Raw genomic sequence first — 134,836 nt, forward strand, 5'->3', positions numbered from 1 at the left:
TATGATGATTTGTTAAAGGAGACTGTGATGTATGTAAAGTCCCCGCCCTCCCCAAAAAGTGTACTTAGGCAGTGCTCAGCCCCTGCTCAGGGCTCTGGGCTGCTCTCCCTTCTTGAGTGAGCACGGAGCCCCAGCACGCTGGAATGGATCCCCAATAAATCCCCTTCTGCAATTGCGTGAGTCAGTCTCTTGGTGGTCTCTTCCTCCGACGCTTTGCCGGACCCTTACATTACCACGTTCAAAACACTTTAGGAAGACTGCTGCATGCCATGATCAAGTTAGATTTGCCCCAGGGATGCAAGGTTGGTTCAATATACACAAATCAGAAAATGAAATTCATAACAAATAAAACCAAGGGGAAAAAATCACACAATTCTCTCAACAGATGCAGAAAAAGCCCTGGACAAAATTCAGCCACATGTTCATGTTCAAAACACTGAAGAGGCCTGGGCATGGGACTCAGTGAGAGAGGCACAGCTAGCATGTGCACAGCCCTAGATTCAATCACCAGCAATGCAAATAACAAACAAACAAAAAAGACCCTGAAGAAACTAGGAACTGAAGAGTCTTCCCTTAATATAATAAAAGTTATATATTCCAAACCCCCAAACAAGATCATACTGAGCAGAGAGTATCTGAAAGCATTTCCTCTAAGATCAGAAAGAAAAAAAGGATCTCGGTTCTCACCACACCTGTGCAATATAGTTCTTGAAACTGTAGCCAGAGCAATCAGGCAAGAGAAGGAAATTAACGGGATACAAATAGAAGGAGAATGAGTCCAAGTATCTTTCATTACTGATAACAATGCTGTACTTAAAGAACAAAACACTGCACCAGAAGACTTCTAGATCTGGTGAACAGAATGTGACAAAATCTTTGCCATCTTCTTTTACAATAGGGAATTAAGAATATATAAAGAACTGAAAAAACATAACACCTAAAAAACTAATAACATGCTCAATAAATGGCCAAATTTCAAAAAGTGACATTTCTCAAAAGAAAAAATTGCAAGTGACCAACAATCATATGGAAAACGTTTCCACATCTCTAACAATCAGAGAGATACAAATCAAAATCGTGCTAAGACCCCATCCCACAAAGGTTAGAAGGGCAATCTTCAAGAATACAAATACCAATGACTACTGGCAAGAATGTTGGGAGAAAGGACACACATACCTTCTTGGTGGGACTGCTAAGTAGCACAACCACTTTGGAGAGCACTATGGAGATTCCTCAAAAGACTAGGAACAGAACCACCATATGACCCAGTGATCCCACTTCTTGGTATTTATAAAAAAAAAACAAGCCTAAAATCAGCATACAATAGAGGTAGAGCCACATCAATGTGTATAGCAGCAGAATTCACAATAGCTAAATTATGGAACCAGCCCAGGTACCTGTCAACAGATAAATGACTAAAGACAATATGATTTATACACACAGTGGAGTTCTACCCAGCCAAAAAGAAGAAGGAAATTATGGCATTTGCTGCAAAAGCTAAAGAGAAAAAAGGAATGAAAAAGAGATCACATAAAAATAGAGGGAGAGCAGTAGAGCAGAGTTGGGGACCAAGGATCAGAAAGGAGGGAGGGCAACAGGGAGGACCTGGGGAGGGAAGTGGACCAGGTCATGCTGTGTGCAGTGTGAATAGACCTGGATGCATATCAATATATATGTAAGAGAAATGCACCAACTAAAACTAACTTAGTAGAAAGAAGACCGACCAGTAGAGTGAAGGAAGAGTCAGGGGAGGTGGGTGGGGGAAGAGGGAGCCCTGGGGATTGACATGGGCAGACTGCTGTGTGCACTATGAACATGTCAAATGAACCCCACTGTTGTGCCTTCCTGCACGGCACTGGTGGATATTACACACATGGACTCCACAGCCCATGCAGGTTTGCAGGAGCTTGAATTCACAGTTACCAGGCAGCAGGGGCTTCTGGAACCGGGTAAGCAAAGGGGGGGTCTTCCCTGATCCTCAACCAGGCTGAGCTCTGGGCTTCCTTCCTGTCCTGGGATCCCCGAGGCCCTGAAACAGCTCAGGTCTGCGCCGCCATCAAGGTGAGACCAGGGCTGGGCTCAGTGCACTCGGGGACCATCCCTTCCACTCTCGCCTGCTCCACCTTGATTTAGTCTTTATCTGCCGCAGTCTGTCTGGGCACAAAATCGAGCCACTCACAGCCTTGTAGATTCAAACCTCACCTCTGTTGGCCTCCAAATTTTAGACCATCACTAGCAGAAGGGAGGAGGATACAGAAATGCCACAGTCTGGCTGGGCACAAAATCACGAACCACTCACAGCCTTGTAGATTCAAACAGCAACTCTTTATTCCAGAACTCTCACCGGCACTCTACACGCACGTTCTGGGGAAAATACACCAGCACTCTACATGCATGTTCTGGAAAAATCCACACCCTCCACAGGGCTCTGCATACCAAATACTCTCTGAATCCCATGAGAACTGAACGGGAACTCAAGGAGCGGGCACCTAAGGCAGCAGGATCAGGATCCACCTTAAACCCAGATCCGCCCTAAACCCGGATCCGCCCTAATCCCTGAGCAAGGTCACCTTTCATGCAATGTCACTGCAAATGACCTGGGTCCAAGGCAAGCCCATTTCCACAATGGAGAGTCCTCCTTCTAAGCAACATTGGGTAGGCTGACAAAGAAATTGCCATGCGTCATTCCTACTTGGCTATGGCTCTCAGCATTTATCTACACTGGGACACCCTCAAGGTGTTAATGTCCTGTTTGGACTTTGGCCAGTGCTCCCTTAGAGGCTCAGCAGGAGTGCGGTTCCCACACTGAACATGAGGACGTCCAGCTTTCGGGGTCTAACGTCTTTCCCAGGACAGACAGTGGCTCTTTGTGGAGCTGGTGGGACCCACTCAGTCTGTAGCAGGGCCTGTGTTCTGCCTTGTCCCCTTGATTTACAGTGAGGCCACAGGTCAGGGGACACTCAGCACATCTGAGCACAGGTCAGAAATGTCCCAGCAGCCGAGGCCTCCCTCTGTCACTGTGGGAAGAGGAAAGGAGGCAGCGACCTCTTCCTCTTTCTGTGGGGCATGATGTAGACACCCCAGAGGGGCCCAGCCAACACATCCTGTCCCCTGTGTCCTCTGTGGGTCCCCAGCTCCAGACAGGGAGGCTGCAGGAGCCTGACCATGGCCCCCTGCTCCATTGTCCTCCTGGCCCTTGGTGAGTCCTGGACGGTGGGGACTGGGTGGAGGTGACAGGACAGGAACAGGTCCCTTCCCTGCACAGGCCTGAGCCAGCAAACCCAGCAGACTCTGTGCCCTCCCCCGGGGCTGCCCCTCACCTCTGCCCAGGCTCAGTGTGACCAGGGAGCACTGGGTCCTAGAGACAGACACATGGGTTGGGGACAGGCCCAGCCTTGGGAAGGTCTGGGCAGCAGAGAGACTCTTGGAAGGGGACCTGGAGGTCTCGCAGCCACCCCAGAGCAGGAAGAAGGCCACCCTGACCCTGGGGAGCAGGTGGCCTGGGAAGCAGGGAGACTGAGTGCCCAGGCTCCACCAGGCCCTGCTGGCCCAGCTCTGGGGGAACTGGGGCGCTCATCTCACTGGGCTTCTCTTCCAGGGCTCTGCCTGGGCCAGGAGATCCATGCACAGGAGGGTGAGTGCAGGTCCCAGTCCTCCTCACAGGGGCAGCTGTGGACAGGGGCATGTGGATCCAGGAGCCTGGGGACCTTAACAGTGTCCCACGCGTTGGCAACCCCAGTGTGGCCCTCAGCCAGGTCCCTGTGTCTCTGCCTGTCTCCTGTGGTTTCCTGGGCTGAGCACAGGGCTCGCCCCTGACATGGTGGCTGCGTGTCTGGGGTCGTGGCAGGATGCTCTGATGGCCCACCTGGGAGTGGGTAGGTGGGGTCAGCAGGCCTGGCCTCTCCCACTTACCCGTGTTGGTGGAGAGCGTCCATTCCTGCCCCTCAGCAGTTGTGCACCCCACACCGTTACCAGCCACAGTCCCCACACAGGCCAGTGGCTGTCCTCCAAGAGGCCCCTGGACTTGCTCCACCTCTAGCTGCAGTGTCCTGAGTGACAGGCACCTGGGCTTCTCCCACTCTGGGCCCCGGGAGTGGGGGAGGGGCCCGACACCTGTCCTAGGTCTCAGCCAGGTGCCCCATGTCCCAGGGAGAGACAGCCACCTCCTCTGTGCCCTGATGTGCCCAGGGACACTTGTGCAGGGTCACAACTGGACAGGGTCTCCACCTGCCCGTCCTCCCTCCTCAGGAGGCTGTGTCTGTGCCTCTCCTGCTCCTGTCAGCACACAGAGGGGCTCTGAGTGGACAGACAGGGACCAGGACTGAGGGAGATGAGGGGAGGAGATGGACTGGGTTGGCCCAAGGGTGGGACATTCCAGTGGGCAGAGGGGTCTGAGCAGGAGGCCAGCTGTGCAGCAGGTGACCAGCCAGCAAGTGCTAACAGGCTGAGAAGGAGGGGACAGTGTAGAGGACACCCCGAGGCAGAGGCTCAGCAGAGGCCCCTGGACCTGGCCCAGGGCAGGGAGGGGTGGGCACAGACACAGCAGGGCCAGGATGCCCAGGCTCCCAGGGGACCCCGAGCCAGGCAGGATGCAGCTGGGGTCAGGTCCTCCTCACCAGGTGGGACAGCAGCTGCAACAGCAGGGAGGATGTGCACAGGAGGGGACACGGGGAGGGGACACGGGGAGGGGACACGGGGAGGGGACACAGGGAGGGGACACGGGAGGGGACACGGGGAGGGGACACAGGGAGGGGACACAGGGAGGGGACACGGGGAGGGGACACAGGGAGGGGACACGGGAGGGGACACGGGGAGGGGACACGGGGAGGGGACACAGGGAGGGGACACGGGGAGGGGACACGGGGAGGGGACACAGGGAGGGGACACGGGAGGGGACACAGGGAGGGGACACGGGAGGGGACACGGGGAGGACACAGGGAGGGGACACGGGAGGGGACACAGGGAGGGGACACGGGAGGGGACACGGGGAGGGGACACGGGGAGGGGACACGGGGAGGGGACACGGGAGGGGACACGGGGAGGACACAGGGAGGGGACACAGGGAGGACAGAGGGAGGGGACACGGGGAGGGGACACAGGGAGGGGACACAGGGAGGACACAGGGAGGGGACATAGGGAAGGGACACGGGGAGGACACAGGGAGGGGACACAGGGAGGACAGAGGGAGGGGACACGGGGAGGGGACACAGGGAGGGGACACGGGAGGGGACACGGGGAGGACACAGGGAGGGGACACAGGGAGGACAGAGGGAGGGGACACGGGGAGGGGACACAGGGAGGGGACACAGGGAGGACACAGGGAGGGGACATAGGGAAGGGACACGGGGAGGACACAGGGAGGGGACACAGGGAGGACAGAGGGAGGGGACACGGGGAGGGGACACAGGGAGGGGACACGGGGAGGACACAGGGAGGGGACACAGGGAGGGGACACGGGGAGGACACAGGGAGGGGACACAGGGAGGACAGAGGGAGGGGACACAGGGAGGACACAGGGAGGGGACACAGGGAGGGGACACAGGGAGGACACAGGGAGGGGACATAGGGAAGGGACACGGGGAGGACACAGGGAGGGGACACAGGGAGGGGACACGGGGAGGGGACACAGGGAGGACACAGGGAGGGGACACAGGGAGGGGACACAGGGAGGACACAGGGAGGGGACATAGGGAAGGGACACGGGGAGGACACAGGGAGGGGACACGGGGAGGGGACACGGGGAGGGGACACAGGGAGGACACAGGGAGGGGACACAGGGAGGGGACACAGGGAGGACACAGGGAGGGGACATAGGGAAGGGACACAGGGAGGACACGGGGAGGGGACACGGGGAGGGAACACGGGGAGGACACAGGGAGGGGACACGGGGAGGGGACACGGGGAGGGGACACGGGGAGGGGACACAGGGAGGACACAGGGAGGGGACACGGGGAGGGGACACGGGGAGGGGACACGGGGAGGACACAGGGAGGGGACACAGGGAGGGGACACAGGGAGGACACAGGGAGGGGACACAGGGAGGGGACATAGGGAGGGGACACGGGGAGGGGACACAGGGAGGGGACAGGGAGGGGACACAGGGAGGGGACAGAGGGAGGGGACATGGGGAGGGACACAGGGAGGGGACACGGGGAGGGACACGGGGAGGGGACACGGGGAGGACACACAGGGAGGGGACATAGGGAGGGGACACGGGGAAGGGACAGAGGGAGGGGACACGGGGAGGGGACAGAGGGAGGGGACAGAGGGAGGACACAGGGAGGGGACACAGGGAGGGGACACAGGGAGGACAGAGGGAGGGGACACAGGGAGGACACAGGAGGGGACACAGGGAGGACACGGGGAGGGGACACGGGGAGGGGACACAGGGAGGGGACACGGGGAGGGGACACGGGGAGGGGACACGGGGAGGGGACAGAGGGAGGACACAGGGAGGGGACACAGGGAGGGGACACAGGGAGGACAGAGGGAGGGGACACAGGGAGGACACAGGAGGGGACACAGGGAGGGGGACACGGGGAGGACACAGGGAGGGGACACAGGGAGGGGACACGGGGAGGGGACACAGGGAGGGGACACAGGGAGGGGACAGAGGGAGGGGACAGAGGGAGGACACAGGGAGGGGACACAGGGAGGGGACACAGGGAGGGGACACAGGGAGGACACAGGGAGGGGACACAGGGAGGGGACACAGGGAGGACAGAGGGAGGGGACACAGGGAGGACACAGGAGGGGACACAGGGAGGGGGACACGGGGAGGACACAGGAGGGGACACAGGGAGGACACAGGAGGGGACACAGGGAGGGGGACACGGGGAGGACACAGGGAGGGGACACAGGGAGGGGACACGGGGAGGACACAGGGAGGGGACATAGGGAAGGGACACGGGGAGGACACAGGGAGGGGACACAGGGAGGACACAGGGAGGGGACATAGGGAAGGGACACGGGGAGGACACAGGGAGGGGACACAGGGAGGGGACACGGGGAGGGGACACAGGGAGGACACAGGGAGGGGACAGAGGGAGGGGACACAGGGAGGACACAGGGAGGGGACATAGGGAAGGGACACGGGGAGGACACAGGGAGGGGACACGGGGAGGGGACACGGGGAGGGGACACAGGGAGGACACAGGGAGGGGACAGAGGGAGGGGACACAGGGAGGGGACACAGGGAGGGGACATAGGGAAGGGACACGGGGAGGGGACACAGGGAGGACACAGGGAGGGGACAGAGGGAGGGGACACAGGGAGGGGACACAGGGAGGGGACATAGGGAAGGGACACAGGGAGGGGACACAGGGAGGGGACACGGGGAGGGGACACGGGGAGGGGACACGGGGAGGGGACACGGGGAGGGGACACAGGGAGGACACAGGGAGGGGACAGAGGGAGGGGACAGAGGGAGGGGACACGGGGAGGGGACACGGGGAGGGGACACGGGGAGGACACAGGGAGGACACAGGGAGGGGACACGGGGAGGGGACATAGGGAAGGGACACAGGGAGGGAGACACAGGAGGTGAGCCCAGGGAGAGGGACGCAGGGAGGTGGGTAACTGTGGAGTCACAGAGTGACGCAGCTGCACAGCTCTGTAAACTGCCCAAGAACCTTGGGCTGTGCAACTGAATTCAATCTGTGGCACAGCCACTCCTCCCAGTGGACGCTGAGCCGCTGTCTGCTTCCTCCCAGGGGCCCTGCCCAGACCCTCCATCTCTGCTGAGCCAGGCTCTGTGATCCCCCGGGGGAGGCCCGTGACCATCGTGTGCTGGGGCCCTGCTTGGGCTCAGGAATTTCGCCTGGAGAAGGAGGGAAGAATCCAGTTCTGGGATAAGAGGAATCCTTCACCTTCTGAGCGAGAGGCCAGGTTCCTGTTCCCCTCATGAGTGAGGACACTGCTGGGCGTTATCACTGCCTCTACCTAAAGTCCACGTGGTCTGAGCTCAGTGAAGACTTGAGGCTGGTGCTGAGCAGGGAGGACGTCACCCAGGTCACCACCCCAGTCCCAGCTCAGCCATCAGGTTGGTCCCCAGGTCCTGTCCACAGCCTCCTGCCCCCACCTGACCCCAGGCCCCTCCCTCTGCACAATGTCTCTTCAGCCCTTTTTGCCCTGAGGTCCCTGGAGCCCTGGTCTCATGGCCACTTTGTGTGACCTGGGCACAAATCTAGAATGGGTTGGGCTTGAGGTGGCCCTGCGGCTGGGTGGAGAGGGGTCCCCAGAGATGGCTGGGGGCAGACCCCTTCCAGAACAGTGTCTCTTCACTCAGATGGTGTGTTCACTGTCCTTCCCACGGGGCCAGAGCCTGGGTGGCTGAGGGTGAGATCTGGTGTAGTCCCCTCCCACTGGGCAGGTCTCCTAGCCCAGGGATAAACCTGACCAGGACTGGAAGGGGCACTGGGGAAGCTTTGGGAGGTGATGGTCCATGTCCTGTGTGTGCTCAGTCTGTTGTTAGGGTCCAGGAGGGTCACCCCATCCCAGAGAGGGACAGGGGACATTCTCCATTTAAAGCCAAGTCTTTTCTCCCTTCTCTGTGAATTCTGCTGTAACCCAGACATCCTGGGGGCCAGATGCACAGTGTCCAGGGGTGGACCAGATGCAGTGTCCAGGGGTGGGCCAGATGCACAGTGTCCAGGGGTAGGGCTCCAGTCAGTTCTGGGGGCACTCACTAGTTTATCCTGAGGCTCTGACAGGTCCCCAGTATCCTGGGTAATTACTGGTGGCACAGTGGCCACCTAGGTGAGGTCAGTGCCCAGACCTCCTGACCCTGTGTCCTGGGTGAAGCTCCCCTTGTCTGTCTGCCCATGACCAGGACGAGCTGCTTAGTGCTGGTGGGTGCACAGCAGGAACAGCTCAGGTGCCACCTGGGTCCCCAGGTCTCCTTGCCCACCCTGGGGGTCTGCAAAGGTCACTCATAATCCAGGGTACAGGAGAGGGCCCAGGCAGGAGTTAGAGGACACTGTGGGAGGTGAGGGACGGTCCACAGGAGCCCCAGAGACCTCAGGTGTGTGACTCTACCTGTGCTCCAGGCAGGCACACAGGTACTGGTGTAAAGCAGGTCAGCTCTGTAGAGACCACCATGATCTCCACAGGTGCGGCAGGCACCTGGCGGGAAGGAGCCATGACATACCCTGCACCTCTCAGGATGTGGCCCCAGGGCAGGGACGTGGCTCCTGGCAGGTGACAAGGTGTGAAGTGGTCATGCTGATGCCCACCCCATCCTGACCCCAGACCATCATGGTCACCTCTGCCTCCCTGTCCATGTGACGGGGTGGAGTGTCCCCCACTGTCTGTCCTGTTGGTCCAGCTGTCTGGGTGGATAAGTCCCACCTGCCCCCTCTGCTGTTTGCCTGGAACCTTCCAGGAGGAGGAGACCCTGTGTGGACCCTCGGTCATCCCCTCCCTGTCCCCATGCTGTGGGGACCCTGGTCCTGTCAGGGCTTCCCCAGTGTCTGTGAGGTGACGTGTCGTGGTCCTGTGCACTGAGACTCCATTAGGACCTGCAGACCCAGAGCTCTGTCAATCACCAGCTCAGGAGGTCAGCTCCAGGGTGCACTGGGCTGGGGATCCACCTGGGACCCCAGCCCCATGCACTCTGGGTCCTGCTCACTGTAGCTCAGCACAGTGTCCCCAGGAGACCCTGGGTGTTGGGGGAGGAGGGTCACCCAGTGAAGGGCAAGCAGAGTCCATCCATCCTGCCCTAGGGACGCACACACAGGGGTCACCTACCCTGACCCCTTTCCCAAGGCCTCAGATGCTGGGGTTTGGACTGAGAGGAGGGATGGGGACACTCAAAGGTCCAGCAGACGTCGGGCTGGATGAACTGGCAGAGCAGAGACAGCCCTGGTGCAGCCCAGGGTCACACCTCTGCCCTCCCCTGGCTGGTTCTCACAGTGGGCTGTGGGCACCACCAGGCCCTGAGCCCTCCTCTCATCCTCTCCCCTTCACTCCTGAAGGAAATTCTTGTTTGGCTTTGTTTTTCTCCAGCACTTTGAATAAAGCATCCCCGTCTTCCCTCCCTGCAAGATGCTTGCACAAAGACCTGCTGATTGTCTTTCCAGGGTGCCCTGGAGGGTGGCACAGGGCACTGTTATAGGCACAGAGTGCAGAGGGGCCTGCTGCAGTGGGGAGGACCAGGCACCTCTAGGTAAATGCAGCTCTAGTTTGGATCGAACTGCTTCCCAGGCTCTTGTCCGAGTTCTAGAACAAACCTTCAGAGCACTGACAGGAATACAAACACATCCTGCACCTACAGAGTAAGGGAACACTGTCTGGCCTCCCATCCACCATTACCAGACAGGCAGGGGGAGGAACCACAGCACCCGTCCACAGAACACCTGGGGTTCATCTCACACTCCTGGGCCCACCACAGGGACCTGGCGTCTGCTGAGGTCCTGGGGCTCCTTGGCTTGGTGTGTGGTGCCCAGGCCATGTACAGGGATGTTAGAATTGGTAGAGAAAGACATTAAAACAGTCCTTGTAGGGGCTGAGGGGGTGGCTCAGTGGTGGAGCGCATGCCTTGCACACGTGAGGCCCTGGGGTCAATCCCAGCCCCAAAACCATTCACCATAACTGCATTCTGTATTTTCAAAAAGTTTAGCAAATAAGTAGAGATAAGTGTGTGTGTGTGTGTGTGGTGTGGGGGGGGACTAAATGGAACTTCTAGATACAAAAACTGCCAAAAAGTAAAGACACAAACCAGATGTTGAACACTGAAGTAGTAGAGAGTGGTGGACTTGCATTGAAGATACAGCAATGGAGACATCCTAAATGAAAACCAGATGCAGGTTTGTTTTTTTGAATAGAAAGCATTCCTGACTGGGTGAAATGGAACCATAGTAGAGTTGTGTTGAATCCCGAAGCAAAGAAAAGACCTCTGACTGCAATTTTAAATCAAATTAAGGCAAGCTTGTATTGTGTACACAAAGAAGAGCTGATCAGCGGCTGTCTCTCCCAATCCAGGCCAGAGAGCAGCCCCCAGCCCTCCAGGAACAAGGTTTTACAGCACAGAAAGTTGCAAAGCGGGGTGTCTGGAGAACTTACAGCTAACAGGATTTGACAAGCACAATACACAGGCATAGAGCAGGTTAATGATGTACATGGCATGATATTTCAAGGTAGGGAGCAAATTCAGATCCCAACATCAGGATTTATGAGGCGCCCATGAGGTTTTAGAGAGGGTTGTTTTGCGCTCAGGGAAAGCCAGGCAGGGGTGAGTTCAAGGCACAGGCAGGAATTCCAAATAGTTTAGGTATTTCAGTAATTTATAGTAAAGCAGAGATTCACTTTTATGACTGGGATGAGATGGCTCCTGATCTTATGGTGGAATTAAGCTGGGTTCCTCGGTGGCTTTTCCCCGGCTGGCTAGAGAAGTTCACCTTGGGTATTGTTTGTTGGTTTTTGTTTTTGTTTCATATTATTTTTGGTCCTTTGTACGTCTTTTGAGAAGTTTTGGTTTAGTACCTTGTCCAGCAGAGGAAAACCTGTGGTTGACCAACTGTAGAGGCCACGTGTGGACAATAGTGAGACTCCCTAAAGGGGAGATCAGGATAGTGCATCCCTAGATCATGACACTGACCTCCAGGAGCCCAGCCAGGGGCCTGCAGGACACACAGCAAAGGCCCTGCTGTCCTAGGGGAGGGGAGGAAGGCTGGTGCCCCCTCCTGGCTCCCACCTGGCCACAGCCGGGTCAGGAGACAGGCGTTAAAGCAGCCCTTGGCCAGTTCTCCCTCCCTGGGCTGTTGATACCTGGGTTCTGTGAGGAGTCCTGCTCCCTCACATGTTGAAGTGGGAACAGTAGAGAAGCAGCCGAGGCAGCATGTAAAGTGGGGTTTATTTAAAAAGGGGGAGGAAGACTTCTCCCAGGAGGGGCCATAGCTGGTGTCCTGGTGTCCCCAAAAGGGAGGGGTTCTGCCTTTTTATATGTCCTGGGCTTCCTGTTTCTCCTGCCCTCTTCCCCTGGTCTCTCTCCTTCCTGTCTACCTGGCTAGGCCCAGGGGTGCTCGGAGGGAGGCCAAAAGGGGGACCCAGGTGGGCTGGAGGGGAGGGCAGGATGGTGCCGCCCAGGACACATTGATTAACAACCTTGTGGCTCCCCCAGGCAGGGGCCACTCCTGGGACAGGTGACCTCAGCAGCAGGTTGGAGCAGGGGCAGGTCTTGATAAGGGTGGAGGAAGGGCTGAGGAATTAACATTTCAGTCCCTCAGGGGACAGTCTCCACCTTCCTGGACTCACTCAAACTTGGCCTCCTTGATCCGACCTGACTCCATTTACCACCTTTACTGCCTGCCTGTCTGATTCTGGCTTCACGTCCCACCAGAAGCCCCACAGGAAGGGGACAGCCCGCCTCCCTGCGTGGTCTTGTTTTCCTAGGAATGTGGCTATGGGGGAATGCAGTGTCTCTGCAGCCCTTCAGACAGAGTGGGGTCTCCTCTGTCCACCCCCACGGTCTGTCTGATCTGTCCTCATCCCTCCTGGGGACACAGCAGCAAATACACCTGCTGCCCTCCTGAGCCAGACCCTTCCAGGTGAGAGTGACCCAGGGCTGGGCCTCCCCTCTCAGGGCCTCCCTGGGGCTCCATCTCCCTGCAGCCTGTCCAGGGCACAGGGTGGTGAGCCCCTTGCCAGGGGCAGCCATCCCCCAGCCCTGGAGATGCTTCTGGGGAGACACAGGCTCCCTCTTCAGGGGAGGGCAGAGCAGCAGACCCTGAGCACCTGGCTGTGAGCTCACCTGGTGCTTCCTGCTGGGGATGAGCACAGAGACGCAGGGAAAGTGAAGGAAATAACAAGAGCCGGGCATGGTGGCCCAGGCTGTAATTCTTGTAGCTCAGGAGGCTGAGGCAGGGGGATGGCAAGATCAAGGCCAGCCTCAGCAACTTAGTGGCCTAAGCAACGGAGTGAGACCCTGTCTCAAAATAAAACATAAAAGGCTGGTCTGTGGCTCAGTGGTAAAGAACCCCTGGGTTCAATCCCTGGTACCAAAAATTAAATAAATAAGAAATGTCTGTTCAAGACTCTGGAGTGTGGTTTGTTTCTACTAAACTTTGCCTTAATCCACTTCCCTGTTTTTCATCCAGCGCTCCCCTCCCCCGTTCTAAGAAACAACCCAATTGTGCTGCCTTGGGCCCCATTGCTACCTCCACCCATGGCTGGGTCACGTGTGGGACACAACACTGAGGGTTGAGCTCTGGGTGTGCAGGGCAGAAGCTCATCTTTAAAAGTTCCTGGTTACCCTGCAATCCCAGAAACTCTGGAGACTGAGGCAGGAGGATGACAAGTTTGAGGCTAGTCTCAGCAATTTAGGGAGGACTTAAGCAACTTAGCAAACCCTGTCTCAAACTAAAAAAACTAAAAGGATTGGGGATAGTGGGAGGGGGCTCCTGGGTTCAATTCTTGGTACCAGAAAAAAGAATTCCTGCTTGTCCTTGCCTATGTACCCGTGAACATTGATACCACTTTTCTGACCCTCAGTTTCCTCGTCCTGAGGAGGTTCTCATAGACCCTCTCCACAGAGGATTTGGATCGGGGTACAGGGAGCATGGGAGGGGCTCTGTCCTGGTTAATCTGCAAACCTCCTTAGGAGGAGGGGAGGGGAGTCTGGGACCTGAGAGAGTTCTGGCTTTGGCTCCAGGGTCCAGGTGGATGAATGCTGTGTCCACTGAAGACCCAACGCTGGGCGCTCTGCCCTTGTCCCAGGTCTGCAGGAGAGGCAGCTGCACAGCCTGCCTGCTGGGGCTTTACCAGAGCCTGGCTGACCTGGACGGGACGGGCCAGCTCCTGCCCCCTGCAGCCCTCGGGTCTCCCCTATGTGGGACAGAAACCCTGAGAAGCACTGTGAAGCTCCCTGTCCAGGACCACCTGGTCATGGAGAGACAGATCTGACCGTGCACTGCTGGACACGTGCCCAGCCGCACACCTTAGCTTTCCTGAAAAGCCCATGTACGGGAACTGCCACCCCAGGGGATGATGCCGAGGGACTGGGCCGGAGGAGATGGCTCCAGGTGCACCCTGGGGACTGCAGGAGGAACCCAGGGCCACCAGCTTGTCTTCTGCAACAGCAAGACAGGAGGAGCCCAAGGCCTGCAGGAGGCGGGCAGGGCCAGGGCCACAGCAGGGACCTGGGCTTCCTCAGAAGTATGCACATGTCCAGTGTTAGTGACAGCCCCTGCTTCAGAGCCTGCAGGCCACGCTCCCCTGGCATCTTAACTCTCTGCAACAAATCGGGGTGAAACCCTGGCCAGGGGCACCTGGGGGCGGAAGGGTGGTCAGGACCCTGAGGGCTGCAGCACCTCTCCCACCTCTCCAGGGTCTGTTAGGGCTGACCCTATTCAGCACAGATCTAGCGGTCAGGAAGTGGACCCCAGGTGTCCCCAGGGGGAGAACACAGCTAGAAATACAGGGCCACCCTGGGAGCCCACAGGCAGGGAGGTGGGAGTGGAGAGAACAGGAATCTAAACCAGTCACAGAGATGCCCGGGGCTCTGGCTGACAGTGAGCAGCTCTGAGAACAGACGGGGGTCCCAGGAAGAGACTCAGAGGGCCACCAGAGGCCGGAAGGGCTGGCAGGACTCGGCGAGGGCCTCAGGGGCGCTCAGGGTGGCACCACGAGGACAGCTCTCGGCTGGAGGTTGCAGCAGCGGAAACCTCAAGACTGGAAAAGAACCAAGACTGCAAGGTGAGAGCCTCCAGGACCAAGGGACACAGGGGTCACCTCTGCCCCCTGGAGCACCAGGAGGAGAAAGGAAGACACAGAGACCCAGTGGGAGGACAATGACAGGGAGTCCCCAGTTACCATCAGACACAGACCCCAGATCCAGGAACTCAGAGACACCGCCCAGGACCCAGGCAGCAGAGCCACTGAGCACTTGAGCCCACGTGCAGGAACCCAGGGTGACGATGGCCACCAGCCCACCTGCAGAGGGACGGACACAGGTCTGCAGGGCCACGCAGAGACCAGGTGGGCAGGACCAGGCCCGGGACAGAGAAGGGAGGAGAGCAAAGAGCACCCGCCCCACGCTCTGCCCTGGGAGTTCCCCTCAAGGTGGAGGGAGAGAGCGGCTGCTCATGCCCACGCTGAGGGGCTCTGCCTGCAGCCCACCTGCCTTGAAATGCTAAGCCAAGGTCCTGGGGCAGGAAAGTGCACGCCATCAACCACATGGACTACCAGTGAAGGGAAGGCCTGGAGGGTGCCTTACCTTCATTGACAGTCTCTGAACTACCAGTGGACTCTCAAGTCCCTTCATTGAAATGACTCTGTCCACAATGTCATGATTGGCAACACAGATCCCCTAGCGATTTCATGAAGACAGAAACCCTGCAGGACCCAGGGAGCCATGTCAGGAGGTGACTCTAGGTGACGTTGGGGGTCGATGCTTCTCCACACTCCAGCAGTGAGCAGAGATGTTTGGATTTACACCACGACCTGGTGACGTGGTGCTACCTCGGCACGTGGAGGGTGGGAGGAAGGGACGTGGACAGTAAGAGCAAACACACAGCAGGACTCTCAGGGTTTTAATGTGGCTTTTTCACAGTCATGTCCACAGGACCAGCACCTGTTACACTGTGGGCACAGCTGCACGGACATCTCCCCGTGGGGACTGGCGCGTGGAGGGCTGCAGAGAGCGCTGGGCCAGCCCTGGGTGCACACAGCATGGTGGGGAAGGCTCTCAGCCAGCACCCAGCTGGTCCTGCACCCAGTCACCTCTGCTGCCAGGACAGTCTCAGGTGCAGCCCCACCTGTCCAGGTGGCCTTCAGACTCCCGAGGGTCCTTCGGCTCCCAGCTCTGCCCTCTGAGTGTGCCCTGTTCTCTCCTGTTCACCTCCTGGCTGCACCTCGGGTCCCTCTCTGGCTGTCCTGAGCCTGAGACAGCAGGACCCCGAGGACCAGCAGGACCAGGCCAGCCAGGCCCATCCGGATGAGGTTCTGCACTGTGTAGTCCTGGGGAGCTGAGGCTGGGAATTGGACACAGAGGTCAGAGGTCAGCAGGACCAAATCACCCCAGGATCCCCACATGTCCACCCAGGGCAGCCGCCTCCCCTGGCCAGGACGTGACCCTCAGAGTCCAGTCCCATAGCTGAGAATCCTCCCGACTCCCCTGAGCTGGGGTCTGAGCTGCTCTGCGCTGGGCTGATGGTCTCAGTGGCTCCTAGAACCAAGTAGAAGAGGGGACCTGTGACCTGAGGAGCCCCGTCCTGCCTGGGACCCACCTCCTCGCCTCATTCTCACCACAGGACTCTCTGGAGCCCCTCTGAGCCCTTCCTGGTCCTCAGGGTCCCCTCTGCTCCTCTCCCTGGTCCTTCACCCTCTCTGTGCTCTGGGAGGTCAGGAGTGTGTCTGAGTCACCTTGGAGCAAAGTTCAGCTGAGCCTCAGATCTCAGGGTTGGTGGGGAGACTGGTCCCTGGTTCAGGGTTCCCCTGCCCTGTGTGCTCTGTGTGGTCTGGACCTTGGACCATGGAGCTATGACCCCTGGAGAGGAGGTTCAGTGGTTTCCCTACTGAGTGCCCAGGGCCGGGGTGAGGGGTGGTGTGGGGTGCCTGATGGTCAAGAGCAGAAAGGTGACAGTTCTGGCCACCCCCTGCACCTCTCTAGCCAGTTCCCCTTGGGTGTCCTCGTCAGTTCAGTCTCATTAGCTAATCATTGTGTAGCCAGAGACCCCCACACCAGTGCCTCACACACCAGGTAAGAGGTGCAGTGCTCCAGTGGGGTCCTACCAGTGGCTCCCGTAATCATCTACTTGTAGAAATATAAATCTATGCAGCCTAGTAACCATAACAACACGTAAAACCCCACCAGCCTAATGACATTAAGAATGTGGATATAATATGTATATTCTAATACAGTAATAATCAGATAATTGAATTATATAATTAGGGATAAATATTTAGATATTGATATAATTGTAGATATGTGTAACCACACACACACACACATATACACATATATCGAAGCAAGAGAAATTGGTGTGCAATTAGGAAGTCAAGAAGTGAAATTTAGATCTGATTTTGTTTGACATAAATTTCATCAGTTAATCACAAGAGATTTAAAAACCATCAAACGGGAGAGAATCCTAAGTTAATATGAAATAAAATTAATATACCAAGCTAACAGCCTCCTATACTTAATTACTATTTAGAAAATAAGGACTGACCTTATAAATTCCTAAGATAGTCAAACAATTCTGAAAATCACCCATGAATGGACCCCTTTTCAACTTCACAATATTTCTCATGTTCCTTCATAAACGTCTATGCCAAGTGTCTTGGGAAAGAGGACTTGGTCGTGGGAAGAAGGTATTCCCCACAATTAATGCAGGAATATAATCTAGACCCAGGGAAATTGGAGTAGAATTTCTTTATTTTTAAGCTATAAATCCAAATATCTCAAGCTAAATTTTCAGCTTCAAAAGTTTTAGAAAGGGAGAGAAAACAGACTGGAGAGAGTTCTGCTGCAGAGGGTGACGTTGGAGTGGCTCCAGGGAGCAGGGCCCTCCTTAGTCTCAGGTGTGCCCTGAGGCCACCAGGTGATCCCTGAGGAGCCCAGTGGCCTCCCTGCCTGGGACACCGTGTCCTGTGGGGGCTCCAGCCTCACCCCCACCACACCCCACTGTGGCCTGAGCAGCCTCCGCGGTGACCTGAGAGGGCCCAGGGACCCTGCAGGTGGGGTGAGGGCTGCATCTTGCGGGCTCAGAAATGAGAAATAAGAGCTGCTCAGGGGACCCCCCGCTGGCTGCTGGCCCCACCACTGGCCCTGTTTCCCGGAGGTCCCTGCCCACCTGCTGGAGGCGAGGGGTCATGCAGAGCTGTGTGTAGCGGTGGCTCAGAGTAAAATCTGAGTGATTTTGTGTGACCCACGGAGGGGAGGTTCTCAACCAGGAGAGTTTGATAAATCTTTGTTGTTTCCAAAATGCTGTGTCTCTGCTTTCCAAGCCGAGCCCTGGGCAGCTGAGGATGGCCCTGCTCCCCACCTTGGTGCTTCCATCCTCACAGACACAGTCACTGAGAGCAGCGGTGCAGGCCCAGGGAGGGCTGCACAGGACCGGCTCCAGGACCCGCTGCCCAGGAGCCCAGAGGCCAGGAACCAGGATTGGTGCTCAGGTCAGGCAGCTCCCCTGTTCAGATGGGGAGCCCAGGGCTGGAGGGAAAGGCCTTCCCAGAGAGCCAGCCTCCCAGGAGAAGTGGGAAGGACAGAATCCGTCCCTGTAGGTGCCCCCGCCCAGCAGGGGCTGAGCTCACAGCCCTCACGGAGGATTGTGCCTGGGAGTGGAGCTTGAAGCTCTGATCTTAAACATGGCGGCTGGGCTGTCAACTACCCCCTCCTTGCACAGGAGGAAAGTGTCCATCTTGATCAGTGACTGACACAGCAGGGTCACGTTCTCCCCTGAGGACACTGTGGGACCAGGCTGCACTGAGAGGGAGGGTGTGACAGGGAGCTGTCCTAGAGAGAGGAAGGAGGGTGAGGGTGGCCCCAGCTTGTTCTGAGCTGAGACCTCCCCGGGGCCTCTCTCTGAGGACCCTGTGCTCTCTGTCTGTCTCATTGTCTCTGATTCTTCCTGTCCCTGTGTCCCCCTGTCTCTGTCCTCTCTGCCCCTCCCTGTCTCTCTCCCTCCTGAGACCCCACATCACCCTGGCCATCACCTCCTGGGGCTCCCCAACAGGGCTGTGCAGAGGCTGGGTCCCTGGCTGCACCCTCTGTGCTCCTCACCTGAGACCAGGATGTCCAGGGGGCCACTGGGGGTTGACCACTCAGAGGAAAGACTATGTCCACTGTAGCACCTGTACCGACCCCCGTGGGAGCTGCTCACAGGGCCCAGCAGGAAGTCGGCCTGAGAGAGCCCAGCCTGGGGCTGCTGGGCAGGGCGCTGGGGGAGGTCCTGTGTCCCCTCCTTGGACAGAGTGAATCTGTCATAGTCCACATCAGGGTGATGCTAGAGGCCAGGTTCTCTCCAGGGCCCTGCTGGGTCAGGAGGGAGGGCTTCCTGGACACCCCTGGAGGAAGATGAGCCTGGGCTGAGGGCTGGATCCTGCAAACCCCCTGCCTCCCCTGTCCTGCCTGCAGGTCACTCTGGTCTCTGGCTCAGTGTGTCCAAGCTCCTGTGAGCCAGCCTCCCCACTGGGGCTCCCTTGAGAGCAGGGATCATAGAAAATCGTTTGGGTACTCAAAAGACAGTTGAGAGAAGAATAAGGCTCTCTCACCTGACAGCTGGAGCTCCAGGGGGTCGCTAGGAACTGACCACAGCTGGGGGGTGCTCCTGTAATATCCATAACATCTGAATTTCCACCTCTGACCAGAGGTCACCAGGCCTATAGGAAGCAAGGCCTGGACCTGCCCACTGGGGTGTAGCTGTGAGTCCAGGGTCCAGGTGAGGTTGTGTCCTCCTTCCTTGGTGAGAACAAACCTGTCATATCTCTGCCCTGAGCCACACTGGAGGGTCACGTTCCCTCCTGAGGTCACCACAGGGCTGGGCAGGGCTGAGAGCCTGGGTTTGCTGTAGAATCCTAGCAGAGAAGGAGACAGGTGTTCATGGCTCCCTCCTCCCACACCACCCCCAGCTGGGCTGTGAGAGGGACACCTGGGAGCAGACCCCCTCCCTGAGGGCAGAGCCTGGGGCTGGGACCCCTGAGTGTCTTCTCACCTGTCACCACCATCTCCAGGGGGTCACTGCGCTCTGACCACCCAGCAGGGCTGTGATAGTAGCATTGATATCTCCCTGCATGATACTCGGTCATGGATGGGATGGGGAACCTGGCCTTGTTCTCTGGCTCCAGCGGAGACTCTCTGGAAGGCTGTGCATGTCCTTCTTTATGCAGATAGTACTCCTGGGTCCCCAGGGGCCCCTCACACCAGATGGTCACTGGCCTTCCGCGGGCGATCACAGAGCCTGGCTCAGCCCACAGGGTGGGCTTGGGGAGGGTCCCTGCAAGGGAATCAGAGGCTGGGTCCCAGCACAGCCCCTCAGATCCCAGCCCTCAGCCCAGCCCCCTCCAGGCTCCCAGCCTCAGCCCCCAACTCTGTTCACCCCACTGCCCAGGGTGGCTCCTGGTCCCCAGGAGGAGGACCTGGACAGCTGGGGACACTCACCTGCCTGCCCTCGGGTCCCGGGGCCCAGACTCAGCCCTGGAAGAGAGTTCCTGTGAGAGGGGAGCCCCTGAGGCCTGAGCAGGCCCTGTCCCCCCACAGCCTCCTGGGCCCTGGGTCTCCTGATGGCCAGGGCCTGGCTGTGGGCTGACCTCCCAGAACAGGGTGTCCCCTCCCTCCGTCACATCTCACCCAGGCAGAGCAGGGCCGTGAGGGTGGGGGTCATGGCGTCTCTCCCCAGTGGTCCCAGTGGAGGTCACAGAGCCTGGAGGACAGACACACACAGGGTGTGGCCACTTGGAGGCGGTGTCCTGCCCGTCAAAGTGCTGTCACATCAGCTGCCCACAGGAAGGGGAACTGCCCTCCCCAGGAGCCTGGTTCTCATTTCCAGCTGGGTCAGGCCTGGGTTCTTGCGGGCAGCTCAGACAGCAATGGTGCCCTCCTCACCCCTTCCACTGTCTGCCTGACCTGTCCTGCTCTCACTGAGGGCCAGTGTGCTGAGGCAGGTACACCTAGTGCCACAGTGACCCTGGGGCTGCTCCTCCTCCCTGGCTCTCCTTCAGCCTGCCATGGCCCAGGGTTGTGGGCTCCTTGTCAGGACCAGCCGTCTGCCCAGCCTGGAGACGCTGCAGAGATGCAGGTCCGTCTGCTGGTGGGCCAGCTCGGCAGGCCTGAGTCCCTGGCTGCACAGCTCCCTGGACCCCGTTCCAAGTCCCTCTGTCATGGATTCTTCACATGCTAGGTCAAGGCCATTCCTTCCAAACCTTCTGTAAATTCAAGTATTGTCTCTCCTACACCATCCCCCAGTGGCCACTGAGTCCTCACCATGTCCAGCCTTGGGGCCAGGCATGGGGATGCTTGACGAGCTGAGGGGTTCCTTCCTTGGGCCCACGGATCTCAGACGGGTGGAGACAGGACCAGCACACAGGGCAGTGGGCAATTCTGCTCGACTCTCTGCTTCTCAGGAGGGAGAAAAGGGGACGAGACTCAACAACAGGTAGAGCTGCAACCACCTGATCTGGAGCATGGGCCGCTCTGGAGAAGGGTGGGAGCACAGGCCTAGGGGGCTCTCATCTTGCAGGGCCTCTTGCACCACACAAGCATTTTTAAGACCATTACCAGGAAGGAAGTGGACGGTAGCAGGGCGGTCTTGAGAGCAAACGGACACTTCTCCAACAGTTATCTGAACCCAGATGATGTGCCCACTGGTATTCTGAGTGGTGCACGTGGACCTCCTGCCTCTCCTACGGACCCAAGGCCGTGAACCCATTTACAGCTGAGGAGTGACGCTGGGAGATCCTTCGCCTTGGCCTGGTGAGGAGTGTGGGCAGGTGTCGTCGGGGCTCCGCGTGTCTCTGGAGCTGACTGAGAGGCGCAGTGTGTCCGAGGCCCTGGGAGTTGAGTCTGTAGGGCAGGTCTGTGGGGAGCTCGCTGGGGGGGCTGCCCTCTAGGGAGGAGCTGGGTTTGCTGGTGCGGAGTCAGCTTCGCTGGTCACCACGGCCTGAACCTCAGGCAGAGATCCCGAGTACAGCCCGGGGTCTGGTGTGATGGCGTGGACAGGACTTCCGAAGCCCTCTCCAGGCCTGGGCTGTGCACATGGCCAGCGGACGTGGGTCGGAGGGGCTCTGGGCAGTGCTGTCTGGAGTTAAGCTCTGCAGAGGGGACAAGAGCCCCAGGGCTGAGGGTAGCTCCCCTCTGTGCCTGGGCTGGTGGGAGCAGCCAGTGGGCGTCACGGGATGACGACGTCAGGGAGAAGGAGGCTCAGGAAAAGGTTTGCAAGACTTCACTGGCTCACAGAGGGAAGTCGAGTCCCGCCAGCCAGTTGCGTCATTCTGTTGCTTCCAAACTTCCTCCTTGGACTTCCTCATTTCTGTACGAGGCAGCGTCTCCCGGGCTCCTCCATCCACTGCTCGGGGTCATTCCTGCTTCCTCTCCCTCTTCTCTGACCCACAGCTCCTCCTCTGACCCTGTGGACTCTGCTCCGTGCTCGTCACTAGTGCTCCTGGGAGGAGATCCGCCGGCGTCTGCTCAAGAATGGGGGTGGCCTTGATCACTTGTCAACCTGGAGCAGGAAACAGCCCCCCACCATCCTCCTCACAGGGCGAGGGTGATGGCAGCTTCTAGGAGGGCAGTTCCCGAGACGAGGAAGAGTCTCCCTCTGAAGGGCTTTCCATCGAGGAGTCCGGTGCGGGGAAGGGCTCCTCTCCTCCCCAGACCTGCCCTCCGAGCCCAGAACATGACGGAGAAGCAGTCCTGCTCCCCGGGTCATCACGACTAGGATCTGAACGCTCACGTGTTGAAGGCCTGTCCCCGTGCAGGGTGTTCGCCTTTGAGGGGTGATTGGTTGGATCATGGGGGCTCTGACTTCATCAACGGATTAATCCACTCAGGGATTCATATTCTGAGGTTTTGAGGAAAGGATTTTGTTATAAAAGTGAGTGCACTGTTCTCTCTGTCTCTCTCCCCGCCATGTTGTTCTGCCCCATCACAGCCCATAACAATGGGTCCAGGGTCCAGGGGCTGAAATCTCTGACACTATGAGCCAAAATGAACCTTTCCTGCTCGAAGATGGTGTTTTTCAGGCATTTTGTCACTGCAACAGAAAGCTGGCTAAAAGGTGGGTGGAATGGAGAGAACCACAGACCCGTACAGGATGCTGGGGTGCAGCCGATCCTATACCCAGCTAAACTATCACCCAACCTGCTGGTGGAAATTTCACCAGTGTGATGGCACCTGAGCCCGGTGGAACTTAGGGCTTGTCTAATTTGGAGCGACTTCCATTTCACTTAATCCTCTGGGGACAGCTGCCTGCACCACTACCACCATTGCTGCCTCTGCTTCTGCTGCTGCCAGCCTGAGGTCGCCTGGGGGTCTTCTTTCTAGGCTAGGGCAGAAGCCACTGCTGCGCCCAGAGGTCTCTTCCTGGGCACGGCCTTGGTTACCCCGGACATGAGTTCCCTCACTACCTCAAAACTACTCTACGATTTCATCTCACCCCTGTCAGAATGGCAATCATCAAGAATTCAGGCAGCAATAAATGTTGGTGAGGATGTGGGGTAAAGGCACACTCATATACTGCTGGTGGGACTGCAAATTAGAAAGCAGTATGGAGATCTGAAAAGAAAACTGGGAATGGAACATACAACATACCATGTGCACGCCGCCCGGAACTCCTAAGGGAAGGAAAATGAGAAGAAGAACCCGAGGACGGCGGGAATCGCCCACATTTGGAGGAACCTGAGGACCACGTGGGCCCTGGACTGTATTCTGAGCATCCGGGTCTCAGCACTGGCTTGAGGCTGAAACGGGGCGAGGACCGGGATTTTGCATAGAACATGGCCCAGCTGAGGAGGAACACAGCCTCGAATCCTGCGATTCCTCAGACTTTGAAATGTGCTCAGTGAAAGGCAGACACCAAGTGCCCGGTGGCAAGGGGGTCCACCCACAGGCCACAGGCCAAAGAGGTCATCCAGATGCAGAAAGCAGGAGCTGGGGCGTGGGAACGTGGGGACCGCTTACCGGGCACAGGGTTCTCTTTGGGGGCTAAAATGTCTGGGAACTAAACACAGGTGGAGAGAGCATGATGTGCTGTGTGCTCAGTGTCGCTGGACCGTGCACTTCCAAGTGCTCAGTGGCTACTTGGGTTATATAAATTATGGTTCAATAACAAAAAGGGGAAAATGATATGATACCCTATAAATTCCTTACACCTTAAGGAGGCACCTCATGTCCTATTGGGGAGTTCGGGCAATAAAGGAGTTTCTGTTTGAACCTACAAGTGCCTCATGGCGGCTCGGTTATTTTGTGCCCAGCCAGACTGTGGCAACCTTTGCTCCCACTCTCACAGGGTGTCTGGTCTGATTCCCAGGTTTTTGATCCACTCTGAGTTGAGTCTTGTGCCTGGTGAGAGAGCGGGGTTTAGCGTCCGTCTGCTGCTTGTGGCTCTGTAGTTCTCCCAGTGAAGAGACTATCTGTTCTCCAATGTGTGTTTCTGGTGCCTTTTTCTCATACGAGACAACTGCATTTTTGATCAGTGCATATCGATCATACAGAGCAGCGGGATTCACGGAGGCACCTCACCCCGTCGCAGGGCAGTCCTGTCCGTTCTGCTCCCAGCCCCCTCCCTGCCCTCTCCGCCCCTCTCCCTGGTCACTCCTCTCCTCTGATGGGCTCCCTTCCTTCCCCCCTTTTCCTCTCCAGCTTCCGCGCTCTTCCTAAGTCTGGCTTGTTTTCTTTGATAGGATGCTCTTCAGTTCCAGCTGTTTTCCTGAAAATGAAACAATGTTTTTCTTCTTTATGCCAAAAATAATAATAATTCCATGGTGTGTGAGACCACATGTCCTTTACCCCCGCATCCGAGGACAGAACCCAGCTGCTACTGAAGGAGGCCACTGTGAGTTTGCTTTATCAACCCGGGAATGCCCTGACCTCTGCACTGAGCTGTCGTGACCTCCTGGGGACAGACGCCACGCACTGGGACAGCCGGTCAGATGGCGGAGCTGTTCTCAGTCTTTTGAGGACTTTCCACAGGGGCATTAAGTCCCAGCAACAGTGTATGAAGTTCACTGTTCTGCACTTATTGTTATTTGTATCCTCGATGACTGTCTTTCTGAGTGTGGGGCTGGGGACCAGCCCCAGGCCAGAGCAGGGGCTTCTGTGCGTCGCCCGGCGCTGGGAGCTGTGGGGAACTATCGAGGCTCTGCTGAGGGTGAGCTACTCTTTCACGTGTTTGCCTAGAAGTGATTCCCTTATCCAAAGTGCATGTACGAAGGCATGAATTGGTGTGAGTATACTTGATATACAACCAGAGAGATGACAAATTATGCTATGTGTAATATGAATGGTAATGCATTCAGCTGTCATACATAAAAATCAATAATAATAGGAAAAAAAGAAGTGATTCCTTGGGAATAATCGCAGCCGTATTAAGAATTCATGCAGTTATGGGTTAAGGTTTCTCTTCTTTGCCTCTGTTTGAAACTCCCTGATCCCTTTTGCACCAAGTTGGATTGATCTGCTACATGTGACACCACTGCTCCTTTGGTTGATACCTTGAGTCCCTAATTTTGCATCTACCCTTTCTACACTGGGTCCCCTCCTGCTGCTCACAGAGGGAGATTCTGCCCCCGTGACCTCGGCTGGCCCCAGCATGGCTGACCACATCACTCCTTGCTGAGGGTTCTTTCCCACTCGGGAACTTTCATTTCTCTCTTCCCACCCTAAGTGCAATGGTGCACATTTCAGAAATATCAGGTGGAGCATTTCTGAGTGTTAGGAGCAGGTGAGGATTTTCAGCAATCATCCACCTTGACCCTGGGGCCCAAAGGCAAGATTTTCTCAGGTCACAGCCTCCCCAGCCCACATCCTAAGGAGGTTTGCAGATTAACCAGACACAGCCCTTCCCATGCACCTGCACCACTGACCCAAATCCCTCTGTGGAGAGAGTTTGTGACGACCTCCTCAAGATGAGGAAACTGAGGGCCAGAGAGGGCAGCTTAATGCTCGTGGGTACTCGGGCAAACCCAGAGCTCAGCCCTCAGTGTTGTGGCCCAGACGTGACACAGCAATGGGCAGAGGTACCAAAGGGGCCAAGGGGAAATGCAGTGCAGGGGGGGGGGCAGTGACTACTCAGGTTGTTTCTCAGAACAGGGGAGTGGGTGTGCTGGAAGCCGGGAAGGGAAGTCAATGGGGCAGACTTCAGTAGAGAACAAACCACACTCCAGAGTCCCGAAAAGACACTTGTTACTTTCTTGGACTTCCCTGGGTCTCTGTGCTCATCCCCAGCAGGAAGCGCCAGGTGAGCTCACAGCCAGGTGCTCAGGGTCTGCTGCTCTGCCCTCCCCTGAAGAGGGAGCCTGCGTCTCCCCAGAAGCATCTCCAGGGCTGGGGGATGGCTGGCCCTGGCAAGGGGCTCACCACCCTGTGCCCTGGACAGGCTGCAGGGAGATGGAGCCCCAGGGAGGCCCTGAGAGGGGAGGCCCAGCCCTGGGTCACTCTCACCTGGAAAGGGCCAGCTCAGGAGGGCAGCAGGTGTATTTGCTGCTGTGTCCCCAGGAGGGATGAGGACAGATCAGACAGACCGTGGGGGTGGACAGAGGAGACCCCACTCTGTCTGAAGGGCCTGCAGAGACACTGCATCCTGAGACAGCCACATTCCTAGGAAAACAAGACCACGCAGGGAGGCGGGCTGTCCCCTTCCTGTGGGGCTGCTGTGTCACAGTCCCAGGGAGGGAAGAACCAGTCTCCAGTGTCCACGTAGTTACACCCTGTGTATCTGTCTGTCCTCCAGCTCTGTGACCTCCTCCATCTGGACCCTGGGACCTCGGGGAGGACACACCATGACCCCCACCCTCACGGCCCTGCTCTGCCTGGGTGAGATGTGACGGAGGGAGGGGACACCCTGTTCTGGGGGGACCCAGCCCACAGCCAGGCCCTGGCCATCAGGAGACCCAGGGCCCAGGAGGCTGTGGGGGGACAGGGCCTGCTCAGGCCTCAGGGGCTCCCCTCTCACAGGAACTCTCTTCCAGGGCTGAGTCTGGGCCCCGGGACCCGAGGGCAGGCAGGTGAGTGTCCCCAGCTGTCCAGGTCCTCCTCCTGGGGACCAGGAGCCACCCTGGGCAGTGGGGTGAACAGAGTTGGGGGCTGAGGCTGGGAGCCTGGAGGGGGCTGGGCTGAGGGCTGGGATCTGAGGGGTGTGCTGGGACCCAGCCTCTGATTCCCTTGCAGGGACCCTCCCCAAGCCCACCCTGTGGGCTGAGCCAGGCTCTGTGATCGCCCGGGGAAGGCCAGTGACCATCTGGTGTGAGGGGCCCCTGGGGACCCAGGAGTTCCGTCTGGGTAAAGAGGGAAGCTCAGGGCCCTGGGACAGACAGATCCCACTGGGGCCCAGGAACAAGGCCAAGTTCTCCATCCCGCACATGACTGAGCACCGTGCAGGGATATATCAATGCCGCTATCTCAGCCCTGCTGGGTGGTCAGAGCATAGTGACCCCCTGGAGCTGGTGGTAATGATAGGTGAGAGGACACTCAGGGGTCCCAGCCCCAGGCTCTGCCCTCAGGGAGGGGGTCTGCTCCCAGGTGTCCCTCTCACAGCCCAGCTGGGGGTGGTGTGGGAGGAGGGAGCCATGAACACCTGCCTCCTTCTCTCCTAGGAACCTACAGCAAACCCAGGCTCTCAGCCCTGCCCAGCCCTGTGGTGACCTCAGCAGGGAACGTGACCCTCCAGTGTGGCTCATGGCAGGGATATGGCAGGTTTGTTCTCACCAAGGAAGGAGGACACCACCTCACCTGGACCCTGGACTCACAGCAACACCCCAGTGGGCAGGTCCAGGCCCTGTTCCCTGTGGGCCCCGTGATCCCCAGCCACAGGTGGACATTCACATGCTACGGCTATTACAGGAGCGAACCCCAGGTGTGGTCAGGACCCAGTGACCCCCTGGAACTCCTGGTCTCAGGTGAGGAAACCTTAGCCTTTCCCGTGAATGACTCAGGTGGGACCCATGTCCCTAGGTGTAGTCCTGGTGGCTGGATGGGGTGAGAGGAACCAGGGTTCCTGAGCCCATTTGAAAGAGGTTGGGAGACAGTGACAGCAGAGATTCAGAAACTGGGCAGATGGTGACAGAACCAGCCAGAGGCTCCAGCAGACAGAAGGGTTTTCACAGCTGCTTGGCTGCGGCTGCTATTTGGGGATCAGCTTGAATGTCACCTCCAAGTGTGGCCTTCTCAGTGCCCGACTGAGAACACAGATGGCCCTCCTCCCCTACCTGCCTGGTCTGTGTGCACACACCTCTGTGCTTACAGCGCACAGACCTGTGATCTTATTAATCGATGCTGAACACGCATACACGTGTGTTACACGTACCTGTTTGTATGCTTCCTCGTACACGCGTCACTCACCTGGGAGGTCTGTGGCACAGTGTGTTCTTCCAACTGTGGAGGGGCCTGACCCCCTGAAGTCATGGGGGGCGCACCTGTGTGGAGGGGGCACCTGTGTGGAGGGAGTACCTGTGTGGAGGGGGCACCTGTGTGGAGGGCATACCTGTGTGGAGGGGGCACTGTGTGGAGGACGCACCTGTGTGGAGGGGGCACTGTGTGGAGGGCATACCTGTGTGGAGGGGGCACCTGTGTGGAGGGGGCACTGTGTGGAGGGGGCACCTGTGTGGAGGGGGCACTGTGTGGAGAGCGCACCTGTGTGGAGGGGGCACCTGTGTGGAGGGGGCACTGTGTGGAGGGCATACCTGTGTGGAGGACGCACCTGTGTGGAGGGCGCACCTGTGTGGAGGGGGCACCTGTGTGGAGGGGGCACTGTGTGGAGGGTGCACCTGTGTGGAGGGGGCACTGTGTGGAGGACATACCTGTGTGGAGGGGGCACTGTGTGGAGAGCCCACCTGTGTGGAGGGGGCACCTGCGTGGAGGGGGCACCTGTGTGGAGGGCGTACCTGTGTGGAGGGGGCACTGTATGGAGGACGCACTTGTGTGGAGGGCGCACCTGTGTGGAGGGCGTACCTGTGTGGAGGGCGCACCTGTGTGGATGGGGCACCTGTGTGGAGGGGGCACTGTGTGGAGGGCACACCTGTGTGGAGGGCACACCTGTGTGGAGGGCATACCTGTGTGGAGGGCGTACCTGTGTGGAGGGCATACCTGTGTGGAGGGCACACCTGTGTGGAGGGCATACCTGTGTGGAGGGCACACCTGTGTGGAGGGCACACCTGTGTGGAGGGCATACCTGTGTGGAGGGCATACCTGTGTGGAGGGCGTACCTGTGTGGAGGGTGCAGTGTGTGGAGGGCGTACCTGTGTGGAGGGGGCACCTGTGTGGAGGGCATACCTGTGTGGAGGGCATACCTGTGTGCAGGGGGCACTGTGTGCAGGGGGCATTGTGTGGAGGACCTGTGTAGGGAGCAGGCCAACCGGGCAGGGAGGGTAGCCAGCTGCCTCCCCTCCTTGGTGTTGAAGTCTCGGGCTCTGGAGGGTCATTCCAGAGCTCCTGCTACCAGGGCCCCACCTTGAAAAGTAGGGTACAGGGGCCTCTCAATTTGTAGACAGGGTTTGGGGACCACTGAGGGTGATTGCTGCAAGTTGAGTGGTCTCAGATCTCTTGGGGTGACACCTTTGGCTAAATCTCTCCAAATCTGGGGCTGTCTCCTGTCCATCAAAGGCAACATCCTGTCCCTATTGTCCAAAGGTCGCCATCTCTGAACTTCTCGGGTCCTTTAGGAGGGGAGGTGTCTGGCTGACCTTCCTGGGGACTGCAGTCTACTCTGGATACTAACCAATCCCTGTGGTCATGGTGAAGAGGGCTTCTGACCCAGTTTCTGTGAACCCCAGCCTGTGACCTGGGGAGGGCAGCCCAGCTGGGAAGACGTGAACCTGAATCCACTCTGGACTGGACAGAGCTCTGCTGCTGTCCTGGACAGCCCCACACATTCCCCTCAATTAATTCTCCTCCTCCTCCCCAGATTCAGCCATAGACTTGGTTTTCAGGATGTGAAATAGGGAAAGGAAAGAGAAAGTGCACGTGGGGTTCAAGCCACCCTGGGAATGTGTGGCCAATTCACAAGGGAGAGGCCAGGCTGAGTGTGGGGAGGAGGAGGCAGGCGGCCCAGGCACCGTGAATCCAGGGCCCGGAGGACACTCAGCACTGAAGCCTGGACCTGGCGCCTGGGTGCTGCTTAGATCTGGGCCAAGGTTCCGTGAAGGGAGCGCAGACCCAGAATTCTCCTGTGGGGACATCGTTGCAGGTGTGGGTGGGCCCCACACTTGACCTGCCCACTTGACCACCTCACCTGCAGCTCAAGGAGCCGGGCACTGGGGCAAGAAGCACGTGCCCTTCACACAATCCACCAACACAGGATTATAGGTCCAGCTGCGAACATTCTATTTAAAATCCGAAACCCACCCCTCCCCTGGCCTGGGATTCAAAGCCCCTGTCCTTGCCGAGCCCTGTGGTCTCCACTCCTACCTGCACCCCCTATCCAGCCCGTCTTCTCTCCCCAGCCTCCTTCTCCTGCCTCCGCAGTCCTCCCCGGGCCCTTCTCCCACACAAAGCCAATCAGAGCAGTTTAAAAGTTTTGTTGGTTCCTTTGTTGTACATGACGGTAGAATTCATCTGGCGCGATTATAAAAGCATGGGATATAATTTGCTCCAAGTCAGCCCCCAGTACTTCCCCTTCCCCTCTTCTCCTCCCTCCTGTTCCCTCCCCTCTACTGGTCTTTCTGTGATTTACTTATAGTGGTTTACTTTTTGTTAGTTAGTGTCTTGTGACGTACACGTGGTGGATTCGCTGTGGGTGTTTTAATTCCTATTCCTGCTCTAGATCAAATTCTGGTGTCTCTAGCAGAGGGTCCCCAGGGGCAAGAAGAACTGCCCTAGTGTTGAGGACACCTGTTCCCCTCTTCCCAGGGCCACCCTGCAGGGGCAGCGGGCCCCTCCTCTGCTTCCTCCTGTCCTGTCCCACCACGCGCCAGGTCCCAGCCATGTTCTGTGATGCAGGGCTGCACTGTGGGCAGGCGCTTCTTGCGACCCCTGCTTGGTGCATGGATACTCTCTGGGCTTTTATTAGGGCAATACAGTCACACATAGCAGCCCGTGGACAGGTCCAGGTGGCTCACATGACGCACCTCTGTGGATAGACAGCTTCTCTCGCGCTGTGCCTGCACTTCCTCGTCCCCAGAACATCGGGACACAGATCTGCCACCTGTGTGCGTTAATTCCAGACTCTGCTCCTGTGTTGAGGATTTTCTTTGGGTATTTTCTAACGTGAGTAAGTTCTTCCCTTGTTCATCAGCGAACAAATCAATCAATCAATACTTCTTCCTGAGAAAAGCGGTTCCGTGGTCTTGGCCCCTGGTATTCCCTCCTGTTTTTAAACATGCTGCTGGTATTTCAGATCTCCAAGCAGATCCTTTCCATTGTCCACCTGAATCTGTAAAAAAAAAAAAAAAAAAAAAATCTATCTCTTTGCGAATTCCTCTGCTTTTCACATTTGCGCCCCTACTTGAAGGGACTTTTGGAGTCTTGCTCACTGTAGATTCCCAGCTCCCGGAAAAGGTGCTCTGAGGCTGAGGCCGCCCTCTCCTTTATCATAGAACAGACAACGGGAGGGGGGGCAGAATACAAAGTGAGGGGGTCACAGTCATCAGTACCACTGCAACGGCTATGGGTAATGAGCTCCCTAGTGTTCCTGCTGGCCACGGCCTGGTGTCCCCAGGGGGATGCACAGACTTGGCACTGACAGGTGGTGATGGCTGAGATCTCCACCTAGAGGGTGCAGCTGGGGCTGAGCTAACCAGAGAGCATCTGGAGAGCAGGGTCTGCAGACCCCATCCTCCCTCCCCTGAGCTGCAGTGCAAAACTAGAGGCCCAACCTCTCCAACACTGAGGGCTCCGTCCTGCTCAGGATGAGCAGAGGCCATGGCTGCCCAGCCTCAGGGGGGCATGAGGGCAGCCAGGCCACACAGGCTCTCCTGAGAAGGAGGCGAGGTCACCTGCACGAGCAGGGCAGAGGGGGTCCCCACCCCACAGTGCTCCTTCCTCGGCCCTCCTTGTTCTTAGCAGCTCCTGATTCTGGGCCATCGGCCACCAGCCAGAGCTTCAGAGAGATGATCTGCTGTGGAATTCCCTCTCAGGGTGCAGAAGGACCAACACCCAGCTGGGCTTAAAGGCCCATGTGACCTGTCCAGCCCTCAGGGACCCTCTGTCCTGCCCACAGGCCACACCATCCAGGCGACACTGTGGGACCTCATTCAGGTGGGCGTGGCTGGCGGGTCCTGGTGCCCCCATCAGCTGCCAAGGTGGAAACTCAGGAAGGGGTGGGCCTGCTGCCCACGTGAGCAGGACCTTGGAGAGTCTGAGCACAGGAGGTGAGACGCCCTGAGGAAGGGGACAGCCAGCTGCAGGCACGTCCTGGGTGAGGTCGGCCTGGGGACTCCACAGGAGCCCCCTCTGCAGTGCTGCTCAGAGATGGTGCAGGACAGAGATGGCCTCACACCTGAGGAGGACACCACCTTGAAAATCCTGTTCTCCTCATTGGGATTCTCAGAGAAAACCTCTGAGCCAGGCTGGTCCCCTGCAGCACACAGCTCTGCCCACAGGGCCTGGGCTCCTGCTGGGGACCTTCTCCCTGCAGCCCCCACCTGGCCCTCAGCCTCTGTGATGGTCCCAGGCCCACTTCAGCCTCCTGTCCACCCAGTGCCCTGCTGGCTGCCCTGAAGGTGGCCCAGGATTTCCTCCCAAGGAAGGAGACACATTTTCTCTATAATTTTGTACCAAAGAATGAAAATGACATTTTTCCACATTGCTTCCTTTCTAATGTGAAGGGCTGTGAACACTTCTCTTCAGGATGACGGCTGTGAAGTGGTCATTTTCAAACCCTCATATATTTGAAGTGATGAACATTGAACAGAAGATTAGAAAATAGACTCAGCCCCTCATCTTCAAGGACACAGGACCAGAGACCAAACCCCTGGTCCAGACGAGATCTTAGGACCCAGGAGGGAGAAAGGGTCTGGGCACCGTTTCCTTCTGAGTCCTCTCCCCAGTGTGGACAGCTGAAGGCTCTGCCCACCACCTGCCAGGTCCTCCCACAGCACAGGGCCATGAGGAGGAAGGGGGACACGGGCCAACACTGGGGACCAGGAAACCTCGACAGGAGACAGGAGGCTTTGCCAGACCCAGCAGCTGCCCCCGTCCTATCTCTGCCCCCTCTAGGGGATGATGCTGATCTCAGCCCAGGACGAGAAAGGGGGTGAGCAATGGCCACGGTGTGAGACCTCACGCAGCTTCTCTCAAACCCCCAGAGATGCCTGACCTGGCTCATGCTTCTCTCCTGGTGCTGGGTGGGGTCCAGGCCTCCCCACTGCCCCTCCCCAGCCGCTCCTTAATGTAACCGTCCATGGAGAAAGTGAAGGAGCAACCCACGCTGAGGCCTGTCCACTCTGGGAGACACCAAGGTCATGGTGAAGACTCCTGGGGACTTATTTATAGTTAATGACACATAAATATTTCTCATATTTGGGGCACACAATTTGTCGTGTTGGGATATGACTACACTGTGACATGAGCTCCACACTGACCTCATGGACACACCCAGCTGCCCCACAGCTACCGTTCTCCCTTGTTCCTTCTCATGGTGAGAGCACTACAGATCCACCCTCTGCAAATCTCAACTGCACGACACGGCTGTGTGCACTACAGTCCCCAGGGCTGAGGTGGGGACACAGGAGATGACACACAGGGTTCCCAGTGTGGTTCTGCAGGACACAGGACTTCTGGAGGTCAGCACGTGCCTTGGTGACCACAGCTCACAGGGCCTTCAGGTTCCCCTTGGTTCTCGAGGCGTGTCTTTGTCAGGGCGGGGGTGGACACCAGGACCTCGACACGGGGAGCCGTCACCCAGCCCCACCCAGTGGGACAGCAGCTGGTCTCTGCTCTTCACACTGTATCTGCTGAGGGTTTGCTTGTTGTTGAGGCAGGACTCTTGTGCTGCCCACACTGGCCTCCTGGACTCAAGACATCCCTGGGCTCCTGAACCTCGGAGTAGCTGGGACCTCAGGAGCCCAAAGCCTCACTAGGCCCCACAGGGCTTTGAAGGGGGAGCTTCTCCCTCTCTGTGCTGTCCACGTCCTCCTCTGAGATAATGGACTGTGGGAGGAGTCGGCCACTGGGCACCAGGAGCAGCAGGTTTGGTGGGAGGTGTAGTGCCCTCCACCCCTGTCACAAGGGCCCCACCCAGGACCATGCCTGCGCCCATGGCCTTCTGCAGAGGGCTCATCCCTCCAGGCTTAGGGAGCCCTCAGCACTGAGCAGAGTTCGACTTCCGCAGCATCTCCAGAAAGAAACAGGGGACACACCACCATGAAGCACCTGTGATACAGAGAGAAATGGTTCAGAGCTGATGCAGACAAATAGGTACCATGGTCTCTGAGCTCTAGATGCACCTGAGTCTCTCTCAAAGATGACCCAGCAATTCAGCATCAAAACCTGAAAAGTGCTGTGAGTTAGAAGAGGATGTTTTACTCGTTTCGATTATAGTAGGAGACAGAGGAGATAGAAGGAAACAGTGAATCCTTAAAAGGTATTACAGAGACAGCCCAGCACAGGGGCCCAGGGCTGTAACTCCAGTGACTCTGGAGGCCAAGGCAGGAGGATGGCAAGTTCAAGGCCACCTGGGGAACTTAGGAACCTCATGACTCAACATAAAAAGTAAACAGGACTGGACAGAACGTAGCTCATGGGACAGGCCTGCAGAGCACCCCTAGGGCCTGGGTCCACTTTCAGGGCCACAAAGGAATCAGAATAAACAAACAAAAGATATCAAAGGAATGAGAGGACATGAAGGTAAAGAAGGCAGAGTCACTTGAACAGGGACGTGCTCCCAGATTATGGGAAAGGGAAGGACCTGTGACAGTGAACGCCCAGGATGCAAAGCAGGTCAAGGACCCCCACCTCTGCTGACCTGGACACCTTGTGGGACACGACAGGAGCAGGAGCACAGAGCACCCAGGGACCTGTTCATGCTCCATAGGAGCACCCTCGTCACCTTGGGCTGTGGCAGGGAATCCATTGATCCCACAGACCAAGAGAGGTGCTGAGACATATTGAAATGTCTCCTTGGACGTAAGTGGCCACGTGGAGCCTGCAGTGTGCACACAGGGGCAGGCAGCAGGAGGTGGAGCGGGGCCTTGCAGGGCTGTGGTTGCACCCAGGCCTCATCTGCAGCTGCCCACCCCCGGCCCTTGCTGGGGAGAGGAGCTGGTCACCTTGCTGTGGGGAGGAGGCAGCAACCCTGCAGGGTGTGAAGGTCCTGTGACCACATCCTGCTCATGGCTCATCTCCTGCATCCTGGCCCCAGTGTGGCCCCAATTCACCCACCTCCTGTCCCTGCTGTGCCCTGGGGGGGGAGGCAGCAGAGGACATGGTGGAAAGTCCCCCCTGAAGACATTGGGCCTCCAGAGCCCAGGCCAGAGGAGGGAGCCCTGGGAAGCTGAGGTCATGCCCTGAGGAGCCCAGGGTGACCTGCCACGGCCAACACTAGGGACAGGCAGAGCCCTGGGAGGGCAGAGTCCACATGGTCACCTCTGTGTGGTTGTCCCACAAGTGCTCCATCTAAGCCACCTGATGTAGGGACACATGAGGATCCTCCCAGTCGCAGATTGTGGTTTTGGCAAAACAAGAGGGTTTCTCCCAGGTAGGAGGTGTGGGGTGCTCTGGGTCCTCTGGTAGCAAAGGAAAAGGACACTGGACACTGATGCTCCCACTCTCCTCTTAGACCTGCCTGGACACCTCCTTGGCCTCAGCCAGATCTGCAAAAGTCTGAGGTGTTCACGTTCTGGGGTCTCCAGGGTGGGCTGGTCACCTGGTGAGCAGGGAGGCTCCAGTGCTGGACACAGGGACCCCTGGGGACCAGGCATTGCCCGAGGGTCTCCACCTGACAGGGGGCTGAGCTAAGAGTGCCCCTGGTGCAGTCAGAGGGACTGGCCAGCAGCAAGTGACCTCCAGACCTTGCAGAACTTTCTAATGAAGAAGAATTTTAAATGGGCTTCAATTTTGTCTTGTTTTGCTTGATCTGGGGATGTCACTCTAGGGCTTTTGCTGGTTCCTGGTCTTCTATCAGAATTCACAGGCTCTGACCCTGCACCGTCCACGCCAGCCTCAGGGTGTCCTGGGGGAGCTACTCCAAGGAGGTGGGGCCTCCTCCTGAGCTCCGGAGGGGACCTTTCCCAACAGCTCCCATGAGCCTGTCACCTGGCCCTTGGGCACCTGCAGTGAGTGGTTCCTCACCAGGACTCACCCTCGCAGAGCTCCTCACACAGAGAACCCTGGAGCTCTTCCCAGGGCAGCAGCAAAGAGCACTTGGAGTGTGGGTGGACCTGGGCTAGACGTCCACGTCCCTTCCTGGCTCCCTGATTGCACAGAGGTGCCCACTGCTCCTGGACCTGGGGGTGCATCTTGGAATAGAGAGAATGGCCGGGGGGGTGAGGGCTGGGGACTCAGGAGCCAGCACACGCTGCAGGCCACTGTGGTCCCCTCACACAGCCACCAGCACAGGTGCTCAGGGGTGTGCTGTGACAGAAGCACCAGGTCCTCCAGGATGGCCCCCAAGCTGACTCCCTCAGTGGACGTGGGGTAGCTGGTCTCCCTGGCACTGTCCTCTGTGCTAACTGTCACTGGTGTTCCATCAAACCCAGGTCCAAAGGGGCCAGGACGGGGTCATGAGAGCTAATGGGTGAATGGTGCAGAGGTGAGGTCCACTTCCCCAGGCTGACCTGTGGGGTGTTGAGGACCATGGTGGACACCAGGACCCCTGGACTTCTCTTAACTGGCTGCCCACCCTAATGCTCCTCAGGCCCAGGGTTGCTGACCTGCAAAAGGAGATGGTCTATGGGCAATGTGGCAGGATGGGGCATGGATTAGAGGGGACAATGGGGAGGTGGAGGTTGGCCTGAGGGATGTGGGGTAAGTTGTCAGGATCTGGGGGGGGGAGGGCTGAGCAACCTCAGGCACACCCCTGCCCCATTCTGGTCCTGATGGAGGACCAGGAGAACATGCTAAGGGCCTGGCTCCCCCTTCACCCCACACATCTGCCTTGAAGACCCAGAGGCCAGGGAGGACCCCGTGAAGGACAGGAGGTGACATCTGCAGCCCTCACCTCAGCTGCCACCCTAGTCCTGTGGCCTCCTTCCCCTGTGCAGTCTCACCTCAGCCGTCCCCTCCCTGCTGTGCGGACCCTGCAGCCAGGACACACAGGAAGTGATGAGCCAGGTAGAGCTCCCGAGGCCCCACAGGAGGGTCCCCCCCACCTGGCACAGTGTGGAGCATCCAGTTTAGGCTGAAGAGCATTTTCCTACAAGGAAGCCAGGCTCAGGGGTGGTGACGCCCACCTCAGCTCTCAGCCAGGCCGCTCTGTTGATGGTGGGACAGGCTGGAGCATGGACCCCAGAGCAGATGGGACGCCTCTTCCCCCACACCCCAGAACAGACCATTTCACATGCAGCACTGAGACCTGGTGCAGGGAGGAGGGCTCGCTCCTTTCAGCTGCTGTGTCAGTCAGCTCTGCGCTACTGCAACAAAACACCAGAGACCATCAACTTAAATAGACCAGAGCTGCTGAGGGAGGGGTGTGCTCCTGCACAGGCTGCGCCATGGTGGGCTGCACTGGGAAAGAGCCCTGAGCTCCTTCAGCTGGTCCAGCTCCCAGATGACAGGGTGCAGGCCTCCACCATGCTGGACCTCTGGAGCCTGGCACCCACCTGCCCAGTAGCTGGTCATGTTTCACCTGGTCTAGCAGTGACCCCCACATTCCCTTCCTGGATCCTCTGAGGACTTAATAATGGGTTGGAGTCAGCCTATGTGGGGCCGACTCTGGTGGGGCCTGGGCCCTGACCTGGCCGGGCAGCATTCATGTCAGTACAGAAGGGCCTCAGGTTCAGGGGGGACCTCAGATCTGTGCTGAGATGTTCCCAAGGGGCGGAAAGCCCTCAACCCTGCCTTTAGGAAACCAGAGATGGGCCAAGAGGGGCCGTCCCCATCTGGTGGGAGCACACCTATGGGGACCAGAGGTCAGCAGCAGCCCCTGCTTACCACTTCCGTGCTGTCTGACCTGCAGGGCCTGCACTCTCCTCTCTGGACGCTGGAGTCTTCAGAGCAGGCGGCATGAGGTCCACCCTGCCTGTCCTCCTGTGCCTCGGTCAGTGTTGGTGGAGGGAGGGACACAGGCTGGGTGGGGAGGGTCCCAGGTGCCTGTTCACAGAGAGCCCTCAGGTCTTAGTCTCATATGGTACCAAATGGCTGCTGTGAGCACAAGGAACAATAATCCTCCCCAACACTGAGATGCCAGCTCCTCACGGGGACCTCTCTTCCAGGGCTGAGTCTGCAACAGAGCCCCCGGGGGTCTTCAGGTGAGTGCCCTGCTAGCCGCCCACGTCCTGCCCAGGCTCAAACCCTGGGGTCTCAGGAGAGAAGAGAGCAGCCTGGGCGGAGGGTGGTGACAAGGTAGGGCAGTGGGACCTGGGGTAGGGACAGGCCAGGACCCAGCCTCTGGTTTTCTTGCAGGGACCCTCCCTAAGCCCATTCTGTGGGCAGAACCAGGCCCTGTCATTCCCCGTGGAAGGTCAGTGACCCTCTGGTGTCAGGGATCACTGGACGCCCAAGAGTACTGTCTCATTATGGAAAGGACGTGGAGCCCCACATGCAGAAGACCCTTACAGGGTCCAGGGAACAGGGCCATGTTCCCCATCCCCACCATGACTGCGCAGGATGCAGGAGGGTATCAATGCTACTATCAGAGCCCTGCTGGCTCACTACAACGCAGTGAACGCCTAGAGCTGGTGGTGACAGGTGAGTGGACACTCAGGGGTCCGGCCCCTGCTCTGCCTAAGGAAAGGGGTCTGCTCCCAGGGTGTCCGTCTCACAGCCCATTAATGGGGGAGGAGGGAGCCATGAACACCTGCCTCGTTCTCTCCTAGGATTCTACAGCAAACCCAGCCTCTCAGCCCTGCCCAGCCCTGTGGTGACCTCAGGAGGGAAGGTGACCCTCCAGTGTGGCTCATGGAAGGAGTTTGACGGCTTCATTTTGACGAAGGAAGGAGAACACCACCTCACCTGGACCCTGGACGCACAGCAAAAACCCAGTGGGCAGTTCCAGGCCCAGTTTCCATTGGGGCCTGTTAACCTCACCGACAGGTGGACATTCGCATGTTATGGCTATGATAGGAGCAAACCCCAGGTGTGGTCAATTCCCAGTGACCCCCTGGACCTCCTGGTCTCAGGTAAGGAATTCCCATCTTTCATTCCAATATTTGGTGAGGCTGCGACCTTGTGGGCAGAGACATTGTGTGAGAGGGTGACCTGCAGGCAGGACGGGGTAGGCAGGGGGTTGGCAGGGTCCAGCCCTCAGCCCAGGCTCCTCTTCCTCCAGGGGTGTCCAGGAAGCCCTCCCTTCTGTCCAGCATTGCCCTGTCCTGCCCCTGGAGAGAACCTGGCCCTCAGTGTCACACTGACATTGGCTATGACCGATATGCTCTGTCCAACAAGGGGCACAGGACCTCCCCCAGCGCCCTGCCCAGCAGCCCCAGGCTGGGCTCTCTCAGGCCGACTTCCTGCTGGGCCCTGTGAGCAGCCCACACAGGGGTTGTTTCAGATGCTATGGTGGACACAGCCTCTCCTCTGAGTGGTCAGCCCCCAATGACCCCCTTAACATTGTGGTCACATGTGAGGATCCCAGAAGGTGCTGTTAGGGACCCAGCCTCTGCACAGCCCTGTTGGGGAGCCCCAGGAGGTGATGGCCAGGGTGAGGTGGGGTCTCAGGAGGGAGAGAGACAGGGAGGGGCAGAGAGGACAGAGACAGGGGGACACAGGGACAGGAAGAATCAGAGACAATGAGACAGACAGAGAGCACAGGGTCCTCAGAGAGAGGCCCTGGGGAGGTCTCAGCTCAGAACAAGCTGGGGCCACCCTCACCCTCCTTCCTTTCTCTGGGACAGCACCCTGTCACACCCTCCCTCTCAGTGCAGCCTGGTCCCACAGTGTCCTCAGGGGAGAACGTGACCCTGCTCTGTCAGTCACGTGTCAAGATGGACACTTTCCTCCTGTGCAAGGAGGGGGCAGCTGATCCCCCCCTGCGTCTGAGAGCAGAGTACCGAGCCCCACGGTACCAGGCAGAGTTCTCCATGAGAGCTGTGACCCCAGCCCTCGGGGGGACCTACAGGTGCTATGGCTCTCGCAGCTCATCCCCCTACCTGCTGTCACGGCCCAGTGCCCCCCTGGACCTGGTGATCTCATGGGAGTGACCTGAACCCATCCTCTGTGACCTCAAGGATTCCCTCAGGGCCCTGCCCAGGACAGCTCTGGGTGGGATGGGAGTGAGGGGCCCTAGGAAGGGTCGGCCAGTGGGACTCACCCCTCAGAGAGGAGGGGCCAACGGGGTCCTCCAGCCTGTGCACCCACCCACCACTGGAATCAGGAAGGTGCAGGTGGGCACAGGAGGGTCCTGGGGAGGCCAGGCAGGTGTAGGAGGATGGGCAGAGACAGTCCCCAGGGGCAGCCTGCACCCCTCACCCTCCTGTTCTCCTCATTCCCAGGACCCTCTGGGGGACCCAGCCCCCCACCCTCAGGACCCAGGTCACCAGCTGGTGAGTCTCAGGGGCCTCTGTGCAGACAGTGTCCTGCATTCTTGGGCAACCAAGAATCACTCTGAGCTGCAAAGTCCAGTTACAAACTTAGCCAAGCTGTGTCCAGGGCACTGCAGAGAATGGTCAGGGACCCCAGGCCCTGGGGCTCAGGGCTGGGAGGTGTGAGGGGGAGGTCCAGGCAGAGGAGACTCTGGGCCCAGCCTGGGGAGGAGCAGCCAGCTGAAGTGGGGGGCAGGCAGCCCAGCCCTCACCTCCCACCCACCCCAGGAGGCCCTGAGGACCAGCCCCTCACCCCCACGGACCCAGGACCCCAGAGTGGTGAGTGAGGGGCTCTGGTGGGAGGTGGGGTCCAGGGCAGGGGCTGAGCTGAGGGGGAGCAGCCCCCTCTGGAGATGCTGACGGGGACCAGCCCCTCCCCTCTGGGCCTCAGTTTCTCCCAGGGCAGAGGAGAGGCCTGGCCCTGACCTTCAAGTGCCTCTCAGGGCTGACCTTGGCTGTGCCCTGCTGGGAGAGGGGCCTCCAGGGAAGCCTCCAGGACCTGAATCTGCAGGGCTCTGTCCCCTCTGTGCAGTGACAGTGACTGAGCAGGGGAGGGGCTCAGGGCCATCGGGGTGTTGGGCTCTTTCCCTCCAGCTCAGGGCTGAGCTCTGGTGGAGAGAAGGAGACTGGGAGTCAGACTCCCCCAGTTCAGGCCCCGCTCTGCTGCTTCCTGCTGGGTGATTGGGCAGGGGACCCCCCTCTGAGCCTCAGGTTCCTCATCTGTGCCTGGGGAGTGGGTGGCAGGGCCATGGTGCCTGAGTGACAGGGCTGGAGGTGACAGGTGGAAAGACCAGCAGGGTGGCACACAGTAGGTGCTCAGGTAAGCAGCGTGGCTCCTCGTCCACACCTGTGCCCAGGACTGGGAAGGAGTCTGAAGATTCTGGTGGGGGTCTCGGTTCCCCTCCTCCTGCTGCTCCTCTTCCTCCTCCTGGGACACCAGTGTCGGGGACAATGCAGGAAGGCAGGTGAGTGGGGAGGGGGAGACGTGGTGGCGTCCCAGGGGAATTAGCCAGTTTTGCTCAGGGCACACAGATGGGAAGCCCTGGTTGTCACCCTGAGCAGCAGGACCACCCAGGAGGCCCAGCAAGAGCCCGTGGTGGCCTCACAGGTCTGCCTTCTTCTCGTCACACAGGGCTCAGCACTGCTGTCACCTCCCCAGAGGCCACCCAAGGCCACCAGGTGACCCGTCCTCTCCCCCGCCCTCCTCTCTGTGCCCGCTGCCCTCCTCTCTCCTCCCAGCTGATTGTGCTGATGGGCTCTGGTCGGCCTCCTGCCCTGAGGCCTGGGCGCTGGCCTCTCTCCTCTGCCTCCTCCCCTGCTGAGCTCACTGCCCCTGCTCCTGAGTAGGAGGTGGACCTGGCCACAGCCCTGCCCTGCACTGGCCCCTCCCAGCCACACAGATGGCCGACTCCTGGGGGTTTGCTGTTGGCAAGGCTCTACTGGGGGCTGGGGACAGCAGCAGCAAACACAGTCTGGTGCTCAGACACAGGACAGCCCCGGGACAGACAGACGGGGCAGAGGCAGAAAGGCGTGGGGAGACCGGGCAGGGAGAGGGCTGTGAACCCAGGACAGAGCCAGGTGGGCGGAGGGCCATGGGCAGGAGCAGGAGGGGTAACTGGACAGTCAAGGAGGGTTCCCTGGGGAGGACCCTGGCCAGAGCCCTCACCACAGGGACAGGCCTGAGAGCATCTCAGGAAGAGGGTCCTGCCAAGGGAGCAGCAGTGTGAGGCCAGTGGGCACAGGCTGACCTGTCCAGCAGGCACGAGTCCAGGTGGCTGCAGGCGATGCAGGAGGAGCAGCTGTGACAGGTGGCAGGACAGAGGTGGGCAGGGGTTAGTCCTGCAGGTGCCTCTGCTCTGGCAGAGCCTGAGAAGCCCCTGGAAGTTCTGCTGGGCGTGGAGAGCTGACTGCTGGCTGCAGGTCCCTCCAGCTCCCTGTGGGAGGTGAGGGGCACAGCCAGAGTGGACTCAGGAATCACCTGCCTCTGTCCTCTCCATAGAGCCCTGCAGATGAAGACCCCTGGGCTGTCACCTGTGCCCAGAATCAGGGCCATTGTGGAGTGTCCACTTATCCCCTGAGTCACGGCCATTCCTGGTCATGAAGGACACATTAGAGGGAGAGGACAGCCTGAAGGGTGTCATGTGGGTCCTGTCCCCTCCAGGGCCCAGGCTCCCCAGACACCAGCCTCACCTGTCACCACTCTGCCCTCACTCCAGGTGGCTGCATCTGGTGCCCCCCAGAATGTGACCTACGCCCAGCTGAATTACCTCAAGCTCAAGGAGACAGCCAGTCCTCCTTCCTCTCAGGGACAGGAGCCTCCCACTGCGCCCAGTGTCTACACCACCCTGGCCTTCCACTAGCCCAGGACACCACTCAGATCCCACGCTGCAAGGACAGGGACACGGGGACCCCAGCAGGCACAAGACAGCCCATGGACATGCAGCTAGGTGTCACGGCCAGCTTGGGGCCTGACATGCATGGCCAGGAGCATCTGCGACCTGCTGGACGTCACCTGATTCCCAGTCACAATAACTGGTCCCCAACCACGTGCCACGTTTGGCCATTTTATTCTCCTAGTCACCAACAGGCAAGGGGAGAGGAGTCACAAGGCAAGTGAGCAAATGTGTGATGGGAAAGTGCATCCCGCTGATGACGCACAGAAACGAAGTGACTTTGATCAAAGGAAACTTACAATAAAGTTCAAAATGTGCTGGGGTGACCCTGGGGAGCCCCATGTCACCTGCCTTCCTGCTGATTTTCACACCCGGCTGGGACCCCTCTGTGCAGCAGCATGACCTGGGCTGAGTGGCAGCCTGCAGGGGTCCCCTGCCCACCTCAGGGAAGGGTCTGTGGAAAGGGGAGCGCAGACCTGGAGCCACCCAGGAGCCCAGTGGGAGCAGAGCTGGGGACCTAGAGACAGAGGACCAGAGGGAGGGACAGGGAGGGCAGGGGTGGGCGAGGGGCACCCACACCCAGGGGCATGGAGACCTGGAGGGGAAAGACAGACGGCAGGGGGTCCTCACTCACCCAGCTCCCAGGGACGGAGGGGGGGTCCCCAGCTCACACCTCCTTGTCCTCAGGGTCCTCAGAGAACCCCCCTCCAGGTGCTCCCACTGCCCTGTCCTCCTCCTCCTCCTCCTCCTCCTCCTCCTCCTATTCCTCCTCTTTTCCTCTCAGTCTTCACCTTCTCCTCCTCTCCCTCTCTGTCCTTCCTCCTCCTCCTCCTCATCCTTTTTTTAGGATCCTTCCTTCCTCCTTCCTTCCCCTCCTCCTTCTAACCTCCCTTCCCCTCCTCCATTTCCTCCTCTTTTACTTCTTCTCCTGGTTCCCTCCCCTCCGGGTCCCTCTCCTCCCCTTACCTCCCTCCTACTTTTCCTACTCTCCCTCCTCCTCTTCTCTCTCCTCCTCCTTCCTCCCCTCCTCCTCCTGCACCTCCTCCCTGTCTCTAGGGCCCTCCTCCTTCCTTCTCCTCCTCTTTTCCTCTTCCCCTCCTTCCCTCCTCCCTCTCCTCTTCCTCCTCCTCCTTCCTCCCCTCCCTCCTCCATTGCCTCCTTCCCCTTATTCTCTGTCCCTCCTCCTTCCCTCCTCCCCCTGCCCTCCTCCTCCCCTTAACTCCCCTCCCCCTCCCCTTCCCTTCCTCTCCCCCTCCCCTCCTCCTCCTCCCTGCCACTACTGTGTACTATAATCATTATTCCTCTTCCCCTTCTTCTTTACCTTCTCTTGACTTAGTGACGATTCCCTTTATTCTCTAACTTTTCTTTTCTTTTTAATTTTTATTATTAGTTGTTCAAAACATGACAAAGCTCTTGACATATCATATTTCATACATTAGATTCCAGTGGGTTATGAACTCCCATTTTTACCCCGAATACACATTGCACAATCACATTGGTTACACATCCACGTTTTTACATACTGCCATACTAGTGTCTGTGGTATTCTCCTGCCCTTCCTATCCTCTACTATCCCCCCTCCCCTCCCCTCCCCTCCCCTCCCCTCCCATCTTCTCTCTCTACCCCATCTACTGCAATTTATTTTCCCCCTTGTTTTTTTCCCCTTTCCCCTCACTTTCTCTTATATGTAAATTTGTATAACAATGAGGATCTCTAAATTTCCTACTGGTCTTTCTGATACTACATTTTTACTTACTAGGTCCATGAATTAAGTGCCTAAAATCACCCAAACTTAATTTTTCATTTATTAAGAAATAAATGTAGGGATCCTACAAGAAAACCTCACAGTTGGAGTCCTTAGAACACAAAGCCATACACCCCTGTGTCCTAACCTCCCAGGCTTATTTCTCTTGATGTACCACATTCACACTTAGCAGGAATCATTTTCAAACAGCAGATATAAAGAATGTTCTAAGTCTGTTTGACTCTTATATTTTCCCGGGTTCAGTCTTGGTCTCAGCCCAGGATCAAGAAACTCTCTTCCCCTGTCCCAGGCCCCAGCCTCCTTCTTGGTGGTCGGCCTGTTACACCTCTTAGTCTCCAGAATGAGCATACACAGCCTGTTCTTAAGACTAAAGTCAAGAATGTCAGCACCTGTCATGGTTTACATGTGACTTGTCCCCAGAAGCTCACGTAGGACACAATGCAATAGCTTTCAGAGGTGACATGATCAGGGGAGGAGTCCTGTGGCACCTGGTAACTTGATCCCAGGCTTAATGCCCTGACTGGTAACTGGGCAATAACTGTGGGCAGGTTGGCACAGCTGGAGGAGGGGTCCCTGGGGCTGTCCTGTGGGTTTCTGTCTGGTCCCTGGTGGGCAGACGCTGTGTCTGCTGCTTTGTTGCTGCGTCCTGAGCTGCCTTCCTGCCCCAGGCCCTTCTGCCATGATGCCCTCCTCCTCTGGGGCCTAGAGCAGTGGGGTTGGCCACTGGGAACTGAGGCCTCGGACACTGTGAGCCAAATAGTCTTCTCCTCCTCTAATTGTTCATGTCAGGTCTTTGTTACAGTGATGCAAAAGGTGACTTAAACAGCCACCTTAAAAACAGAGAGACAGACAGGGAGGAGAGAGGGAGGGAGAGGGAGAGAGAGAGGGAGGGAGAGAGGGAGGGAGAGTTTGAGAGTGGGAGGGGGAGAGAGAGAGAGAGGGAGAGAGCAAGAGGGAGAGAGAAAATGAGAGGGAGGGAGACAGAGAGAGAGGGAGAAGGAGGGAGGGGAGGGAGGGAGACAGAGGAAGAAATGATTCTTCTGACCCATCAGACAATGTCAGAGGAATCTGAGTTACCAGATGTTTCCTCCTGGGTCTTGGTTAGCCCTTTGCAATTCCAATGCCCAGGAGACTCTGTGGTGGTCAAGGACTGGTCAGTAGAATCCTAGGGATGGAAGTGTTTCACGTTCATCTCGCCACAAACAATATGGAATTAAAATATTCGTCAGCCAATGTGTTAGAGTAATTTTTGTTAGTTGTTTATTTATGAAAATAGAAACAAGCTTACCTCCATGAAGTTCATACCATAGCTGAGCACCTGCTGTGACACACACACACACACACACACATTAAAGAAGAGTGATGAGAAGGTCATGGAGAGATCTACACAGGACAGTACTGTGAACACTCACAAAAGCTACTACTTTTCATTCCATGGCGTGTGCAGGACAGGGATCCTCAGTTCATTTCATTGGTGACATTTGCACGGCAGTTGTGTAGTGAGTGGGTGAACCGGCCAGGGACAGCATGGCCCTCAGCCCTTCCTGGAGGCCGTGCTTTGCCTGCACTTGAGGGTCCACTGGGGCCTGGACCATCTCTGACACGGGAGGGAGGGTGAGAAGTGCTGTGGGTCCTGAATGTGCGACCAACCTCCAGACGCACAGACAGCAAAGCCACAGCTCTGAGCTGGACAGTGGCCTGTGGAAATCCCTGCAGGCCCAGGCAACAGCAGGAAAGAAGTGGACAAATTGGGTTTCATGAAAACTTTCAGATTTTGTGCAGAGGAGACAACATCGTCACTGGGCACAGTGGCACACCCCTGTGGTCCCAGCTCCTTGGAGAGCGGAGGCTGGAGGATCACAGTTGGAGGCCAGCTGAGCACATTTGGGAGGTCCTGCCTCTCAATTTAGAAAGGGGCCTGGGGATGTAGCTCAGTGGTAGAGCACCCCTGGTTTCAATCCCCAGTACCCTCCCCACAAAGAGTACCACTAGAGTAAGGAAGACTCCCACAGAACTGGAGAAAATATTTGCAAATCATACAACCAATGAGGAATCAATCCCCCGAATACATGGATAACTCACAAAACTCAAACTAAAAAAGAAACAAACAAAGAGAATCCCAATGCAAACATGGCAAAAGAACAGAGCCGGGTGCACTGGAGCATGTCTGTAATCCCAGCAGCTCAGGAGGCTGAGGCAGGAGGATCACAACTTCAAGGCCAGCCTCAGAAACTTAGCAAGGCCCTAAGCAACATGGTGAGACTCTGTCTCAAAATAAGAAATAAAAAGCCTGAGGATGTGGCTCAGAGGTTAAGTGCCCCTGGGTTCAATCCCCAGTAACCTCCTGCTACAAAGAGGCAGCAAAGGACTTAAAAATGTCCTTTCTCCAAAGAAAATACACAAATGCCTAATAAACCCAAAGGAAAGATGCTCAACATCCCTCATTTTTACCAAAATTCACATCAAACCACAATGAGAGTCCCCTCCTACCCATGAGGGGAGCTACTGTCAAGGACAAGGGTCTCTAAACCCTAACAATGAACCGCCCAGAACCATCTCAAGGGAGCCCTCCACCTCAGATCACCTTGACGAGACCCAGCAGGGACCGACGTGGTCCAGAAGGTGGGAGGTGTGCACACTGTGCACTGCACAACTTGGTGAGAGCAACGGAGGGAGGAGCAGCTAGACGGAAAGACAGCCCTTGTTCATGGACTGTTGAAACGCCCAGAGTCTCTGCACACTCGCGGCCGTAGCTATCAGAATCCCAAAGGCATTTCTCACAGAAATAGGGAGGACCCTCCTAATGGTTCAGATGTAATCCCCAAAGACCTCGAACCAACGATCTGATGTAGTGATATGACAAACGATATCCCATTATGAAGTTCTTCTCTGAACCTGCTTGTGGCTTCAGGAGTGGAGGCTGAATCCTGTCCAACGCTTTTATGAGATGATATTGTTTAAGTGGGGCCTTTGTTATGTTGGCCAGGCTGCCCTGGGATTCCTGGGCTGAGGCTGTCCTCCTTCCTCAGCCTCCAGTGTGGCTGGGACTCTAAGCACATGTCACTGTGCCTGGAGCACAGAAATACTCCTATTGAAACTATATGTCACATATGGAATTTAGAGTGTTGCGATATTTCATTGTCATTGAACGATCATTTATGTTTTCTTCCATTTCATCTATCAGATTCTGATACCAGTTTGCAAATATCCATTTTATGTATCAATTCATGCGTACCTACTTCAAATACATGTGATATGGTGAGCTGAATATGGATCTCTTATAGGGAATCCCTCAATGCTGACTTTAGAGCTGTTTGTAGTGAACCATGACAAGGTGAAGAAAATTCTCATTGACCCTTGGTTGGGTCTCCTGCGATTCGGGCCTTTACAAGATGTCCATCACTTGGAGGCTTTGAATGCGCCCAGAGGTGCTGGGGCTCAGGAGCCATGGCCCTGGTTGCTGTGGACCTTCCCCAGCGGGTCCTCACGTGTCAGCCCTGGGAATGGGGCTGGTGCCCTGGGGCGGTGCCGTGTCTGCTGGTTGTCTCTGTTGTGTCCAGGAGCTCAGGATGGTGGTCTCTGGGCTGGACTGACTGCCCGGGTCACCACACCTGCCCCTTTGCAGAGAGGCCCAGAGCCTGATCTAAGCTGTCCACAAGCACAGGTCCTGTGGTGGGGTTCCCTGGGCAGAAGTGTCCCCGAGGCAGATCCTGGGGCACTGTCCCTGCTATCAGGAGAAAGACAGCTAATTGTCCTGTGGTCTGGATCCCACTGCCCAAGGTTGCAAACTGCTGGTGCCTTTTCTCATTGTGACAGGGACAAAGGCCAGCATCCCCTCTATCCAATCTCCCCCCTTTGCAGTGGCAGGTGCCCAGCACTGTCCCCTCCACAGCAGAGAGGACCTGCTTTCACTCCCCACCACCTTGAAGCCCAGGAGTCTGCTCCTGCCCTGCCCCTGCTCCCGGGAGGCCAGCTTAGGCTGGCACTGCCCAGGGCTGGGCTCCTGCACCCCAAGGGGCAGTGTTTCCTCTCTATGCAGAAACTGGACCCCAAATATGAGAAAAGAAGAAGAAGAAGAAGAAGAAGGGGTGGGGGATCCCATGAAAACTGACGGGAAACCAGGGGAGAGGAGGAGAGGGAGTGGGAAAGGAAGAACTGTGGGTGAAAGGGATCAACTTTCCCAGGTTCACAGCTGAACATCCCACCGTGCATCCCACACTGTGCGTATCCATAAAGCACTAACTAAAAACACTACAAATAAACAGAGGGAAGGCAGGAGGGTTGAGGAGGGGAACAGGCAGAAGGAGGAGGGGGAAGGGGAGGGCTGGGGCCTCAACTGGAGCAAATCAGCTCCCATGCCTGCATGACTGTGTCGAGATGAACCCCAACATCATGTGTGTCTTCAGTTGACTAAGAAACACCGTAAAAGACACGGCAAATCAGCATCAAATCTCAGCAATATCGTCATTTAAGATAATAAGTTTTAGTCATTTTATGCAAGTTAAAGGACAGATGGATCAACAGAAAGTAGTGAATGAGTTTAATATCTAATGAGTCACCCCTGTAATCCCAGGGGCTGTACAAACTGAGCAGGAGGATCCCAGGTTTGAGGCCACCCTGGGAACCTTAGAGAAAAGTCACAGGGCTGGGACGTGGCTCGCGGTAGAGCACTCGCCTACCCAAGTCCTCGTGCAGGGCCTGAGGTCAGCCCCAGGTGCGGGAAAGAGATGAAAGGACTGAAGCCCACTAAGGTCAAGGACAGAGTGACCAGAGCTGAACCCAGGAGCACAGGGGCGGGCTCCAGGTGCACGGGGAACGTGATGGGAAGGTGAAAATGACCCCAGGACACGGTGGATGTGGGGCAGGCCCAGGTCACCCAGCCTCTGCTAAACGGGAATTGTTGATGAAGAGCACACAGGTGAGGAGTAGAGGACTTGCTTTACTTCTACACGATCCTGTGTGAGTACTGACTCCGTGTTCATGTGCCTGGGGCCTGGTGCCCAGGACAAGTTGCATAGACCCAGGAAAGGTGGAGAGACGTGATGAATGTCTGTGTGGGTGCTGCATGGCCACAGTGGGCTAGCAGTGTCCACCCAGGGGCTCTGTGAGGGCCGAGCACGGCCTGGGAGGGGCCTGTGCTGCACCCAGGTCTCACCTGCAGCTGCCCACCCCCGGCCCTCGCTGGGGAGAGGAGCTGGTCACCTTGCTGTGGGGAGGAGGCAGCAACCCTGCAGGGTGTGAAGGTCCTGTGACCACATCCTGCTCACTTTGCAGCTTTGTTCAGCTCCTGCATCCTGGCCCCAGTGTGGCCCCAATTCACCCACCTCCTGTCCCTGCTGTGCCCTGGGGGGGGGAGGCAGCAGAGGACATGGTGGAAAGTCCCCCCTGAAGACATTGGGCCTCCAGAGCCCAGGCCAGAGGAGGGAGCCCTGGGAAGCTGAGGTCATGCCCTGAGGAGCCCAGGGTGACCTGCCACGGCCAACACTAGGGACAGGCAGAGCCCTGGAAAGGCAGAGTCCATGTGGGCATGGGTCATGTCTTTCTGTCTGGGCCACATGATTCAGGAACACAACCTGAATCCTCAAGGCCCAGGTTGTGGTTTTGGCCAACACAAGTGCTTTCCCAGGGAACTGCTCAGCCCCAGGAGGTGGACGACCTTCCTGCTCTGGCCAGAATCTCCGCCTCTTCCCAGGGCACCAGCAAAGAGCACTTGGAGTGTGGGTGGACCTGGGCTAGACGTCCACGTCCCTTCCTGGCTCCCTGATTGCACAGAGGTGCCCACTGCTCCTGGACCTGGGGGTGCCTCTTGGAATAGAGAGAGTGGCTGGGGGGTGAGGGCTGGGGACTCAGGAGCCAGCACACGCTGCAGGCCACTGTGGTCCCCTCACACAGCCACCAGCACAGGTGCTCAGGGATGTGCTGTGACAGACGCACCAGGTCCTCCAGGATGGCCACCAAGCTGACTCCCTCAGTGGACATGGGGTAGCTGGTCTCCCTGGCACTGTCCTCTGTGCTAACTGTCACTGGTGTTCCATCAAACCCAGGTCCAAAGGGGCCAGGACGGGGTCATGAGAGCTAATGGGGTGAATGGTGCAGAGGTGAGGTCCACTTCCCCAGGCTGACCTGTGGGGTGTTGAGGACCATAGTGGACACCAGGACCCCTGCCCATTCCTTAACTGACTGCCCACCTCCCTGATCCTCATGCCCAGGGCTGTTGACCTTCAGGAGATGGCCGAGAGGTGATGTGGTAGGATGGGGCCATGCTTTAGAGGGGACCCTGGGGAGGTGGAGGTGGCCTGGCGTTGGTGGGCTAGTTGCCTGCATCTAATGGGGAGAGGGCTGAGTGACCTCACCAATACCCCTGCCTTGTTCTGCTCTTGATGGGAGGACCAGGAGGATACACCAAGGCCTCTCTGCATTTTGCACCCAACAGATCTGCTCTGAGACCCAGAGCCCAGGGAGGACCCCATGATGGACAGGAGGTGAGACCTGCACCTTGACCCCCACCTCAGCTGCCACCCTAGTCCTGCAGCTGCCCCCACTCTGAGCACACAGAGCTGCCCAAGAAGGACCTGGATCCAGGCTGGGAGGATTCCGGATTCTCTGTCTCCTCCTAGAACCATCGGGTGCCTCTAAGGGGACAACAGCAGAGTGAATACTTATAGGAGGACCTTGAAACCTGAGGGTCCCAGCAGGGGCCTCATCCCAGAGACTAGGAGGCTGAGGCAGGAGGATCACAAGTTCAAGGCCAGCCTGGCACTGTAGCAAGACCTGTCTCCAAATTGAAAATAAGCAGCCTGGGATGTAACTCCAGGGTAAAGAGACCCTGGGTTCAGTGCCCAGGACTGAAAATACACCCCCAGGGTCCCTTAGCAGAGAGCCAGCTACTCCAGCCTCCACTGTGAGGTGCAGACAGGGCGGGGCGGTTCCCCTGCGCACCACCCATCTGCCCTGCTCCTCGTTATCCTGCGGCTCTCTCTAAACCCTACTGAGGGCTTGTGGAAGTCTGAGGCATAAACTCAGACAATCTTCAAATTCTTCAGTAAACTTTCATCTTCTTGTTTGGTACCAGGGATTGCACCCAGGGGTGGTTGAACACTGAGGCACACGCAGCCCTCCTTTGTATCTTACCTAGAGACAAGGAATCACTAGCTAGCTCAGGGCCTTGCTGAGTTGCTGGAGGCTGCCTTTGAACGTGTCATCCTCCTGCCTCAGCCTCCGAGCTGCTGGGGTTACAGGAGTGCCCCAAGTTCCTGGTCTTCAGTATTCCACATCCACGCCCTCCAACAGGGCTCCCTGTGAACACATTGGCCACGTAGACTAAAATTAGGGAGGACTAACTACCTGGAGGTAATTCAGCTCCTTGGCCCCCTGAGCCCTGGTCAAGACTCTGAAGCCTCCTGGGGCTGCAGCCTGTCCAGCAAGGCAGGGAGACTGGCCATCCTGGGTCATGGTGCAGGGCGAGACACCGTCTCCTTGCCCGTGACCTAGGTCTCCTACAAGAGACTCCAGGTGGTGACAGTGTCCACCTCCATGGCAAGATGACGTGGTCTTCTGGGAGGTGGTGATGAGCAGAGGCCCTCCTGGATCCTGCCCTGGCCACCCCCTGCAGCTACCTGCCCCAGCGACGTCCCCCACGCTGTGTCCTCCCATGCCCACGTGTCTCAGACCACGTCCCCTGGGGAAGCGCACATCTCCCTCACACAGGGGTGGCTGACTCAAGTGTGGCCTGGGGCCTGGCCTGGCTGGGCAGCATTGAGGTCGGTATGGAAGGGCCTCAGGGTCAGGGGGACCTCAGCTCTGGCTGAGATGTCTCCAAGGGCAGAATCCCCCTGAGCCCTGCCCTGGAAAAACCAGAGTCAGGGCAAGGAGGGCCCACCCCATCCGGTGGGTGCTCAGCTCTGGGGACCGGGGAGCAGCAGCAGCCCCTGCTTACCACTTCCGTGCTGTCTGACCTGCAGGGCCTGCACTCTCCTCTCTGGACGCTGGAGTCTTCAGAGCAGGCGGCATGAGGTCCACCCTGCCTGTCCTCCTGTGCCTCGGTCAGTGTTGGTTGGAGGGAGGGACACAGGCTGGGTGGGGAGGGTCCCAGGTGCCTGTTCACAGAGAGCCCTCAGGTCTTAGTCTCATATGATACCAAATGGCTGCTGTGACCACAAGGAACAATAATCCTCCCCAACACTGAGATGCCAGCTCCTCACGGGGACCTCTCTTCCAGGGCTGAGTCTGCAACAGAGCCCCCGGGGGTCTTCAGGTGAGTGCCCTGCTAGCCGCCCACGTCCTGCCCAGGCTCAGCCCCTGGGGTCTCAGGAGAGAAGAGAGCAGCCTGGGCGGAGGGTGGTGACAAGGTAGGGCAGTGGGACCTGGGGTAGGGACAGGCCAGGACCCAGCCTCTGGTTTTCTTGCAGGGATCCTCCCCAAGCCCACCCTCTGGGCTGAGCCAGGCCCTGTCATCCACCAGGGGAGGGCAGTTACCATCTCTTGTCAGGGGACACAGATGGCCCAGAAGTACTGTCTCATTAAAGAAAGAAGCTTGAGGCCCACATGCAAACGTGCTTCGATGGACCCAAAGAACAAGGCCAAGTTCCAAATCCCCACCATGAGTGAGCTCCATGTGGGGAAATACCAGTGCTACTATCTCAGCCCTGCTGGGTGGTCAGAGCACAGTGACCCCCTGGAACTGGTGGTGACAGGTGAGAGGACACTCAGGGGTCCCTGCCCCAGGCTCTGCCCTCAGGGAGGGGGTCTGCTCCCAGGTGTCCCTCTCACAGCCCAGCTGGGGGTGGTGTGGGAGGAGGGAGCCATGAACACCTGCCTCCTTCTCTCCTAGGAACCTATAGCAAACCCAGGCTCTCAGCCCTGCCCAGCCCTGTGGTGACCTCACGAGGGAAGGTGACCCTCCAGTGTGGCTCATGGCAGGGATATGGCAGGTTTGTTCTTGCCAAGGAAGGAGGACACCACCTCACCTGGACCCAGGACTCACAGCGACACCCCAGTGGGCAGGTCCAGGCCCAGTTCCCAGTGGGGCCTATTAACCCCAGCCACAGGTGGACATTCACATGCTACGGCTATTTCAGGAGCAAACCCCAGGTGTGGTCAGGACCCAGTGACCCACTAGAGCTGCTGGTCTCAGGTAAGGTATTCCCATTTTTCACTCCATCATTTTCTGAGGCTGTGACATTGCAGGTAGAGTCCCAGGAGTGAGTTGGTGACTTGCAGAGAGGACGGGGGGAGGCAGGGGGTTGGCAGGATCCAGCCCTCAGCCCAGACTCCTCTTCCTCCAGGGGTGTCCAGGAAGCCCTCCCTCCTGACCCAGCAGGGCCCTGTCCTGGCCCCTGGAGAGACCCTGACCCTCCAGTGTCACTCAGACATCACCTATGACAGATTCGCTCTGTCCAAGGAGGGGGCACAGGACCTCCCCCAGCGCCCTGCCCAGCAGCCCCAGGCTGGGCTCTCTCAGGCCGACTTCCTGCTGGGCCCTGTGAGCAGCTCCCACGGGGGTCAGTACAGGTGCTACGGTGGACACAGCCTCTCCTCTGAGTGGTCGGCCCCCAGTGACCCCCTGGACATCCTGGTCTCAGGTGAGGAGCCCAGAGGGTGCAGTCAGGGACCCAGACTCTGCACAGCCCTGTTGGGGAGCCCCAGGAGGTGATGGCCAGGGTGAGGTGGGGTCTCAGGAGGGAGAGAGACAGGGAGGGGCAGAGAGGACAGAGGCAGGGGGACACAGGGACAGGAAGAATCAGAGACAATGAGACAGACAGAGAGCACAGGGTCCTCAGAGAGAGGCCCTGGGAGGTCTCAACTCAGAACAAGCTGGGGCCACCCTCACCCTCCTTCCTCTCTCTAGGACAGCTCCCTGGCACACCCTCCCTCTCAGTGCAGCCTGGTCCCACAGTGTCCTCAGGGGAGAACGTGACCCTGCTGTGTCAGTCACGTGTCAAGATGGACACTTTCCTCCTGTGCAAGGAGGGGACAGCTGATCCCCCCCTGCGTCTGAGAGCAGAGTACCGAGCCCCATGGTACCAGGCAGAGTTCTCCATGAGAGCTGTGACCCCAGCCCTCGGGGGGACCTACAGGTGCTATGGCTCTCACAGCTCATCCCCCTACCTGCTGTCACGGCCCAGTGCCCCCCTGGACCTGGTGGTCTCAGGTGAGTGACCCTGACCCCATCCTCTGTGAGCTCAAGGATTCCCTCAGGGCCCTGCCCAGGACAGCTCTGGGTGGGATGGGAGTGAGGGGCCCTAGGGAGGGTCGGCCAGTGGGACTCACCCCCCAGAGAGGGGCCACCGAGGTCCTCCAGCCTGTGCACCCACCCACCACTGGAATCAGGAAGGTGCAGGTGGGCACAGGAGGGTCCTGGGGAAGTCAGGCAGGTGTAGGAGGATGGGCAGAGACAGTCCCCAGGGGCAGCCTGAACCCCTCACCCTCCTGTTCTCCCCATTCCCAGGACCCTCTGGGGGACCCAGCCCCCCACCCTCAGGACCCAGGTCACCAGCTGGTGAGTCTCAGGGGCCTCTGTGCAGACAGTGTCCTGCATTCATGGGCAACCAAGAATCACTCTGAGCTACAAAGTCCAATTACAAACTCAGCCAAGCTGAGTCCAGGGCACTGCAGAGAATGGTCAGGGACCCCAGGCCCTGGGGCTCAGGGCTGGGAGGTGTGAGGGGGAGGTCCAGGCAGAGGAGACTCTGGGCCCAGCCTGGGGAGGAGCAGCCAGCTGAAGTGGGGGGCAGGCAGCCCAGCCCTCACCTCCCACCCTCCCCAGGAGGCCCTGAGGACCAGCCCCTCAGCCCCACGGACCCAGGACCCCAGAGTGGTGAGTGAGGGGCTCTGGTGGGAGGTGGGTCCAGGGCAGGGGCTGAGCTGAGGGGGAGCAGCCCCCTCTGGAGATGCTGATGGGGACCAGCCCCTCCCGTCTGGGCCTCGGTTTCTCCCAGGGCAGAGGAGAGGCCTGGTCCTGACCTTCAAGTGCCTCTCAGGGCTGACCTTGGCTGTGCCCTGCTGGAAGAGGGGCCTCCAGGGAAGCCTCCAGGACCTGAATCTGCAGGGCTCTGTCCCCTCTGTGCAGTGACAGTGACACTGAGCAGGGGAGGGGCTCAGGGCCATCGGGGTGTCAGGCTCTTTCCCTCCAGCTCAGGGCTGAGCTCTGGTGGAGAGAAGGAGACTGGGAGTCAGACTCCCCCAGTTCAGGCCCCGCTCTGCTGCTTCCTGCTGGGTGACTGGGCAGGGGACCCCTCTCTGAGCCTCAGTTTCCTCATCTGTGCCTGGGGAGTGGGTGGCAGGGCCATGGTGCCTGAGTGACAGGGCTGGAGGTGACAGGTGGAAAGACCAGCAGGGTGGCACACAGTAGGTGCTCAGGTAAGCAGCGTGGCTCCTCGTCCACACCTGTGCCCAGGACTGGGAAGGAGTCTGAAGATTCTGGTGGGGGTCTCGGTTCCCCTCCTCCTGCTGCTCCTCTTCCTCCTCCTGGGACACCAGTGTCGGGGACAATGCAGGAAGGCAGGTGAGTGGGGAGGGGGAGACGTGGTGGCGTCCCAGGGGAATTAGCCAGTTGTGCTCAGGGCACACAGATGGGAAGCCCTGGTTGTCACCCTGAGCAGCAGGACCACCCAGGAGGCCCAGCAAGAGCCCGTGGTGGCCCCACAGGTCTGCCTTCTTCTCGTCACACAGGGCTCAGCACTGCTGTCACCTCCCCAGAGGCCACCCAAGGCCACCAGGTGACCCGTCCTCTCCCCCGCCCTCCTCTCTGTGCCCGCTGCCCTCCTCTCTCCTCCCAGCTGATTGTGCTGATGGGCTCTGGTCGGCCTCCTGCCCTGAGGCCTGGGCGCTGGCCTTTCTCCTCTGCCTCCTCCCCTGCTGAGCTCACGGCCCCTGCTCCTGAGTAGGAGGTGGACCTGGCCACAGCCCTGCCCTGCACTGGCCCCTCCCAGCCACACAGATGGCCGACTCCTGGGGGTTTGCTGTTGGCAAGGCTCTACTCGGGGCTGGGGACAGCAGCAGCAAACACAGTCTGGTGCTCAGACACAGGACAGCCCCGGGACAGACAGACGGGGCAGAGGCAGACAGGCGTGGGGAGACCGGGCAGGGAGAGGGCTGTGAACCCAGGACAGAGACAGGTGGGCGGAGGGCCATGGGCAGGAGCAGGAGGGGTAACTGGACAGTCAAGGAGGGTTCCCTGGGGAGGACCCTGGCCAGAGCCCTCACCACAGGGACAGGCCTGAGAGCATCTCAGGAAGAGGGTCCTGCCAAGGGAGCAGCACTGTGAGGCCAGTGGGCACAGGCTGACCTGTCCAGCAGGCACGAGTCCAGGTGGCTGCAGGTGATGCATGAGGAGCAGCTGTGACAGGTGGCAGGGGCCGATGTGGGCAGGGGTTAGTCCTGCAGGTGCCTCTGCTCTGGCAGAGCCTGAGAAGCCCCTGGAAGTTCTGCTGGGCGTGGAGAGCTGACTGCTGGCTGCAGGTCCCTCCAGCTCCCTGTGGGAGGTGAGGGGCACAGCCAGAGTGGACTCAGGAATCGCCTGCCTCTGTCCCCTCCACAGAGCCCTGCAGATGAAGACCCCTGGGGTGTCACCTATGCTGAGGTGTCACACTCTAGATAGGGGCGAGGAGGAATGTCACCTTTGTCACCTGAGTCAGGGCCATTCCTGGTCATGAAGGACACACCAGAGGGAGAGGATAGCCTGCAGGAATGCCAGGTGGGTCTTGTCCCCTCCAGGCCCCAGGCTCCCCAGCCAGCAGCCTCACACCTGTCACCACTCTGCCCTCACTCCAGGTGGCTGCATCTGAATCCTCCCAATTTGTAACCTACGCCCAGCTGAAGGACCTCAAGCTCAGAGAGGGGACAGCCACTGCTCCTTCCTTCAATGGATTGGAGCCTCCCTCTGAGCCCAACATCTATACCACCCTGGCCTTCCACTAGCCCAGGACACCACTCAGATCCCACCCTGCAAGACAGGGACATGGGGACCTCAGCAGGCACTAGACAGCCCATGGACACACAGCTAGGAGTCACGGCCAGCCTGGGGCCTGACATGCAGGGCCAGGAGCATCTGAGACCTGCTGGAAGTCACCTGATTCCCAGCACAATAACTGGTACCAGTCCATGTGCCACATTTAGACACTTCATTCTCTAAATAACCAAAGGGCAAGAGGGAAAAATCACAAGCCAAATGTGCCAATATGTGATGGGAAAACTACCAAAGTCATGATGGGCAAGAAACAAAGCACCTTTAGATCAAAAAAACTTTCAATAAAATTTAAGGACAGGACAGTGCCCGGGTTCTCACGCTCTGTCCCTGAGAGTGTAGGTGAGCTCAGCCGAGGGGACTCAGTGTGCAGCTCCTCACCCTCCCGCTGCCCCACCCCGCAGAACACAAAGGTCTGCATTCACATGGCCACGTGCACCATGTGTGCAAGCACTTTGCACTCGAGCAAAGTTATGGAGCAACCCTGGGTGTCCATCTACAGACGAATGGAACAGAACACTGTGGAGTATGTACAGGGTGGGTTACTCACCATATAAACATGACATCATGCCATTTGCAGGAAAGTGGATGCATGGGAAGAGCATCACATTAAGTGATAAAAGACTCAGAAAAACAAGTGCATGTTCTCACTCAAATTAGGAAGGTAGAGGGGAAAAGGGGGGGAAAATTACATCAAAAATGACTAAGGGAGGTACACGCCTCTGTGATCCCAGAGGCCCAGGAAGATGGCAGTTCAAAGTCAGCCTCCGCCACTTAGTGAGGCCCTAGCAACTTAGCAAGACCCTGTGTCTGAATAAAAACTGAAAAGGGCTGGGGACATGTCTCAGTGGTGAAGCACCTGGGTTCAGTTCCTGTTACCACACTAACCTACACATAGACACCCCCACACACATACACACGCACACCCTGGAGCAAGGGAGCCCCGTGAGGTGGGGGACAGGATGGGGAACGGGGGAGAAGGGGCGGTCGTGGTCAGTGAAACCCAACCAGGAGTGTCCTGTGCATGTCCTGACCAACTCACCACACTGCACACCTGATAGGCACCCAGGTACAGAAAGAACAGGAGGATGGGAAATCAATGAGTTAAGTTGGCACCACCCAACAGAGCCAGGGAGTCTTTGAGAATGGCAGAAAGAAGGAAATAAGAACCATATCAAACAATGATGATTTGGGGAAATACCTAAACAACGTAAATGTATAAAATTGGCCCTCGAAGCCCAGTGAACTGCAGGTCCCTTACAACAGGGGTCAAGGGCACCACAACACGCAGGGAACACGGAGCAGCAGCCCTTCCAGCGGCTCAGGGCACCCAGGGCCAGGCTGCAGCCAGGACCCACCTGACATGTTGCAGCAGGGAGAGGACAGACGGACCTCGGCGGGGACCTCAGCCGGGACCTCAGCCGGGACCTTAGATGGCAGGTGCTGCTGGACACACAGGGGACCCTACACTGCAGGAGATGTCCAGGAGCAGCACAGGGTCCCATGGACAGGGTGGAGCAGATGGCATGAACCACAGCCACTGCCCCAGGAGAAGGGCTTCACGCCTCTCATGCAGGTCCTGCACCCTTGTCCAGGAGGGCAGCTGTCCACGTGGCAGGAAGAGACACACAGGATGCACGTCATTGGGAGGAGCAGGGGCCGTGTTCAACGTCCCCTCTGGGAGCTGCTCCTGGGCTGCACCAGGTCCCCACACCCTGGCTGGCTGCAGACACGCAGGAGGCTCTGGCCTCTGTGCTGGTGTTCACTCAGCTCTAGGGGCAGAGGACGGCCACTGTCACTGGGTGTAAATCAGGGGCCAGGCAGACCTGCCCCTCCTGGCTGCTCCCTCCCAGGTTCAGTGCTGGAGATGCAGCCTGCCTGCTCCTCAGGCCCCTCCGCCACGGGGTGACATACGGGCTCTTTGGCATTTTGTAACCGACACACAATGAGTTCAGCTCTCTGGGGGACACTGTGAGGGTCCAGGCACGCTCACCCTGAGCAGTGATGAATCAGGTGTGAGGTCACCTGGGGCAGACACTCACCCCTGCTTTGTAAACCCTCGTGATCTTCTCCCCTGTGCTGAGGTCTGGGGACATTGTTGTCGGCTCCGGCTGCCCTGCTGGGCAGTGGGACAGAACCCCCCTCCTGCTCTGTCCAGCCGGCACTGTAGGATCCTCAAATGTCCCTGGACTCCCTTTGCCCCATGGTGTGTCCCCACTGTGTCCTCTGTACAGACAAATCGTCCCGCCCTGAAGTCAGAGGCACACTAAGGGTGGCCTTTAGAGCAGCGTGTGACCCATGAAGTGAGGGGCTCCAACCCAGCCACAGGCCCTGGACACTCTGTGGCTGCCACTAGAGCAGAGAGCAGATGTGACCAGGTGGTGTCCCAAGCTCATGGTCACTGTGAGGCTCACTGTCTCCCCAGGTTGATAGGATCCTGTCCTGAGAAAGGGTCATCGAGACCAAGGAAGCCAGCTTGTGGAGGTGAAGCACGGAGTCCCCAAGCATGTCACTGCAGCCATGGTGACAGGCCACCCTACATGACTCCACCCACTACCATGTGCAGTCGACACCACAGACGGGCACTGGACTAAAGCATCCCCAGCACCATCAGCAGGGACAGCGCTGGCCCTGCTGTCACCTCCATGCTGGAACCCTGCTGTGCCACTGAGTGCCTCACACACCCGCCAGGCTGGCCCCTGGGTGACCCTGTGTGAGCAGCCCGCTGCAGTCCTGGGCAGGGTGAGCACCTGCTCCTTCTCTGCTGCGTGGGGTCCTCCAGTAGAGGCCACAGACCCGCAGGCAGTGGCTTTGGCAGAGAGACCAGCACATGGGTCACAGGAAGACTGGGTGGTCCCTAGAACACAGGGCGATGGCCGTCCCTACAGACTGCACAGTCATGGAGCCAGGGTCCATGTGGTCGTGGGCAGGGTGGGCGGGAACACTGCTGCCGACTCCAGGGGGCTCAGTGACCGCCCCCACAGTTCTGATGGAGTTTAAAACAAGGAACTAGACAGGTCAACACCCAGGGGAAAGTCGCCGTCCACAGGTAGATGTCACTCACGACCATCTTTGGGGCAACGTCGGGTTGCTCTTGTGTTGGTCGAGGCCACCTGCCACCATCCACCTCGACTTTGAGACTGCACAGGCCTGAGGGACCTGGGGAAGTGGGACCAGCGTCTCTGCTCCATGGAGCCCCAGGTCCCCTGGGCCTGCTCTTGTTCTGAAGGCAGCTCTTCCCAGCTCCCCCTCCAGGAGGCCTTCCCCGGGATTCCAGGTGTGTCCAAAAGGACAGACCTCATCTCACCGTTTACCTAAACAGAAGAGGAGCCATCTGCTTCTCAACCGCCCATCATCACCACTTGCAGGAGACCCACAGGAACCTGTGCCTCAGGGACCCCGTGGTCCCCTGTGAGATGCACCTGGACCAGCACCACAGGATGAGCCTCTGCCACACACACTTGGGACAGGCCAGCGGGCTCTGGGATGGTGCCTTGGGGTCAAGGTTGGCACACAGCTCAAGGGACAGGAGCCCTGGGGCCTCAGACCCAGGCAGCAGGCATCCAGGCCCAGGCCCTGCCCAGGAGCCTCTGTGGGTCTCCACACTAAGGTGGGAGGGGGAGAGAGCCCACAGGTGAGGCCCACCTGATGGTGCTGCTGTGTCAGCCTGGGGTCTGCTCCGGCCAGATCCTCCCTGGGGACAGTCGGAATTCCCTGGGGGGGGTCACTGACTCCTCAGGTCCAGGTGAGGAGCCCAGTGGCTGGAAGAGGGTAGATGACAAGGCCACTCTGCCCCAGGGGGTGCAGGAAACAGGTCCCCAGTTAGCCCAGGGTCCTACTGAAGGGACATGTGACTAAACCAATCAGGGTCACTCCTTGTGAATCTGGGCTGACTACATAAAGACATAGACACAGAAAATACATTTTTCTTTGGGTTCAGTGACCGTTCCTCAGCCACAGCTCCCACAAGGAGGCAAGGCAGGCAAGAAGGAGAGGGCACACCTCGAACCCAGGTTTTACTACTGGGGAGCCAATCCACGGAACATTCTATCCAAAAAAGGGAAAAGGGTAGGGTTACACAGATAGGTGGGTGTAATTCACCCCATCAGGTGACGCCCACCCGCAGAGCTGCACCTTTCTTATGGGAGCAGAGGTAGAGTCCTATTGCACTTCGATGGGTGCAATACCATTTCAGTTCCTCTTTACTCAGGACTTAAAGGTGGGTGCACAGCTCCTGACCAGTGCACCCCCAACATCCTCCTGTTTCCAGTCAAGATTGCGTTCTCGGGAGAAGGAACAGGAAGTCGGCCACACCAACCAAGCACAGGAAGGAAGTGTGGCTGCCAAGGGGGGAGGCACACAACGTGAGCCCCACCCTCCAGCCAGGCACTGGGTCCTGCCCAGGACTGAGGCCGATGAGGGCAAGACAGACTCCTGCTACCCACCATGGCCATCCCTGAGCAGTGAGCACCAGCTGAGCACAGTCCAAGCAGGGCTACCAGACCAACTGGTCTACGGGACCAACCAGCAGAGTTCACCAGCTGTGTGCAGTGGCCCTGAGGCATGCAGGGTGGACCACAAAGGGAGTGGCCCTGGGGCAAGGGTGGAATATTGCAGGGACCCAAGTCCCTATATTCTGTTGGACCTGCGGTGAATGAGCATCTAACGTGTCATATTCAGAGAGGTCTGGATGCAATGTCATCTGTGAGACCAGCAAGTCACCTGGAGGCCACTTCCTTCCCTGGAACACACTCCAGCAGGAGACAGCAGCAAATCCTGCTCCCTGAGGATGAAGCCTGAGCTGAGTGTGGGTGGGTGGGGCCCACAGCTGCCCTGGGCAAGGACTCCAACATCTGCTCCATCGACATGGAGCATCCCCTCACTCACTTCAGGGGAAGGACTCCCAGCCACCCATGAAGTCCACAGGGAAGTGAGAACATGAACCTGGGATGCACTGGGGAAGGCTGATATGGGGATACCTACAACAGCAACCAGGTGCTGACGGTGGCCCATGAGCACAGGAAGGTGCCCTTAGAATGGATGGAGCAACAGTCTGAGCAGGCAGCTCTGAGGCCCAGGGCCAGCCTCCATTCACAAGGCCCTGGATTCTATCCCCCAGCACCAGAAAACAGGTAGGTTGGAGCAAATATGTACAGTCTGGGTGCCTTCTCCTGGTTTAGAAGATGTAGATACAGGTGAACATAGAGACATTCATTCTTAGGGTTTGAATAATTTTGTTATTTTTTTCCCTGAGTAGGATCCATGAAGAATGAAATGAGCATCCAGCGTCACCAGGCACTCAGATCACCAAATAGCCAAGACTTTTTAAAAAAGAACCTCTCCATGACACATTGTGATTTAAATGCCTAACATACAGGAAACACATACTATTTTAAAAGTTTCAAAAGTAAAAATGTCAGTTTACATTTAGAGGCAACCCTGTCAGAATTACTTCCAATCTCTTAGCACAAATCCTAAAAATCCAGGGGGACTTTGAATCATGTGTCCCAAATCCTGAAAGAAAATAATGGCCAACAACTATTGCTCTATCCAGAAACGTCATCCTTCAGAATCAAATAAGAAATGAAAACCTCCCAAGAGAAGTGGAACTAAAAGAATCCATGACTACTAAAATGGCACTATAGAAAATACTTGTAAAAATATTTAACTCAAAAGAAATAAAAAAAACCACAGAGCTCACAAACAGGTAAACCTCATCTGAAGAGTAACTAAGCAACCCACAATAAAAAATTAAAAAAAAAAAAAAGAGTAACTAAGCAAATGAGAAACAAGACCAACATAGACATTAAAGATAAATCAAAATGGTGGGAATTAATAACATATCTCTATAGTCACATTGAATGTAAATGGTCTCAACTTTCCCATTAAATGACTTAGATTGGAAGAATGGATTAAAAAACAAGACCCAACTATATTTTAAGCTTAGTTAAAATATCAGGATCTCTGGGATGAAAAGACACCTTTAATTTATTTCTCTTGTGCTTTCTTCCCTCACTTCAGAGATATTTACAAGTGCACCACTTAATTTTGAAACAGTTGACGTCGGGGTGGGGTTCTATATACCTCAAGGTGAGTGAGTTCTAATATAATAAATCATGCAGGAGACATAGTCTACAAGATTTCAAACATTAAAAAAAGTAAGGAAATGCTTTGTATATTGACTATTACTTAAGTGCAGGTCAGAACTGATCAAATTGCAAACTTAAAATGTGCACATTTTATTGTACTTCAATTGTACCTCTATAAAGCTATGAGAAAAATTTTTTTAAAAAAATCAACCTTTTACAGGGCTGGGATTGTGGCTCAGCGGTAGAGCGCTCGCGTAGCATGGGCAGGACCCAGGTTCCATCCTCAGCACCACATAGAAATAAAAGCATTGGGGCTGGGGATGTGGCTCAAGCAGTAGCGCACTCACCTGGCATGCACGGGGCGCTGGGTTAGATCCTCTACACCACATAAAAATAAAATAAAGATATTGTGTCCACCTAAAATACTAACTAAATAAATTAAATAAATGCATTGTGTTGTGTCCATCCACACCTAAAAAATAAATATTTAAAAAAAATCAACCTTTGGCGGGGGTGAGGGGCTGGGGTGGTGGCTCAGCGGTAGAGCGCTTGCCTAGCATGTGTGAGGCACTGGGTTCGATTCTCAGCACCACATACAGGGTCCATCAACAACTAAAAAATATATTTAAAAATTTTTTCAACCTTTCCAAACACCTACAGAAATCATATAAATATGGAGATTGAAGAATACACCTTTGAACAATGAATGGATGATAGAAGAAAAAGGGAGAAATTCAAAAATTTTAGAATCAAATAAGAACATCCATACAACATTCCAGACCCTTAGGCCACTAGGAAGATGATTCTAAGACAAAAGTTCATGGCTGTGATGGCCACAGAAGAAAATCAGAAAGTCAGCAAATAAACTACCTAGTCATTCATCTCAAGACCCTTGACTCCCAAGGACAAATTAATTCCAAAGCAAGTAGAAAGAGGGAAATGATCATGATCAGAGCTGAATTTTAAAAAATTTAGAATTAAAAAACAATACAAAGAGCCAGGAGAGGTGGCACACGCCTGTAAATCCCAGCGGCTCTGGAGACTGAGACAAGAGGATCACAAGTTCACAGCCAGCCTCAGCAAAAGTGAGGTCCTAAGCAGCTCAGTGAGCCCCTGTCTCTAAATAAAATACAAAATAGGGCTGGGGGTGTGGCTCAGGGCTTGAGTGCCCCTGAGTTCAATTCCTGGTACCAAAAAATAATAATAATGATACGAAAGACCCATGAAATGAAGAGTCACTTGTCCCTAAACATAAACAAGATGGATGAGACCTTAGTTAACACTAAACAAAAGAAAAAGAGACAAGTCCCAAATTTTTAAAAAATAGAGATAAAAAAAGAAATTACCACAGATATTCAGAGGATCATTAGGGACTGTTTTGAAGATTTATGCTCCAATAAACTGGAAAACCTAGAAGAAATGGATCTCTTTCTAGTCAAATTTGACCTGCCAATGTTGAATCATAGAAAACCTAAACAGACCCATAACTAGTAACAAGATAGAAGCAGAAGTAAAAGGATTTCCAACAAAGAAATCCACAGGATAAATTCCCAACTGAGTTCTAGAAGACCTTTAAGAAAGAACTGATTTCAATGCTCCTCAAATTATTTTGTGAACCAGAAAGGGATGGAGCACTTCCAAATTTATTCTATAGCCAATATCACACTCCTATCAAAACCAGATAAAACACATCAAGGAAAGTAAACTATAGATGACTATTGCTCATGAACTTAGATGCAAAAGTTCTTAGTAAAATATTGGCAAATTATATTCCAGAACATATTAAGAAGAACATGTATCGTGACCAAATTTGTTTTATCCCAGGAATGCAAGGATGATTTAATACATTCAAATTAATGAATGTAATTTACCAAATCATAGAATTAAGAAAAAAATCACTTAGTCGTCTCAAGAGTTGCAGAGAGAGCCTTTGAGAAAATTCTGCACCCATTCATAATAAAATCACTGTCGGAGCCAGGTGCAGTGCCACATACCTGTACTCCCAACAGCTAGAGAGGCTGAGGCAGGAGGATCACAAACTCAAAGCCAGACTCAGCAAAAGTAAGGCACTAAGCAACTCAGGGAGACCCCGTTTCTAAACAAAATACAAAATAGGGCTGGGATGTGGGTCAGTGGTCGAGTGCCCCTGAGTCCAATCCCCAATACCCACACCCCCTCCCCGCAAAAAAAAAAAAAAAAAAAAAAAACCTGTCCCATTCAAATAAGCTGAAGAAAAAAATAGGAATAAAACTACCCAAGGTGGTGAAAGGCCTCCACAGTGAAAACCATAGGACACTGAGTAAATAAACTGAAGAAGAAGAAGAAGGTGGAGTCTTCCCATGTCGTGGAGAGCCAGAACTGATGTTGTTAAATGGCCACCACCAAAAACAATACGCAAATCCACTGCACTCCCCACCAAATTCCAGTGACTCTGTTAAACAATGAAAAAAAGTCTTAAAATGTGTTTGGAAGAATAGAAGACCCACAACAGTCAAAGCAATTAAAGCAAAAAAAGCAGTGTTAGCGGGATCACATACCTGAGCTCACCTTACACCAGAGAGCTACAGGACAGAGCCGCATGGCCCTGACATAGCACAGTCCCAGGGCCACAGGGACAGGAGAGGGGACACGGAGACAGCCACATGCTCCTAGCCATCTGGTGCTCAGCACAGGTGCCAGCCTACATGGGAGGAAAGACAGCCTGCAGCAACGGGGCTGCCACAACAGGAAACCCCAGTAGAAGAATGACACTAGGCCCTTGTCACTCACCCTGCCTCGGAATTAGACCAGAAATGTGCGACTCACAGAGGAAGACCTCTGTCTACCCTGCAGCACACAGGACGGCCTCGGCCTTCTCCGTGGAAGTTGAAGACTCGGGAACAATGTCAAGACTTAGTAAATGGATGGATCAGATTAAACAGCTTCGCAGGACAGGAAGCTATTAAATGTGAAGAGAGAACCAGGGAGTGGGGGAGACCCTTGCCAGCTGCTCTTCTGACAAAAGTTAACATCCAGAAGACATAGAGAGCTCAAAAACTTAACAGGGAAAAAAAGCCAATGAATCAGCAAATGAACCAATCATTTCTCAAAAGAAGAAATAGAAATGGCAACAAACACATGAAAACACACTCAACACCATTACCAGATAAGGAGAAGGGAATTAAAACTGCACTGAGATTCCATCCCCACCAGGCAGAATGCCCGTCATCAGGAATAGATGACACTAAGTGCTGGGGGGTTGCAGAAAAGGAGCACTCTACCCCCCAGGTGGGCTGGATCAGCACAGCCACCATGGAAACCGTGTGGAGGTTCCTCCAAAGACGAGGTGTGGACCCCCTGCACCCCAGCTGTGCCACCCTCGGTGTCTGTCCTGAAGAGTTCAGGTCGTCTTACTGCAGAGAGACACACACACCCTGTTGACAGCAGCACACCTCCCAGGAGCCAGGCTGTGGAACCAGCCCTGGTGTGATCCGTGGGTGACTGGATAAAGAGAACGCGGGGTCCACACAGTGGAGTTCTACTCACATTAAGAAGAAGGACACATGGTGTTTTCAGGAAAATGGATGAAACTAGAGACCATTGTGTAAAGTGAAATAAGACAAACTCAGAAGGTCAAGGGTGGCGTGTTTTCTCTTATAAGTGGAAGCCAGAGAGGGAAAGGAAAAGAATGGTGGGGGGTCTCCTGGAAATCAGATAGGTCAGCAGAGGAGAGGACGGGGCCAGGAGGAGGGAGGAGGGACAGAAAGGGGAAACACGGGTGGCAATGGTGAGTCACGTGCTGCGTTGTGTGCATGTGTGAATGTGGAACTGCACACCCACCATGCGTACAACGACCGTGCACCAACAGGGAATGTGGGAAACCAAGTTCTACTGCACACTGTCTTCGAGAGATTCCCTTGATCTGGTGTTTTGTTTTGTTTTGTTTATTTTTTCTTTTCTTTGTTCATTTATTTCTCAGACTGAGTCTCCCTATCTTGCCTGGCCGTCCTTGAACTCCTGGGCTCCAGCGATCCTCCCCCTCTCCCTCCCACACAGCCGGGACTGCAGGTCCTGCCACTGGGCACACCTCGGCAATCACACTTCAGCTCAGGGACACACAGAGGCTGACGGAGAGCACGGAGGAGAATGTTCTGTGCCAACAGGAACCGAGAGAGAGAGTGGGGGAAACTCCAGTCACATCAGCAAAACAGACGGCACCTCAACAGGCACCTTAAGACCCAGAGAGGGACATTAACAGTGATGAAAACGCCAACCATCACCCTCCTGGGACCATTAGGGACACACTTCCACCCACGAAGCACTCAGATGAACAAGAGAAACAGCTGGGTGCAGTGTCCACTCCTGTGGTCCCAGCACCCGGGAGGCTGAGCAGGAGGACGGCAGGTTCCAGGGCAGCCTGGGCAACTTAGTGACCCCTAAGCAACTCAGTGAGAAAAAGGTAAGAAGTGCTGGGGACGTGGCTCAGTGGTGACGCATCCCTGCGATCAATCCCTGTACCAAGATGATGATGATGATGATAATAATAATAATAATAATGATTCAGGCAGATGGGCAGGGGAAAGCTGAGAAGGGCAGTAACTGGAGATGGCCACGTCCCACTTTAATGCTGGACACCACATCCAGGCAGGACATCCAGGACCAAACAGGACAGGAGGACGGGAACCCCAGAGAGCAAGTGGGCTGCGAGAAGGAGCCCAGCCAACCTCGGGCACAGCCAGGACCCCGCAGGGCGCATCTCGGCAGGTGGCAGGACAGTCCCCACAAACCTAAGAGACCAAAGCCCCGTCAGGTGTCTGTTCAGGCCTCAGTGGTGTGAAACTAGGAACCGGTCCTGAGAGGGAACCAGAGCATCCCCAAGGCTGGAGGGGAGACCGTGCCTCCTGGAACATCCTTGGGACAAAGAGGACACTGAAAGGGGATCAGAAAGCACTTCAAGACAAACAAAATGGCAACAGGACACATCAGAACCATTGGGATGAAGCTGGGTGGAAGGTCACTGTCAGCAGGCTGGACCCTGGTTCTGCCCCAGCAGGGGGTGGGGGAGAGAGAGGAGAAGAGGGGAGGGGAGAGGTGGGGAGGGGGGCAGAGGGGGAGTGGGGGGGAGGGAGGACAGGAGAGGGAGGTGCAGAGGGAGGCTGGGCGCTGCCCTGGGCCCCAGGGGAGCTGAGCCACCCAGGCCTGGCTGGAACCTGCCACCCTCCCGGGGCCCGGAGCCCACTCCCACCCCACCTAGAGCAGGGGCCTCCTCCTCCGTGACCCCTTGTTGATCTGAGACCCAGAGGACCCTTCCATGTGGCTCCTTCTCCATTTGGGGACCTTCCGAGTCCCCTTTCTGCGGATGAGGAGAGGAGCTGCAGATGGCAGACATTAAGGGACAGTCTCTGAACTCTCAGAGCACAAGGGGCCTCCCTGGGACCACACAAGTCCAGCTCCCACCTCTCCTGGCCCAAACCCAGGCTGCCCTGCCCTGGAGGAGAAGCCGGCTGAGCCTGTCCACATGCAGGCCCTGCTGACCCCACGCTCCCAGCCGTGAGGGGCAGACAAGAGCTCCACACAGACAGCAGTGGCTGCGGGACCAGAGTCCCTGCTCAGGAGGACAGGGCAGTGGAGATGAGCTGGCACTGAGGGCAAGAGCCTGGCCCAGGAGGAGCGTTCGGCCCCAGGAGACAGGGGCTCCCCTGGGCAGGAAGGCCTCAGCTTCCTCCCCAGGGAGATGTGGGTTCCGCTGCTAAGGAGGGGGGCCGTGAAGGGGACCATGAGCAGGGGAACCCAAACCAGCTACAGCAGGAGCCCCCAGGTCCTTCCCTGGCCCCTGTGTCCCTCTGTCCCCCACACGAGCTCCAGCTGGCTCACAGCCAGGTGCTCAGGGTCTGCTGCTCTGCGTCCACCTGCAGCAGGAACCTGCACCTTCCCCAGAGCACCTCCAGGGCTGGGAGACGACTGGCCCAGCAAGGACCAGAACCCTGTGCCCAGGACGGGCTGAGGGAGCCCCGGGGAGGCCCTGGGAGGAGGACCAGCCCCGGGTCACCCTCACCTGGAAGGGGCCGGCTCAGGAGGGCACCAGGGAGTTTGTGCTGCGTCCTGGCCCTGGAGGGACGAGGACAGGTCAGGCAGACAGCAGAAGGGGTGAGGGGGCAGCACTGCTGTCTGAGCCGCCTGCAGGGGGCCCAGGCCCTCCCCACCCAGTCCTGGGGACAAGAGCCAGGCTCTGGGGGGGCAGTTCCCCTTCCTGTGAGCAGCTGATGTGACAGCCCTATGACAGGCAGAACCCGGCCTCCAAGTGGCCACGCCCTGTGTGTGTCTGTCCTCCAGCTCTCTGACCTCTCCATCTGGACCCTGGGACCACGGGGAGGACACACCATGACCCCCACCCTCACGGCCCTGCTCTGCCTGGGTGAGATGTGACGGAGGGAGGGGACACCCTGTTCTGGGAGGTCAGCCCACAGCCAGGCCCTGGCCATCAGGAGACCCAGGGCCCAGGAGGCTGTGGGGGGACAGGGCCTGCTCAGGCCTCAGGGGCTCCCCTCTCACAGGAACTCTCTTCCAGGGCTGAGTCTGGGCCCCGGGACCCGAGGGCAGGCAGGTGAGTGTCCCCAGCTGTCCAGGTCCTCCTCCTGGGGACCAGGAGCCACCCTGGGCAGTGGGTGGAGAACAGAGTTGGGGGCTGAGGCTGGGGAGCCTGGAGGGGGCTGGGCTGAGGGCTGGGATCTGAGGGGCTGTGCTGGGACCCAGCCTCTGATTCCCTTGCAGGGACCCTCCCCAAGCCCACCCTGTGGGCTGAGCCAGGCTCTGTGATCTCCTGGGGAAGGCCAGTGACCATCTGGTGTGAGGGGCCCCTGGAGGCCCAGGAGCTCCGTCTGGATAAAGAGGGAAGCTCAGTGCCCTGGGACAGACAGAGACCACTGGGGCCCAGGAACAAGGCCAAGTTCTCCATCCCATACATGACTGAGCACCGTGCAGGGAGATATCAATGCCTCTATCTCAGCCCTGCTGGGTGGTCAGAGCATAGTGACCCCCTGGAGCTGGTGGTAATGATAGGTGAGAGGACACTCAGGGGTCCCAGCCCCAGGCTCTGCCCTCAGGAAGGGGGTCTGCTCCCAGGTGTCCCTCTCACAGCCCAGCTGAGGATGGTGTGGGAGGAGGGAGCCATGAACACCTGCCTCCTTCTCTCCTAGGAACCTACAGCAAACCCAGGCTCTCAGCCCTGCCCAGCCCTGTGGTGACCTCACGAGGGAAGGTGACCCTCCAGTGTGGCTCATGGCAGGGATATGGCAGGTTTGTTCTTGCCAAGGAAGGAGGACACCACCTCACCTGGACCCTGGACTCACAGCGACACCCCAGTGGGCAGTATCAGGCCCAGTTCCCTGTGGGCCCCGTGATCCCCAGCCACAGGTGGACATTCACATGCTACGGCTATTTCAGGAGCAACCCGCAGGTGTGGTCAGGACCCAGTGACCCCCTGGAACTCCTGGTCTCAGGTGAGGAAGCTCCATCTTCCCCTGACACAGTTGGGGACATTAAGCAGGGACTTGGGGGCCTCTTCCTTAGGACGACCCCAGGTGAGAGAAAGGGGAGAGAATCAGGGTCTCCTCACCAGAGTCCCCAGGAGTGAGAGTGTGACCTGCAGGCAGGACGGGGGGAGGCAGGGGGTTGGCAGGGTCCAGCCCTCAGCCCAGGCTCCTCTTCCTCCAGGGGTGTCCAGGAAGCCCTCCCTCCTGACCCAGCAGGGCCCTGTCCTGGCCCCTGGAGAGACCCTGACCCTCCAGTGTCACTCAGACGTCACCTATGACAGATTCACTCTGTCCAAGGAGGGGGCACAGGACCTCCCCCAGCGCCCTGCCCAGCAGCCCCAGGCTGGGCTCTCTCAGGCCGACTTCCTGCTGGGCCCTGTGAGCAGCTCCCACGGGGGTCAGTACAGGTGCTACGGTGGACACAGCCTCTCCTCTGAGTGGTCAGCCCCCAGTGACCCCCTGGACATCCTGGTCTCAGGTGAGGAGCACAGAGGGTGCAGTCAGGGACCCAGCCTCTGCACAGCCCTGTTGGGGAGCCCCAGGAGGTGATGGCCAGGGTGATGTGGGGTCCCAGGAGGGAGAGAGACAGGGAGGGGCAGAGAGGACAGAGACAGGGGGACACAGGGACAGGAAGAATCAGAGACAATGAGACAGACAGAGAGCACAGGGTCCTCAGAGAGAGGCCCTGGGGAGGTCTCAGCTCAGAACAAGCTGGGGCCACCCTCACCCTCCTTCCTCTCTCTAGGACAGCCCCCTGTCACACCCTCCCTCTCAGTGCAGCCTGGTCCCACAGTGTCCTCAGGGGAGAACGTGACCCTGCTGTGTCAGTCACAGATCAAGATGGACACTTTCCTCCTGTGCAAGGAGGGGGCAGCTGATCCCCCCCTGCATCTGAGAGCAGAGTACCGAGCCCCATGGCACCAGGCAGAGTTCTCCATGAGAGCTGTGACCCCAGCCCTCGGGGGGACCTACAGGTGCTATGGCTCTCACAGCTCATCCCCCTACCTGCTGTCACGGCCCAGTGCCCCCCTGGACCTGGGGGTCTCAGGTGAGTGACCCTGACCCCATCCTCTGTGACCTCAAGGATTCCCTCAGGGCCCTGCCCAGGACAGCTCTGGGTGGGATGGGAGTGAGGGGCCCTAGGGAGGGTAGGCCAGTGGGACTCACCCCTCAGAGAGGAGGGGCCAAGGGGTCCTCCAGCCTGTGCACCCACCCACCACTGGAATCAGGAAGGTGCAGGTGGGCACAGGAGGGTCCTGGGGAGGCCAGGCAGGTGTAGGAGGATGGGCAGAGACAGTCCCCAGGGGCAGCCTGAACCCCTCACCCTCCTGTTCTCCTCATTCCCAGGACCCTCTGGGGGCCCTGCCCCTACCATCCCCAAGGCTGGTCCCTGAGGCCTCGTAGCTCACAGGGACCCAGGACTCCCCACCCCACTCTGACCTAGCTCTTCTGACTGTCCCACTGGATCTCTGCTTCCTCTTCAAACTTTTCAGAGGACAAGAATCAGGGTTTACAGTGTCAGGAAACCCGGGCCCCAGAGCTCAGGGCTGGGAGGCATGAGGGTGAGGTCCAGGCAGAGGAGACTCTGGGCCCAGCCTGGGGAGGAGCAGCCAGCTGAAGTGGGGGGCAGGCAGCCCAGCCCTCACCTCCCACCCACCCCAGGAGGCCCTGAGGACCAGCCCCTCACCCCCACGGACCCAGGACCCCAGAGTGGTGAGTGAGGGGCTCTGGTGGGAGGTGGGTCCAGGGAAGGGGCTGAGCTGAGGGGGAGCAGCCCCCTCTGGAGATGCTGACGGGGACCAGCCCTTCCCCTCTGGGCCTCAGTTTCTCCCAGGGCAGAGGAGAGGCCTGGCCCTGACCTTCAAGTGCCTCTCAGGGCTGACCTTGGCTGTGCCCTGCTGGGAGAGGGGCCTCCAGGGAAGCCTCCAGGACCTGAATCTGCAGGGCCCTGTCCCCTCTGTGCAGTGACAGTGACACTGAGCAGGGGAGGGCTCAGGGCCATCGGGGTGTCGGGCTCTTTCCCTCCAGCTCAGGGCTGAGCTCTGGTGGAGAGAAGGAGACTGGGAGTCAGACTCCCCCAGTTCAGGCCCCGCTCTGCTGCTTCCTGCTGGGTGACTGGGCAGGGGACCCCCCTCTGAGCCTCAGTTTCCTCATCTGTGCCTGGGGGGTGGGTGGCAGGGCCATGGTGCCTGAGTGACAGGGCTGGAGGTGACAGGTGGAAAGACCAGCAGGGTGGCACACAGTAGGTGCTCAGGTAAGCAGCGTGGCTCCTCGTCCACACCTGTGCCCAGGACTGGGAAGGCACCTGCCGGTTCTGGTCGGGGTCTCAGTGGCCTTCCTCCTGCTGTTCCTCCTCCTCGTCCTCCTCCTCCTCTGGCGTCACAGCAGACGCAGGAAGGCAGGTGAGTGGCACTGGGTGACCTGGCTCTCAGCAGGCGGTGGCCTCCCCATGGGCCAGGCGAGGGTGGGCTCAGGGCAGCAGCCCCAGGGAAACCTGCCCGCTGGGACAGGTCACTTGGAAACACTTCCCCAGGAAATAGAGAGGAGCAGTCCCCTGCTCGCGGCTTCTAGACCAATGTCGGCAGGTGTGCACCCCCTCTCAGGGGACAGGAGGGGGTCTTCACACCCCTGCGGTGGCCTCTAAGGGGCCAGTGCTTCCCCCTGGGGCTGAGACTGTCCCCTCATGCAGCCCAGACAGAGGCTGGCTTCCAGGGACCTGCAGGTGACACAGAGCCAACACCCAAGGACAGAGGCCAGCAGAAGAGGTGATTCCTGCTCCAGAATCAGAGCCCGTGTCCCTCACTGCCACTTCACACTCCTTTGTTCCCGCCACTGTCCCTCACTGCTACCTGACATCCCCCTGTCCCGCCCACTATCCCTCACTGCCACCTGACACCCCCTTGTCTCCCCCACTGTCCCTCACTGCCACCTGACACCCCCTTGTCTCCCCAGATCCCGTCCAGCGGCTGCCCCTGCTGCCCAGGAAGAAGCCCTCTGTGAGGGAAGGGGGCTGGGGTGGGAGGGGGAGCCCAGGTCCCAGCACCTCCCAGTGGGGGCAGGAGGGGCAGGCGGGAGGGCCTGGGGCTCAGGCTGAGTGGCTGACCCACACTGGGGACCTGGGGACATCACCACGGCTCCCTGGCTCTGTGTCCCCATCTGGGACAGGGCAGGGCCTGGGGGACTGAGAGGCCCCAGCAGCTCTGGCCAGGAGACGACCCCGTTCTGTCCCCACAGATGCTTCTGTGAAGGACCCTCAGCCTGAGGACGGGGTGGAGCTGGACAGTCGGGTGAGACCCCCCCCAGGCACCAAGAACTCCCTGTTCCCGCTCAGCCCAGCGGCCATGTCCCTGTCCTCCCTCCACTGACCATCAGGGCCCTAATGAGCCGGGAACACAGGGCCACAGGTGCCTGAAGAGCAGCTGCAGCAGGGGACGCGGCAGGTGCCAAGGTCCTGAGGCAGCAGCAGGCTCTTTCAGGAAGGGGGGAGTGGGGCTGGAGCCAGTGAGCAGGGCTGGGGGTGTGGGGTAAGAGCTCAGAGCTGCAGGAGGAGCCTCCAGGCCTCCAGGCTGGAAGCCCCTGGAGACCCCATGAGCAGTGACGTAATCTGAGATTGTTGAGGGGTCACTCTGGCCACAGTGCAAAGTGGCTGGAGGAGAGCCCGAGTGGACCTCAGGGGACTCGTCTGTCTCACTGTGTCCCTGCTGCAGGGCCCACCTGACGGAGACCCCCAGGGAGTGACACACGCCCAGGTGGAGCACTCAGGACTCAGGCGGGGTGGGAGCTCCCCTCTCCCCCCGCTGTTGGGGCAGTTCCTGGGCACAGAGGACGCAGAGGACAGACAGACGGACACTCAGGTGGGTGCTGTCCTCCCCAGGCCCCCGGCTTCCCCGAGCCAAGCACACACCCTCCCTCTCACCGTCTCCCACTCCAGGCTGCTGCATCTGAAGGTCCCCAGGACGTGACCTACGCCCAGCTGTGCAGATGGACACTCAGACGGGGGGCCGCTGCCCCTCCCTCCTCCCAGGCAGAGCAGCCCCCAGCGGAGCCCAGTGTGTACGCTGCTCTGGCCCCTGCTCACCCCGGAGCTGCCCCCAAGGACACTCACTAGTGGCCCTCAGGCAGCCAGCCACCTGACACCTCCAGAGACTCGGGAACTGAGACCGGCCTGACTCTGCATCAGAGAAAAGTGACACCCTGCATAATAAATAATAAAGCCAGAGTTTCTCAATAACCAAAGGAGTGGACGAGAAACAGAGGGACAGGAGGTCTCAACATGAATGACAAGGTTAACACTGCACACCAAGGCTGTGAAGTGAGAAAGTCAAGGACCTGAATGATCATGTTAGGAAATAGGGTTTTTGTGTTGTTTTATTTTGAGTTTTGTTGTTGTTGTTTGTTTTGTGTTCCTTTGGTACTAGGGATTGAACCCAGGGGTGCTTAACCTCCGAGCCACATCTCCAGCCCATTTTTTTAAAATTTATTTTTATTGTTGATAGACCTTTATTTTTTTTATTTATATGTGGTGCTGAGAATCGAACCCAGTGCCTCACATATGCCAGGCAAGTGTGCTACCATTGAGCCACAACCCCAGCCCCTTGTTTTTTTTATTTTAAGACAGAATCTTGATGAGTCACTGCCTCGAACTTGAGATTCTCCTGCCTCAGCCACCCAAGTCACTGGGATTACAGGCGTGTGCCACCATGCCCAGCTGTAGGAAACATGTTTTTTTAAATTAACAAACTAAGCTATTCTATCGAGAGTTTAGAAAAAAAATAACAAATCACTCCAAATGAAAATAAAGGGAAAAATAATAAGATTAGTTGCATATGTTTCAGTATGAGAAGAGCAAGATAGCAGGCAGGATGGCAGACCCTGCACACGTTTTTAAAGGCAACAAGAGAACATTATGAGCTGTTTTATGCCCACATAGAAGATGTAGATAAAATAGGCAAAATCCCCACACATACAATTTACCAAATGAACATAAAAATAAACAGAAAATCTGAATTGTCTCGTGCACATTAAATAGATTGTGTCTGTAGTTTAAGACGGTTTTCCAGTGGAAATTCGAGTTCGGGAGGCTTTGCTGGTGGTCTCTTCCAAACACTTAGGCACTTGAGAAACACGCACGTGGCCCTACCTGTGTAAGATCTGCTTCTGAGGCTAGAAAAGGAGGAAATGCAACCCCACACATGCTCTCACAGCAGGAGAAAACTGATACCAAGACCTGACAAGGAAACGAGAGAACAGGCAAGTCACAGGACCATCTCACACCCACCCATACCCGAGGCCCTAAAGGAAATCAGGTTCCAGCCGTTGCCCAGGGGCACGCGGTCACCCCAGCCACTCGGGAGGCCGAGGCAGGAGGATCCCAAGTCCAAACTCACAGAGACCCTGACTCCAAATAGAGAGTGTGAGGGTCATGGATTGGCAGTGGCGTGCCCCTGGGTCCCACCTCAGCTCAGCCATGCTGGACTCTGTGCCCTCAGGAAGGTCGATGCGCCCTGACCACATGGAGATCTCCCGTGCTTTTGGTTTTGGCTTTTGCTTTCTGTTTGGAGGACAAGAGTGGCTTGAAATTCAGAAATCAAGTGAGCAATCGGCACATTAACAGAACAGGTGAAAGTTATCATCTCCAAGATGCAGACAAGCCTGGCCCTGAAGGAGACGGGTCCGTAAGAACTAGACTCAGCACAGCTGCAGGGGGCTTCCCTCATGGAGCTCAAAGAGCTAAGGTGGTTGGTGGACCAGGTTTGCTTTCTTTTGTCTTTTAAATCCAGGCCTCACAGGTGCTAGGCAACGGCCTGCCCCAGCACCTCACTCCCAACCCTTCTGTTCTGAGGCAGGGTCCTGCTGAGTTGCCCAGGCTGGCCGGGAAGTCCTGGGCTCAGGGAATCCTCCTGCCTCAGCCTCCTGAGCAGCGGAGCCCACAGGGGCTCCCCACCCGCCGGCTCCACTCCTAAATTTCCACATTTCCCTTTTGCCGTAGGACATTTCTCTGACGTTGTGTCTGTTGGGAAGATACTTTCTTAGTTTTTGTTTGTCTAAGAATTACTTTATTTTGCTTTCAATCCTTAAGAATTTTTCTGCTGGATACAGAATTCTTCTCTCGCACAACTTTAAGTCTGTTTCTCCAGTAGAACATGGTGCATGGGAGCAGGATACAGAACGCTCCAGGGTGGACGCTCCCCGCGGCCTTCCTCCCTTGGTCCATGGTGGATACTCGGGTGGTGCTTGCTTTTCTCCCGCTGTGACTAGTGACACTGTGACATCTGTGCGCGACTGTTTGTGTGAAATCTCTTCTCAGTTGCTCTGGATGCCGCCCAGGAGCACAGGTGCTGGAAAGTATGTAATTCTGTCCCACTCTCAGAGGACCCACAAGCCAGGACGTGGGCCACACCCAGGATCCCTGATATGCTTCTTGTCCCAAACAGTGTCCCCAGTCTCCAGTACTGCATCCCATAGCTGTGACTTTGAATACTTTTGGAAGCTGGGCACAGTGGCCCATGCCTGTAACCCTGCTACTTGGGAGGTGGAGGCAGGAGGATCACAAGTTCAAGGCCAGCCTCTGCAATTTGGGCAAATCTGTCTTAAAAAAATTAAAAAAGGCTGGGGTTGGAGCTGGGGGGCAGAGCACTCAGTATGCTCAAGGCCTGGGTGCAGACGGGTTATGATGAATAAACAAACAGAACACAACTGCTTCTGGCCCTGTCCTCCTGGGAAGACGCTGCAGTCCTGGGAATGGCCCCCGTCAGAGGGAAAGAACGGAGCCCTGCCCTGGAGCTGAGGGCAGCGGGTAGGCAGTGGAGACACATGCCCGCCGCTCTTCCCGATGAGGACCATCTGCCACCTTGGGTGCTGACGGCTGGCCACAGCCACTGGCCCTGCGGCTTGGGGGCTGCCCTCATGGGGACTTCCCTTGGTCACTTCAGCCACCCAGCCGATCTGAGTCCAAAAGCTGATTCTGACAGTTTTGCCCCCCAGCGTGTCCCTGGGGGGGGGACGGGGCCCTGGGCCTCCTTCCCCGTGCTCCAGGGCTCCCCACGGTCCTGACAGCTCTCGCCCGCTCTCCAGTGGGGCGTTTCAGGAGCCAGCTGACTTCAAAGCCTTCGCCATCGTCTGTCTCCTCTCATTTCCGCCAGGCTCCAGTCAGTCCACCTGGTGCTGCCGTCCACCCTGCCCCACTGGGGCGTCCGCTTTGTTTTGGGGCCGGGAATAAACCCAGAGCCACTTCCCGGCCCTTTTAATTTTTTGAGTCAGGGTCCCGTTACGTTTCTGAAGTTGCCAAGGGTCTCGCTCAGGTGCTGAGGCTGGCTTTGAACGGAGGATCCTCCCGGCCTCAGTCTGGAGCCTCTGGGATTACAGGCGTGCGCCACCATGCCTGGCCTTGGCCTCCTCTTAAAACTCGGGAGAGCTGGGTTGGGGACCTGGTGAGTCCCTGCGCCCTGTTCCAAGTCCTGTCCCTGAGCTGTTTTGTCCAGGCCTCTGCTCCCTCCGGGACTTCCTGGCCTTCATTTTCCAGTTCCCTGATTTCCTACCAACCATCTCCCACCACAGCGGAGGCCAGGCGCTGAGGCCCCAGTCCCCAGCCTCCAGCAGGCGTGGGTTCAGTTGCCGGCTTCACAGACGAGGGGCAAATCAGGCACCAGGACACTCAGCTTGGGCCTCTGCTGGCTCCCTGGGTCCCCTCTCCTCGCCACTCCCCCTTCCCCTCTGGGCTGTGGCCACACACCCAGCCTGCATCCTGCACCTCTCCGGGTTAGCAGCAGGGATGGGTGTGGAGCAGGGCTCCCGTCGTCACTGTCACCATCCCAGTGCCTCCCGTCCATGGTCCACTGGAGACAGAGCCATGCCCCAGTCGCCCAGTCCCTCATGGCAAACAGAGAGCAGAGGTCACAGCCCTTGGGAACAAGCGGGAAAAGGAGGCTGGTGAGGGGAAGTTCCCGCTCAAGGCCCCCAGGAAATGTCACAACCTCATCACGTCTTCAGTGGCCAATTGGCTGCGCCTGGTGGCCAATTAACCAGCGCCTGGGGACTCAAGGTATAAGACGGCGGTTCTGCCCAGGGGAGGAGGGGGCTGCAGAGGGCGAGATGACCCCAGGAGGGAAGGGACTTGAGACACTCAGGGAAGACAGCAGAGCGCATGGAGGATCAGAGCCACTCACCGGGCCAGGGGGCAGTCAGACCTGCCTCTGAGGGTCCCCAAGCCTCCTCTCCTGGGGTCATCGTCCTGGGACACCTACGGCTGCTCCTGCCACCCACCCACAGAGGGGAGCCACCTCAGCCTGGGGCTTTGTCTCCCTGCAGAGGTTGACTCTAGACAGTGCTGCCCGGAGTCTTCCTACCCACGTCCCCTGGCCGCAGCCCAGCCCAGGCCCTGGAGAAGGCTCCAGACGCCCTGTCCACGCCAGCACACCAGCCTCTCCTGGCCCCCTCCAGGCTCTGGTCCTGGCCCGGCCCCACCTTGCACACCCCCCTGGCACTCAAGGCTGTTGATGCTCAGGCCAGAGATGCTCTCAACTGCTCCACACGACAGTCCCCCTCCTCTGGTCAAGCCCCGACACGTGACCGCCCAGTCACACAGCCGTGAATCACACACGCCTGAGCCAACCTGAGCCCCGAGGGTCCTTTCCAAAGGCCCGGCCACCAGGGCGACAGTAGCTCCTCTCCTTCCTCTGCGTGGTCAACCTGTCTGTGTCGTCGGTGGCAGGCCTACAGAGCCCGGTCCAGGTGGGCCATGTTGGCTATCGCTGTGGTCCCCACATGGAGCCCCCCCACACTCCTGGGCGTGGTGGTGCCTCCCAGAAACAGAGCCTTGTTCCTCCTGCTCCTGCTTAGACTCTGCCTGAGCCCTTCGTCCTGAGGGCCATACCCTTCAAGATACACTGGACCCGAGACCCTCACCCGGGGCCCCCAGTGCACGCGGTTCGCAGAGCAGCTCAAGCTGGCCTCCCACTGCTCCGCCGGCCTCCTCACCTGCCGCTTGCCAAAACTGTCGCTGCTTATCAAATGTCCAGGTGGTTGTGGTGTCTGCCTTCTGGTGGGCGGCAGGCCTGCCCTGCTCTGAATGACCACCCAAGTCCCTCCATGTGTAAAGCACTAGTTTGCCACGAGTACAGGTGCCAGGTCGGATGACTCCACTCCTCGCTGTACAAGTAAACAGCCACCATCTGCCTGGCACCCTGAAGGCACACGCTGGCCAGTCACCTGTAAGTGCCACCTTATCAGGGACACCCAAGTCAAGCAGCACCTGGACACACGGACATGCGAACCATATCAGGAACACCAGACATGGGAACTTTTCAACCTCACCAGACAGGACCCCTCACTCGAGGCCCCAAAAGGGGGACACCCCCCCACCCACAACTGAACCTTGTCCCCATCATCTGGTCACTCATCAAGAGCCTTGCCAGGAAACTCCCCACAGAGAGGAACCTCTCTCATTTCCTGTCCCCACAGGGCTTCCGCACAGTGTGGTTTCTTCTGCTGGGATGACCACACAGAGATGACCAAGCTCACACTGAGACTGGAACTGCAGTCAGTCCAGATCCTCTGCTCAGACATCCCGCTGGGACTGGCTCCTTAAAATCCTTCTCTGACCTCCGCCAGTGACCAGCGACCCTGACTCTGCACCATCTCTGCTGTGCAACCCTGCAGCCGCTCTGACCCTTTCTTCCTCTGTGACCTATTGATACGTCGTGGTGTGAAGACTGAAGCAGGCCAGGGACCCCCCACCCAGAAGACCCTGCCATAACTAAGCTTCCCCAGAGACCTTCATAAATTCTGTCTAGCAGACCTGCTCTTAGACTGTCAGCAAGAATTCCTAGGACAGTTTTCAGGTGGAGGGAGTGTTTGCAGAGACAGAGTGTGATGAGGGACCCACAGCCTCCAGCCTGGGTCTGGGTCGACCCAGAGGCCTCTGCACTGCACCTCAGAGGACGAGAGTCAGGTCCTGGGAGCCAGCCGGCGGGAAGAAAGGGGAGAGGGACTCGCCTCCCCAGACAGAGAGTGTCCTTGGCCTCAGCTGGGTGCCCAGAAAATGAACTTGTGAGTTTCTACAGATTGTGAGCCTCTGAGCTCCTCCCCTTACACACTGGGTATAAAGTTCTAGAATTTTCTGAACTCAGGGTTCCAAGGCGTGATTCGATGGAGGCAAAAAGCCATGCTCTTGAACCTGGCTGCAGCCAGTAAGCTGCTTCCCGCTGTTCCTCGGGTCCAGCCTCCTCTGTCTCCCTTCAGTGTGTGACTTGGGGTTCAGATAACAGAAATTAAGATTAAAATCAAAGCACCTGTGAATGCCCGGCTGTGACACCAGGGGACCCCGAGTGTTCATGAAGTGCCACTGCTGAAGGAGGTGTCGCCTGCCAATTCACTGTTGCTCCATAAAAAGGGACACAGTGGAGACACAGACGTGGGTCTTCCTTGTTAATACACAGCACACTCACGACACCGTCCACCTTGGCTCTCGCGTCCAGGAAGACCACCTGCCTCACTGGCGGCTCCTGCCGAGTAACACCCAGGGTCACCCCAGGGGACTGGGCAGTGCAAAATGACCACACAAGAGACAGAGATGCCTTTTTCTTTGGGCTCCTGTGACGGCTCCTCTGACCTTAAGGGTCCGCAGAGAGAGAGAGAGAGAGAGAGAGAGAAAGCGCATGCTGACCCCTTTTATTGAGGAGAAGCCATTCAAATGAGTCCAGGGGTCAGGTTTCAAGGGGCTGAGTCTAGCTTTGGGATGTCTGCTGTCAGGTTCACTGCCATCTAGGAAGGCCACACCCAAGGGCAGAGTAAGAGAAGGGGACACACAAAGGGCGTTTCCATGGAACATTCTATCCCAAACAGGGCAAGGGGGTAATATCACAAAGGAACAGGTGAGCGTAGCTGGACCCCTGGGGCTGCAGGAAGGCAAGACACATTTGCTGGACCCTAAAGATCGGGGCTACCATCTCTGGTTACCTAGGCAACCAGATCACAAGGTGACCGACAATGCCACACCAATCAGAAGGGGAGACAAACGCTGGTCACCTACTAGGTTGGCCTCCCTCAGGCTCCGGCCCCGGGGCCTGCCTGTGGGTGGTGACCACTCAATTGGCCTAGATGCCCAGCACAGGAAGACAGTCTGCACCCACAGAAGCTCAGGAGAGGGAGGTGCCTGGCCTCAGGCACACCTTGTCTAGACTTGGAGTCTGACTGGACGGCGCCCCGAGGTCTGGCCCTCTCTGACCCTGTGCAGACTCCCTGGGCGGGGGCAAGATCGCTGAGTCAGGCCAGGCAGCAGAGCACAGGGGCCCACTGGGCTCACATCTGGCCTGAAGGTCCCAGAGCCTCTGCCTCCTCAGCCCTGTCCTCCAGGCACAGCCCAGTGAGGCCTCAGGGCAGGACAGCTTCCTCCAGGGCAGCGGCCCCAGGGCAGGACAGCTTCCTCCAGGGCAGCGGCCCCAGGGCAGGACAGCTTCCTCCAGGGCAGCGGCCCCAGGGCAGGACAGCTTCCTCCAGGGCAGCGGCCCCAGGGCAGGACAGCTTCCTCCAGGGCAGCGGCTGGGGAGGAAACTCCAGTTGCAACACAGAGCTGAGAGATGCCCTCTGCCAAGGGACCTCAGGCGAGGGCTCTGCCCCAAGGACCATGGGAGGCAGAGCCAAGACCCCCGCCCTCACCGCCCTCCTCTGCCTGGATGAGCTCTGGGGACAGAGATGACCCTTCCTGGGTGCTGGTCCCTGAGAGCCTTGGGACTCAGGTCTGGGGGCGGCTGCACTCTCGGGGAGGCAAGGCACTCAGCCCAGCTCTGAGCCCCAAGCTCAGAGAACCAGAGCAGGCAGAGGGAGGGTGTGCGGTCACTCTTGAGCAGGGGGCGCGCTGTGCCCTGGGAGGTCCTGAGGCCACCTGGGTTCACATGGGGACAGTCTCACAGGGTACGCTCTTCCAGGGCTGTGTCCTGGCCTGTGGGCCAAGACAAAGGTAGGTGAGTCTCAGACCTCCTGGTTCAGCCTAATGAACCTCCGATTGGTTTAGGAAAGGGGAGTCCATGGGCCTGGGGTGCTGACCAGTCTGGAAGGGGCCTTGGGCTGACCAGGCAGACAGGGAGACATCCCTGAACCCCAGGTCTGATTCCTTCTCAGGAACCCACCCCTAAACCCCTCATCTGGGCTGCCCCTGGCCCCATGGTGGCCGCAGGGAACCCTGTGACCATCTGGTGTCAGGGGTCTCGGCAGGCAGACACCTACCGTCTGTTCAAAGCTGGGGCCTCTTCAGACCACAACCCCTGGGCCCACCGGGACTCCAGACAAGCCCAGCTTCCCCCTGGGCTCCGCAGGACTGGACAGCTGTGCCTACCTCATCTCAGGCAGCTGGTCCAATCAGAGTGACCCCCTGCAGCTGGTGGTGACAGGTAAGAAGGAGGAGCAGCCCCTTCCCAGCGTGGGCTCCGGGCCCACTTTCATGTGTTCTCCCCTCCCCCTCAGCTGACCCAGGCCCCTGGTGGCGCTGGGAGGGAAGGTGTCCCTCCTGTGCAGCTCAGGGAAAGGGGGAGAATGTGACCCTGCAGTGTCTTTCTGAGGTCTGCCTTGACACCTTCCACCTGTGCAAGGAGGGGTCAGCTGCTCCTCCCCAGCATGGCCTGTGTCATCTCCGGCCAGCTTCACACTGAATGCTGTGACCTTGGTCCACGGGGGCACCTACAGGTGCTATGGCTCACACAGCGCCACCCCCTACCTGCTGTCACAGCCCAGGGAACCCCTAGAGCTCGGGGTACCAGGTGAGAGTCTCCATTCTTTCTGTGTCCTCATGGCCAGTTCCAGGCTGTCCCCAGGATATCCCAGTGAGAAGATGGGGCAGCTCCCTCCAGGGCCTCCCTTCCAATCCTCCCCTTAGAGCCTCACCCCTGAAGCCCACCAGGGACTTGGTGGGGAGAGGGTGGCCGGCAAGACTCAGGGCAGACAGAAGAGAAAGGCCCTCCCCATTTCCCACCAGTCTCACAGGCCCAGGGGGCCCTCACCAGGGGGACAAAGCAGGAAGGAAGCAGCAGAGGCTTCCACCCAGGAGGGCCAAGACCTCCCTCTGGGGCACAGGAGCCGGTGGGGACCCCAGGCCCTGGGGCTCAGGGCTGGGAGGCATGAGGGGGAGGTCCAGGCAGAGGTGACACTGGGCCCAGCCTGGGGAGGAGCAGCCAGCTGAAGTGGGGAGCAGGCAGCCCAGCCCTCACCTCCCACCCACCCCAGGAGGCCCTGAGGACCAGCCCCTCAGCCCCACGGACCCAGGACCCCAGAGTGGTGAGTGAGGGGCTCTGGTGGGAGGTGGGTCCAGGGCAGGGGCTGAGCTGAGGGGGGAGCAGCCCCCTCTGGAGATGCTGATGGGGACCAGCCCCTCCCCTCTGGGCCTCAGTTTCTCCCAGGGCAGAGGAGAGGCCTGGCCCTGACCTTCAAGTGCCTCTCAGGGCTGACCTTGGCTGTGCCCTGCTGGGAGAGGGGCCTCCAGGGAAGCCTCCAGGACCTGAATCTGCAGGGCTCTGTCCCCTCTGTGCAGTGACAGTGACACTGAGCAGGGGAGGGGCTCAGGGCCATCCCTCCAGCTCAGGGCTGAGCTCTGGTGGAGAGAAGGAGACTGGGAGTCAGACTCCCCCAGTTCAGGCCCCGCTCTGCTGCTTCCTGCTGGGTGACTGGGCAGGGGACCCCTCCCTGAGCCTCAGTTTCCTCATCTGTGCCTGGGGAGTGGGTGGCAGTGCCATGATGCCTGAGTGACAGGGCTGGAGGTGACAGGTGGAAAGACCAGCAGGCTGGCACACAGTGGGTGCTCAGGTAAGCAGCGTGGCTCCTGGTTCACAATGTCCCCGTGTCCAGGACTGGGAAGATCTGAAGGGAAGGCACCTGCAGGTTCTGCTGAGTCTCAGTGGCCTTCCTCCTGTTGCTCCTCCTCCTTCTCCAACGCTGTTGGCAGAGCCAACAGAGGAAGGCAGGTGAGTGGGAGCGGGCTCCCCGTGGGCCCAGCAAGGGTGGGCTCAGTGTAGCAGCCCCAGAGAAACCTGCCTGCTGGGAACAGGTGAGCTTGGAAACACTTTTGCATAATGTCCTAGTGAGAAAATGTAGAAAGAAACAATGTGCGTACGGAAATGTTTAAAGTGACTTTGGCCTTTTCAGATCTATGAGAACATGTGCAGTTGTGGGTCTTTCACTATTTTAGTTAGCTTTCTGTGTGGTACTAGGGATTGAATCCAGGGGTGCTCTATCACTGAGCTACATCCCCAGCCCTTTTTACTTTGAGACAGGGTTTCCCTGAGTTGCTGAGTCTGGCCTTGAACTGGCAATCCTCCTGCTTCAGCCTCCCAAGTAGCTGGGATGACAGGCCTGTGCCACTGAGCCTGGCTCATATTTTTACAACTGCCTGGTCTTGAATTCTACAAGGAGATAGAGGGTATTATAATGTTTCCTCTGTAGGATGCACTGCAGCCATAGGGTGGCTGCTGAGGTCCAGGAGGAGAACCTGTGTAAGAGGGTTGTGCTGCGGGTGGGACAATGGGGCTGGCAAGCACTAGGGAGGTGGGTGTTGGTTGGAATGTTCTAGGCTTAGAGAAGACGAATCTGATACTGTGTGGCCTTGGCCAAGTCAGAACCACCCTGGGCCTTTGTAGAGTGAGATCTCAGGGTATCTTGAAAAGATGAACGTCCCACTCTGTGCACCCACCCCCACCCCAGATGCTGCTAAGACACACAGCCTGAGGACAGACAGCTGGACAGTCTCCTGTGGTCCTCATGGGGCATCCACATCCTCCCTGCTCAAACATCAAACCCAGCAGGCCCCTCCCCCAGCGCCAGTTCCCTGTAGCGTCCAGAGCACACTGGTGTTGACACAGCACCCCCTCAGGGTCCCACTGCTGGTGTTTCTGGTCCCTGAGGAGCTGAGCACCCCACCAGGCTGGCAGGGATGAAGGTGTGGCTGAAGAGCCTGACCTGCACAGAGGAGCCACGCAGGGGACACTGGGACCTGAGCCCCACACCCTGGACCTGCAGAGGCCCAAGGGCATCCCAGTCAGCTCTGCCCTGGTCTCTGGCTTGTTCTACTTCACTGTCCCATAGTTGTAGGAAACCAGACTTGGGCCCAACAAGAGGTGATGGTGGCTCCTACCCACCCCAGGCTCCTCTATCTGCCCTGGCAAGGGAGCCTGATCCCTGGCTGGGGCACCTGAGGCTGTTGCTCCTCTTAAGTGGACAGGTCCACTCCATTTCCTACTCCCAGTCCTGACCTCTGCAAGCACCAGGTGTCCAACCACCCCCACGCCAGCTGCCTGTGTCCCTCCTCCCTTCATCACAAGACCCCAAGCCCACCACCCAAGAGCAGAAGCTGGAGAGGAGGACCAGTCTTCCTGCCCAAGCCCCGGGCTGCCCCACCCCAAGCACACCTTCGCTCCCACTGTCCCCACTCCAGGCCACTGCATCTGAAGCCCACCACATGTGACCTACGCCCAGCTGTGCAGCCCATCCCTCTAGCAGACCTCTGCTGCCTCTCACCAGGAGTCAGGACAGGCCCTAGATGAAACCAGTGTGTATGCTGCCCTGGCTCTCCACTGACAAAGGACAGACCTCACACTCCAGACTGCCAGGACCCTGGGGGCATGGGAGCCATGTCAGACTCAGCTAATGGACCCTGGCCAGGATAAGGACCAAATGGACAAGAGCCTGGGAGAGGCATAAACTGCTTCCAGGAAGCTTCAGCTGCGCTAGAATACCTGAGTGACCTGGTTACCCTCTACATCTCGGCCACTCAAGTGGAAAACCACCTAGCCCAAGAAGCTGCAGTGCTGTCGGACTCTGTGCAGGATTCACAGTGGACTGACCCAGGGACCAGAGCTGGGCCCTGAAATCCCCAAAGGACCAGACTGCAGCATGCAAAGTGGCTGCAGGCTTTGACCCACCTCCCAGCCCAACACAGCTTCTCTGCAAGGCAGGAAAAGGGAAGCCTGTCACCTGACTATGAATGTAGGAGAAACTCTACAGGCAGTTCCTCAAATGCCCCTGTCCAAAGGTCACCAGCCACTTCCCACTTATTAAACCCACATGTTGAGACAAACGGGGACCCTCCCCATCACCAACCACCCTGTAGCAATCTTTCCATGATCAGATGAAGGCTCTCTAGGGTTCAGCTCTTGGCCAGGCTGAGTGGGACAAGCCCTGACCTGCACTTGCTTCTCTGCCTGCAAATGACTTTCCTGTCCCCATTTGCACATGCCTGGCTTTACTCAGCAACTTGGTCTCCCCCCCAATTATAAAAGTGACTATGCACATTCTGCTCACTACCCTGTAGCCCACCCTGAGGTCAAGACCCACCACACCTGGGAGGTGCTCACAAGCTGACCCACCAGGATTAGCCTGGACCTGGTGGTATCTTCTAGCCTGACAACACTTGCACGCCCCAGCTCCAGGAAGCCTGGCCTGGGACCCAGCTGAGTTCTGCCCACCACAGAAGGATGTGCAGAGGGAGGGTGCAAGGACACACTTATAAAACACCAACTCCAAAGTATTAATCCTGCTTTATTACCTGCCTGGAAAACAATCCTCCAGCCCAGGGGGAGGGCCTAATCCTCCTCCTCATCATCACCAGCCCCGGCCCCACCCTGGCCCTTCTTGGCATTCTTCCTCTTCACGCGGCCTGGGCGGCCACCCCCATATGGAGACCGCAGGGAGAAGTCAATGTGCTTCTGGGAGTCCAGGCGGACAATGAAGGACGGGATGTTCACCACCTGCTTGCGGACCCTGAAAGGAGAAAGGCGGTCAAGGGGCCTGGGCGGACCAGTCCCCCAACCAAAACACCACTCTGCTCTGGGATTGTGCTGTCCCATGTGTGTGCTGGGGGCACTTCTCAGCTTTGGACCCCTGTACTGGGTCAGCTTTAGGCCATCGGGACACCACACCAATGCTTTGGGTGAGTTTATCCTTCACTTCACAGAAGAGGAGAGAAATCAAGAAACCCACACAAGACCCCAGAGGGGGAGGGCTGGGGCTGTGGCTCAGTGGTAGAGTGCTCGCCTCACATGTGTGAGACCCTGGGTTTGATCCTCAGCATCACATAAAAATAAATAAGTTAAATAAAGGTATTGTGTCCAACTAGAACTAAAAATATTAAAAAAAAAAAAAAACAAAAAACAAAACCCAGAGGACTGGGAATGTCACTTAGTGGCTAAGTGCCCTGGGTTCAATCCTAGGTACGGGGTAGGGAGGAGAACTACACCTAGCCCTCAACTCAATCCCACTTTGCCCTGTCTCTGCATCAGCTGGCAGGATGGCAGCTGATGGACTCCTGCGGTCCTGGTATCTGCACCAAACCTCTGGAACAGGCTCCAGTGAGCCCAGCGGAACTGAGCCCACCCAGTTGCACCCAATCCTCACCATCCAGGGGCACCAAGAGCTGTTACCTGTCCAGCTGCCTGCATGCCTGGCAGAGGCCTTCGCAAGGTGTACGGCTTTAGCCGCAGTGACCCTTGCGCTGACAGGGGCTACAGGGAACAAGGTTGTCCCCAGATCCCCCACGAGATGTTTGCAGGGTGTGAATCCATACCCTCACACCTTTGTCAGCTCCAATGGCTGCACAGGAGACAGGGACAGCAGGCTTAGAGAGGGCAACCATCAAAGGGAATAGGGAGATTCAGGGGTTCAGCAGTTGCCATACCTGATGTGGCGCTGGCGAATGAGCACACGTGCGTGGTGGATGGACTTGGCCAGGCCCAGCTTAAAGACCTGGGTCTGCAGGCGCCTCTCCAAGAAATCCTCAATCTTCAGGCCCAATATGTAATCCAGCTTCATCTTGCCCTCGTCCAGCACCCCAATGCGGACAAGTCGTCGCAGCAGGGCATTGCCTGGAGGGACAGAGTAAGTTTTCACTCAAGAGTTCTGACCTCAGACTTCTAGGGATCAAATCCTGGGTCCACATCTTGAAGTTCCATGTTGTGGCAGTGCTACGTTAAGACAAAGGCTAACTTGATACAGAGTTAATTGTACTTAACCAACATGAGGTAATACTGAAAACCACCCCAGTCACCTGTTTTAACAAGGAGAGCAGGTGCCCACATGTACCTATGTTCTTGTCCAGAAAGTGCTGGTACTATGAAGCTACTACGGCCCTAACAATGCAGAGGAGAGCTGCTCTGTAGGGCCAGAGAGCTCTGCGGTGAGGCAAGCACACTTCTGGCCTATCCTTAAGGGGCTGGTATCGGCACCTATCCTTAGGACTGCAAAGAACAATTCTTTTCACTCTTAAATCACACACCTTTGCATCTGGCTCAGGGCAGGCTGGACAAGGAAGCTGAGGACAGGATGCCTGCAGTTCCTGGCTCAACACCTGTATTTACTAGAAAGTGCTATTTACCTGAAAACCAGGCAGCCTCTCGAAGCTGCAGCTCCCTTTCCACATGAGGAACACCAAATCACAGACCTTGTGTTTAGCTCTGGGTTCAAAAAGTGACCCACAAAACAAGAACTAGCTGTAGCCTGCTCCCCATGGAGCTATGGGAGAAACTGCCATCTGGTCGTCAGCGCCCATGACAGAGGGGATTCCAGAGCTTTCATGGGCCTTTCAAAGAGATCTACTATCTAGCAGAAAGAATGAAGACTTCAACACCCACAAGCCTTGTCAAATAAGTGACATGCATGCGGATTTTGTCCTCCTCAAGCTCCACGACATGTAGGACCATTCTCTATTCCTGTATAACTCCATCACACACAGGGAGGAAAATCTGATTAGTAACCCTATACGAAAACTAAAGCCAGTTAGTTGCCCAAAGAGCCAGGCCTCATGATTCCCATCACATTTTGTTTTCCCCTACATCATTATCTAAGCTCAGGCCAAAAATAGGGTGTAAACACGGTGTGAGAGCCAAGCACAGTGAGCTACTCAGCAGCATGAACAGTTCAAGGCCAGCCTCAGCAACACAAATCTGAAAATAAAAAAGGGCTGGGGATACAGGTCAGTGATGGAGCACCCTGGGTTCAATCTGCAGTACTGCCAAAAATAAAAGGTGGCAAACCCTATGTCATCGCCTGAACTGCTTTTCCTGAAGATATCCACATCACCCCCCCCTTCAGGCCTTTACTAAATGTCACTTAAATAGTCTTAACCAGCTTACTGCAAAAAGGAAGCAAAGTAAACCTTCAAGCCACTTTCCTGCCATCAGACATTCCAGAAATTTCAGTCAAGGCCTTCCCACCACCAGCAAACAGGACACAATAAAGAGCAGAATGCTTTGCTGTGTAATACATAGGTCGTCTGATGTGCAAGCAGGACTGCCATCACCAGCTCTAGACATATTGAAAATATCATACATTCATACTATAAGGCAAGGGTAAGATCCGGATACTTTTCTCATACACATCTCCATTAAATAAATAGCTAAATTAAGGGGAGTGTAGCTCATTTATAGAGCGCTTTGCCTGAAGTGTACAAGGCCCTGGGCTCCATCCTCAGCACCATACACATACTCAAAACCCACCACTAAGTGAGGAAAGGCGGGAAAACCCTCGGGGCGTGGTGAAGCAAACTTACCATTCAGGGCTGATTTGAAACCCCCGCACCAAGGAAAAAGAAAAACCGCTAAATAAAAAACTGACTCCGCTTGTTCTATGTCACACCTCTAACCAGATTATTCTAGATCTCGGCAGTCCTGCACCCCACCCCTTTGGAAGGACCACGCACAAACCTTCAAACAGACGTCGGGGGTCTTTTTCGTCCAGCGTCAGCAGCTCCCGGGCAGCCTTGCGAATTTTGGCCAGAGTAAATTTGACCCTCCAGACCTCACGTTTGTTCCGGAGACCATACTCGCCTGCAGGAGGGTGGAAGGGCGGGTTGATAGTCTCAGGACGACCGACTAGTACAAAACCTGGATTGGCAGCGCCAGGCTCCGCACAAGCGCCAGGAACCACCCATCTTCCTGCAGCAGACGCCCACAGTCCGCACGTGAGCGGCCTCCCCACGTGCTACCCTCCCTGACCTCGGAAGCCGAAACCCTGCCACTCACCGATCAGCTTCAGTTCTTGGTCGAGGCGGGATTTCTCAAAGGGCCTCCGCGGGGTCACATACGTTTTGCGACATACCCAGCTCCGGGCCACCGGCATGTTGGCTCCGCTTGCCTGTCTGCGCCTGCGCGGGAGGGGAACACTCTGAGTACTCCGTGCGGGGCCTGCGCAGTCCGCACGTCCGCCGAGAGCTCGTGGCACTCGGGAGCGATCTCGCTAGGCCTGCCCCCAAAGCTTTTCTAACCTGTCGCCCCCAAAACATTCGCGTCCCTAACTTCTGTGTGGTCACTAAAGCTCGGGAGGCCCGCGGTTCATATAACCCAAGTCCGAACTAACGTGAGCACAACTTACCTACACGCAGTGCCCGGAAACAGAGAGAGGACTCTGTGGTCCGCGTCGCGCCTTTATAAGAACCCTGCCTGTCGTTACGTCATTGCGCAAGGCGCACGTCCGAGCCAATCAGAAGAAGCGTTGGCTGACTGCGAAGCGGTAGAGACGAGAGGCTGGGCTAGAGCGGCTTGTTGGGTTGCGAGGAGGGAGTTTGCGCGCGTCCGGGGACCGGAACGCGGAGGTCCGAGGAAGGCTGGAAGTCGAGAAGAGCGCTTCTCCGCGTTGGGCGGTAGTTCCGTCACGGTACAGGGTCCGAGGAGGTCTGTACGGGTGCAGAACACCTCCACTGGGAATCCAAGGACGTGTCCGGTCGCAGAGCAAGAAGGGAGAGCTTTATCGGAAAGTTCATGCTGGAAGGTGTGCGCGAGTTCTCCCACCAGCGCTTAAGGTCGGATTTTTATTGAGGTTCATTAGGTGGTGCTGGGCGGTCAGGGGCTTGGGAGACTGAGGCAGAAGGACGGCAAGTTCAAGGCCAGCCTCAGAACTTAGCGAGGCTATTTTTTTTTAATTTTTTAAATATTTATTTTAGTTTTCGGCAGACACAACATCTTTGTTTGTATGTGGTGCTGAGGATCGAACCCGGGCCGCACGCATGCCAGGCGAGCGCGCTACCGCTTGAGCCACATCCCCAGCCTCAACGAGGCTATTTTTTATCTCAAAATAAAAAAGAATGGGCATGTGGCTCAGTGGTTAAGCGCCCCTGAGTTCAGTCTCCAGTACCGCGCCCCCCCCCCCAGAAAAAAAAAACGGTGAAATATGTATGATCCAGAGGAGCGGGACTTAACCTCTGGCTGGGAATTATTGAACAAGGTATTATTTTCCCGTTGCAGGGTCTGGTCCCGTATGTAGATTTCACCTGTTCTCCGAAGGGTCATGGTGGTTTCGAATGTTAGCCCCTAGCCTCACAAGGTTAATGGTCTCTTTCTGTTGAGGTCTTGTTCCTGTTTTGCTATATTCCAGAAAACATAAGGAACTGGAAAGTCACAAAGTAATTTATGGGCTATATATTGCACCTCTTTTCTGTCTCTGAGGCTCCTTTGTCTAATAACACAAGTTGTTTGTTTTATATTTTAATAGGGATATTTCTCCTTTAGAAACTTGGTGTTCTTTCCCTCTGTATTCCTAAACATCTTTCTCAGTTTTTAACAAGACAGGCAAACTAGCTTAGGATTTGCGTCCTGGTGCCACTCTTGTCTCTGAACACAGCTGGATAAGTTGTCCCTACCCTCTGTGGACCTCAGTTTTCTTCCTGTGCAAAAAGGGCTGGGAATGCAGCACAATGGTAGAGTAACCCTGGGTTTGAGCCCCAGTACTGCTAAATAAATAGATGAATAAATAACAGGCAGGCTTTTTTGTTTGTTTGTTTTCTTTGCCATATTCATGATCCTTGTGCCTCAGTCTCCTCAGCCACTCCCATCCTGCCTGCTCTTTTAACTTGGCTAAAAAAATATCTGAGAAGTACAGGCAGAAGGCTGCCTGCAGTTCCATGACTTGCTCAGGGACACACACAGCTCACCTTTGCACCTGTATTATTCCATTTTGGCCTTGCTTGTTGTAGACAAGGGGAAAAAGACCTTACTAGAAACTCTGCCATCCCTGGAATTATTTATAATGTTTTTGGCTACTTCTGGGGAAGGTGCCCACCTTCAACATGGGCTTCCTTCATTTATGCAACGGATTGTTTTTGAGCAGCCCAAGGATTCATTCTACATAATGGCATGCAGCACCAAATACAGCTGCCCCTCCTCAGAGCTCAGAGTCAGAGAGAACGAACGGAACAGGAGAAAAGTTAAACCATACAGGTCATTCCGAGGGTGGATTTCCAGAACAGGGAAAATGTTCTGAATCCTATTGCTATACATTCTACTCCACCTTGGTGCCATTTATCATCCAGAGGGACTTCCGCATTGTTTCTTTATTGTTACAGCTTTCCCTCAAGTAGCCCCTAGGTTTATTTCCTTCTAGCCCTATTCTGGAATAATCCCAGACAAACTTTTTTTTGCGGGGGGGGGGGGTACTGGGGATTGAACTCAGGGGCACTTAACCACTGTGCCATATCCCAAGTCCTTTTTTGTATTTAATTTAGAGACAGTCTCACAAATTGTTTAGTGCCTCGCTAAGGTGCTGAGGCTGGCTGTGAACTTTCAGTCCTATTGCCTTAGCTTCCCAAGTCACTGGGATTACCGGCAGGTGCCACCTTTCCTGTTTCTGTGCAGCACAGGTCAACACAGTCGATACTGAAGGTGTGACTGAAGAACTGTACCCATCATCTTCATGTTCCCTGCTCCCCAGGTGACTCCAGTCCAGTCTTCTCAGCCTAAACCTCCATGCCTACATACACTTCTGGGCTGACCACATTGCAGAACAAATGTTCAGTCTGCCCCTAAAACTTGCTTTTCTCTTTTGCAGTGCTGGGGGTCAAACAGGCTAGGCTAGTGCTGAGCCACACCCCAGCCCATGGTTCTTGGCTTGGGAGACAGTCTGTCACTTGACCCACAGTCCAGGAATAAAACCTCGTGTCTTCTAGTGTCACTTACTGCCCCACTTCTCTCTCTGGTCCTGACCTGTCATGCCCCTCCTGCCTCCAGACTCTGCCCTGTTCCCTCCCTTGGCCACACTCTAGCGCAGCTCTCCCATGGAGCTTCCTCCCTGTGTAAAGTTGCACCTCATGTAATTTTATTTTATTTTATTTTGGCACTGGGAATTGAACCCAGGGGTGCTTTACTATTGAAGTACATCCTCAGAATTTAAAATTTTGAGACAGGGCTGGGTTGTGGCTCAGTGGCAGAGCGCCTGCCTGGCATATGTGAGGCACTGAGTTTGATCCTCAGCACCACATAAAAAGTAAATAAAATAAAGGAATAAAGGTATTGTGTCCATGTTCAAATAAACAATATGTAGAACTGTTTTGTTTTTGAGACAGGGTCTTGCTAACTTGCTGAGGCTGGCCTCAACTTGTGATCCTCCTACCTCAGCCTCCTGAGTCACTAGGATTACAGGTGTGCACCACCTCACCAGCTTCATGTACTATAATTTATAATGCCATTCCACCTATCAGGGACATATGAGCCATTTCCAATTTTCCCCTATTTGAATACTGCATGTGTACATTTGTTTTGGATTTTCTTTGGGGGGTGGTACCAGAGATTGAACTCAGAGGCACTCAACCACTGAGCCACATCCTCACATCCCCAGCCTTATTTTGTATTTTATTTAGAGACCAGGTCTCACTGAATTGCTTAGTGTCTTGTTTTTGCTAAGGCTGGCTTTGAACTTGCGAGCCTCTTGACTCAGCCTCCCCAGCCAATGGGATTATAGGTGTGTGCCACTGTGCCCAGCTTGTTTTGGCTTTTGTTGGTGCTAGGGGTTAAATCCAGGGCCTTTTGCATGCTAAGCATACACTTTACCACTGAGTTACACCCCCAGCCCTTTATATTTTGAGACAGGGTCTAACCTCAGGTTGGCCTTGAACTTGAAATTCTGCCACCTAGTCTCCTAAACAGCTGGGATTAAAGGTTTATGACACTGTACCTGGCTATAAACACACATTTTTTGTATTAATTTTTGTAAAATTTGTGTTACAAATCTCAAATACTACTCAGGCCATGAGAAAGAACAGTGCATCCCATTTAGAGACAGGGTCTTGCTAAGTTGCTATGGCCTTGCTAAGTTGCTGAGGCTGGCTTTGAACTTTTGATCCTCCTGCCTCGGCCTGAGGGCTGAGGATATAGAAAGACCAGGGGAACACCCAGCCCAGCAGCCTGCTAGCCACAAGTCCCTGGCAAGTCATTTCCCTCCTTTCTCCCATCTGCACATGCAGCTGAATGTACCCACACCTCTAAGAATGCTCATCAAAAACTTGACTCTTGGGCTGGGATTGTGGCTCAGCAGTAGAGCGCTCACTTAGCACGCCCGGGTTCGATTCTCAGCACCACATAATAAAAAAATAAAAAGGCATTGTGTTATTGTGTTGTCCATCTATGAAAAAGATTCTCTCAAAAAAAAAAAAAAAAAAACTTTTATTCAACAAGTTTATTGAAATCTGCTGGGGCCTAGGCACTGTAGAAAACAGATCCACCCAACACAGTCACTCTCAAGAAGCTCACAGTTCAGACATGGGTAACTACAAAACGACACAGCCAACAAGTGCTTGAAACAGGAAGAACCAAAAAAAAGGATTAATGTTCAAAACCCTGGGATCAGAGACTAACCATAGAGAGAGCATGAGCCTCCATGGGGGGGGGGAGGCCCAGGAGGTTCCTGCAGCTGTCAGCCACACCCCTGGGTCTCTGGTGCTCACTGCAGGCTGGCCCACTGCAGGGAGGTGTAGGCCACCACACCATTTCGGTGTGGAGAACACAGCAGGAGGGTCTTTCTGACACTGGTTCCAAGGCGGCCGGCAGAGACCAGATCCTGGAGTGGGATGGGGTCATCAGGGGCCCAGCACTGGGCAATGTAGTGGGCATGGAAACGGAGTGGGTCACCTGCAGGAGAGAGACAGGCACATAGCAGTTCCAATGGCAGAGAGTGAGGACACATTGGAACAGACATGGAATCACGTCAGCACTCCCTACAAGTACCTGAAACACATACTCTTGGACCCAACTATTTCACTTCTAAAAATTTTTTTCTTATAAGTACAGTGGCACTGAAATAAACCTAGCAAGATGATCAGTTTGTCATTACCTGAAATTACTAACCAGTGGAAACAAACCACAGACATGAGGTATACCCATGAAACAACACACAGCTGTTACGATTGAAAGACCCTGAGCATTCCATGTTGGTTATCTCCACCACCTGGCTCCTATCACTCTACCCCAACACAGGAAGCAGTCATGGGGTTTGAAGAGCACTGAAGGGTTTGGAATGAATTATGTCTTATTTTTATTGTGACTAAGGTTCATTTTATGCAGCAAGTTGAGGGTAAATGCTATCCAAGCACTAGACAGAAACTTGGCAAGTATAAGGAAAGTAAAAAAAATGGTTAATATGTAGTTCTGTGAGTTTCTAAATAAATCATTTTTTAAAAATTGAGGTACTGGGCTGAGGATGTGGCTCAAGCGGTAGCGCGCTCGCCTGGCATGTGTGCGGCCCGGGTTCGATCCTCAGCACCACATACAAACACAGATGTTGTGTCCGCCGAAAACTAAAAAAAAAAAAAAAAATTGAGGTACTGGGGCTGGGGTTGTGGCTCAGCGGTAGAGCGCTCACCTAGCATGCGCGAGGCCCTGGGTTCGAACCTCAACACCATATAAAAATAAATAAACGTGTACAACTAAAAATAAAAAAAAAAAAATTGAGGTACTGAAGAAATATATGATATCCACTTAAGCAAACATGATGACACATACTTAATTGTAAAGTATATTCTGGCCTTCCAATACCTTTACATTTGCACACTAAAAGCAAATATTGATAATCTCACAACTAAAAACAAACAAAAACTTTAACCAGGCCTGTAATCCCAGTTACTTTCCCATCCCCCATCCCCGCCCAATGACAGACAATGTGGAAAATGGTCACTGACTCTGAGGGAGACAAGAAGGAGAGGAGCAAGTTATCGCACTGTGTACAGCAGCATCCTATGTTAAAAAAAAAAAAAAAAAAAAACAGTGATTGAATATGTCATGGTGTGGCCTGAGAACCAGGACCAGTCAGTCAAAGCCATGAGGAACTCAAAAAGACCATACCAATAATTTCTGAGAAGTGACTCCAGTCAGCTAAAGGATTTTACAGTAGGATGGAGCAATAAATAAATGGCATAAAATAAAAAGGGCTGCAGTTATAACTCTGGTACAGCACCCCTGGGTTCAATCTCCAGTTAACACACATACACTGGCATAGGAGATCCACACAATTTTCCCAAGAGCTAGTTTAATGGACTGGATTCACACGTGCAACTCTGCCATTGCAATAGCAGCAGCATGGCTGCCCGTGAGCCAACAAGTGGGCCAGCGGCTTTTTCATCCAGCTACTTGGGAGGCTGCAGCAGGAAGACTACAAGTCCAAGACCAGCCTTGGCAATTTAGCAAGATCCTGTCCCAAAATAAGTTTTAAAAGGGGGCTGGTGATGCAGCTCATGGCAGAATACTAGCCTAGCATGTGGAAGACCCTGGGTTCAATCCCTAGTGTCACAAAATCCTAACAAGAAAATTTAAGAGTTACAAGGTAGAGCAGTTGTCTGGCATGCGTGAGGTGCTGGGTTTGATTCTCAGCAGCTCAAATAAAAACAAAACAAAGGTACATTCACAACTAAAAAACAGTAAAAAAATGCTTTAGTTTCAAAAATGGTGGGCCAGATTTGACCTCAGGCTATAGTTCCCCTAGATTAGGTGACTCTGAGAAAATAGAATAGGAATTTGAATGGGGCACTCCACAGAAGAGCACATGACAGACACCACAAATCTACAAGGGAAGGCTATCCACCCAAGGGGACTGGCCTTGCATCTCTAAAATTTAAAGCCCAGTGGTCAGCTGGTTTCAACAAGAACCTAGCCAGAAGCCAGGCACCCTTCGGGCTGTCATGATACCTTAACCAGCTGAGAAAGGAGCATCGAAATGCTTAAGATGTTAACCCCAAAACTGTTTTTCTGGAGGCTTATCATCTTTTAACCTCAGAAATGTTTAGAAACAAGTCTATAAACATGTAAGGGATTCAAACCTCAGGTCACTTAGGGACAAGGACACACTGCCTATGTGGTATACTGTATTTAAGACATGCACCCAGAGAGAGCCACAGTTTTCAAGGTTATTTAAGTGATATGTATGTGCCGATGTATTTATACAAATACACAACTTACCACAAACACTTTCTACAACAACTGCTGGTCATAAGCATACGTGGACCTACATCAGTCTCTGATAACTAATGCTGCGTCCCTCTGACAACCACCTGTTATGTGTAACTATTAATTTTGGGGGCTGTTTTTCAAATTCTTCAATATGATGAATAATCTTGCGATGAATATTTTTAATTTTTTTGTAGTTGTAGATGGACAGCATGCCTTTATTTTATTCATTTATTTTTATGTGGTACTAAGGATTGAACCCAGTGGCTCACATATGCTAGACAAGTGCTCTGCCATTGAGCTACAGCCTCAGCCCCTCAGAATGAATATTCTTAGGTGTTTTGTGCATATTTCTAAATATTTCTGAGTGACTCCCCTGGGTTATAGGAAGTAATTAATAAGTCACTAAACTGTTCTTTTGTGTGTGTGTGTGTGTGTGTGCGCACTGAGGATTAGAACCCAGGGCCTTGTAACGAAACTCTTCTACGGGAACTCCCAAGAGCTCTCTGTCCTGGGGGTTTCAGAGGCTAAGACAAGGAGAGACAAAAAGTAAAAATGCAAAATACATTGAGATTGTGAGGAAAAGCAAGCCATCGGCGCTCCCAACCCAGGCTCACCAGGATAGACGAGGAAGTCACCCCCGAACTTGCCAGCAGCACTTAGGAAGAAGCCTCTCTCCCACAAGTCTTTGTAGATCCTGTAGCGCAACTCATGAGCAGGACGGCCAGCATGGGGCCAGTCTTTGGACTGGACGCGCCAGTCCAGAGGCTTAGCCTTAACAGGTCGAGGCCTGGCAGTGGCCAGCTGGACCAGCAGGGCAGATCTGGGCAGGGGGTCTACCCCATCAGAAAGCCCTGGCTGGGGAGAGGAGGAAACTGGAGAGGTGTAGAGAAGTTTTGTGAATCCAAGGGCAAAGTGCTCCCACTCCCAGAGAGACCTAGCCCAAATTCCCAGAAGCTCCCTCTACCCCTTCCTTGGTCCCTGGACTCCAAACCTGCCTGCTTCCTCCTGCTCCCCCGAAGCCTGGCTATCTCCAGTCTCGTTCCCTTCAGCAACCTGGCTCCCGGGGGCCTGCTGGCTCTCGCAGGACCCCGAATTCTGTTCCAGCTTCTGCTTCTTGGCAGCCTGCCCCTCTGAAATCTTCTCCAGCAGCTCCTGACGCCGGGTCTCACGGGCCTCGGCTGCCAAGGCACTTTGCTCCTGGAAGCTCTGCTCTTGCTGGCGTTTGAAGGATGCCAGAGCCTGCGAGGTAAGCGGAGCTGGAAGCCGCGGACCCAGGCCAAGCTCCGGCCACCTCAGGCAGCCGGGATTCCCGCTCCCTGCACTCTCCCAACCGCCTCCCCAGAACGGGGTTCCCAGGCACCCCGCAGCCAGGCCCCAACACTTACGAGGCCGTGGCGGGCGGGGTCGGGGCGCGGGACGCTGACCAGGGTCACGGCGCCGATCTCGGCCAGGAGCCGCGCCTCTTCGGGCATGAGCAGCAGCGGGAGGCCCAGGCGCGAGTTCTGGCGCGGCCCGCGGGGCAGGGCGCCCACCGTGCGGCCCCCGACTCCCAGGCGCTCCCGCAGCGCCTGCACCGCCTCGGCGCCCCACACCAGGGAGCGGCCGTTCTCCACCTCCACCACCAGCATCCTCCTGCGGGGCGGGAGCGCGGTCACCGTGCGGCCGCGGGGCCCGCCCGGGGCCGGGAAGGGTGCCCCGGCTCAGGACCCGCTAGGCCGCCTCCAGGCCACGCCCAGCGCCGCTGACAGCAGCGGACCCCAGGGCAGCCACCGGGGCTCCACCCGGCCCTTGGGCTCCCGGTGGCGCCCGCTCTGCCAACGCTACTGCGTCTGCCATCGCGCCTCGCGCCACGAAGAAACAGGCCGCAGGGTGACTCTGGCACCGCACCCTCGCGGAGCGGGCGTCAGGCGTCGCAACCTCCCGTTGCCAGGGGGCCGCGCAGGCCACACCTTCTCCCGGCGCAGGGACCTCGGCTCCTCCCCTCCCGAGCCACCCCGGTTTGGCTTTGCGGCCCTCTCGCTCCCACTCAGACTCCACGGGATCGAACCCCACCCGCTCCCGAACGCAAGACGTTCGGCGTTCGGGTGTTCTCGGCCGGACCGACTCCACAGCCCCGCGCCTTCCCGGCGCAGGCGGGCCGCGTTCGGGCCTCGGAGGCTCCCGTCAATCCCACAGCCCGTGGCTCCACCCCCAGCCGCCACGCGCCCCACTTCGGAGAGTTCCCGCCCCACGGCCGAACCCTGCAGCCTCAGGTCCCGCCCCCTGGGCGCCCGCCGTTCGCTCCGCTGGGCGGGCTCACCCCACTTGAGAGCGCTCAGTCAGCGGCTTGCTTTCTCTGAGAGTGTCCCACTGTCCTCCGACAGAACCAGCTAATGTCCTCGTAAACACCAACTTGGCCCAGGCGGAGCTAGCCCCTACGTAGTGCGCCGCGCAGGGCTTCCTCCAGCCCCTAACACGCCAACTGTCTGCGTCACTTTCGTCATCACGCCACGTCAGCGGAGCGGGAAGCCTGGGGGCGGCCCAGTCAGAACTGTGGCCCCGCCTCCTCAGCACCTCGGTCCAGCCCTCAGCGTGCCTCCTTGGTCCCCTGGTATTCTGCAAGATTCGATCTTGGGGCTCTTTACCCTGGCTCCGCCCCCTAGGCACACGGGTCCTCTGAGCCCCGCCCCCCTTGGGCCGCTTTCACCCCGCCCCTTTCTAAGTGAGGGGATTCATCTCCTCTTTCATACTGCCTATGGCCCCGCCTTCTTACCTTAAAGGAGGCTCAATGCTCTGGGAAGCTGTTGGCTCCGCCTGTAATTAAACCAAGGTTACTTATGTTGTAGGGACAAATGAGGCAAGGCACTGAAGACAGCAGCAAACTGTTTTATTTGGCTGCAGCCAGGTTCAGAGGGCACAGCTTTTTCTATAATCAATCATTACCCTGAACGCCGAGTTCATGTAGTTTCAGAGTTTTACACCCAGCAAGTAAGGGGAGGGGCTCAGAAGTTCACAGTCTGCAGAAGTTCACATAAAAGCAGCTTTTTCTTTCACTGTTCTGGGCAAGTTAACCCTCCAAGGACCACACCTGAGAAGGGGAGAGCTTCTTCTCCCCTTTCTTTCCTCCCCCTGCCAGCTGTTACCATGGAGCCCAGTTGGTAACTCCTCTTATCCTAAAAATGTAGACATCTCTGTGAAGCCCAGCGGCCTTATTTGTACATTTCTACAAACTACTATACTGCATATGTTTGTGAAAAACTAGTAAGGGGTGTGCAGCACCTGGACTGCTGGTATCTTCTCGGCCAGTGGCCAAGTAAACAGGACGACTCGAAAATAGGAAGTTTATCTACATTGGCCTCTTTTGCAGAGACTCTTTTGCTGACAGTCCTAAAATCAGCCATGGTGAAGATTTCTGGAGAACCCAGTTAAGACTTTTCTGTGACAAAAAGAGGTGCCACTTCACTTATACCTATTTTCTCCAAGTAAACCAAGGCTTATAGCCCTGCCTGCGTGGGAACTTAGGTTCTTGAAGGGTGCCTAGGCGTGTGACCCCGCCGACATCGGCGCAGATCCTTTGCCCCCACGGTTTCCCAAGTAAGCCATGTCTATGGCCCCTCCCACATCCGGTCGCCTTTGAGGCCCGCCTATGTTGGAACAGTGACTTAAGTGCTTGGCAAGCTCTGAAGTAAGTCAAAGCGTGTAGCCCGCCTACATCCGAACGCGGCTCACGTATTCGACTACCTCCGATGTAAGCCGAGGCTGTGGCCCCGCCTCCAAACGGTGGGCTCAAGCTCCCGAAGAAATCCGAGGCAGAGGCCCCGCCTCCTCCGGAACTCCGAGCTCCTGACCCCGCCCACCCGGGCCCCGCGCTGGCTCCTCCCGGCTCCAAGCTCCTGGCCCCTCTTCTCCGAGCCAGTGGTCCTGCCCATTCACGTACTGGTGCTCGGCGCTCGGGTCTAGCCGGTCCGTCAGGTTGGCTGCTTCTGCCTGGTGCTCCCAGTTTCCTCTCTACCCAGCCTGTCCAGCGCCCGGCTGCCGCGCGCCCCGGGCCTGGACCGTGAGGCCCGGCCGGCCCAGCTGGAGCAGGCGGCGCGGGGGCTTGCTGTGCGGGGAGGCGTGGCGGCGGACGCGGGCTGGCACTGCTCGGTCGCCTGCAGCCCCGCGGGCATTTCAGGTGGGCTAGGCTGGGGGGGACCGGGTGGGGACGCTGCGGGTTGGCTAGTGGTGAGGTGTGGGAACCGCGCTGGAGTGCGCCGGGCGCTGTGGCGTAACCGCCTGTAGCTCTACCCGAGCGCCTGGGACGGGCTCGGCTCAGCCCAGCTGCGGACGGGCCTGAAGACCTGCAGGGTCTGCTCTCGCGGTCTAGGTGGTGGAGAGGTCCGAGATCCAGAAGAGGTGGAGGGCTGGAGGCCCGAGCTTCTCTGGGTGCTGTCGGCGGAGAGGTCGGGGTTCTTGGGTCCTCGAAGGGGGAGTAGCTGGGGGATCTGGAAAACAGTCTAGAGGGTTCCCGGGTCCTCCAAGGAGGGGATGGGGGGTCTGCATGTACAGGCTCTGAAAGAGAAGGAGTATGGAAGGGGAGCTGCGTCTGTGTTCTCAGAGAAGGGATGTCTTTTATGTCTGAGTCCTAAATGGGGGTGGGGAATAGGTTTGATTTCTGCGTTGGCCAAGGAGAGGGGTGGGGGCTGGATTCCTGGATCCTAGGAGGAGGAGTAGCACAGGCCTGGTTTCCTGGATTCCCTAAGAAGAGCTGAAGGCCTGGGCTCTCACCACAAGCCCTTGCCCTCTATCCCTCCCCCAGATCATGTCACCAGAAGAATGGACTTATCTGGTAGTTCTTCTTATCTCCATCCCTATCGGCTTCCTCTTTAAGAAAGCTGGTGAGTCAGGTTCCCTCCCCAGTGTAAAATAAGGGGGACGGGAGGGGGACCCCCTGGAAGGTTCCAGGCTTATGCTGTCCCTTTTCTCTGCAGGGCCTGGGCTGAAGAGATGGGGGGCAGCAGCTGTGGGCCTGGGACTCACCTTGTTCACCTGTGGTCCCCATACTTTGCATTCTTTGATCACCATCCTTGGGACCTGGGCCCTCATTCAGGCCCAGCCCTGGTGAGAACTGGGGGAGGGAGGGCAGGGAGGGTGGGGGTGTGGAGAAAGCCACTTGTTTCCTCTTTGGGTCTTTCTCAGCTTCTGCCTCCAGCTCTGGATTTCTCCTCTTTATCTCTTGTTTCTCTGTCATTTGTCTCATCTTTTTCCCCTTTTATCTTGTCCTGCACCTTGTCCCTGGGTGTTTGCCATAGTCCTTTACGTCCATGTTATGGCTGGACATGCCACCACTCATAGTCCTGCATAGCCACCCCCCTTCTTCCTCGTCTTGAGCTCTGGATCTTGGTGATGAAGAAAAAATGGAGGACTGAAGGTCTTCACCCTGCAGATTCTCTCAACCCTTCTTCATTCTTCTCCGAGACTGTGCAGTTCCACATGTTGCCTCTTCCATCCCTGCATCCCATTGTCCAGTCCTCTCTCTGTCCTCCCCTTTTTCGTCCCAGTAGGGAAAGGTGGGGGAGGATATGTGGCTAGACTCTGGCAAGAGGAAGACAGAGGCCCAGGTCCCTGCCCACACTGGCTTCTCCTTGCTCCAGCTCCTGCCATGCCCTGGCTCTCGCCTGGACCTTCTCCTATCTCCTGTTCTTCCGAGCCCTCAGCCTGCTGGGCCTGCCCACTCCCACGCCCTTCACCAATGCCGTCCAGCTGCTGTTGACACTGAAGGTCAGACTTGGGGCTGCATTCTCCCTCCAGCTTCCTTACGGGCCATTTAACCTCCCTTGCTTCACCTCCTCCTCCCATCCTTGCCAGTGGGGGTGGGGGGTGGGATTTTATTTCATCCAAACCCCGAGAGTAGGACTTTACCTCTCCCTAGGGATAGGGTTCCCTTTCACATACGCTCCAGCAGTTCTTCACTTCTCCACTGTTCTGGGGTAAGGAAATGGCCCAAGTGCATCAGCAGTAGGAGCGATTTGGCACTTGGAGTGAGCCTGTCCAGCGTGCTTTGCCAGCAGAGTCTCTGTAGCAAGCCGTGTTGCAAAGGAGGGATTCCAGCTCTGGGGAGGAGGTACCTGGCCCAAGGGCACAAAACTGGGATAGCCATTCGGACTCTTAACCACCTGGGCAAGTGGACAAAAGCAAGACTACCAGGCCCTACCTCAGGCCTTTGAAACCCTGGGAATCAAGTAGTAGCGTGTTTCACTTTGGAGGTGTTAAATTTGAGATGCCTAGGAGACATCCAAGTGTAAATGGCAATAGGCAAATTACTGGAGAGGTCCAGGGTAGGGGCTGAATTTGGGTGTCATTAGCATACTTAAAGCATGGATTCAAATGAACCATAGAGAAAGAAGAGGAGGCCCAAGATGGAGCCGTGGGGATCACTGCCAACTGGAGGTGTTTCCCACCTCTCATGCACAGAGCTGCTGGTGGCGGGGACCTCAGCCCACTGTAACCCCCCAGCCTACCTTGCTGCTGAGAGTGGCAGCTTAAGGGAAATGGATGTGAGGAGAGCTCAGCTGCTTGTTCCCTTTCCCCAGCTGGTGAGTCTGGCCAGTGAGGTCCAGGACCTGCACCTGGCCCAGAGGAAGGAAATGGCCTCCGGCTTCAGCAAGGGGCCCACCCTGGGGCTGCTACCCGATGTGCCCTCCTTGATGGAGACACTCAGCTACAGCTACTGCTATGTGGGAATCATGACAGGTGAGTGGGCCTACCCTGCACATTTGCTTGTCCACCGCGGTCACCCGATGTTCCTCTCTCCACCCAGAGTTTATTGTCTCTTCTGTGGCTCCATCTGTGTCTGACTCTCACATAAGACCAGAGCTCTTATAGGTAGATGCTAATGGTTCTGAGCCTGCAGGATTCCCTACTTTCCTCCTATGATTTATTGAGCTAACAGAGATCAAGGGGTTAGGCCTCTTGAAACCTCATGTTTCTTTTTTTTGAGAATGTATTTTGCTAAATTGCCTGGAAAGGCATCAGACTTGCCAGCCTCCTGCCTCAGTCTCCTGATCAGTTGGGATTGATCACCCCTGATGTTTCCTGCATTCAGGGGACACGTATTCAGAGCTTAGAGCCATTTTCAGTTTCAGAAAGCGTTTCTTAAGAATGTTTTCCCAGTTTAGGGTTAGTGAGCTGTTGTTCACACGTTCACCCACTTGAAGCACACAACTCACAGGCTGTTGGTGCAGCCATGGAGTTGTGCACTGCCACCACTGCAGAACAGTTTCCTCGCCCCCCATCCATCCATTTCCGCATGCTACTAACTGACCTCTGTTTCTGTAGATGTGCCTGTTCTGGACATTTCTTGTAAATGGAATCATAACATGTGATCTTCTGTGAACACACAAGGTTTTCCACACCTGTCCTTTCTGTTAGTCCCACTGCTGCTTCCGAGGCTGCCACCGTCACATATGAAGAGCCACGACTGTCTCCACTTTCCTTACTGCCCCTCTACACACCCAGCCTGCTCAGCAGCCAGAGGGAGCTTGTGGGGTGCTGGGCAACCCCTGTCCTGTTGGGGGGGCTACAGTGGTTTCCTGGAGCTCCGGGCGAATCCATGCTCTCCCTGCCTGCCTTGCCTGGGGAGCCCCTGCCAACCCCCCCCACCCCAACCCCCAGTTTATTTTGGCCATTGCTTTACTTTCTGTGACTCACTGATATGGAGATCACCCCATCTTGAAGTCCTGCCCTCCTCTGTCTCATTCCCAGGATCTTTGTTCCACTCTGATCTGTCCCTCCTTCTTTCTCTGGGTCCGCGGCCCTCCTGTCTCTGCTGCCTGTCCCCGTCTCACCCTGTCAGCCTCCTCCAGACTTGAGCTCTTCCCCTCGCCAGCCGCACACAGCACGAGCGTCTGACCGCTGCCCTCCCCACCTCCACAGGCCCGTTCTTCCGCTACCGCACCTACCTGGACTGGCTGGAGCAGCCCTTCCCGGAGGCCGTGCCCAGCCTGCGGCCACTGCTGCGCCGCGCCTGGCCGGCCCCGCTGTTTGGCCTGCTCTTCCTGCTGTCCTCCCACCTCTTCCCGCTGGAGGCCGTGCGCGAGGACGCCTTCTACGCCCGCCCGCTGCCCGCCCGCCTCTTCTACATGATCCCCGTCTTCTTCGCCTTCCGCATGCGCTTCTACGTGGCCTGGATTGCCGCCGAGTGCGGCTGCATTGCCGCGGGCTTCGGGGCTTACCCCGTGGCCGCCAAAGCCCGGGCCGGGGGCGGCCCCACCCTCCAATGCCCACCCCCCAGCAGGTCAGGCGGCGGGAGGGAGGCTTCCCAAGACCCAGCAGGCCCCACCACCAAGGGCTGGCCCTGCCCCTAGCAGGGAGGAGAGCGGGGAGCAGGGGCAGGGCCACCACTTGTGTGTAGGTGTGTCACCCCTGGCAACCCAGCTGCCTTCCCTGTTGGTAGGGAACTGTGTTCCTGGTACCTGTGGATTGCCCCTTGTTGCAAGTGCTTGCCACCCTCACTATGGTGAATTGCTCTCCGTTGCTAGGAGAAGGAAGACGCTCTCTTAGCAACCACATGCATCCTTGTGTTGCCAGGGACATGTCACCCCAAGAACCTTACCAATCCTGGTTACTGAGGATGCCATCCTTTGGTAGGGGCAGGTCATCCTCTGTTGCTGGGGAAGCAGGATCCCTAGAACTGTTAGCCCCTTCAGGCCAGAAGGCTTGCTTTTGTGGCTACAGAACCTGCCACCCAAACTGCCCCGTGTTACTAGCAGCCATCACCTTCCCGTGGGATGTCATCACATAGCAGTTCAGTTGCCCTGTTTTCTAAGGATCTAGAATCCCTGACTGTACTGTCCTGCTGAGGACATACCATTCCCAACAACCTCTGGGGCCTTCCTCCTGCCGCAGCCGAGCTCCCACCCCATAACTGTGGATTGGCCCTGTTGCTAGTGCTGCTGCCCCTGCCCCCAGCACCACCGTTGCTAGGTGAGTCATAGAGGCAGAAACTTGTTGCCAAGGAAGTGCTGCTCCCATAGGGAAGTGGTACCCCTGGCATCGGGGAATGGCCCTCTGCTCCTCGAATCCATGGTCAGCCTTCTTGGGATTGGGGCTGGCAGCAGCCCTCTGGTATAAATTATGAACCACCCCTTGCTGGGTTTGTGCCCCACAAGCAGCCATCCCTTTCGTGGCACTCCCATGTTCATTTACTGCCACTGCCCTGGTAACCACCCGTGGACTGCAGCTGCTAGAGAGGAGGTGCCCCGAGCACAGGCCAGAAGGAAGGCTTTTCCAGATCTGCCAGGCCCCGCTTCTAAGGCAGCTCTGTTCCCGTCATCAAGCCACTGAGGGTTCAAATGGGATCCTTGGTACCAATGACCCGGAAGCCACTGTATTTCTGGAGGTGACACTTCTCGAACAATTACAGAGACCAGGAAGAAAGTCCCCTTTTAGAAGCTTTTCTAAATAGCCTGGGCCTTGTTGCTAAGGAATGCCTTTTCCCTAGCAACAGGGATCAGTCAGTCACAGGGCCTAGAACGTCTCCCTAGCAACCCTGAACCACCTTTTAGGATTCTTCCCTAGAAACTACACTGCCCCACACTTCAGGAGGGACCATATTTGGAAGCTTCTCTGAACATACTGAGCCTGGTTGCTGAAGAACTTGTGGCTCAGGCTTTTGGTGGCTGTGGTAGGCCTCTTGGTTACCAAGAGAACCCTGCTGAACACTGCCCTGTCCACCCTGCTCTCTGGAAGTCTCCCTCTGGGCTGTCCTTCCCTGTGGTCGTAGCAAGTCTGACAGCCAGAGGGCTATCGCTGGTCCAGAATCCCCTCCTTAGCATCTGGGGCTGGGACAGGAGCAGGCACCCGGAGGGGCCTGGCTGAGCTGCATGTCTGTCCCCACCCTCACCCTCCACCCCCAGTCCGGAGAAGGCGGCTTCCCTGGAGTATGATTTTGAGACCATCCGCAACATCGACTGCTACAGCACAGATTTCTGCGTGCGGGTGCGGGATGGCATGCGGTACTGGAACATGACAGTGCAGTGGTGGCTGGCGCAGTACATCTACAAGAGCGCACCTGCCCGCTCCTACGTCCTGAGGTGAGGGGCCCTGCCCAGCGCCAGGGCCAGTGCAGAGACTTCCCAGACAACCCCTGCCCTGAGGCTCATGGAGCTGTAGTTCCTCAGGCGTGGTCCTCATTGAATAGCAGCAGTGGCCTGGGTCCTGCAGGCTCAGGGGCCAGACTTTGCCACATCATGGCGCTGCAGATCACTGAGAAGACTCCAGGGAGCAGCTGACCACAGTGTCCTAGGCTGTTGAGTGGGGTTAACCTGTTAACCTCCATCACAGGCTGAGCGGTCAGTGGGGTGCAGTGTGAGGCCTCACGGGGGTGCTTGCCGTGTAAGAGCCGTCACTGTGTTCCGTCTTTCTGATATTTCTTCTTGTGCTCTTGGATCCCAGAGCCCCCTGCGTGGCAGGCAAGCACGCTGCTTCTGAGCTGTATCCCCAGCCCTCTCCCCGTGTTTCCTGAGACTGCTAGGCACATTATCTCTAGTCATCAAAGTTCCTATCTCCATCTTAAGGAGAAGGGACTAAGGCTCAGGGATACTGGGTAACCTCCTGAGTCTCACTCGCCTCCCCTGAGATTCCTGAGGTTAGAATGCGCTGTGCTGTGTTCTCCTGGTGCAAGTGCTGATGGCGCCTGCCTGGGTGTGGTCAGACTTGGGAGTTCCAGGTCTACTCCACCCCCAGCACATGCGAGGCCCTGGTTTGATCCCCGGCATCACAAAAAAATCAGTGGACAGCTCCACTGGGGCCTCATTTGGAGGGAGCAGAAGGGGAGCAACGAGGCTGATCCGAAGCCCTTGACTCTCCAGGTGGGGCCAGTGAAAGACCTGGGATCTTCCTTGGGGGTCAGTGGCCAGGAAGTACGTAAACTCGAGGGGGAGTCTAGACTTGGACACACCGTGTGTCCAGCAGGAGGAGAGAGTAAATGAAACCTGTTTCCCAGGTTATGAGTTTGGGTGCCTGAGGGTCCAGAAGGGCCCTTCCTGAGAAGGGGAGCACCCTACAGGGAGAAGTTGCAGCAGTGGGTGGGGTGAAGTGACAAGACTTGGGTTTGGTGTCATTGACAGATGACTCAGATGTTCAGCTGGGGTCACTGGATAGGCAGTTAGTCATGGGATTCTGGCACTTAAGAGAAGAGTGAATGTTGAGTGTGGTTAGTTGCAGGTGATGCTTATAGCCCAGGGCTGCCTCTGCAGACCAGCAGTTCTCAGGGGGGTGGTTGTGCCATGGCTGTGGCAGTGTGTGGTGCATGCTGTGGGTGTTGCTGGGGATGGAGCCTGGAGTGGGGGTGGACCAGGGACACCCCTGAACACCACAGTGCAGGAGATGCCTCACACCCCCATGCCCGATGGCAGACCGCTGTTCTGTCATTAGGTGATCTTTGTACCTTAAACATCTAGTGTGTCAGAGGAACAAGCCCACAGGCAGGAAAGACCCTCCTGAGGCCACAGGTATGGCAAGCCACTGATGGAATTGGAGTCGGGGGGTGACATGGAGACCGATGACTCTTCTTAGCACAGGCCCCCCCCCCACCGGGTTCACAGGTCTCCAGGGTTGGGTCGTGGCTCAGTGGCAGGACACTTACCTTGCCCCCCGCACACTGGGCAGGTTCTGTCTCTGTCTTCTTACACACACGGCCGGGCAAACCCTGGGTCTGCCAGGGAGGAGGGGATCCTGGCTGGAGGTCTGAGTCCTCGTGGGTCAGCGTTTACACTCCTGAGTCCCTAAAGCAAGAAGGGGCTGGAGTCTTCCACTTCTAGGTCCTCAGAGAAAGGAGCGGGTGAGCTGGGTTCCCAGATCAGAAGTGGAAACCCCTGGGTCCCGAGGGAGGAGGGACAGGCTTCTGAGATCCTGGCCTCCTGGAGGAAGGGGGAGTTGGACATGTAGATGGAGGACAGCCAAACACTCCTGGCTTCCTGAGGAAGGCAGGTTCTGTCAGAGGGGAACACACGGCCCTGGCAGTCCAGGGGCTGACTCTGGGTCTCCTGGGCTGGGCAGCAGCTCTCGGGCATTCAGGTGCGCCAGCACCACCTGAGGCCTCGGCTCGCTGGCAGTGCCTTCTGGGCCTCGTGCCCAGGTCCCTGTGGTGTGGGGTGGGGCAAGGATCACCAGGTTCCCAGGTGTGCTGAAGCCAGGCCAGGGACCTGCTCACTGGGAGCAGCACCCCGCCAAGGAATGGGACTCCTTGGCCCTGAGGGAGGAAGGCTGTGAGCCAAAGACGGTAAAGGGCAGCACATGCCTGGGTCACTGGGTGCAGATGGGGCAGGTGGGGCTTCAGGATTCCCAAAGGAGACAGAATCCATAGCCTCCTCTGCCTTCAGGAGCTGGGGACCAGGACCCACGGGTCTGAGGGAGGGGGTTGGGGTTGGCCCCCTGGGTCCTGTGGGACTGAGGCTGTGGCTCCCGGGGCCTGACTCCCAGCCTGTTCCGCAGGAGCGCCTGGACCATGCTGCTGAGCGCCTACTGGCATGGCCTGCATCCTGGCTACTACCTGAGCTTCCTGACCATCCCGCTGTGCCTGGCCGCAGAGGGTCGCTTGGAGTCGGCCCTGAGGTGGCGGCTCAGTCCCAGGGGCCAGAAGGCCTGGGACTGGGTGCACTGGTTCCTGAAGATGCGTGCCTATGACTACATGTGCATGGGCTTTGTGCTCCTCTCCACGGGCGACACGCTCCGGTACTGGTCCTCCATCTACTTCTGCGTCCACTTCGTGGCCCTGGCCTGCCTAGGGCTGGGGCTAGCTCTGGGTGGGGGCAGCCCGAGCCGGCGAAAGACAGCACTCCAATCCTCTGGCCTTGCCCCAGAAAAGCTCCGGGAGGAGTAAGCGGCCAGCACCCCCAGTGTGGTGGTGTCCAGCCCCTGGGCTTCGGCTTGGGAGCTCTGTGGGCCAGGCCGTCGCCTCCCCTCCTGGAGAGGATCCTCTTTCCCAGCCGTGACCCTGCGCCCGCTGCAGCAGAGCTCCCCTGCTCCCTGTGCCTGCAGCAGGCCCCTCCTCCCTACTCTGAAGTCAGGGCCCTGTCCAGAGGCGGTGTCCAGCCCTCGCTGCTGCTCCAGCCTGCAAGTGCTCAGAGAGCCGCGCTTCCCCAGAAACAGGGCCAGGCCAGGGGCCATGTGGCTTCTTTGATAGATTCCCGCTGGGTCCTTGGTGTGGGGCAGGAGTTTCAGGGTCAGGTTCTGGGGAGAGGAAGCCCCTTCCTGGGTCTCAGTCCTCCTGTGTCTCTTTAGAGCAGTACTTCAGGGTGGAAAGGAATGTAGCCTTCCATTTCCTGCCGGGGGCTGAAGCACAGGTGGCCTGCTGGGGACTCTGCTCACGCAGCGGCCACCTCCAGGCCGGCCCACCTGCCACCCTGTTGTCATCCCTTGGCCTACAACAGGTCAGAGTGTGTAAATCTTTCCCAATAAAGTGTGGCACAGGCATCTGTTTGTGAGAGTATCTGTGGGCAGTAAACCCCTGGGGACACTTAGGACACCTAGTGCCAACAGGAAGTGCCACTGCTCCACCTCCCAGGGCAACTCTGGTGACTGCCCGGCTCCAAAAGCCACAGGGTCTTCATTTCCCAGCAGAGCCTACAGCAGTCGCCTTGGGAGTTCCTGAGAACTGCACCCTGTCCCTCCTGGCCACCTGGTGGTCAGGCGTGGCCCTGACGTAGGGCCCTCCCTTACCTGGGCAGTCCCCGCCCAGGGAGCCAGTAGAGACGGAAACGCTGCAGGCTTGGCGCCATGGAGGAAAACCGGACCTGGGACCCTGACGCCTGGGGCTCCTCTGGGGAGCAGCCAGCCCCTCAGAAAGCCAGGGGAGGTGGGAGAACTGGGGGTGCAGGTCCACCACCCTCAAAGCCAGGGGGACTCAGGAGGTGGGGGCCCTGGTTTCCTGGTTTTCAGGGCAGAGAGAAGAGGGGAGAAGGGAACTGGAGAATTCTATCCCTTGTTATGAGGAGGAGGAGTTAGGAGACCCAGGCTCGTGGGGGAGGACGGCCAGAGTCTCAGTGCCTCAGGAGGGGACAAGTTTCCAGGCTCATAAGTAAAGGAAAAGGAAGTTAAGCCTGGACCCTGGGTCAGGGGGAGGAGGCTGGGCCTGTGTCCTGGGGTCTGAGAGAGGAGGCTGGGCCCGGACCCTGGGTCTGAGGGAAGAGGCTGGGCCTGGACCCTGGGTCTGAGGGAGGGGGGCTGGGCCCGGACCCCTGGGTCTGAGGGAGGAGGCTGGGTCCTGGACCCTGGGTCTGAGGGAGGGGGGCTGGGCCCGGACCCCTGGGTCTGAGGGAGGAGGCTGGGTCTGAGGGAGGAGGCTGGGCCTGGACCCTGGGTCTGAGGGAGGAGGCTGGGCCTGTGTCCTGGGGTCTGAGAGAGGAGGCTGGGCCCGGACCCTGGGTCTGAGGGAGGAGGCTGGGCCTGGACCCTGGGTCTGAGGGAGGGGGGCTGGGCCCGGACCCCTGGGTCTGAGGGAGGAGGCTGGGTCTGAGGGAGGAGGCTGGGCCTGGACCCTGGGTCTGAGGGAGGAGGCTGGGCCTGTGTCCTGGGGTCTGAGGGAGGAGGCTGGGCCCAGACCCTGGGTCTGAGGGAGGAGGCTGGGCCCGGACCCTGGGTCTGAGGGAGGAGGCTGGGCCTGTGTCCTGGGGTCTGAGGGAGGAGGCTGGGCCCGGACCCTGGGTCTGAGGGAGGAGGCTGGGCCCGGACCCTGGGTCTGAGGGAGGAGGCTGGGCCTGGACCCCTGGATCTGAGGGGGGAGGCTGGGCCTGGACCCTGGGTCTGAGGGGGGAGGCTGGGTCTGGACCCTGGTTCTGAGGGAGGAGGCTGGGTCCAGACTCCTGGGTCTGAGGGAGAAGGGCTGGACCCCTGGATCTGAAGGCGGAGGCTGGGCCTGGACCCTGGGTCTGAGGGGGGAGGCTGGGCCTGGACCCCTGTGTCCTCCCAGCCTTCTGCTCTCCTGCGCAGGCCAGTCCTTGGCCGCTGTGCTGCACCAGCTCCCCAGTGCTGCTACCCTTCGGTACCGTGGCCCTGGGATGCTGCCCTGGGGGACACTGGAAGAGGAGGATGAGGATGGAGAGAGGAGCAGGCAGGCCTCTGCAGAAGCCCGCCAAAGCGAGCTGCAGGACCCTCGCCCGTCCCGGGAGTTGCCGTGGCCCATGCAGGCCAGGAGGGCTCACAGGTACAGCCGCTCTCCCTGAGCCCTTCCTCGGGCACTGACCGCTCCTTGCCCCCAGCAGCTGCCCCCTGTCTTTCCCTGTGGCTCCCACACAAGCACACGCGTCCCTCAGGAGCCACCCGTCGTGACTCCTCCCGTCTCCCTGCTCTGCGTGGGTCGGGTCACTTCTGTCCCCTTGCCACAGAGTTTTCTGGGAGCCAGCACAGCACAGCACCTTTGGGTGTTCCCAGTCTGTGCTGACACGCCCTTGGTTCTCGTCTCTGTCTGTTTCCCTTCCAGAAAGAGCCAGGCCAGGGAACAAGTGGCCTTGGGCTCTGGACCGAGGACTGCCCACTGGGCACGGCTGCTCCCTCGGTCCAAGGAGAAGATGAAGGAAGGCTTGCGCGGCCTACAGCCCTGGGCCTGGACCCTGAAGAGGATCGGGGGTCGGTGGGGCCTGAGGGGGAGGGCTGGGTCCCCACCCCAGGTCTGAGGGGGGAGGCTGGGCTGGGCCTCTGGGCCTGAGCTGAGCAGGAGGAACTGAGCCCCTGCCCCCCTGCAGGCCAGTTTGGCGGGGGCACCGAGTCCTACTTCTCCCTGTTGCGCTTCCTGCTGCTGCTCAACGTGCTGGCCTCTGTGCTCGAGGTCTGCATGACGCTGCTGCCCACCTGGTTGGAAGGGGCTCCCCCCAGCCCTCCCGGCCCTGGTACCTCCTCGCCCTGCGGCTCCTATAGCCCCCACACCCAGGGCCTGGTCTCCTTTCCCGCGCAGCTTTTCAACCTGCTCTCTGGAGAGGTAGGTGGCTGGGCTCCGTAGGTCCCACCTTCGAGCACTGGTGTTCCTGTGACTTGTATCTATAGCCCTGCCCCAAAGGCCTGGCTACCTACTTCCTGGGCCCTGCCTCCACCTTGACCCCGATCTGCCCCTCACAGGGTTACCTAGAATGGTCTCCTCTCTTCTACGGGTTCTACCCGCCCCGCAAGTACCTGGCCGTGACCTACCTGTGCTCTGTCTTTGCCGTGGGCCTCATCTGCCTCCTGCTCATCCTGCACCGGTCAGTTCTGCCCACATCCTGATACCCTGGACAGGAGGGGAGTGAGTGGTGGTGGTCAATGCCCTCCTCAAATATCCTGGCTCTCGCTCTGTGCTCCTTTCTGAGTTGAAGTCCGTTTTAAGATGCTTCTTGTGCACATAGGCTAGGGACACACAGGAGGTGGCGGGTCCTCTCCCCAGCAGGCTGGAGGCCAGGGGGAGGGAGGAGGTTAAGGAAGCACGTGTATTTCGTGCTTTCTGATTAGGATAGAGCTGTATAGACTACAAACAGGGCTGATTTCACTCATTCATACTCTGTGCCAGGCAGTGTTCTAAATGTTGGGACACATCACTAAGGAAAACAGACACAGACAGAGTCTCATCGCAGTGGCACTTCCGTTGCACTTGGGGGATAGGTAAGGAGCGCGTCACTTGCACAGGCTGCTGGAAGCTACTCAGGGCCAGAGCGAGGGACATCCCAGTGCTGCCTGGGCCAGGCTGCTGTACTGCAGGGGGTCAGGGAAGCATTGTTGAGAACACAGTGTTGAGAGGATGACGCTGAGGAAGCGAGAGTTTCAGCCAGGCAGACACCTGGGGGAAGATCTTCCAGGCGGACCCAGGGCCAGAGCAAGGCAGGCACCACCAGCCCGACAGGTCCTCGGACAGAAGGCCATCCCGACCTGAGTCAGGGAATGAAAGTGTCCCCCTGTGGGCTTGTGGAAGAGAGGGAAGGAGGCAGAGAGAGAGAAGGGGAGGGAGGGAAGGAGGAGTGAGTGAGGGGAGGAGGTCCATTAGGAGGTCACTGCCAGAGTCCAGGTAACAAGCGATGGCACAGACCACCATCTGATGGGAGAAGCAGGGTGGTGACAAGGGGTCAGTTTTGGAGTTAGTTTTAATCTTTAAAAATGCCACAAGTATTTAAAAGTACACAAGGAAAGGGTTTGAGTTTCCACTGGTATCAAGAAAGAGATCAGGAGCTGGCTGATGGCACACACCTGTAATCCCAGCAGCTCAGGAGGCTTAGGTAGGAGGATCACAAGTTTGAGGCCAGCCTCGGCTATTTAGTGAAGCCTTAAGCAAAAGATTCTGTCTCACAATAAAATAACTAAAAAGGGCTGAGGACGTAGCTTCTTGGTGGAGAACCTCCAGGTTCAATCCCCAGCACCAGGAAAGAAAGAGAGAGAGAGCGCGGGTGCTCCTGTAACCACGCCCTTCTGTCACACCGCCCTGTGGCCTGGTTTTCATCTTGTTACGCTGGATGTATTTACAGGGGTTCCTGATTGACTGTATTAGGGGTGTGGTTGAAATCAAAGTCCAGAAGGACTCCCTGTTGACCCACACACGGCAGGGTAGAGGTTGAGATAGACGGGCCGTACAGGAGCTGTAGCTTTGGACCCAGTGATTTTTGAGGTGCCTTTTATTTTGATATTGTGGGGGGAATGGGACCCAGGGCCTCATGGATGCCAGGCGACACCCCCGAGCCACATCCCAAGCACCAGGTGCCTTTCAGACCCAGTGTTAGGCATGCAGTTGGATATGTGGGTTGGGACTAGAGTACACACTTGGGACTCTGGCATTCAGGCAGGACAGGGAGACCCCCAAGGAAAGGAGTGTGTTCAAGAAGGAAATCAAGGACTTAAAAAGAATGGAGGGGCTGGGGTTGTGCTCAGCGGTGGAGTGCGCACCTGGCATGCACAAGGCGCTGGGTCGATCTTAGCACCACATAAATGTAAAATAAAGATATTGTGTCCACCTAAAACTTAAGAATAAACATTTGTTTTAAAAATGGAGTGTCTCCTGTAAGCTGGACACTGTGGCCAGGCATGGGAGCCACCCAAGGGTCCCCATCCCTTGCATGCTTTACAGCCCAGCCCGGGAGGGGAAATAAAGAGTGGGACAGATGTGGAATGAGCAAACATCAGTAATTTGAGTTGGGGAATGACCCTGTATAAAAACAGGCTGCATGGTGTGACAGCAGGAGCCAACAGACTTCTGTAAGTTAGCGAGTACGCATCTTCATCTTCGAGGGTCACGCAGTCTAGTCCCAACTAATCTTGGCCATCATAGTTTGTGAGGGCAGCCATAGGTGACATGCAAATGACTGGGTGTGGCTGTTCCAATATTTACAAAAACAGGTGTTGAGTGGGATTTGACACAGGGGCTGCTAACCCCTGTAATAGAGAATGGCAGGGGACCCTCATTAGATGCAGTTGTCAGCACAGGCTTCTCTGACTGGGGAACCTGTAGATGGGCCCTGGAAAGACAAGGAGCCAGCCAGCTGGATAGCCAAGACTCCAGCATTCGAGGCAAAGCACACTGCAGTGCAAAGGCCCTGTGGTGGGAAAGATGTTTGGGTTTGTCTCGGGAAATAAAAAGCCAGTATGAGGAGGAGGAAGAAGATGGATGAGGTTTGAGTTTCAAAGGTAGGTGAAGTTGTGGACCCTGGCTGGTTATGCTAGGAAGCAGCCTGAATCTTAAGAGCGGGGAGAAGTTACATAATGGGTTTTCAATAGCCAACAGCATCTCTTTTGCCTAAAAAAGGAAGTCCCAACCAGCTGAAAAACAAAATGAGCTGGGTTTGGTGGTGCACACCTGTAATTCCAGTGAATTGGAAGACTGAGGCAGGAGGATCACAAGTTCAATGCCAGCCTCAACAATTTAGCAGTACTGTCTCAAAATATAAAAAGGGCTGTGGGTGTGGCTCCGTGTTTAGGCACCCCTGGTTTCAATCCCAGGTTAAAAAAAAAATACACCCAGAGAATGGCTTCTCAGAGGTACAGCCTGAGAATGGGTTCTCAGAGGTGCAGCCTTCCTGGCTGTGCATGGGAAAGGTGAGGCTGAGGCCAGCGGGGTGAAGGTGGATGTGGGGTTGGGTGTGGTTTCTGTCCCTTTCTCTGGTTCTCTGTCCCCTCCCTGGGCCTCTGTGCCCTCTGTCTCTTGTGGTCTTTACCTCTACCCTCTCTGGGCCTCTGTCTCCTTCCCAGGTCCCTTCCTCTGCTCTCTGGGACTCACTCTCTCCTTCTGTGTCACTTTTAGTTGTCTGTACCCCACGTTTCTCTGCACCTCGTGGCCTTTGGTTCCAAGGACTATGTGTGTTCCGCCTCTTTGAGTCTTTCTCCATCAGGCGGAGTTGGCCAAAGACCTTAGAGTTCATGTTCCATTTGTCCCATTAGAGGGGTGCCCTGGGACCCCCCACTCGTGGCTGTTCTCACACCCAGTCTCGCGGGTCTCCCCTCTTCAGCTCGGTGTTGGGACTGAAGCAGACCTTGTTGGCTGAATCCGGGGCTCTGACCAGCTACAGCCACCAGGTGTTCTCAGCCTGGGACTTTGGCCTCCGTGGGGACGAGAATGTGCGGCTGCGCCAGGGCATTATTCTGTATGAGTTGCAGGTGCGCTTGAGGTAGGGCAGGGGCCACAACTCCCTAAGGACCGAAGGGACCGAGCTGAGAAGACGCTGGGCCTAACCCTGTGATAGGGCTTTTGGAGAGAAGCAGGTCGGAGATTCTTCTAAGGAGGGAGGTCGTGGGTATGGCAGGGCTGAGGAGCATGGTGTGACAACAGGGTTGCCTGAGGCTGAGCAGTGCAGAAACAAGTACCCAGCAGAACAGGACCGGCCTTGAGGTACCTTGGTTCAAAGTGGACTGGTGGCTTGGCCAGAGCGGGCGCGGCTTGGTAAAGCAGGATTGGAGCTCCAGGCAGGAAGTGCAGGGCGGGAGTCTTGAGAGGGGGCCTGAATGGTCCTATGTCGGGTCAGGAGTGGGTGGAACGGGGACAACAAGAGACCCTTAGCTGGTAGGTGAGGAGTGTATCCGTTCAACTTGAGGAGGGGCTCTGGGCAGCCCCCAGAACTGAGGAGATGGAGCCCACGGGAACGTCTCTCCTGGCCTCAGGTGGAACTGGAGGAAGCAGTGGTGCGACGCCAGGCTGCAGCTCGGACACTGGGCCAGCAAGCCAAGGTGTGGCTGGTGCGCGCGCTGCTCAACCTGCTGGTGTTGGCGCTCCTGGCGGCGGCCTTTTACGGTGTCTTCTGGGCCACAGGATACACCGTGGAGCTACAGGTGTCAAGGGTCTTGGGGAAGGAGCGCCCCAGGGTCCTGGAACCTACATTTCCAAGGATGGAGGGCTGTGGGAGGGAACCGAGGTCTAGGATTCCTGGAATCTTAGGAGCACAGGGGCGGAGGAGGTGTTTGGACCCTGGACTCAATGGCCCTGAGGGAAGAAGAGGCTGGGGGAGGCCCTTAGGCATGGCTCTTTGCTTGGTTTGTCCTCCTTCCCAGGAGATGTCCCTTGTCCAGCAGACCCCACTGCTAAAGCTTGTAGTGAATTATCTTCCGTCCATCTTCATCTCCGTGGTCAACTTCGTGCTGCCGTTTGTGTTCAAGCTGATCGCCCCACTGGAGGGCTACACTCGGAGCCGCCAGATCGTTATTATCCTGCTCAGGTTCCAGCCTCCTGGGATGGGCTGGGGGTGGTGGAATGGCAGCGGTCAGGTTGTTGGCTCTGCAAATGAGACGGGGAAATCCCACGGATGTAGGATCCAGGGGTTCTGGATTCAAAATCGGATCACACTGAGCCTCAGTTTCTTCATCTGTGACACGGGGAAGATCCTCCTCCTCCTTTGCCTTGCAGGACTGTGTTTCTGCGCCTTGCATCCCTGCTGGTCCTGCTCTTCTCCCTCTGGAATCAGATCACCTGCGGGGGCGACGCCGAGGCTGAGGACTGCCAGACCTGTGGCTATAATTACAAGGAACTTCCGGTGAGAAGCTCCCGGGGCAGAAAGCGGGTCGATATGGAGCTTAAAGTCACGGATCCCTGGAGGAAAGGAGGAGTGGGTGAAGGGGACCTGACGTCCCGGCTGGGAGGCGGGAGGAGCTTGGGTTGCTCTATAGGGGTGGACGCTCGGGAAAAAGGAGGACCCCGAGAATGCACGGGTAGCGCCCTACAGCCTGGCTATCTGCCGCGGCTTTTTCCTTTTTTCAGTGCTGGGAGACTCGTCTGGGCCAGGAGATGTACAAACTCCTCATCTTTGATTTCCTGAGCGGCCTGGCGGTCACGCTGCTCGTCCAGTTTCCTCGGAAGTGAGAGCCCGCCCCTCGCCGTGGCTCCGCCTCTCCGGGAGCAGGCCCCGCCCTCAAGGCGCAGTACTCCCGGCTCGCCCCGCCGCTGGGGACCCGGGGCCCTGGCTTAGCGCTTAGACCCCGCCGCCTCGTGCTCGGGGGTTCCTTCCCTCTGACCCCGCCCCGCGCTCCTTTCCCATTGGTGGCTGAGGCCTTGGAGGCGGGGAAACCTGCCGGCACGTCTCTCACCGCCTCGCCCCGCTCCCGCTGCAGGCTTGTGTGTGGCTTCTGTCCTGGTGCGCTGGGTCGAGTCGCCGGGACCCAGGAGTTCGAGGTGCCCCACGAGGTGCTGGGGCTTATCTACGCCCAGACGGTGGTCTGGGTGGGGAGCTTTTTCTGCCCTTTACTGCCCCTGCTCAACACGGTCAAGTTCCTGCTGCTCTTCTATCTGAAGAAGGTGAGTGAGAAGGACCCAGCCAACAAGTACTGGGACCACCCCGGAGGCTGGACAAGGGTGCCAGGAGCTCTGACTACTAGGTCCTGAGAAGAGAGCGCTGGAGGGCAGAAGAAGGGGTCTAGGGCATCCCGCCATCTAGGTCCCAGCCATTAGAATTCAGGTTCCTTGGTACAGCCTGGGGTGGGGGGCAGGACTCTAGGGTAGGAAAAAAGGATAAGTGAGCGACTCTTGGGTCTCAGAACCCCTTTTCCAACCTTCTTTGCCAGGTCACCCTCTTCTTCACCTGCTCTCCAGCCTCCCGCACCTTCCGGGCCTCCACCGCGAATTTCTTTTTCCCTCTGGTCCTTCTCTTGGGTCTGGCCATCTCTGCTGTCCCGGTGTTTTACAGCATATTCCAGTGAGTGGGAGCGGTTCCTGCCTCCTTCTTCTACCCTCTCACAGGGTTCTGAGTCTGGTCCTATTGAGCCCAGCCTGTCTCTGCCTCCAGGATCCCACCTTCTAAGGCATGCGGTCCATTCCGGGGGAAGTCATCCATCTGGGCCCAGATCCCTGAATCCATTGACAGCCTCCCTCAGACCACCCAGAATTTTCTCTTCTTTCTGGGGACCCAGGCTTTTGCTGTGCCTCTCCTGCTGATCTCCAGGTGAGGGGACACAGACTTCTAAGTTTGAATATGTGATCTGGGGTCCCATTACCTGTGTCCTCAAGATATCCTAGAAAGAAGGGACAGGGGTATGAATTCCTGAGTCTGAGGGAGGTGGGTTGGGGCCTGGATTTCTTGGTCCTGAGGAAGAGTTGGGGCTCGGTACTAGATTCCTGGGTCTTGAGAGGAGGAGAATAGGGTCTTGCTCTCCTGGGCGTGAGAGGAGGGGTGAGACCCTGGAGTCCTTGCTCCTAAGAAAGAGGAGGGTCTAGAAGACTGAATTCCTGAATCTGAAGGAGGAGGGGGTCTTGGAGTCTTCCCCCGCCCCTTCTTTTCAGCACTGGCGTTGGAACACAGGGGCGCTCTATAACTAAGCTACATCTCCCCATCCCCAGCCCTTTTTATTTGTGTCTCCCGAGTAGCTGGAATTACAGGTGTTCACCACTGCATCCTGCCTAAATACGTAGGTCAGGACGCGTGTCCGTGGTGGCTGTTCTGTGTTGCTGGGGATTCAACCTGGGGCCTGGCTCATGCGTGCCAGTCTCTGTTTTTTAATGAGACATAGGGTGAAGATAATCTAAGAGAGTTTCTGGAGAGGTTTCCATTCCTTTCTCCCTTAGCATCCTGATGGCGTATACCGTGGCCCTAGCTAACTCTTATGGACGCCTCATCTCTGAGCTCAAACGCCAGATAAAGACGGTGAGCCAGGCCAGTCCCTGGGAAGGGCTCCTCGGGGACATGGAAAGTGCCATGGGGGAGAGAAGGTGTGTCTCATCTTCACCTCTCTTGACCCCAGGAAGCGCAGAATAAAGTCTTCCTGGCACAGCGGACAGTGGCAATGAGCTCCGCCAAAGGGGCTTCGACCAGCGTGTCTCGGGATGACGTCCCACCGTGAGGCCCCAGACATTCCCCAGCCCTGTCCCGAGATTTCCAGAGCTTCCGCTGCCAAGTACGGACGGTCTAATTGAACCTTCTGATCACTTTAATAAACAGGGTTGAGGTTCCTGAGCGCTCTTTCAAACCAGAGTCCTGAAGCCTGGGGTAGGGCTTTGCCCCGGGACTAGCCAATCGGGTGTATGGGCATGCGTGTCGGCGCGTGGGGCTAGACGGCATGGCAGCCAATCGGCGGCCGCTTCCGGTAGCATCAGGGGCAGGGCCGCTTGACAATCCCGACAAGAGCTGTCGCCAGGCGTACAAAACGCCCAATGTCTAGGATTGGCTGTGATGGAGAGTGTCTTGGCCAATCACCTTTCTCTACGGACTTGGAGGAGCGGTGCTAATTGACCTAAACCAAACCGTGGCCGAGGTAGGGAACAGGGCGGGGCATCTCCTGCCAATTGGAAGTGCTAGAAGGCGGGTCTGCCAGTCTGTGTACAGCTACAGCGCCATGAACATCTTGCCCAAGAAGAGCTGGCATGTTCGGAATAAGGACAATGTCGCCCGCGTGAGGCGTGACGAAGCTCAGGCCAGGGAGGAAGAAAAGGAGCGTGAAAGGAGGGTACTGCTTGCTCAACAAGAGGTAAGCTTCGAGTACGGGCGGGCGGAGCTATCGCGGCTAATCGCACCGGCGTCGCGGGCAGGAAGCGGAAGTGGGAGATGCGCAGGCGCGGTGCGCTGCTACTAGTCGCCGCTCCAGCTTTTGGCGACGATTTTTTTTTTTTTTGCTAGCTCTAAGCCCACTTCCGCAAAACCTCTAGAAATCTCTGGTCTTGATTCTCCCCTGATGTGTTTGCAGTGTCCAGAGCCTGCCTCAGAGTAGGAGTTTAATAATTAGTTGTCGAATAAATAAACCAATCTGTAAAAATGCGTTTCAAACTAGTTTGCCTGCGCACCCTATTTGTGTGCTCAGTTTGTGCAGACCACTTGATTTCCGAATCTTAAGCACTGAGTTCTCGGAGGGGGGTTGTCATCTTGCACGAAGCGAGGTAGCTTCAGAGAGGAAGGCACAGGAAGAGGGAACAGTGGCACAAGCCAGGTTCCACTTCACTGGACGAGCCCTTTCCTTGAACTGCTTCCCAGACGCAAGTTTTTGTTTTTGTTTTCTGTTGTTTTTGTACTGGGGATTGGACTCAGGGACGCTCTAAACTACATTCCCACCACCCTCCCGGCTTTTTAGACAGGTCTCACTTAAGTTGCTGAGGCCGGCCTCAAACTTAAGATCCTTCTGCCTCAGTTTCCTGAGTCTCTAGGATTAGAAGCATGGACCACCACACTCAACTCAGAGGCTTTCTGTATAGCTCCTAAATTTGTTTGGTTTACACCTAATTCCTCAGCTAATCTGATCCTCAACGGTGGCTGGAGAGGTGGTGGCAATCTGGGGTTTTAAAATTCACGTTTCTCAATTACTAAGCATTTTGGGGTAGTGACTTGATACAATGCCTGGGATTTAGAGCGTTTGCCCTGAAGCAATCTGACTACATTCATAACCATTGTAAATCACCACCATTACCATCAAATCTAACCCGAAGGCCTCACTCATGCTAAGATGGGGCTCGACAACTGAGCTGCACCTCTAGCCCAATAGCTTTTTTTTTTTTTCCCCCCTCTCTTTGTGGTACTGGAGATTGAAACCAGGGACTCAAACATGTTAGGCAAATGCTCCACTACCAATCTACATCTGCAGCCCGCCATTAAATTTTGGAATAGGGTCTTGCTAAGTTGTTCTAGCTGGCCTCCAGCTTGCATTCCCTGCCTCGGCCTTCCCAGTACGTGGGATTACAAGCACCACCATGCCTGGTCCTGTACCTGTTTTTATCCAGACTGGAATCCCTTTTGGTTTAGGCCAGGGATCTTTTTCCACCTGTCTTTGATAACCTCACCATTTACTGTTTTCACCCTTGCTGAGACAGGTGCCTCTTCTGGGTCCCAGTGCCTGTGTTCTCTCTTGTAGCCCCCAGCATGATGGACCGCTATGCTTTCTGCAGTCAGCACATTTGAGTCCCCTTGAGCGACCTGTAGGTTTTGCATATCCTGCCTATAATTCTTTTCCCCCAGGCTCGCACAGAGTTCCTAAGGAAGAAAGCCAGGCATCAGAATTCACTGTCTGAACTCGATGCAGCAGAGGCAGGAGCTCCAAGGTCTGGCCCTGTGGACCTGTTCCGGGATTTGCTGGAGGAAGGGAAAGGGGTGACCAGAGGCAATAAAGACTATGAAGAAGAAAAACGACAGGAAAAAGTAAGCTGGCCTCATCTGTGTCATCAGAGGGATACTGAAGAGAGCTGGGAGACGGAGGACATTTTGGCCCCGGGCTGTGACTGAGCATTAAGAAGTATAGTGAAAGAAATAAACAGAACATTTGCAATAGGCTAGAACACAGTGCCTAGGACACTGGTTATTCCTGTGGGGCACTCACAGTCCTGGTTAGTAGATGATGGAGGTGGTGCTGACATTTTTTATTTTGGGGTACCAGAGATGGAACCCTAGGGCACTCAACCCCTGAGCCACATCCCCAGCCCTTTTTTGTATTTCATTTATTGACAAGGTTTTGCTGAGTTGCTTAAGGCCTTGCTAAATTGCTAAGGCTGGCTTTGAATTAGCAATCCTCCTGCCTCAGCCTCCTGAGCTGCTGGGATTACAGGCGTGCACCACCACACCCAGCTTCTTAAACTTTTTAAATGTGAATCAGACCCTGCCACTCTATAGCTCTCTGGCATTTCCATCATTCTGAGATTGTTATTCCCCAACCTCCACCACTGTGCTTTCAGCTGTCTCCCCAAAGCCTGCCTTTGAACTCAGAGAGCTCTGCCCCATCCTCCCATTTACCTGCTTGGTACTACATTTGCCACTGTGCCTACATCAGAAGTTCAGCCTGTTTGCATTAGGCCTTAGCACCTGATAGCTGATTGATGATTGGCCCTTGATTTCCAGTGGTGGAATGACTGGTTAGGTCTCCCCAGGACCTTGTGCTCTGGGTAGGATGCCCTCGGTTTCTCTGTTACCATATCTAGAGCTCCCTGAGGAACTCAAGTTCTGTCAACACCTCTCCTGTTTTCTGGCTCCCTCAGGAGAGGCAAGAAAAAGCGCTGGGCATCCTGACATACCTGGGCCAGAGTGCAGCAGAGGCCCAGACTCAACCCCCTTGGTACCAGCTCCCCCCAAAGCGAGGGGGTTCCCCAACAGGCTCAGGCACAGATGAGAAGATCAAGAACCGACTAGACCCCTTACAGGAGATGCAGAAACATCTGGGGAAGAAGAGAAGGCACAGCAGTGAAGAACGAGGTCACAACAGAAAGGGAAAAATGGAAGGATCTGAGAAGCAGCGGCCCAAGCAGTAAGAACAAAGACAAAGGCAGGGCAGACCATCCAGACAGAACGTGGCAGCAGCCCTGCCTGGGCACCCCCGCTGATGCGGCAGGTGGGGTAGGAAGTGGCTCTCAACCTGTGGTCCAGGGACCCCAAGTTCCAAAAAAGCCCTCTGGAGTCCTGTAGTGTCAAGCTGCTTTTTCATGATGCGAGATGTCTTTGCTCCGATTGCTTGATGTTATGAACACTTACGTATGTAAACTTAGAAAATCTTTGATTTCCTCAGTTTTTAAGAGTATAAAAGGGTCCTGAGACCAAAACATTTGAGAATCACTGGGTTAGAGAATAAAAGCAGGCTTGTGTCCTCAAGATGCTAGATCCCAAGTGCAGGGGGCGTTTCCGACTACAATTTGATTTACCTCACAAAGGGAAACCAGTCCAGAGGTTTCCCTGTTCTCCCCAGGATGCTACTCTGCACTTGACCTTGGTTGGGGTGTGTGGGGTGCAGAGGGCACCTGCTTTTAGGACTGGGGAGAACAGAAGCCCACAAAAGGGTGGGCAGAGACTTCCTCATGGTGTTCCTGCACCAGGTGGCTTCAAGAGCTGAAGCAGCAGCCTGAGACATAGGGGCTCCTGGTGGTAGAGGTGAGAGGGCTGCCCTGCTTTCTGACCTTGCTTCTCTTCCCTAGGCCCCCATCCCTGGACCAGCTTCGAGCTGAGCGTCTTCGGCGGGAAGTGGCTGAGAGGGCTCGGGCTGAGGCCCTGCTGGCCCGGATCCAAGGCAGGGTACCCCAGGAGGGTCAGCCAGAGGAAGAGATAGATGATCGACGCCGGCGGTACAACTCCCAGTTCAACCCCCAGCTAGCCCGGCGGCCCCGCCAGCAGGATCATCTTGCTCACTGACTCCTGAGGGGGTACAGGAGAGGCTGTACTGCCAGCCGTCATATAAAACTATTTATTCATAAATATTTTCCAAAATGAAAATAGGTTTACCAAAAAATGTCCCTCACTGGGGAGGGGAGGAGGGGGCAGCCCTCGCCCCCGGGGCCCCCAGGGTGGGGCTGAGAGGAAGAGAAAACCTCCCGGCCCTCTCCCTGCTTCCTGGGGGAGGGGGTGCCCCATGGCCTGGGGCCTCCCCAGTCTTCCAGGGCAGGGCCCTCACCTGGGCAGGGGGATCAGCATGCGGGGGAAGGGTCAGGTAGAGGGGGCCGGTGTCACTGGAGGTCCCGGTCCTCCAGGTAGCGGTACTCAAAGGTGAAGCCTTCCTTCTTCCGCTGGCCCCACTTCTCGTAGTCAAAGTAGATGTAGGTGCCCTGGCCAGGGGAGAAGGTGGTCAGTGAGTGGATGAGGTGGTGGACTGGGAGCTGGGTCAGACCAACAGGGGGCAGTTCTAGGGGCCATAGAGGTGCCAGACCAACTGCCCCACATGCACACGCAATTCCACTCCACCATAGTGGTCTGGTGTGTGCACCCCAGTCAAGCCTCTACCCAGGCCTGTCTGCAGAGCTCCCCCTGCTTTCAGATGGCTGCAGCTGTGGAGCATCTCCCGGGTGCCCAGTACAGATGTAAAGGCCTAGTGTGGAGTCTCCACAAAGAACCTAAGGCCACAGGTACCACTGCCCTTGCCTAGAGCTCCCAACATGCTCAGAGTCTATATTCCAAGTGCTCTGCAGGGACACTTTATTGTGACAGTGATGGTGTGGGAATTTCTAAATGACTGGATGCCCTAGAATGTACTGATGTGAAGGACCAAACTAGGATGGGACACAAAGTCAGCAGTCAAGCGATCAAGGTTGGAGAAGAGCTAGGTCCTGAGTGAGGGTCTGAAATGCTTCAAAGAAAGCAGCCTGGAGATCAGAGGAGCAGGATGGAATTTGGTGAGGACAAGGATCACTGAAGGGGCTTGACATCTGGGAAACATTTGTGGAGGAAAACCACTGTGGAACACACCAAATGAAAGTAACTTTAAAAAAAAAAAATGTCCCCCAACACTCACTGTGCAGCAGGCACCATTAGTACGTACATGTTATTAGCTCATTTCATCCTTGTACAACTGCAGGGGTGGGTCCTATTACCCCATTTTTACAAATAAGATGACAGAATAGAATAAGGGACTTGCCTGCCCAAGGTCAGCCAGCTGGAGCTGGGCTCAAACTCAGGAGGCTGACTACAAGATGTTTCCTAGGGGCTAATTGTTGGAACGTGAGAAGGCCACCTTGACAGCCTCCCTAGTGTCTGCTGAGCCCCTGCTGCTGGGTACAGTGGAGCCCACAGCCTGCTTCAGGGAGACATGTCAACTAGGACATTCACACTCCCAACCAAGGCGCCTAGTGCCACACAGAAGAGACACAGGCTGCTGGCTCCAGGAAGCCTTCTTTGGGCAGGGACACTTGGGCTCAGTTTGAGCCTGTTTTGGGCCCAGTGTTTGGGTTCAGACCTAGAGCTCAACAAGTGAAGGATGAGAATTGCATCCCAGGCAGAGCCATCCTGGTTAGTCTGCAGGTCTCAGCTGGCTGAAGAGTGGGAGTGAAGGAGAAAGGCCAGCAGGGGCTGCCTGGGCTTGGGAATGCTAGCCATCTCTCAGTGGGACCAGGGTGGGTGGGGGTGGGTGGGGCCCTCACCTGCTCAAACTCATCGGTGATGGTCTTGGGCTCCTCGTGCCTCTGGAACCACATCATGTACTTGGTGTGGAATCGCCATGATTGCTTCTTTAGGGCCTTGGCTGCCAGGTACTGTGCTTTAGTGCCCTAGGGGAAGAAGGCAGGAAGGGGGGGATCAGGGGGCCCCCAAGCTGGGTAGGGACCAGGGGAATGGGGTGGGGCATTAGGGCTGGACCCGGGCCCCCACTACAGACCACAGTTGGGCTGGACAATCCGTTTGCAGACAGCGCTGGGGGCATGGAACATACCAATGTTGGTCAGGAGAAGAAAAATGAGACAGGAGGTGGAAATTGCTTTCAAAGAAGCTTTGAGAAGGAAGAGAAACTAATATATGAAGAGAGCTCAAAAGAGAAAGTTTAGAGTACTACTCAGTGGGGATGAGGGGAGGGTACTCATGATGGGCTGGGGTCAGGAGGATGCATGGGTTCCAAGAAGTCTGCAGGGATGCCTGAAAACAGGGGGTCCAAGACTAAAGGGCCTGGCTGAGGAGAGCTGGGAAGGGGCTTTGGGCCATGCCAGGGAGAAACCAAATGGTCTGGGCTGCCACTGAGGCCTGCCTCTCCCTCAGTCTGAGTAGCTCTTGACACAACTGGGCTGGATGGAGACTGGGACAGTCTTGGTTTGGGGGATCAGGGCCCGGGACTGGGATAGGGAGGGGGGTGCGGTCCCGGTGGCCGCATTGGGGCACCCACCTCGCCCCTCCAGCCCGAGGGGGGACGGCGGCGGTGGCGGCGGAGCCGGGGGGCCCGAGGCTGCCCCGGGGGCCCTGCTGTACCTCCAGATAGTAGAAGATGAAGAAGAGCGTCTCAGTCGACAGGCGCTGATAGAACTCCACGGTGTCCGAGTGTGGGGGCGGCATCTGGTGGTGGTAGGGGGGCGTCGGGCAAGGGTTCCGGGGTAGGTACTGCCTGTGGAGCAGCAGGGGGTTAGTGCCAGCTGCTTTCTGGCTCCTGCCCTGATCTCAGGCCATCTGGAGGGAACCTGAGCCAGGCCTTCATCACTTCCTGGGGCCAGCTCACTTTTACCTACAGCCTCTCAGGACTGGGAGCCAGCTCCCCAGCTGCTGCCTCCTCCCTCAGACTCTGGAGTCCCGGCCCCCAGCCCGTTCTGTGGCCCCTCACCGGATGCGCTCGGAGTCAGAGGGGTGGGGCATATGGTGCCAGGCAGCCTCCTCCATGGCCTGCTGGTAGAGCTGCTCCTTGGTGAGGGGCACTGGCCCCAGTGGACACACGCCCAGCGACAGTGGTATGTTCACCTCTGACAGTTGCAGGGGTGGCTGGGCTGAGGCCGGAGGTGCTGATGTGCTGCTCAGGATGATGTCTGTGGGGAGGGGAGGGTCAAGCCCTTGGATGAGGAGGATGGATGGGGCCAACCCCTTCTCTTTGACCTGCCCCCTTCTCCACCATCCCTGGACTCTTACCTCGCTCCGTTAGGTGTAACGTTGGCACAGGGTCCTCAATACCAGAGCTGATGGCTGCCCGCTCTGCCATGGACTTCAGGGAGCTCAGAGGCTCAGGAGCCTAGGAAGAAAAGAAAAGGTCTGTACTAAGGGCACAGGCCAGAGATTGCTAAGAACAGCCTGTCAGGCCTCAAGTACTCTTGCCTGTTCTGCTGAGAGCCATCAACGGCAATTACTCATGCCTGAAGATGTACCTAAGGCATGGGGTTATGAATGATGGTGGAATGTGATGATCGTTATTATCCAAAGTACAGGTATGAAGACACGAAGTGGTGTGAATATACTGTGTATACAACCAGAGAGATGAAAACTTGTGCTCTATATGTGTAATAAAAATTGTAGTGCATTCCGCTGTCATATTAAAGAAAAAAAAAAATGTACCTAACATGTAAAAGAACTGCTGTGGGGAAAACTGGAAACTGTGTGGACTCTCCATTGTAGAATACGACCTACAGAATACCAATTGTGCCACCGTTTGTCTTAAGACATTCCTAAAAGGACCCCAAACTCTGGGGAAAAAAAGCCACTTGACTACCTGGTATTGTGGGGCATCTTAGGGAGGTGGGAGGTCTCATTCCCTTGAGAGTGAAAGGTTATCCCTCTGGGACTTGGTGCCCTCTTTGGGAATACCAGCAAGTTGGACTGGTATTAACTGGGTTGGAACTGACTTCTGCTCCCTGCAGTCAGGGCTGCTCCTCCACCCATTCTGTACAACACTTCGGTCACCAAGGCCCAACCACCCTGCATCCAAATATCCTGGATAGACCCATTCCATCCCCTGGCCATGCCCGGAGCTGCCCAGGCCTTCATACCACCTTTTGTTTCATCCCCAGCAGTCCACAGGGACCTCTCCAGCCAGCTGTCTTTGTCCCTTCTCTACCCAAAACCTTGCCAAAGCTCCCAAGTTCCACCCCAGTGATTTTTTTCCTTTTAAAAACCATGGACTCCTTCTCAAAGTTGCTTATTCCGTTTTCCAGAAAAGCATACACCATGAATTTTCTGATACCTACGCAATTTGAAAGCTTCTAGGTCAGAAACTATTCCAAGGGCCTTATAAAGAATGGTCTGGCAAAGAATCCTATGTGGCAGGTGTTAACAGTGAGGATTTCTACTTTTCAATGAAGAGAAAGAGGCCCAGACAGGACAGCCAGGACCTGGAGCTGGACAACCTGGTCAGGTTCATAGGACACCCCCCTGCTCTGCGTGCAGGCTCTTCCTCTGCTGAACCCACCCAGACTGCCTGGGCTGATCAGTGCCTTTCCCAGAATTCCTCTGGCTGTCAGTTCTCACCTATCCTATGCACACCGCTTATGCATCAGGCCCCTCATAGCCTTCCTGGACCTGCCCCCCAGAACAGGTCAGGTACCCCTCTGCAGCCCACAAGAGCCTCCTCTGTGGCCACCTGATCACACACAGCTCCCTCTAGCACTGGAACAATTCCTGAGGGCAGGAACCAGCACAAAACCTGGCTCAGAGAAATGACCTGAACAAATATTTTTTTGCTTTTGGTACTGGTGATTGAACCCAGTTGTGTTCTACCACTCTGCTACATCCCCAGTATATGTATGTATGTATGTGTATATATATATATATATATATATATATATATTTTTTTTTTTTTTTTTTTGAGACAGGGTCAGCAAGTTGCCTAGATTGGCCTCAAACTTGTGATCCTTCTGCCTCAGCCTCCCGAGTTGCTGGGATTATAGGTGTGACACCACACACCACTCAAGTGTTTTCTTGATTGAAATGGTCTTTTAGAAGGCCTAAGGGCATGGTGACTTAAGGAATGGGCATGTGAAGTAGAAAGTACCATGCATCTCAGGACAGGACAGAGACTGAGGGTCTGGGGAGATAAAAAACAAACCCATGGAAAGCAGGCGAGCAAATACAACCAACAGAAAGGGAAAGAAGACCAGAGAAACACACAGTCCCAGAAAGAACCAAGGGGGTTGAGAGCACCAGAGATGGAGGTGAGGATGTGGGGTGGAAAAGGTCCAGAGAAAAGGGAAGAAAAACCAGATAAACATTCAGAGAGGAAGGGGAGGTAGAGGTGTTGCTGGAGACCTGGAACAGGGTGCAGGAAAACACCTGGAGGCCACAGAAATCAGGGATACTCAGAGCTCACCTTGACTTCTGGGGTGGTGCTGAACTGCGGTGGTCCATTAAGCAGAGCACCAGCTGCCTTGGCCTCACTGAAGCTGGGCGTTGGGGAGCTGGGGGGGTTCACAGGCAGTGGCACTAGAAGGCTGGGTCCCCCTGAGTTGTTCCCTGAGCCTGGGGCCACACCGCCAGCCCCTGTTGGGGCTGCCGCACTGGATTCTTTCCTGGGAATAAGATGAGAAGGGGAAGTGGCTCAGAGGAAAGTCGTGGGAGTGATGAGCACAGAGAAGCCAGATGGGCTCTGAGAGGGGCTACTTAGGACAGAAGCAGTTTTTTGGGACCAAGGTAGAATTAATTTCTGGGATTTTTTCCTCAGTAAAGCAGAGCTGCCGGAGTGGGAATACAGATTCTGAAGGTGCTCAAATAGGCCATGAGGTAAAGAGAGAATGGGGGGGGGGGGGATGTTCTCAGGTAGATGGACACAGGGCAGGTGCCCCTGGGGCAACCCAGCTAGAGCTGGGGTGGAGGAGGAGGAGGATGACAGGTCCTTCATTTAGCATTCTTTCAAAAACAGGTGGACCCAGAGGAGTGCTCTGACTTAAACTTTGGAGGAATGGCTAGAAACAAAGGAAGATTTGTGGACATTTCACTTGGAAAAGTGGAACAATGTCCCATCCAGTGGGAGTCAGCCTTGGGGCAGGAAACAGAAATGGTGAGAATATGGTGGGGCACTGGAGAAAAGTCCCAGTGAAAGGAAGGTGGATTTAGGACAAGCTACTGGATAAAGCTAGAGGCTAATGCACACCTCCCAGGTGAAGAGAAGTGGAGACCGGACACCTAGCAAAGGTGGAAGTCAAAGCCCACTGGACGCCCTGCCCATCAAGGCCAGGTTAGCAATCCCCCAATGAGGGAGCCACCAGAGCCTATGTGTTCCAGGAGAGGCTGCTACTGCCGCTGCCAAGACACTCACGAGGTACTGGGAGGTGGATTGTGGGGACCTGAGGCCGGACCCAGGGCCTGGCTGCTAGCACTGTTGCCCCCACTGCTGCTCAGGGCCACCTCTGCAGGGCTGTCTGCCACGACTGAGCTGTAGCCTGGGGGGAGCAAAAGGCAAAGAGAAAGGGGCTGTTGGCTGCTCCCTATCCTGCTCCAGGCCCCTCCTCCCACCCTGCCGGCCTCACTTACTGGTGGCACCGTTCTGCTTGCCAGCCCCTCCACCTGTGCTGCTGTTACTATTACTGCCGCTCCCTCCACCACCGCCACCACCACCCCCGCCAGGCTGGGCACTGGGGGGTCGGGGCTGGGTAGCACTGGGCCCACTGGGGGCTGGTGGGGCCACAGCCTGAGCATAGGGGGCCGGGGTGCCCGAGTTGTGGCTGGGAGCTGGACTGGCCTTAGGGCCCAGGGCACTTGGGGGTGCTGCTGGGGCAGGTGCCCCATTGTTGCCAGGGGTGGTGCTCAAGGCAGAGGCGGCAGGCGGGGGACCAGAGGGGTAGGTGGGTGGCACAGCTGGGGACTGGGGATGCTGGTTGCTGTGGACAGGCTTGGAACCATTTTTGGCTGGAGACTGCAGGGAAGAGAGAACAGTGTCAGGACCCAGTGGATCAGCAGGTTCCCACCCACCTCAGGCTCAGGCTCCATCATGGTCCTACCAACCTCTTCTCTGAACTTGCTGCCCTTGACTGCTCCCAAACTCCAGGGAACCGGGGGACCTCATCCTAACTGCTTCAGTCATCTTTGTGCTCAAAACACATTTATTTCCAGTCTGCCCAGCTCCCTAAATTCTGCCAGGACACCTCCCCATGTACCCTATGGTGATCTGGCACAACTCTTGCTGTCAGTCAGCGAAGACCCATCTGTTGTTGGTCAAAAGGGACTAGTGGGAGCCTCCTAAATGCCCTCAACAGGAGAGGAGCCTGAGCAGCCTCATGTTCAAGAGTAGAAGAAAACCAGCTGACAGTCAAGCACTGCTTCTGAATGTCACTGAAAGGACCACCACAGCCACTCATGGGGTCATACATTACACACTGCAGAAAGCAGCAGCAGAGCATCCCTGCTGCAGCCAAGTTCTGACCGACAACGTGGGCTGCCACACCAACCAACGTGTGGACATTTCTTCACCACCACATGGGAAACTCAGGCTCACCAGGCACCAAATGGGACTGGCTACCCACTTCCCTCCTGGGACTGCTGTTTGGCTGTGGGGGTCCAGGAAGGTGGCAAAGCCCACCTGGGAGTCCCTGCCCCAGCCTCTCTCTCACTGCTCCCAATCCTGGTCCCCACACCAGTCTCACTGATGTCCACCAAGGGCCTCTCCCTTGGCCCACAGGGGGCCTTAGGCCCATTCTGCCCTTCCTAACGTCATCCTTGTGTGTTCCCACCCAGGTAGTTCCACGGCAGGTGTCTGCTTTCAACCTATCGCTTCTCAGTCTTGCTTGGCCCTTTCAGGGCTGGTCCACAAAGCCCTAGCCCCGTAGCCCAACAATCCCAGGCTACACTCATCCCACTTCAAACTGCGGCTGCCTCGTCTTCTTCTGGCGCCCAGGGCACGGCCACCTGAACCACAGCGGTCAGTCACCTGCCTATCTCCCCTCACGGTGGCAACAATTTCTGAGCCTCCACTCGCCTAAGCCTAGCACAGTGGCTAGCACTCAGACCTGAATAAGCCTTTGGGAACCACTGGATAAACAGGGGACATGCCCATCCATTACTGGCTTGAACCCACCTGGCTGACTTCACTATCTGTCGAGCGTCCTCTCTTCTTATCATCTTCAGAGTTCTCCTGGTTGGGGGAGGTGGAGTCAGACACCTGTGTGGCTCTTAGGTCCCAACACAGAGACACCATAATCTCTGAACCTCCTGGGGACCTGGACCCAGCTGAATGACTTTGTACCCCCAGAGTTGTCCAAACACCTAACCTTAATTTTTCTGGAGAAACCACCTAAATTCAGGTTCCCCAATGTCCTTGTCTTTTGGGAGCTGGCATTAATGCCCCCATCTTCCTAACAACCTAGGAACCTTCTCTCCTTAGGGAATTTCAGTCCTTGGATCCCTCTGCCTGAGCTTGCTGTCCAGGGCCTCAGGCGCCCCCTGCACTGGCCCCACACACCCAAGACCCACCCATGGCTTAAGATTGTGTGGGACACCAGGGTCCACCTATCAGCTCTTTACATCAAGAAGGGCCTCAGCTGCCCTCCCTGCAGGCCACTTTGGAGAAAACAGGCTCCTCTTAACTCCCATCCTCCTGGTTATAGCATCTTGCTACTCTGGGTCCTCACCGTGGTGCAATTGGCTGGACTGGGGGGGATGGGAGAGCTGGAGGTGGTTGAGGTGGGCGTGCTGCTGGACTGGTTGAAGATCTCGTCCTCCATGTGGCTGTGGCTGGGGGGGGAGGTGGCGACCAGCGCCTGTGCTGTGGAGGCAGGAGAGGGGCATGATTAGCTGGTGCAGCTGACCCTTCGGGGCCTTCACCCTCTGCACCATGAAGGTCAGTCCAGGGCCTTACGAATGTCCTCGAGATCCAGGTCATCATAGAGGAACTCATTCTCCTCAAAGTCAGGGTCCTGAGAGGAGTCAACGTAGTACTCAACATCATCCTTGATCTTGCGAATGGCATCCACGAGGATGGAGTCATTGTCCAGCATGCGCAGGATGGTCTCCAGCATGCGCACGTGGTAGCGGTGCTTCTCGATGTGCCGCTTCAAGCCCTCAATCCGGTCCTGCTTCTGCTGGCGAGCCCAGGGCCAGGCTCAGGGGCTGCAGAGAGCCTGCCCGGCCCCTCCTGCCCCCACAGAACCTGTCCTCAGTCCCCAATCCCCACGGTGACCCGGAGGCTCCACTCTGGCCCCTCCCAGCATGGGGCAGTGTGGAGTCTGCCCACCCTCTA

At 56.7% G+C, this 134,836-nt stretch overlaps 10 protein-coding genes and 1 long non-coding RNA gene across 36 annotated transcripts in view; 7 read left to right on the plus strand and 4 right to left on the minus strand.

Moving 5' to 3' along the window:
• Positions 1-3,210: 3,210 nt before the first annotated feature.
• Positions 3,211-7,779, plus strand: LOC131423695 (uncharacterized). Its single transcript, XR_009225590.1, has 3 exons — positions 3,211-3,495; positions 3,599-3,634; positions 7,713-7,779. It is a non-coding gene; the product is annotated as an uncharacterized LOC131423695 (long non-coding RNA).
• Positions 7,780-17,353: 9,574 nt separating this feature from the next.
• On the minus strand, positions 17,354-20,503 carry LOC124084014 (leukocyte immunoglobulin-like receptor subfamily A member 6). Its single transcript, XM_046430821.2, is given in 7 exon segments — positions 17,354-18,451; positions 18,719-18,934; positions 18,937-19,002; positions 19,210-19,512; positions 19,650-19,931; positions 20,096-20,131; positions 20,285-20,503. Coding segments are annotated over 7 exon segments (1,134 nt in total). The 5' UTR covers positions 20,319-20,503; the 3' UTR covers positions 17,354-18,254.
• A 680-nt stretch (positions 20,504-21,183) lies between these two features.
• On the plus strand, positions 21,184-75,989 carry LOC124084007 (leukocyte immunoglobulin-like receptor subfamily A member 6). Of its 16 annotated transcripts, none has more exons than XM_058574681.1 (15): positions 21,184-21,406; positions 26,382-26,464; positions 26,620-26,655; positions 26,819-27,106; positions 27,244-27,546; positions 53,703-53,999; positions 54,266-54,568; positions 54,866-54,916; positions 72,645-72,695; positions 73,274-73,384; positions 73,672-73,747; positions 73,935-73,978; positions 74,217-74,269; positions 74,690-74,836; positions 74,914-75,989. In XM_058574681.1, the coding sequence occupies exons 2-15, from the start codon at positions 26,431-26,433 to the stop codon at positions 75,088-75,090; spliced, it is 1,971 nt and encodes a 656-aa protein (XP_058430664.1). In that variant the 5' UTR covers positions 21,184-21,406; positions 26,382-26,430; the 3' UTR covers positions 75,091-75,989. The 16 variants fall into 16 exon arrangements, 12 of the variants coding, with proteins under 12 accessions (XP_058430664.1, XP_058430666.1, XP_058430668.1 ...); XM_058574682.1 differs by lacking the exons at positions 21,184-21,406; positions 26,382-26,464; positions 26,620-26,655; positions 26,819-27,106; positions 27,244-27,546 and adding exons at positions 52,130-52,178; positions 52,380-52,460; positions 52,637-52,672; positions 52,827-53,111; positions 53,249-53,551; XM_058574680.1 differs by lacking the exon at positions 21,184-21,406 and having other exon boundaries at positions 26,350-26,464.
• On the plus strand, positions 37,668-43,200 carry LOC124084015 (leukocyte immunoglobulin-like receptor subfamily A member 5). Of its 3 annotated transcripts, XM_046430824.2 has the most exons (9): positions 37,668-37,778; positions 37,954-37,989; positions 38,144-38,428; positions 38,557-38,859; positions 40,171-40,221; positions 40,489-40,539; positions 41,118-41,225; positions 41,393-41,439; positions 42,260-43,200. In XM_046430824.2, the coding sequence occupies exons 1-9, from the start codon at positions 37,745-37,747 to the stop codon at positions 42,359-42,361; spliced, it is 1,017 nt and encodes a 338-aa protein (XP_046286780.1). In that variant the 5' UTR covers positions 37,668-37,744; the 3' UTR covers positions 42,362-43,200. The 3 variants fall into 3 exon arrangements, with proteins under 3 accessions (XP_046286780.1, XP_046286781.1, XP_046286778.1); XM_046430825.2 differs by lacking the exon at positions 41,393-41,439 and having other exon boundaries at positions 42,260-42,284; XM_046430822.2 differs by lacking the exon at positions 42,260-43,200 and having other exon boundaries at positions 41,393-42,250.
• Positions 75,990-80,113: 4,124 nt separating the features above from the next.
• LOC131423696 (leukocyte immunoglobulin-like receptor subfamily A member 1) lies at positions 80,114-83,640 on the plus strand. Its single transcript, XM_058574720.1, has 3 exons — positions 80,114-80,191; positions 83,100-83,289; positions 83,442-83,640. Exons 1-3 carry the CDS (start codon positions 80,114-80,116, stop codon positions 83,624-83,626), a joined length of 453 nt encoding a protein of 150 aa, XP_058430703.1. The 3' UTR covers positions 83,627-83,640.
• Positions 83,641-87,480: 3,840 nt separating this feature from the next.
• On the minus strand, positions 87,481-91,473 carry Rps9 (ribosomal protein S9). The gene is made up of 5 exons (XM_046430846.2): positions 91,326-91,473; positions 90,977-91,098; positions 90,659-90,781; positions 88,636-88,822; positions 87,481-87,722 (listed from the first exon to the last, which is right to left on the minus strand). Exons 2-5 carry the CDS (start codon positions 91,071-91,073, stop codon positions 87,545-87,547), a joined length of 585 nt encoding a protein of 194 aa, XP_046286802.1. The 5' UTR covers positions 91,074-91,098; positions 91,326-91,473; the 3' UTR covers positions 87,481-87,544.
• Positions 91,474-95,381: 3,908 nt separating this feature from the next.
• On the minus strand, positions 95,382-101,008 carry Tsen34 (tRNA splicing endonuclease subunit 34). 3 transcript variants are annotated; one of them, XM_046430850.2, is made up of 5 exons: positions 100,911-101,008; positions 99,544-99,790; positions 99,154-99,397; positions 98,773-99,030; positions 95,382-95,848 (listed from the first exon to the last, which is right to left on the minus strand). In XM_046430850.2, the coding sequence occupies exons 2-5, from the start codon at positions 99,784-99,786 to the stop codon at positions 95,661-95,663; spliced, it is 933 nt and encodes a 310-aa protein (XP_046286806.1). In that variant the 5' UTR covers positions 99,787-99,790; positions 100,911-101,008; the 3' UTR covers positions 95,382-95,660. The 3 variants fall into 3 exon arrangements, with proteins under 3 accessions (XP_046286806.1, XP_046286803.1, XP_046286805.1); XM_046430847.2 differs by lacking the exon at positions 100,911-101,008 and adding an exon at positions 100,458-100,663; XM_046430849.2 differs by lacking the exon at positions 100,911-101,008 and adding an exon at positions 100,211-100,333.
• A 977-nt stretch (positions 101,009-101,985) lies between these two features.
• Mboat7 (membrane bound O-acyltransferase domain containing 7) lies at positions 101,986-111,592 on the plus strand. 4 transcript variants are annotated; one of them, XM_046431199.2, is made up of 8 exons: positions 101,986-102,100; positions 102,936-103,014; positions 103,108-103,237; positions 103,771-103,897; positions 104,710-104,869; positions 106,052-106,412; positions 108,034-108,210; positions 110,612-111,592. In XM_046431199.2, exons 2-8 carry the CDS (start codon positions 102,939-102,941, stop codon positions 110,997-110,999), a joined length of 1,419 nt encoding a protein of 472 aa, XP_046287155.1. In that variant the 5' UTR covers positions 101,986-102,100; positions 102,936-102,938; the 3' UTR covers positions 111,000-111,592. The 4 variants fall into 4 exon arrangements, with proteins under 4 accessions (XP_046287155.1, XP_046287154.1, XP_046287153.1 ...); XM_046431198.2 differs by having other exon boundaries at positions 101,988-102,109; XM_046431197.2 differs by lacking the exon at positions 101,986-102,100 and adding an exon at positions 102,202-102,311.
• A 120-nt stretch (positions 111,593-111,712) lies between these two features.
• Positions 111,713-121,494, plus strand: Tmc4 (transmembrane channel like 4). Its single transcript, XM_046431196.2, has 15 exons — positions 111,713-111,974; positions 113,108-113,321; positions 113,598-113,743; positions 113,860-114,092; positions 114,230-114,351; positions 117,571-117,718; positions 118,220-118,387; positions 118,607-118,770; positions 118,959-119,085; positions 119,310-119,407; positions 119,660-119,843; positions 120,110-120,240; positions 120,331-120,486; positions 121,107-121,185; positions 121,283-121,494. The coding sequence occupies exons 1-15, from the start codon at positions 111,896-111,898 to the stop codon at positions 121,379-121,381; spliced, it is 2,148 nt and encodes a 715-aa protein (XP_046287152.1). The 5' UTR covers positions 111,713-111,895; the 3' UTR covers positions 121,382-121,494.
• A 137-nt stretch (positions 121,495-121,631) lies between these two features.
• On the plus strand, positions 121,632-125,712 carry Leng1 (leukocyte receptor cluster member 1). Its single transcript, XM_046431203.2, has 4 exons — positions 121,632-122,005; positions 123,481-123,660; positions 124,491-124,756; positions 125,418-125,712. Exons 1-4 carry the CDS (start codon positions 121,874-121,876, stop codon positions 125,629-125,631), a joined length of 792 nt encoding a protein of 263 aa, XP_046287159.1. The 5' UTR covers positions 121,632-121,873; the 3' UTR covers positions 125,632-125,712.
• Positions 125,670-134,836, minus strand: part of Cnot3 (CCR4-NOT transcription complex subunit 3) — a 15,905-nt gene continuing 6,738 nt past the window's right edge. For 3 of the 4 annotated variants that reach the window (XM_046431192.2, XM_046431193.2, XM_046431194.2), the window contains exons 8-18: positions 134,456-134,678; positions 134,229-134,362; positions 133,676-133,732; positions 132,136-132,517; positions 131,921-132,044; positions 130,976-131,174; positions 128,809-128,908; positions 128,510-128,708; positions 128,164-128,296; positions 127,350-127,475; positions 125,670-126,041 (exon numbers count right to left, since the gene is read on the minus strand). In XM_046431192.2, the coding sequence (XP_046287148.1) occupies positions 125,943-126,041; positions 127,350-127,475; positions 128,164-128,296; positions 128,510-128,708; positions 128,809-128,908; positions 130,976-131,174; positions 131,921-132,044; positions 132,136-132,517; positions 133,676-133,732; positions 134,229-134,362; positions 134,456-134,678 (1,776 nt within the window). In that variant the 3' untranslated portion in view covers positions 125,670-125,942. The remainder of the gene's footprint in view (positions 126,042-127,349; positions 127,476-128,163; positions 128,297-128,509; positions 128,709-128,808; positions 128,909-130,975; positions 131,175-131,920; positions 132,045-132,135; positions 132,518-133,675; positions 133,733-134,228; positions 134,363-134,455; positions 134,679-134,836) is intronic. The other variant, XM_046431195.2, reaches the window with a different exon arrangement.

The sequence above is a fragment of the Marmota monax genome, unplaced genomic scaffold (assembly GCF_021218885.2).
Source record: "Marmota monax isolate L192 unplaced genomic scaffold, Marmota_monax_Labrador192_F-V1.1 WCK01_AAM20220418_F8-fsc00215, whole genome shotgun sequence".
NCBI classification, from domain to species: Eukaryota; Metazoa; Chordata; class Mammalia; order Rodentia; family Sciuridae; genus Marmota; species Marmota monax.

Coding starts and splice junctions, on each gene's coding strand:
- LOC124084015 (XM_046430822.2), top strand. CDS start 37,745: ATGAGGTCCACCCTGCCTGTCCTCCTGTGCCTCG. Junction 37,779..37,953: donor GCCTGTCCTCCTGTGCCTCG/GTCAGTGTTGGT, acceptor CCTCTCTTCCAG/GGCTGAGTCTGCAACAGAGC. Junction 40,222..40,488: donor AGGACCCAGGTCACCAGCTG/GTGAGTCTCAGG, acceptor CACCCACCCCAG/GAGGCCCTGAGGACCAGCCC.
- LOC124084007 (XM_046430780.2), top strand. CDS start 69,727: ATGACAGGCAGAACCCGGCCTCCAAGTGGCCACGCCCTGTGTGTGTCT. Junction 69,866..70,018: donor CACGGCCCTGCTCTGCCTGG/GTGAGATGTGAC, acceptor ACTCTCTTCCAG/GGCTGAGTCTGGGCCCCGGG. Junction 70,510..70,646: donor GGAGCTGGTGGTAATGATAG/GTGAGAGGACAC, acceptor CTTCTCTCCTAG/GAACCTACAGCAAACCCAGG.
- LOC131423696 (XM_058574720.1), top strand. CDS start 80,114: ATGACTCCACTCCTCGCTGTACAAGTAAACAGCCACCATCTGCCTGGC. Junction 80,192..83,099: donor CACACGCTGGCCAGTCACCT/GTAAGTGCCACC, acceptor ATTCCTTCTCAG/GAACCCACCCCTAAACCCCT. Junction 83,290..83,441: donor CCAGCTTCCCCCTGGGCTCC/GCAGGACTGGAC, acceptor CCTCCCCCTCAG/CTGACCCAGGCCCCTGGTGG.
- Rps9 (XM_046430846.2), bottom strand. CDS start 91,073: ATGCCGGTGGCCCGGAGCTGGGTATGTCGCAAAACGTATGTGACCCCG. Junction 90,782..90,976: donor CCAAGAACTGAAGCTGATCG/GTGAGTGGCAGG, acceptor ACCCTCCTGCAG/GCGAGTATGGTCTCCGGAAC. Junction 88,823..90,658: donor CCCCCGACGTCTGTTTGAAG/GTTTGTGCGTGG, acceptor CTGTCCCTCCAG/GCAATGCCCTGCTGCGACGA.
- Tsen34 (XM_046430850.2), bottom strand. CDS start 99,786: ATGCTGGTGGTGGAGGTGGAGAACGGCCGCTCCCTGGTGTGGGGCGCC. Junction 99,031..99,153: donor GGGGGAGCAGGAGGAAGCAG/GCAGGTTTGGAG, acceptor ACACCTCTCCAG/TTTCCTCCTCTCCCCAGCCA. Junction 95,849..98,772: donor TGACTTCCTCGTCTATCCTG/GTGAGCCTGGGT, acceptor TCTCTCCTGCAG/GTGACCCACTCCGTTTCCAT.
- Mboat7 (XM_046431199.2), top strand. CDS start 102,939: ATGTCACCAGAAGAATGGACTTATCTGGTAGTTCTTCTTATCTCCATC. Junction 103,015..103,107: donor CTTCCTCTTTAAGAAAGCTG/GTGAGTCAGGTT, acceptor TTTTCTCTGCAG/GGCCTGGGCTGAAGAGATGG. Junction 103,898..104,709: donor AGCTGCTGTTGACACTGAAG/GTCAGACTTGGG, acceptor CCCTTTCCCCAG/CTGGTGAGTCTGGCCAGTGA.
- Tmc4 (XM_046431196.2), top strand. CDS start 111,896: ATGGAGGAAAACCGGACCTGGGACCCTGACGCCTGGGGCTCCTCTGGG. Junction 119,086..119,309: donor ATAATTACAAGGAACTTCCG/GTGAGAAGCTCC, acceptor TCCTTTTTTCAG/TGCTGGGAGACTCGTCTGGG. Junction 121,186..121,282: donor TCAAACGCCAGATAAAGACG/GTGAGCCAGGCC, acceptor TCTTGACCCCAG/GAAGCGCAGAATAAAGTCTT.
- Leng1 (XM_046431203.2), top strand. CDS start 121,874: ATGAACATCTTGCCCAAGAAGAGCTGGCATGTTCGGAATAAGGACAAT. Junction 123,661..124,490: donor AAGAAAAACGACAGGAAAAA/GTAAGCTGGCCT, acceptor TGGCTCCCTCAG/GAGAGGCAAGAAAAAGCGCT. Junction 124,757..125,417: donor GAGAAGCAGCGGCCCAAGCA/GTAAGAACAAAG, acceptor TCTCTTCCCTAG/GCCCCCATCCCTGGACCAGC.